Below are 144,179 nucleotides of genomic sequence, written 5' to 3'. Positions count from 1 at the left end.
ACACCCACCACCATCATCCAAGCCAGAGGTGCCTGCCTTCGTCACGCCCCACCCCCGCACCCCAAAAAATGGATTCTGCGCAGGACATCCTTCCTCAGACTGCTTACTTCCACGTTGGACTATCCTGCTGACATGCCTGGAGGAGATGAGGGCACATGTCTGGGCTCCAGCTTCAAAGGAAGATGGGAAGCAAGTTTTCTGGCTTCTTCATGAGAAGGTAAGACAAATGAGGGGAAATTTTTCAGACATGCACGGTTATACTCAAAAGTTCAAGGCAGCAAGAAACCACAAAGCTCAAAGACACTTAGAACATTTCGAAACCTCGGGAGCTTCCCAGGTGAAATCTGAAATTCCCCTCCCCCCACCCCCAAAAAAGAAAGAGACAAACGGCTCCAGATTGGCGGGTGGCAGGTTTAATAAGGAAACTTACAAACAAGGCTTGTCTTGGGCGACGCAAGTTGAGTCTCGGAACCGGCCCGCCAGAATCCTAACAGCTTATAGGGAGACCTTTTCAGTGTTCAGTCAGGTATACCGTGCAGATGGTCTCAGTAACACATTACTCTCTCAAGCTTACATCCTGGAAAACGGCTCCAGCTGTGGGAAGGGTGGGTGGAGCGTACTTTGCAAGGACACGAGTGAGAAAGAGAGAGACCGCTCAGGGGTCGTCTGGCAGTCATGTCCTCTTGATGACCTCCTCCTACACCGCCAGAAATTCTAAAACACTGAGTATTATCTTTTCTTAAAAGAAAAGATAATACTCAGTGTCCATGCTCAAGGTTATATAATGTATGGGGGAAAAAAGCCATTTGAGTTTATACAAAAACTCATGAAGATTTCTTTGTAAAGAAAGACCATTCTTAGGTTGTCTTTAACCAGCACAATGACTTACATATAAAGTTACAGCAGAGTGGATACATAGAAGAACAGCATCCAGTTGCCAAAGTGCTAAAGGTATAAAATAGTTCTTTGTCCAACTTTATAGCACCAAACTTTTCACAGTGTATAAATCTCTATGCATTGAACCTTTTACTTGTGAAAAAATATTTTAAGAATCAATAAGCAACATTCTAAGAGTTGATGAGTACACAGAAAACATATCTATCTCATAAAAATGAGGGTTACATTCTTAGTCACACAATCCAAACTGCTATTTCTACTTCTTAGATAGAAATATCGTGGTCTCAAATATTACATGCTGCTTTGAAAGAGGCTTAATTTATAATCAGGGATTATTTTCTGGTTTGGAAGACTCCGTCTCAAAAATATAAAGCATCACAGATTGGCATGAAAGATAATGTTAATTGAGATATTTCTGTATAAGCTGCTAACTAGTTGGAGAACTTGAAACCTAATAATAGATATTTATCTAAATATGTATTGTGATGTCCTTATATAAACAAATCTAGTAATCCTTCATATCATTGCAATATGGCATAAAATGAAACGGCATTAAATGAAAAACTGGATGAATTCCAAATCCATTGTGTTTCTTAAAAATATATTAATGTTTCATGCAATATATATTTTAATTTATTTACCTATTCTAACAATAGTTCCATAATCCAATGATAGATTGGTTCTAACTTTTTGAAGTTACCAGATGTGTATGTCAAGGTCAATAAATTTTTTTTTAACAAACCAACCTGTTTTTCTCTATAACATCATTCAAATTTCAGGGCTGGCAGAAATGTTAGTTTAACCAGGCTGCGTTCACAGAGCAGTCTATGACATGCCCGAAATGATAATCCTCAAAATCTCCCAAAATGAGAATTTCTGCACTAAACTGACTTGATTTGTGGGCAGTATAAAAATAAATAATTATGTCAGTAAACTATAAAAAAAGGAAAATAGTTTTGTTTGTTTTTTTAATACTATTAGCAAAGGGACCTGTATAATGATGAGCCAAATTCTATAAGTGAATAAAACAGTCTCCAGAAATAAATTAGGTGCACTGGGAAGCTACATTAACTCTTTCTGCACCCAAGAGTACCATTTGTTGCCAGGAGACATCCATACAGGATGGCTTGGATGCACAAAAGTGCTAGGGGACACATTCTTACCATTAACCACTGACTTTCCATTATGGTATTTCTCTGGAGCAGATCTCCAATTTGCCATATTGACAGTTTTTCATGTTTTCTATTTTATCTGATTCTGTAATAAAGACTTTTGGTTATCTAAGAGTTCAGAAAGTTCAGTGAATCCATAGTGATAGGAAAGGCTTGAAAATAATACATAAGGTAAAATTCTGGAAGAATTGATTAGTTTACTCAAAAGACAAGAACGTTGAAGGCAATTTTAAAACAGTCCTAAAATACCTGAGGGTTGTAATGTATAGGTGATATTCTGCACAAAAATAGTAGTTCCTTGTTCTGTATCTCCACTGCAGATAAAAAAAGGGAAAAAAATTATCTTGACAGTAACATGAGAGGTTTGATTTAAAAATAAGGAAAAAATTTTTGACAGTGGTTTTGTAAAACTGCTGTTATTTTCGTCTCATCACAAAAGATATGTATAGTTTATGCAGAAAGGTTTTTATTTTTATTTTATTTTTTGGCTGTGTTGGGTCTTCATTGCTGCATGCGGGCTTTCTCTAGTTGCAGTGAGCAGAGGCTACTCTTCATTGCGGTGTGCGGGCTTCTCATTGCAGTGGCTTCTCTTGTTGCGGAGCACGGGCTCTAGGCACATGGGCTTCAGTAGTTGTGGCACATGGGCTCAGTAGTTGTGGCACAGGAGCTCTAGAGCGCAGGTTCAGTAGTTGTGGCGCACAGGCTTAGTTGCTCCGTGGCATGTGGGATCTTCCCGGGCCAGAGCTGGAACCTGCATTGGCAGGCAGTGGCAGGTGGATTCTTAACCACTGCGCCACCAGGGAAGCCTGCAGAAAGGTTTTTAAAGTGCAAAAATAAAATCAATGAATAAAAATCACACATAATCCTATTATCCAAAGATAACCCAGACAAAAGGAAACATTGGTGTATATTTTTTCAGATATATACATGTGTATACACACACATTTGTGATATTTTGAACATGATTTTTTTCATGGGATGTATCTTCAAATCAGTAAATATTCTTCTACAACATGATTTTTAGTTTCATCATTATATCTCATAGATGTGCCATTAATAATTTAATAAGTCACATATGTCACATTTCTACTATATATCCTTTTGCTATATTTAATACTTTGATGAATAATATTATACAGGAAACTCTGTGCACATATTTGATTTTTTTTCCTTGGTGTAAATTCACAGAACATGCAAATTTGATGGGTATAAATATTTTGTTTCGTGTTGTAAAGTAACCCTTCAGAATGACTGTTTCTATTTAACTCCTAACAGCAACTGTATGAATGTTCTTGGTCTACTTTGGTTTGTATTTCTTTCATCTTTGTTTCACTTTGTATTATTTTGATTATTGTTTTCACTCTTTTTAATAAACTGACCACCCACTTTTCCAATGGGTACTCTGATCCCATTCTTAGGGTTTTGTAAGTGTTCTCCACGTATTTAGAGTTTCCTAATTTATAGTTTATTGTTTCCTTTATTTATTAGTTGTTTTAATATGTCTCTTTTCCTCTTTGTGGTTTCTTTCTCTTTTCTTATTCCTTTAAAAAATCACCTTTCAGCCATGTTCTAATTAATATTCAGCTGTATTTTCAAGTGATTTTATTCATTTTTAATATTGAATTATCATTGTGTTGAGAGGCTTGAAGTATCGTTCAAACTACATCTTTCCAAATAGTTAACCAAATACATTCACTTATTGAGTAACCCATATTTGTTCTGCTGATTTTAATTGCACCCCAAGAATATCTCCAAAATATTTCCATGGACATAGGTCTATTTCTGAGCTTTGCAGTTTGTTCTACTGATTTGTCTTTTTGTCAGTACCATATTGTTTTAATAACTGAGTTTTGGAATACATTTTAATATCTAGCTGTTCATGTTAGTTCCATTCTCCTGTTGTTCTTATTTTTCCAAAGTTACTTTGATTGTATGTGTTTTATGTGAACTTTAGTACCAAAAGTATGATTCATTTAGTATTCTTAGGGCAATTGAACTAGAAATATGCATTAACTTGGTGTTAGTTCATACTTCAACATATCTTCTTTATACCCAACATATAGTAACTCTAGATTAAAAAATTGAAAGGCAACTGAAAATGCATAACAAAAATAGCTAAAGCTAAGAATTTACTCCACTTTGCACCCAAGGTCAGCTCTTGTGAGTCAAAGACAACCACAATGCTCCACTTGAGAAGAGGGTCTGAAGCTAGGTTTGTAGCTTGAAGTCAGCAGCATAGGGAAGTTAAAAAAGACAAAAAGGGGATGCCTTCAAGGAAAATTTCCTGTGAGTATGTGTTATGGATTGAATTGTGTCCCCCCCACAAAATGCATATGTTGAGGTCCTAACCCCTAGTACCCTGAAGCAATCAAGTTAAAATGAGGTCATTAAGGTGGGGTGGGCCCTAATCTAATATGACTGGTGTCCTGATAAAAAGGGGAGATTTTGGAGACACATGCACACAGGGAGAAAACCATGTGCAGATGAAAGCAATGATGATTTGATGCTTCTAAAATTCAAGGAATGCCAAAGATTGCCAGGAAACCACAAAAAGCTAGAGAAGAGGCATGGAACAGATTCTTCCTTAGAGCCCTCATAAAGAACCAACACTGTCAACATCTTGGTCTCAGATTTATAGGACCCAGAATTGTGAGACAATAAACTTCTCTTGTTTAATTCACCTAATTTGTGGTACTTTGCTAAGGCAGCCCTAGAAAACTAATACACTATGACTATAGAAAACTGTGAACCTACAGAAGTTGGAAGACAAAGACATAGCCTATTGACCAGAACCTAGCCAAGGCAGCTGAGAGTTTGGTGACCACATCCGTGATATACCCAGAGCCATAAAACAGCTGTTATAAGGTGTGACTCTGGCCTGAGTGTCAATGGGAAGAGGGAGCAGGAGAAGCACATATAAAACTAAAAAACAACTAGATAGCTAAGAAGACAGAAAGGAGAAAAGAAAATGAACACTCAAGATTACTCCACAAATGAAAACTTCAAAACATTAAACAAGCAAAAGCTAATAAGGATAGATAACAGAATTTAAAAATCAGATCATGAAATCAGCTCAACTGAAAATAAAGATTTTAAAATAAGTATGTACATAAAGCTCAACAAGATAAAAATAAAGCTAAAATCCTTGAAAAATCAACTTTTAATAAGCAAAAATGGGTATAAAAATTTAGAAATATTAAATATGAATAATAACCTTTGAATTAAAGAGCTATATAAGAGATAAACTCAAAGCTAGACCTGACTGAAGAGAAAAGAAAAACAGTAATAATAGGTACCCAAAAATCTATTCACAGATAAGGAGGTAATAAATATGAAATGTGCAATTAGGATATATGGTTAGATGATTGAAAGACTGCAAAGTATATTCAATCAGTTTCAGAAGAAAAGCAGAGAGAATGACAGAGAAGCTATACCTGTCAAGAGCAGAACTGAGAGTTTTCCAGAATTTTTTAAAAACACAGCATCTCAGCTCAAACGTTTGCTACAGGAACTGAATGGCATATAAACATAAATTCAGACTTAGGCACAATCTTATAAAACTTCACATCAACAGAGTTTTGTTAAAAATTCTTTAAATTTACCATAGGGAAAAAGATTGCCTGCAAAGGATCACAAATTAGACTGAAGCTGACTTCTTTGGGTTTTTAAAAAATTTTATTTATTTATTTATTTATTTATTTATTTATTTATTTATTTATTTATGGCTGTGTTGGGTCTTCGTTTCTGTGCGAGGGCTTTCTCTAGTTGTGGCAAGTGGGGGCCACTCTTCATCGCGGTGCGCAGGCCTCTCACTATTGCGGCCTCTCTTGTTGCGGAGCACAGGCTCCAGACGTGCAGGCTCAGCAATTGTGGCTCATGGGCCTAGTCGCTCCACGGCATGTGGGATCTTCCCAGACCAGGGCTCGAACCCGTGTCCCCCACATTGGCAGGCAGATTCTCAACCACTGCGCCACCAGAGACACCCTTAGAACTGCTTTTGCTGCATCCCATAGGTTTTGGATCATCATGTTTTCATTGCCATTTGTCTCTAGGTATGTCTTGATTTCCTCTTTGATTTCTTCAGTGATCTCTTGGTTCTTTACTGAAGTATTGTTTAGCCTCCATGTGTTTGTGTTTTTTACCTTTTTCTCCCCTGTAATTCATTTCTAATCTCATAGCGTTGTTGTCAGAAAAGATGCTTGATATGATTTCAATTTTCTTAAATTTACCAAGGCTTGATTTGTGAGCCAAGATGTGATCTATCCTGGAGAATGTTCCATGTGCACTTGAGAAGAAAGTGTAATCTGCTGTTTTTGGATGGAATGTCCTATAAATATCAATTAAATCTATCTGGTCTATTGTGTCTTTTAAAGCTTCTGTTTCCTTATTTATTTTCATTTTGGATGATCTGTCCATTGCTGTAAGTGAGGTGTTAAAGTCCCCCACTATTTTTGTGTTACTGTCGATTTCCTCTTTTATAGCTGTTAGCAGTTGCCTTAAGTATTGAGGTGCTCCTGTGCTGGGTGCATATATATTTATAAATGTTATATCTTCTTCTTGGATTGATCCCTTGTTCATTATGTAGTGTCTTTCCTTGTCTCTTGTAACATTCTTTACTTTAAAGTCTATTTTGTCTGATATGAGAATTGCTACTCCAACTTTCTTTTGATTTCCATTTGCATGGAATATCTTTTTCCATCCCCTCACTTTCAGTCTGTATGTGTCCGTAGGTCTGAAGTGGGTCTCTTGTAGACAGCATATATATGGGTCTTGTTTTTGTATCCATTCAGCAAGCCTGTGTCTTTTGGTTGGAGCATTTAATCCATTCACATTGAAGGTAATTATCGACATGTATGTTCCTCTGACCATTTTCTTAATTATTTTGGGTTTGTTTTTGCAGTTCCTTTTCTTCTCTTGTGTTTCCCACTTAGAGAAGTTCCTTTAGCAGTTGTTGTAGATCTCGTTTGGTGGTGCTGAATTCTCTTAGCTTTTGCTTGTCTGTAAAGCTTTTGATTTCTCCATTGAGTCTGAATGAGATCCTTGCTGGGTAGAGTAATCTTGGTTGTAGTTTCTTCCCTTTCATCACTTTAAGTATATCATGCCACTCCCTTCTGGCTTGTAGAGTTTCTGCTGAGAAATCAGTTGTTAACCTTATGGGAGTTCCCTTGTGTGTTAATTGTCGTTTTTCCCTTGCTGTTTTTAATAATTTTTCTTTGTCTTTAATTTTTGCCAATTTGATTACTATGTGTCTCGGCGTGTTTCTCCTTAGGTTTATCCTGTATGGGACTCGCTGTTCTTCCTGGACTTGGGTGGCTATTTCCTTTCCCATGTTAGGAAAGTTTTTGACTATAATCTCTTCAAATATTTTCTCGGGTCCTTTCTCTCTCTCTTCTCCTTCTGGGACCCCTATAATGCGAATGTTGTTGCATTTAATGTTGTCCCAGAAGTGTCTTAGGCTGTCTTCATTTCTTTTCAGTCTTTTTTCTTTATTCTGTTCCGCAGCAGTGAATCCCACCATTCTGTCTTCCAGGTCAATTATCCGTTCTTCTGCCTCATTTATTCTGCTATTGATTCCTTCCAGTGTAGTTTTCATTTCAGTTATTGTATTGTTCATCTCTGTTTGTTTGTTGTTTAATTCTTCTAGGTCTTTGTTAGACATTTCTTGCATCTTCTCAAATATTTTTTTAATAATGTAAGCCCAGAGGGATAATATGAGACTAAAAGAACATCAATAAATGAAGACATTGATAAAATTATATTAGAAAATTTAATTAATAGTTGATAGTATAACTAATAATTGTTTTTTGATAAAAGTAAATCTCCAGGAAGCAGTTTATATATAATAATTTTAAACAGGGAATTAAAGCACCCTAAGAACCTTGTTGTGTTTAGGAGGGAGATAGAAACACTAAATGTTTATAGATTTGTAATAATAATTTTTGTTGATGTTTTAGAGCATGGTTTGGAGCATGGAGAAGAGTGTAGGCAAGACAAACATTTAGGGAGCTATTTAATAATGTAGAAGAGATGCAGTGATAGTAATATTTTCTCCTTCAGTCCACAACTGTACACATTCCATTTTTGTTCTGAACCCATATTTTTCTCTTATCCATTTCCACAATTTAAATTACCAGCTTTACTTGGGTGAGTCCTGTATATTTATTTATAACCTTATCCTTTCCGAAGACAGAGTCCTTTATTATCAATTTCCTAGTGGACATTTCCAACTAGATAACCTATGAGCATCTCAAACTCTAAAGCACAACTGATCAACTTCACCATAACTAATCAATATTATTGTCATCACTAGTTTTTCGATCTCCTAGTGTTGAACCCTGAGCATCACTTTTGAGCTTCCTCTCTATTTGTTGTTCACATCCAATCAGATAACAATCCCTAGCTGTATAATTCTACAATGTCTCATTTGCTCTCTACTCCTTTACATTTCCATGGCCACCACTTTCATTTCATTTCTGCTGTAGGCAGGATTTTGGCTCCATAATCTTCATCCCTTGGTGTCACACTCTTTACATTTTGTGGCAAAATAGACTTTGCAGGTAGAATTAAGGTGGCCAATATGCCATCCTTAAAGAGGTTATCTTGATTATCTGAATGGACCCAACATTATCACATGGGCACTTAAAAGTGGGAGAGAGAAGCAGAAGAGTCAGTCAAAGAGATCAGACAGATAAGAAGCAGAAGGAATTCAAAGCATGAGAGAGGCTTGACCCACTGTTACTGCCTTTGAAGATAAAGCCAGGAAATGCAGTTGGCTTCTAGAAGATGAGAATGATTCCCTGAGCAACAGCCAGCAAAGAAACAGGGACCTCAGTCTTACAACCCCAAGGACTACAATTCTGCCAGCCACCTGAATGAGCCCAGAAGCAGATTTTTCCCTGGAGCCTTGTGGAAAGAATGCAGCCTTGATGACACCTTGATTTTGGTCTACAGAATTGTGAGATAACAGATTCAGGTTATTTTAGGCTGCTAAATGTATCTGTTTTATTTGTTATGGCAGCAAAATAAAACTAATAAGTCTCCCAACCATTTTCCTTATCTTCATTCTCCTCTGCCTTTAAGTCAATTTTCTCCACCAGTTCAAAATTACACACACACACACACACGCACATGCACACGCAGAGAGAGAGAACATCGTAACATACCACTGCTCAGCTCAAAACTTTAAATATTTTTATTACATATCATATTTATTATTCCTCAGCCTCAATCAAGGTCGTCGACAATATGACAGCAACTCTCCTTTCTACATCTCTCTCTGCCAAGAATATAAGTTTGAACCAGCTAAGGGAAGAGGCATATAGGGCAGAATCTAGGAGGGTTCCAAGTGCAAAGCTTCAGTCACCCTCAGTGTGAGTTATCTTCTGGCATTGAGGTGTGAGAATACACACAGAGAACTAGGAAGCCAGGGAGCTCACTGGAGCCTCAGGGTCCAGAGTTTTTATTGAGGCTTCATAATGTAGGCACAATTGACCGAATCATTGCCTATGTGGTTGAACTTAATCTCTAGCCCCCTTTCCCTCTCTGGACGTCAGGCCAGTGATATGTGCCCCCAAGTCTCAACCCTCTAATCACATCATTGGTCCTTCTGGTGTGGCAAGCCCCATCCTAAGTCATTTTGTGAGCAGAAACTATCCAGGGGCCTAGCATAAGCCAACTCTTAGCATAAACTATCAACAATGGTCTATGGGAACCCCCATGATTAACAAAGACACTCCTATCCAAGGGTTTAGAGGTTACCTCCAGGAGCCATGACAAAGACCACACTTCTCCTTGAGGGCCAAATTCCCTGCTACCCACTCTCCCACCACTCTTCTTCATCCTACATTCCCACAGAACTGGAGTACTCATTGCTCTGCATTCAGAGTTTCCTTATACCCACCTTTGACTCATGTTATTCCTCGGTTTAGAATGGCCTCCCTCGAATATCTTTCCTAAAAAAAAGAATATTTGAGTCCTCAAGACCTAGGTAAAGAGCCAGATTCTTCATCAATTGTTTCTAATACCAGCACCCAGAAGTATCTCTCTCCTGTGTATCCCTACCAAATTTTGCTGGCAGTTCGTTAAGTGGCTTTCCCCTTCCCTTTCCTTTATTTTAGCGAATTCTGAACTTGTTGTATTCCATCCCCTTTTACAGCCACCTTCTTATTATACTGTGAGCTTCTCCAGTGTAGGGAACTCTACCTTACTCATTTATTTCCTATACGGTAGCTGCATAATTTATAGTTGTTGAATTACATGCACAACACAGATACTGCTTAGGAAGCATTCTCTTCTAAGGCTGTAACACCCACTAACACAATTCATCAAGTTAGAGAGCTGTCATCTCTAGAAGTGGGACTGAAAAACATGGGGGTGGGGATGGTGTCACAGAAAGGGGTGCCGAAAAGTGTGTAGAAAGACACTTCCGCTGGAAGCTGCTCTCACGATAGACTAGCCCCTGTACTGAGGCATACCAAAGTGATAGGTGATGGCAGTGGTGGTTTTAGTGAGTGTGGGGGGTGTGTGTGTGTGTGTGTGTGTGCGCGTGCGCACTGGAGAAAGAGGGTAGAAAAACTTGAAATGTGCTTATCCAATGTCCTTTAGTTTAGGATTTACCTTCAATGTTCTGATGGTACAAAATTACTTCCAAAGTATGTCAATGGACTTGCAAGTGAAAAAGTAGGAAAACAGTAAAAGTACTCCAAGTGTAACAGCTTTATGGAATGAGGTAGTATGGCAAAGCCAGCCTCCTCATTCCTCTCCTGATTCTTACTGTCTGACACACTCAGTTGCAGCTATTTTCATGCAAGTGTGTTCTAGCCACTTCTTCTGTAGACTATACTGCCCAGTTCTACATACTGCTGGGCAGATGTTAGGGACTCAAAGCAACCAACAGACAACATGGTAGGGCTTGTAAATATAATTTCAGAATAGCATTGTTTGTGGGGGGATTCCCTGGTGGTCCAGTGGTTAGGACTCCGTGCTTTCACTGCCAGGGCCTGGGTTCGATCCCTGGCCAGGGAAGTAAGGCGTGGCCAAAAAAAAAAAAAAATAGAATAGCATTGTTTGCGAAAGCAAAATAATAGACACAATTAAATGCCCACCCTAATTGGAGATTAGCTAAACAAATTATTACAAATCTATTAAGTAGAAACCAGGTATCATTAATAGGAGAAGCTAGGCTCTGTGTCTGATAGAAACATTTTCCAAAATATATTGAAAAGTTAAAAAAAGATGAAGAATATTATGTTTAATAGTACACCCATTTGTGTAAAAAATATTTGATATGCTTGCTTGCATGTCAAATATTATGAAGCATTCAAAATACGCTCTCACTAATGACTATCCCTCCAAAGTGGTACTGTGGGTTGGGGGACTATGGAAGACTTTTCCCTTTCTACATTTCTGTACTGTTTTGTATTTAAATGATGAGCATGCAGTATTTTATTTTTTAAAAGCCTTAGTCATTTTACAACTTTGCTTTATTACACTAGCCCTTCCATTTCCATTGTACTCATTTATCCATATTTGACTAATTTGCCCATCAAAAATCCCCCTATGAATTCTGTGGCAGCAAAGATGAAAACAAATTACTTAAGCATAATCTTATTTTACCTCTAAGTTGCCTATAATAATGGAAATAAAAAGTGTGAAACATGTTAATACTGTACGTTTAAGATTAAAATCTTTTAGACAGATATCTCTATAATTCCTTTAAATAGGTCCTTTCTAAGTCATATGAAAGTATTTGTTTTGACAGATAATTTTCTGTTCACGTTTAAAACCTACTCCATTTCCAACTTTTTTTTTCTCTGAAACTGTGGAAAAATGAGTCACTAAAAAAGTTCACCTAACATTTTCCTCTTGAACAGATCGAAAAATTAATACCCTTTACTTTTTTTTAAGTAAGAAACTCGATTTAATTTAGATAACCTGGGATCATATTTCTTTCTATAGTATTAACAGAACAAGTGGTCCTCTATAATTATATTTAGAATGCCCTCTGTATTTACTAATATATGTATTTATGATTAAAACTCATTTTCAGGAAAAAAAAATGTATGTTACTCTAGGATTTTATCTGAACCCAGTGGTAATTTTCTGAGGATGCCATTTGGTGGGGAAAAAAGAATTTGTCTTTTATTATGGTATTTATGCATTTTATAGCTTTACACTTACTTTTCTTTCTCTGATATTGCTAGTATAAAATCAGATTTTATTAATAATAAGATTAAGTGATTACAGCATGAACATATTAGCAATAATACTTAACAGTAGAGACTGGTAAACAGTGCAGATATATAGCACTAAGCATTAAATATCTCCTTTCTAGACGATTTTCAATGTGAGAGAGTGAAAAGAAATTAATAGGTTTTGAGTATCTACTTGTACCAAACATTCTGTGTGGCTCTTTTTAAAAATCTTCTAATGTTTCACTGAGATAGGTATTTCAGCCCACCTCACAGGTGATAGCAGGAGGCAGAGAGGGACTTAACAGTGTAAGGATGCCTAAGCTATAGAACACTGTTTCTCAAAATGTTCTGTGTAACACTATTCTTCTGTGAAGTTCAGGGAGAGCGATTTCCAAAGTCAGTGTTATATACAGTGAACACGCCAAGCTCATCCCCCCCTCGGTTCTTCCCACTCCCTCCTCCCACTTTCAGAACTTTGTAGAGCTCTTTCTTCTCAGTCAGAGAAGTTTCCAGATCACTCCATCTAAAGTAGCCTTTTCTCACCAGTTAATTTCTACCGTATCACTGTATTTTATTTCCTCCTTAAAAGTTAACATTATCTCAAAGTATCTGGTTTATGTATTTGTTGACATATTCATTTTCTGCTCCGCTCTCCACCCCCCACAAGCCTTAACACTGGATTGTCAGCTTCATGAGAGCAAGGATCTTACCTGCCTTATTTGACACTGTATCACCAGCACCTACTGACCAGTGCCTGATACGCAGGAAGTGTTCTATAAATTGTTGCCCACTTAGTGATTTTGCATAGTCCAGTGTCTCCTGGTACACAAGGCACGTGGCTGATTAAGGGCTCTGAATAGTAAAAATCTACTTAATTTTGTTTAACCTAGTATCTCCACAATGTATTTGATCATTGTTTCTCTGGTTCCATCAGTATCTCTTATAATTAATATTCAGTTAAGAAAAATCCTTTGGTAAATGTTGCCACAGTAAAACCAAAAAGGACCCATATTCCAAAATGCTGTCCACTCTATTTGCCAAAATTCTTACTTAAACGCAAATATCACCTGGAAGGTCACTCTAGAAATCCACTGTGAGCCATTAATACCACACTGAAAGTGAGTTTGTCAACTTAACTAACAGAGAGCCTTGTGTAGAGAGACTGGATCCTGGAATAAAGACTACAGGAAGGACTCCAGACACCCAGGGGGCACAGTGAGGGCAAAGACCTGGGAGGAGCCCAAGAGAAAGGTTACACTGGTGAAAGAAGCTTACACACGTTTCCTCCTCGACCAGTTGTGGCTAGTGGGTTTATTACATGGTAATTTTTTTTAAGCCTCCAATATAGTGCATATAAGTGAAAAGATACTAGGGTTCTTACTGGTTGGCTTATTGGTTTGTTTTGAATTAGGATTCTACTTTAGCTCGTTCCATGTTGGAGTCACAAAAGCCCCTCCATCCTCATTTCACCTCACTGAGGAGAGAGTAAAGAGGACATGCAGAGATCACCAGTGCTCTTAGCAATAGCACTATCCCCAGTAACCAATCCTTGAAATCACCTACTCTCTGGCTGGCTATTCATACACATGATTTCATGTGATGCTCATAACAGCGTGACCAGGATTTAACTGAGAAGATACTGAGGCACAGAGAAGTTAAGAATCTTGGCTAATTTCATGGTAGTTAGTGGAGTAATTAGGATCCAAACCTACCACGGACTGACCCCAAATCACACTGTCTTTCTGTTCTGCCAGGATCCCCTGCCATTTTTCTGTAATTTGTAAGAAAGGGAAAGAGGAAAGTTCATTGCTGTACCTCCAGACGGCATCTCCTTGGCTCTGTGGTGTCAGTTGCTACGTGGTTGGTTGGTTGCATACCATACATCTTGGAAATGGGGCGTATCCTTGAGGACAAGTCAATATAAAAGAGGACAAGGAAAGAATCCTGCTGGAGTTAAGAGCTAGTAAACCACCGTGATGTCCCTTTCTTGATGCTTCAGAAAAAAATCATAACATATATTTTTATCTAAATTGTTATTACATGTCAGAAAAATAAAGTAGCTAATATGTTTTCTTAAAGCTTCATTAAACATCAAGCAAACTTAGGAAATGTCTGGAGCTTGGACTTACCACCTATGTACAAAAGGCATTGTACAGAGTTAATGTCAGTTTCTTTGTTTCCTTGTTTTTAAATTAGAATCGACATATGTTTGCTTGATTTTGAGGCTCCTTACAAGATCTGACAGTATATTATACAGGGCAATTACACTGAGCATAGAATGAAAATTTCAGCAAGTGGTAAATATATAGATATTCATGGAAAATTAGTGTAAGTTAGTGGCTGCAGTCAGTCAAGATTGTATCAAAAGCAAAAGAACAAATGAAAATATTTTGAATTGTGCAGAATTCATGATTAATCAGAGAAAATAGACAAGTTTATCTGCAAGGGCAAACTTCTTACTTGAATGGAATTTCAAGGAGGAATGAATATTTGAAATAGGTCCCTTGTATAAAAGGTTTCTTAGCAAATTAATTAACAGAGTTTCCACTAGGAATGAAGCCTAGAGCAGAGCAGATTCCAAATTCTTTGTTCTTAATAGGTTCTAGAATGCTAGTCATGCATTGATTACCAAAGGATATTTTGGGCAACATTTGGAAAGCCAAGTAATAAATAGATCTGATCAATTCTCATCTAAAGACCCTCTGAGGATAATCTCAACCTGAGCCATTTATTGGCTTTAATAATGAGAAAAGTGAGTTGGGAAATACCAGATGTTAATGAAAACCTGTTCAAATCTCTGCCTTGAAAGGGAGGTTGATCAGTTTGTTCAAGTCGAATTTAGTCTAGTGGTGTGTTATTTAATAATTATCCACTATGCTTCCTCCGAAGTGTGCTATAGAAATATTCTGAACAGCCTGCTCATTTTCCAAAACTGTACTTGTATACGGACATCTTTGGGATAGCCTTTCCCCAGCCTCCATCATTTCTGGGGAGCATGGATTATACAGGAAATTTTACAGGTCACAAACTATTTTTGTTTTGGTCTGAAGGAAATTGAATGGTACTGGATAATAGTAATCACAATAATCCTTTAAATTTGCATAGTAGTAACTAGATACAAGGTTCTTTTTCATGTATTAATTCAATTGATATTTACAATTTAAATATACTCTAAACCATGGTTCTTTGACATTTTAAAATTTGCCTTTTTTTAATGAAAGTTGAGCCTTTGAGATTGCCCAGTGGTTTGATTACTTATTCTTATACTCATATCTTCCACAAAATTTATTGAACACTGTGCTAAGTTCTAGGAATACAAAAGCAAATAAGACAGAATTTTAGCAGAACAGATGATAAAGAGTGACTTGCAAAATTAACTATTTCATGATAATTGTGATAAGTGCCCTGAAAAAGAAGTACAGGGAATCATGTTAACAACTAACAGGAAGACTTGACCCAATCTTGTAAATTAAGGAAGACATCCCCAGAGGAGTGATATTTTACGTGAGCTCTGAAAGACAAGTAGGAATTAGGAAGTGGAAAGACTAGTCCAAGTAGATGACAAAGCAAGTACGAATGCCTTAAGGCAGGATAAAGTAGTCCAAGTTCCATGATCCAAGAAGGTATGGCTGGGCTCAAACTGTGTGTGTGTGGAAAGGGTGTGGAGGAGCAGGGGTTGTAGAATAATCAAGATGAGCTAAGTAGTGGCCAAATCTTGCCATAGGTTTTCATCATGTCCACTAACAACAAATGCCTGTTAAGCACTTACCGTGTGCCCACCCTTCAACCAGCTGCGCAGGGTGCGAAGAAGTTTAGGTCACTTGCCCAAGATTACACAACTGAGAATTGAGCAAGTTGGGATATGACCCAGGTGGTCTTGCTCCGGAGTCTTCTCTCCCAGCTCTAGACTGGGCAGCAAACAACCAGTGAAGTCTTCAGCAGGGAATGGACATATCTACCCTTGCACTGGGGTTCATGGGTTCCTGTAATGAACATTTATTGAATTCATGCGATGTACAGAGAACTGCCATAGATGCTTTGATATCTTATACATTCATTCACACACATTCTTCTATCAGTATGAACCCTTAAAGAAGCAATCCAAACAACAGGATTAAAGGGACAATGCATAAATGTAAAGTTCACATAGAAATAAACTTTGATAAAGCAATTTTAATTAAAGTGGCATTTGGGGACTTTCCCGGTGGTCCAGTGGGTAAGACTCCATGCTCCCAATGCAGGGGGCCCAGGTTTGATCCTTGGTCGGGGAACTAGATCCCACATGCATGCCGCAACTAAGAGTCCACATGCAGCAATGAAGATCCCGCGTGCAGCAGCTAAGACCCGGCACAGCCAAAATAAATAAATAAATATTTAAAAAAGAGAAAAATAAATAAAGTGGTATTTGGATAGGCATGGAATGGTGGAGAATACGAAAGAGGTAAAAATTGTGATGACACTATGAATCCAGATTTTCATGGTATCTTAATTTATGAAGTGCAATAAGTTCATTGGATCCTCACAATAACTTGGTGATGTAGGCAGGACAGAAATTATTTCTACCTTATAGGTAAGGGAACTGAAGTTAGGAAAGGATGAAATACTACTGCCAAGCACACATGACTCCCCTGGATGTCTGCTTTTTTACAACATTGTCTAAGTGGAAGGAAGAAGCTGTGGAGGAAGGAAACACAAAGCAATGTATGGAATAAGTATTGCAAAACACGTGTAAACCTTCCCCGTAAACTAAAGGAAATGAAGAGTTAAAAACAATGTTCTACACTTCACTTTCTCTTCTAGTAAAAATATGCTTAAAATGTCCTTCGCAGTATTATAGTTGTGGCCCCTAATTGCAAACCAGATCTTAAAATCATACCTCTTGGTTTTTTGTATTTCCTAACACATGCAAGTGTTAGGAGATTATCAGAGATTATTTAGAAGGAGTGATGCTTTTTTAAAATTGAAAGCTAAGTAAATTAATTGAGTTGATAAATATAAGTAGCTGCCACTGCTTGTTTTAATTTTTTTTTTTCTGTAGAGCAGTAACTAATTATTTGAGAGTATCAGAAAAAATTGAGTAGTTTTTCAAAAGTCTTTTCTTTCTACCATGACTCATATTATAAAAGGAAAGTGCCATCAATCTTGGATTGCAACTCTTGGGCCAATACGCTGGTAAAAGACAGGAAGTTGGCTGCTGCTAGACTAGGCCAATGTCACTATCAAGAAATTACTTTGTGTCTGTGTGTGTGTGTGTGTGTGTGTGTGTAATTTATTTTCTACCTATGTTTCTGATGTGCATAGTGCCCAAGGTGACACCTCTGCTGTGGACTTGACCCACCCCAATTTTGGTCACAAGTTCTGATATCTCAGGGTTATGAACCCTGTGAATAAAATCAATTAGATGATATGCAGTTGCCCCTTTTGAATTATTGTTCATTTTGGCCCACCTTCTTTTTCCTTCATTAGTTCTAGGCATAAAGCCAACGGGAGATTTATGTCTCACTCATGGCCTCCCTTTTCTCGATTGTCTTTCTGTTATTTATGGACAGTAAAACTAATGCCTGAACAAATGTTGAATTCCATTTAAACCCTTATTCACCTAGAATAATGGATGATCAGTTATCTTACAGCTTCAGCACACATTTCAAATGAGATTATGACAACTCACCTGTGTTGAAATAACTTTCTGAACCCAAGATGAAGCCACTTCTGCCTGGGGTGGCAGGTCCCCTTGACCAGAAACACAGTATATCCAGTCAGCCAATCCCCCGATGCCAAACCAACTCTGGACCTTCTCACCTCAAACAAGGTTGACTCTGTGACCCCGGCCCATCAGACATTTTCTATTTGTCTCTTTCTTTTTCTTTATTCATTATCCTATAAAAGCATCCTGCCTTCCACCCCATTTTGCAGTTTTCCACAGGAGACTGTCCACTTCATGAAGTGTTAATGTTTGTTGTATCACCTAAATTGTTTCCATTTTTTAAACAGTTTTTGGCGATGAAGAATGGGATTCGAATCTGACTGCTAACAGCGTATGACACCTGGGCAAGATCTCTTTGAGTTCACTGTTCCTCTCATCATTTTGGAAGGCTAGGGTAAGTCACTCGGATTTGAGCTCCGCTCCCTTGCGTGAAGCTCTCTGATCCAAAAAAAACTTTATTTAAAAAAAAAAAACTATTTTATTTATGTATTTACTTATTTCTCAGGAAGGTTCTGGGGCTCTGGAAAGATCCTGGGGTTTATTAAAATTCCCAGAAAAGTTCTGGGAGAGTTATACTGGGAGTTCCCAATGGGTGGCAGTCCTTAGGGGACTCACAAAGCCTCAAAGTTAAGTCCATAACATAAACTGCTGGGGAACTTGGGAAAATAAATTAAGACAAGAAATTCAGATTGTTTTGAACATCAAAATCAAATCCTAAGTAGGTACAAGTCAGTCTATTAAAAGTCATCAGGGCATCCAATACAGTAAAGAAATCTCGTGGAAGGAATATTAGATCTCTTGCTAATGGAAATCTCAGAAGCCAAATCCACAGAATTGGGCATGGGTAGAGCACTTAAACCTGTCAGAGGGCTCACCACCTAACTCTAAGACTCTTATGCTCGGATAAATTGGTCACCGAAGGGTTAGATCAACACCTTAAGAAAATTTCCACGTGATGACGTTCACTGTAAAGCATCACAAAATAATCCCCAACCCAGTGGCACATCCCTTTTTTGTATTAATTTAGCTCTGAGACCCAACACTGAGCTAACAAAATAGGATCCTCATGTTTCAAAGAGTTGAGCACACCGCCGTCTGGCACACCTGCTTCTTTTATGTCAAAGAACCGTGGGCCAAGAAGCTGTAGCTATCAACAAATATGGCAAGGTCTTATTAAGACAGTCTAGAATTACACTGGGCCTTACGGGGAACGTTCCAATTAGACAAACTTATTCATTTAAAAAGGGAACTTGAAAGTGAGTTTTCCCAAATCAAACAGAATGTTTCAATTGACATGCAGAAGCTTCCAATAGGCTTCAAGATTCCAAGGGAGTTTCACTGAAAGTTTCATTACAAAGGCTAAGGAAAAATTAAAAATGCAAGAGGTACCTGAAAGAAAAGACAGGAGACCGAACTGACTCCTACTACTCCCTCTCTCCTCCTTTACCTGATGTTCATTCTACTGGTCCTGTTTCTGAACTGCCTTCCCACTTTGAAGAGACCATAAGACTGAAAACAAGAGGCCACCCCGTTAGTGGCCTGACAACTGCAACAGCTCCAAGGCCAGAAACCTAAAACACTTGGGCTTCCCCTGCTGCACCTTCCCAGGGCTCCATCATCAAAACATTGGACCAGAAATTGGTCTTTCATCTTCAATCGACTAGGATACTGCAAGAAAGATGGTTCTCGAAGGTTTTGTCAAATTCTTCCACACCAACTTAAATGCCCCCATGTGGGCCCCTCCCAGGGTCGGTGGGACTCCAAGAGATTCCCTGGTAAACGGCTTAAATAATCAGAGGGAAACTAAAATTAATATTAATGGAAAATCGTACCAAATTCTGAGTTATGCTCTCCACTTTAAACCCCACTCTCTCCGAAGCCTACAGATGGGATCCTGGGAAAACTGGCAGAAGCTGGAAAAGGGTGAGAATTCTTACCAGAGTCAGCTTTCCCTGATCTCTGTAGTGTCCCATTAAGAGAGGAAAGTAAAATTTCACACCGTTTCCTCCTTTCTAAATCCAGACTCCTATGCATTTGGTTTTGGGGTACCCATTGGTTGCCATTCCTTTCTTCCTAGGAACAGATATTGCCTTCTTGTTTGGCTTCTTTTGTGTCCTCAGAGCTTGGCTTGGCTTTCTGCCTGCCTGGGACTTGCAAGTTGTCAGCTCTTATGTACACACACTGCTCAACTGTCATACTGGGGGGTCCAAAAATATGGTTGGACAGAAGTGTGGGTTGCACCCCATTTGTGGTTAGGGTCCTACCAACTGTTGCCAGCTCTCAGGGGAATTGTCTAAGTCTTTCTTTTGGCTATTTTGGGGAATGGCTCTGGATCTTGGGTGAGTAGTGTCTTTTGCATTCTTTTGGGGGATGCCTCTTTCGTCCATAAGCTTATTCAGTGCTTCCATGAATATTTACTATTTGTACTGGCTAAAACCTGACAAGATATTTGAAAGGATTTTTTTTTTTTTTTTTTTTTAAAGTAGCTCTATGGTCAGAAGTTGGCCAAATTGGAAGATGATATTCAGAGCCTGTTAGGAACTTGCCTTTAGGACTTTGCCTTAAGCTAAACGAAACCATGTACCCAGAGGAAAAGAAAACATTCCAAAGACAAACAGCTCTAAATCTAGAACATAGGAATCTTGATTTCAGTCTTAGTTGAAGAGCTCTCTGATATAAAAAAGCAAATTGAAGATAATGTAGTTGGATGGATGGGTCAATGTCTTAATATCATTCAGGTTACAACCCAATTATTTGAGGAATTTAAAACAACTGTCCTACAAATTGAGGACTGATACAACTGGTACAACCTGTCTTACAGAGTGAGCCTTTATAGGAACAGAAAAAGCCCACCTACTCTTTTTACCAATCCCAAAACCTCCCCTATTCATTTCAAAATGTTCGTAGGTATTGTATGCCAAGTAAGTTTGGACTGTATCCTACACATTTTAAATATTATCTTTTGAGACTGGTTTAAATCCTTTGGAGAATGTTGATATTTTTGTTTTAGCAAATCATAAACACAGTTTGGTTCCAGCCACATATTCAGATCAGCCTTTTTTGTATATTATTGTTTCAATGTCGTTTCTATTTTTGATGTCTCTGAACTGTTTTACAATCTGTCCCCTGTATGCAGCACCTGTGGCCATTCCGAGGCTTGAATGATAGTCTATCACTTACTACAGTTCTCAAAGTCTTTGGTACATTGTGTAGGATTAGATCCATGCATGTGTAGCTCTGGGCTGAGCACAGGAATTCATTAACAACTTTATTGGGTCACTTTTCTGAACTCTGTGCTCTCCCTGGTACTTTTGTTCCCCTTAGGGCTCCCCTTTTTGGACCTTTGGTCACAAAGCGGGGACTTGATTTACCTTTCTTTGCTATGTACTTACCTCAAATGAACTCATGTCTGAAGCCAAGGAGCAGGACGGAGAAAAAAAATAAAGAATTTCATTCCCATCCTCTTGGCCCACAGCTCCTCTGAATGGAGAGGCAGCTTCCTTTTTTTCATAATTGTAGATGGCTGCAAGTCCCTGCTGTTCCCACTGTCACTGCCAGAGGATCCCTTTCCTACTCCTCAAATGTAAACTAGAGGACTTCTCCTGGAATGTCTTTTGTCCACACAGAAGTCCGTCTAAGGGTTCCACATGCCTTGACTCCAGGCCAGTAGACACAATAGGGGTGAAAATGGTAAACTCGCAGCTATTTCAGTGGTACTTTGATTCTGGCGTTCTTCCCCAATCCATCTGCTACTATTTACTTTTAAGAGATCTCAACTAGCTGCTCCATGCATTCTGCCCTATTTTTGAAGCTACATTCAGTAAGAGAGACAAGATGGGCATGCTTACACTCACACCCAGAACCAGCACACCCCTCATTAGCATTTTAAAAGTTCTAAGAAGTCCTGCAAGATACTTTTTTTTAACCATATTCTCTCAAATATATTTACCCTCAGAATCCAGTTTTCACCTAATGTTTACTAACAACTTACAGAATCATTACTCCTCAGGAATACATTTTCAAAAATACTGTTCTGAAATAAAACCAATAAGTTTTTAAAATCCATAAACTACTGGTAGTTTTCTTCTGGGAAAATAAATACATAGAGATCATGTGACCTTATCAACATATTCTGTTAGGTCTGTGTTTAGCAAAATAATGCCCTCAGATAGAGGCTATATTTAAGCAGCCCAACAGTGCATGTAGATCTATAATCTACTTAATATTATCCAAATATTCTAAACTCGAAGTGGATGTAGAATCATTAATTATTTAATTTATCTCTCTATGTTAATTCTACGTACAATGAACAACCTCCACCTGACTCATGTAATTGTACTGTGTTATAAGAATCTTATTTATATAGAGACTACTATGTTCTGAATGTTTGTGTCCTCCCAAAATTAATATGTTGAAATCTTAACCCCCAATGTAATGGTATTAGGAAGTGGAAGGTGATTAGGTCATGAAGGTGGAACCCTCATAAATGGGATTTGTGCCCTTATGAAAGAGATCCCTCACTCCTGCCATGTGAAATTACAGTAAGAAGATGGTCATCACTGACACCAAGTCTGCTAGTGTAGACTTGGATTTCCCATCCTCCAGAACTGTGAGAATAAGTTTCTGTTACTTGTAAGCCACCCAATTTATGGTGCTTTTGTTACAGCATCCCAAGTGGACTAAGACAGGGTCATAGTGACAGATTTAGTGCTAAAATCTAATGAAGAAAAGCAGGGCTGCAAGATCCATGCTCGTGAGTGGATCCACCCAGGACTGTCCTACATGTGTGTGAACAGTGGATTCTCTAATTTTAGATCTCTACCATACAGAGGGGCCTATCAGTAGACCCCAATAGTTTGTTCCACTTTAGGATGCCACACATACAAAGGCAGATGAACAGACATCATTTAACTGAACAACATATTTCTATTTATGCACATGAATTATTGAGTGATTTCTCTTGACTGAGACATCTAAAATATCCCTTGCCTTCTTCTGGCAAACCCTATAAACACCTGCTCTATTGATTCTTTTCTTATCAACCCCTTCAAAAGAGTCACCATTTGACTTGGCCAATTTATGGTTATAGTTATCAATTCAGAAATGATGACATAAAGCATGGCTTTATATAATATCATTTCACCATAAATCATGAGCCTTAATTCCTCTCTTTGGCAACTAAACATCTGTTAATAACAGATGGGTTCACTCAGATGCAGTGTATGAGGCAACAGCACATAGCAAGTGCTTTCTTCAAGTGGTTTGGTAGAACTTGGTAGCTTTTTGGATGTTCTTATTTTTGGAGCACTTGTATAGTAAAAATTCTACTTTTTCTTTATACTGGAGATTTTGAATTTTTGCCTACATTTTGTTTGTGTTCCTGTCTCTTTAAGAAATACTGATATCCAGTTTCCTTGTCCCTCTTTTTGGAATTCTAACTATGCAAAACATAACTTGCATATGCACGTGTGTGTGGTGTGTATGAGAGAGAGAGTATGAAGCATTTTATTAAAAAATATTCAAATCAAAGTGGATGTAATAGTATAGCAAGAGAACTGTTTATACAGGAAGGCTTCTTCACTGGTGGACAATAAGTCATCTCTTGTTAACCCTACTTTTACTTGACTTATATCTAAACATAGAAGAAAGCAAAAGAGAACATAAAATACTTAAGACTTATCACAGCATTCTACATCAAATCCTGCAGTACAATTGGAAAATATTCTCTTTGTGATGACATAAAAATCTTCAGAGTTAGGCACACTTATATCCATATCTAGTCTGGCACTAATTTATAAGAGCTTTATTGTCTTATTATGTCTAGTGAAGGTAACAATATTTTCATTGCAAAGTTATTGAGATATTAGAGATAATATAAGTAAAGCATTTGGTAGCATTAATAATCCAATAATATAGGGGATAGCAATATACTAAGAAAAGTGCCTGATACAGAGTGGGACCTCAAGTAGTTGATATTATTTTAGTATTACTCTTTAACATGTGTCTGAGATTAGAAATTATATAAAATTTGCTTGTCAAGAGGGATGTTTTTATTACATCTTGGGTTTGATAGAAGTTCACAGATATTTTTATTAATACTTCCTTAAAAATATGTCATTTAAACTAAATCCCTTTTATATTTTTTCCTAGAGTTGTCTTTTGATGGGTATCAAATTGTTTTTGAAAAGAAAATGAAATATTGGTTGAGATATTTTGTCAAATATTTCATTTTGTCTCTTAACAAAATAATTTGTATGTCATAAATTTCCCTTTAATAAGAATTTTAAGCAATCAGCTACACTCATTCATATTTTCTTCTCTTCCTTCTTTAAGATCTTGTTATATTCACCAAAGAAAAGTAATTTAAAAATTAGAAGACTCTAGTGCCTGGAATAAAACCACACTCCATTGTCAATTATTAAAATTATGATTTTCCAGGCTTCAATTTTCCAATAAGTAAGAGAGAAGAATAAGATATTTTGTTAAATAATTCTCAGAAGAAAGTATGAAACCATGGTATCTGCCCTCAAGCCTTATAAATGAAGAAGATCTTACATTATATTCAAGTAGGAAAAATTACCCTAATTCTGTAATTAAGGAAACTATGTGGAACTCTTTTATCCAAATCGCCTCTTCATCCAATCATAACAGAAATTTTTTTAGTCTCAACTACGTGCCATATACTATATTTTGTGATCCGGAAGATGCAATAATGGATAATACCTGCCTTCAAAACGTTTATCATTTCATATAAGACATAATATACAATAGCGGGTATTTTGGGCAGGGGGAAAAGTTAAGTGGGAGAGTGGAGGTGCATGTTCTTTAATCTATTCATGACACCCTTACTAAGATTTGAATATATTCCCTGCTGTGAAGATGTTACTGACCCATTCCTGTCTCAACCAATGAGTGCCATGACGAGTCACTATTATGGAAAAGGACATCAGAATTGTTGTCTTTGTTATTGTAAAAAAAAAGGGAGAGGGGATGAATACAAGGACGAGACAGTTAACTAGAATTCAGGACAGTACATCATCTCTGTTGCATTATTTAGTTTACTGCTTTCTCATATTTATTCCCAATACAATAGAATTAACTGCCCGCATTTAGTATAGAGTATCTATGTTTAAGAGACCCAGTAATTGACCTTGGCTTTACCATTTACCCTTTCAGATCAAATGATCACCTAGTTTACCTGTTAGCACATCTCTAGTTTCTGTCTTGCTTTTATTTAAAAAGTGACTTTTTCGAGAGAGGCAGGCACTTCTAGTCAGAAGTCAGGAGAAATCAGGGAGGGCTTCACATAAAAGGGCAATTTTAAAGTTTCAATAAATAGAGACAGAAAATGAAATATACCAGGCAGAGGAAATAGTATAAAAAATTAATAAATGAATATATTTTGAAAAAATGAAAAGAGTATTTAGAGTTTGATGCACATTGTAATGTCAGTGGAAAATACACACACACAAAAAGAAGTAATGGGACATAAGTCTGGAAAGGGAAATTGTAATCATATTTTGGATTGGACGTATATAATTTAATTTATTAGGGAAATGGAAAGCCATTTTGCATTGGAGAATTAGATGATTAATTCTGTGCTTAGGGAAGATTAATATGGATGTTATATGTAAGAAATTGGAATGGATATATAAATTATATCATGAATCAATGAGGATATCAAAGGCAACCCAGGAAGCTGTGCACACGTTCAAGCTAGAGGGACTAGCAATTGGCAAAGAGAATAGACAGGCAAGACAATGTCCAGAGATAAAGATGAAAGGATTTTGAATCTAAAAAAGTGGCCACTTGTTGGTGAAATGACTGGGAAGTGTGAGCAACAGCAAAAAACACAGCTATGTCTCCAACAGTTTCTGGCCCCTAGTAACTAAAAGAATGATACTATTATATATCAAAATTTCAAAGTCTAGAGAAAGAATTGGTTTGGGGAAAATAGAGTGAGTTCACTTTTATATCGGTTTGGTTTAATGTACTAGCAAAAAATCCAGCAGAATATAGAAGTAGATCTGACAGCTAGAAATGCAAGAGAAGCACTCTGTAGAGAACACTTCTGAAAAGAGGAGACCTTGAGGGTGAACAGATTGTGAACAGCGAAAAGAGGAGATGATGACGACGATGATGATGATGATGACGACGACGATGATGATGATGACGACGACAACAACAGTAAAAGTTAAACTTAAGCAAAACATAATAAATAGAATGTAGAGAAAGTAGGAAGATCAAGCACAAGAAAGAAAAAGTTTAAAATAAGTGGGAAAAATAGGTTACTGTTCTGGAAACAAGGGAAACTTACAAAGGAAGGCGGAGGTTGTTACCAGGTGCACAAAGGAAAGAGGAGGAAAACTTGGAAGGCTGGGGAAGAATCGGTGATTAGGGAGTCATTAAAGTGGTGGGCTACGAATTAAATGATAATAGGTGGAAAGGTGGCAATGAAATGTGGGAGGCAAGTGTAAACCACTTTTTCAAGATGTGTGGCAAGGAAGACAAGAAATGAAGAATGGTACCTTGAAGGAAAGATTGTTTCAAGAGAGAGGAATACTTGTGTTTGCAGGCAGAGGGTGGCAATACTCATACAAAAAAGAAATATATGCTAGAAATGAGATCTGGGAGAGTCATTCACAAAGCACATTACTAAGAGAAAATAAAGGAATGGGAATATAGAGCACCTGTGTTGGAACTGGTCAAAATGAAAGAATACTAAAAGAATGGAAGGATTTGAATGGAAGACACATAAAGTTATAAGGATTCAGAAGAAATGTTGTCATGATCAGATTAATATAGAAGCAACATCTTCTTCTGAGAGTGAGGGAACAGGTAATTGAGGTAGAGCTAAAAAATAATGGTACATATTTTTGGAAAACAATGATGATTGGTAGGATTGACAATCAATAAGGGGCAAATAGAAAACTGCCTAGGAATGGACAGAGCTCTTATCTCAAGCCCATCAGTTATGTTCAGATACCAAGCATTGGTAGTGGATGCTCCAAGATGCTTTTATGAATTACTGCAGGAATGCTCATCAGTTTAGGACAAGGAACAATGAAATCAAGTGATAAAACTCATCCAGACCTAGGGACTCTAGGGCTGCACAAGAGAAATTCAGGAGAGTCAAGAATTCTATATTTCTGATAAAGGTATTGTGATTATGACCAGAGTAGGAAGGGAAACAAACAAACAGAAGAGAACATGAAAACCTTTATTAATGAAGAGAAATGAAGGGCTAAAATGTTATGATAAAGGTGGAAAATTCAGCAGGGGTGATCATGTGTGTGAGCTTAAACATTGATAAGTTGTGATTAGAAGTAAGATCCTCCCTCTTCTGGGCCAAGACCCAGAGTAATCTCATGATGCAATTGGGCCAAAATGGAGAGAGAAAGGGTGACTCTCCACAACTCCTTTGCTGGCTGCATCCACTTCTACTTAGCCACTAAATGTTGAAGTGACCCAAGACATAGTCCTGTGCCACTTTTTCTTCCCTGTATCAGTAATGTCCAGTGCCAAGGCTTTGCGTATCATCTGTTTGTACATGACTCTCAAAGCTATTTCTCCAGCTCTTTCATCACCTCTTAATTTCATTATTTGCATTATATTCAACTGCATATCCGACATCTCCATTTCAAAACCAAACCTTTGAGCATGCTCCTTCCTAGAATTTCCCATTACACTCACCTACACAGCCATCCCAAGCTGCTCAAGCCAAGAGCCTAGAAACCATCCTTGATACCTTTTCCCTCCACTCCCTCTATCACCCATACCTAATTCATCCACAGAGCCCACCAACTCTCATTCTAGCACCTATTCTGAGGCTGGAAATGACATCTTCACTTCCACCATCATGTTTCAACTGGACTACAGCAATGGAATCCTGGATTCTGGTTCTGTTTCCACTCTCACCCCCTAACAAACTGTTCTCCACAAAGCAGCCAAAACAACCTTTTTAAAGCCCAAATAAAAAAATTGTTTCTCTTTGGATTAAAGCCCTGCAGTGAATCCCTTTGAACTGATAATAAAATCCAAAGTCCTCACCATGCCCTGCATAATCCTCTGTGATGATTTCCCTGATGACACACCCAGCCTCATTGGTGACCATTCACCCCTTCTTCTTGTTATTAGATGTTTCTAAGATCTTCTCACCTTACAGTCTTTATACTGTCCATTCCCTCTGCCAGGAAGTCCCATTCACCACTGTTCCTCTTTACCGTTCAGATTTCTGTTTAAACATACTTCAGTGACATTACAACTCAGTCTTAAAGCTGCCTTCTGGTCACTGTTTACTTCGTTAAACTCTGTTATTTCTCTGCAGAGCCCTTCTTAGTACCTGGCATTTTATTGCTTATTTACTTACTTATTTTTCTATCTCACATACTAGCTTTTAAGCTTTGTCAGCCTCATCACTCTACCCCTAGCACCTAACACAGTGCTAAAAGGCAGGCAAATAAAAGGCAGGCAAATTCAATTTCTGAAATATATGATTAGGTGATTAAAACAATTAAAGTTGAATTTATCATTATATGTCATCTACGTTCAGTACACAGTGACAAAAGACCATTAAAAATTTATCTTATTCCGACCAATCCTTATTTTGTCCCTCAGTTGTGGTTACCAAGGGAAGACATGCTTGCTTTCTTCCAGAATAACTTCAGCTCACAATGCAGCCTGTACACAAGACTTACACTTCAATCATCAGTTATTAATCTATGACCTATTTACTTATATTGGTTTTTGGATGATACTATCTCTTGTAGTGATGGGACCATGTTTACTCTTTAGTATATGGTCCTCCACCTGGAAAGTACTTGATAACCACCCTGACAGCGATGCTTTTTCATAATGAAGAGTCATATTTATTCGTCCCCAACTTATCTCTGACTTCTCTACTACTTCCTGAAAGGTAAGGAGCCACAATTAATAAAATATATCATACAGCGTAAATGATAATATTCTATTACTCACGCTCTACTTCTTGATAAATGCTTGAGACCTGTTCACCAGGAGCAAGGTCCTCAGATACTCATCTCAGACATACAACTAGTGGTGACGCCATTCCTGACACTCTACATTTAAAGTTGGAAGAAATAGGAATAAGGGAACTAGACGAAAATTTTATCTGAAGGAATTTCATAGGTTTGGGGAAAGCTTTGTCTCTCTACATTGGCTTGTTTTGCCTTTTTCCTAAGTAACATCTGCTACCTCTTGGGGTTTCCACAGAGCAGAAGACTCATAAATAAAGTGGCTGGATTGGAACTCTAAGTACTTAAATCAGTCATAGGAACAAATGGCATGAAATTTGATTTTGTATTATAGAAATTTATTTTTAAATCAACTTTTCCTTCTGAGGGTTTCCATTTACAAAAATGTATATATTTTATATTGGAAAAATTCCTCTATGATCTTACATAATAGAGCTTTGAGAATAGCCTTGGGGATATTTACAATTAAATCTGTCTAGCAATGTGGTTAAAAGTGTCTAAATTATCTGTTACTGAAAATTATTATCACTTTAATTCTATTTGTATGCTTCATAAAAGGTAGAATTTAATTTATAAAATTCACAAGTATGTGCATCGTTTATATTGTCAGTTATCCATTGTATAGCCTTTGCTGCAATTGCAGTCAACTCACCTTTGCAAGAAGGACGATGGCACATGGACACCTGCACAGGTTACTGTCAGCAGATGGGGTGCTAAGGAGATCACAGTGTGCCATAATTTCAAATTTGCCAAACCATGAACTCCTAGGAGTAAGAAAGCTGGTAGTGGCAATGATCATGACATATCATACCACTTATTTTGCTGGATACATTTTTGTCAGTATCCATATAAGTCATCTGTAGTGTCTATGGATGCACTTTTCTGCAAAAATGAAAGTACAGAGTGCAGAATTAATGACGTGTCCATTAATAGTTCATCATCGGTATCTCTAGGGTCCTGCAAGTTTGGCTTGCCAAACGTTTCTGCTAATATCATCAGAGTGTGTTCAGTTGTATTATCTTCCTATCCTGCTCTCTTCACCAACAGGATAATACAAAAGTCCCATTTTACTTAATATTTTTACTCATTTTTCTTCAAAAATGTAACAAGGAACCCCAGAACTGTTTCCCCATATAATGAAAAGTTATTTTGCTCTCCATAAGCTTTTAATTTGATCAGAGATTCTCGTGATGGACATTCAGGAACTCTTAATGCCGATGTTTCTAAACTTGAACCATCCAAAAAGTTCTACATATTCACATTGTCATAGTAACTGATGGTATTTCTTAAGAAGACATCGATCATACACAAGGCAGGGTCAGAGAAGCCTTGAATGACACCCAAGATTTTCCTCAGGAGGATATAAAGTGGTCCCCGTGTTTTTCTAACTAAACCATGTAAGTTAGCAATGATCGAAAAGCAAAGTCCAGAAGATTCTGTCATTTAAAAAATCTCCACAGTTCAGGTCTTTAAAGTAGCATTTTAATTCAGATCTAAAAAGTAATCTAGACAGTGTTTATATCCAAATTTAGATATAACTTAACTTTAAAGCTAAAAAAGTACTGGATTGAGAATCAAGTAACATGGCTCCAGGGTGATCACCTGGCTTTCTTCTGACACGTCCTACTAACTGAATTTAGAGAAGATACTTAGTATCTTACTTAGTTGGTAAATTATGAGGATTCATTTGTTCAGCAATATCTATTGAGCAGAGACTGTGGGCTAGTCATTCAAAGAGGAGAAAGGTGTTGTCTCTAAGGTCCTCCCAGCTCTAATAGTCTACACTTGAAAGTAACCACAAGAATTGGGGTATTTTTTTCAACAATCGTTACCACGTTTGTTTTATTCCCTTTTTCCCTGGGTATTGAGCTTCCTTAAAGACAAATCAATCCACTTCTTAAATGTTTATCACTTTTATTTTTAAAGTCTTTGCTTCTTTTATTTAGAAACCTCAAACTCATAGTCAAAGCAAAGTTCTCTCCTTGGTCTGCTCTCTTCTTTACCCCGCTTCATCCCCATCCCCCCTCCACATTCTTCCCTGCACTGACCCATGTGGCGCTGGAGCAGAGAGATTTCTCCTGGGGAGAGTGTCCATGGTTACATTGCTGTCCCTTTGATTAGGTCATGTTTGTTGAGGAAGAGCAGGGGACTCGAGGGGCCCTGTTGTCCAGCCAGGACTCGATCCCAATCAGCCTCCCCAGACACCGAGGGCACTGGGAAGCCTCAGCTGCATTTTCTGGCTGATCCTCATTGGGCAGCCCCCATGCTTCATTGCTTTGAGGGGCCAGGGTCTTTGTCATCCTATGGTGTTCCCGTGCAATTTCAACACATTGGGGCCTGTGTCACGAGCAGGAGCCGTATTCCACCTGCTTCAGGGCCTGGGAACTTGAGGAGGTAGTCTTTTCTCCCCACTCTGACTCAGCAGCCCCCTATGCCATCTCTCTGCATCTGTCACTCCTCTGGCAGCATCAGGGCAAACTAGTAGCCTTGGGGCTGAGCAGATTTCCAGCAGGGATGGCAGCCTATCCCTTTAAGAATGATTCTTTTGATGCCTCAGTCCCTTAGCTTGAGGGAAGAAAGCCAGGGGATCACACCTCTCATCACCCGTCCAGGAGGGAAGGCAAGGAGACAGGCTACGCTCACAAACACTGCACCCTCTCCTTGCTCTGCGTCCTTCTCTCTGACTCCAAATGGTAAAGGATACCATTCCACTATTCCAGAAAAACCTCATCTCAGCCCCGATAGGCAATGGGAGTCTTGTACTGAGAAAGGGGTGCTCTTTCAATGCAACCAGAAAGAATTTAGTAAATGATTCTCAGAAGCCGTCTAAATCTTTACACTGTCCGCTAAAGCCTGTGGGAAAATGAAGAATCCAAACACTACCTTCTGTTACATATAGTTCCTTGAATATATTCACTAAAGTTGGCCATAGTTTAATAGCTGCACTGAAATAAGGGAGGTACCCCATTTATACTATTGGCCTTTTGCTAGCAATACTATTATTTTTTTTAATTTAATTTATTTTTTTGGCCGTGCTGCACGGCACGTGGAATCTTAGTTTCCCAACCAGGGATTGAACCCGTGCCCCCTGCAGTGGAAGCACGGAGTCTTAACCAGTGGACCACCAATTTTTAATATACTAGGCAAATTAAAAGTAATCCAAGCCAAGAAGCAAGATAAACTTAATCTTCAAATTATTATAAATATTATGAAATAGATAGTAACTTCAAATTTACACTGAAACCATGAATTTGAGTGGTCAAACGTAAAAGTATTTGATGTCATTGGAAATTTCAAAGTACAACATTTAAGAAAAATCTGAGGGACTTCCCTGGTAGCACAGTGGATAAGATTCCACCCTCCCAATGCAGTGGGCCCGGGTTTGATCCCTGCTCAGGGAACTAGATCCCACACACATGCCGAAACTAAGAGTTTGCATGCCACAACTAAGACCCGGCACAACCAAATAAATAAATAAATATTAAAAAAAAGAATAATCTGAAAGTTAGAGATTGCTGAATCTTAAACCTATCTGAGCAAAGTAGGGAATTATTGTGGTTGTCTAGATTGGCTGATAAATGCTTTTTTTTTTTTTTTTTTTTTTACTATGAAAGTCTTAACTATATTTAGATAGTCTGACTTATCTAAATAATTTCTTTGATTTCTGCATTTTTTAACGCTACTCGTTGTATTGATGGTTAATATTGGATTTCTTCCCTTACAATTTTTTTGCAGAGGATAGGTGGTTAAAATTGTGCATTATCATTTTTAAGTTATTCTTTATCAAATAAAGAGTAAGTTATTTATCAAGCTTAAGCTGTTCTGTTAACAAAGTAAAGGAAAACTAGCAGCAAATTATCAGTTTCATGATTTTTTCACACAGAAAAGAATCAATTAATGTATATTTTAAACAGCTTTCTATAGTAAGCCATAGTGAAAACAGGAGTAAAATGTTTTAGTAAAATACTAAACTCTAGTGCAGAGCTAATTAATCAGACAGTTTACATAAACTCCATACACATACATAACATATTCATACATACATGCATAATTCTGTTACCATATCACTCAAAATATGAGTGACAATGTTCTTTATAAAACTTTCTTAGAAGACAGTATCTTTATAGTTTCCTTAACTATCAACTTATTAAAACACTAATGTTATTTCTTTTATGCATTGTACATCTGGATTCCATATGTGAAGTGTGAGATAGAAAACATTACCACCAGGATAATTTTTTTACTGGAGAAAAACCAGAAAACTCAGATGTCAGAATTTTGAGGCTGTTAGGGCCACAAATGCCATTTTAACACTTCAGGAAAATAGCAGAAACTCTTGAGGTCTTAGCTCTGCATTTGTCAAACCCACTAATAAAGATAACTATGAGAGATAAAAGAAAATGCTATACAGTCACAACTTACCAACTAGACATCATGGATAAGTAATTTAAGAGTTTAACTTTTAGCTGAGACAACTTCAAAGAACAAGATTTTGTAATTCTTGTAATCTGAACGTGGTTGAAGAGTTTAGTAGCGATAACATGAATGTGTCTGAATTACAGAGAATATTATTTCATTATAGCTTTGTGAAAGTAAGTTTGTTAATAATAGGGTAATACAAAAGTCTCACTGTATTTTTTCTGGAGATAATATTGCAACTAAAAAGTATCCTTGAATGCCAGTGCTCTTGGGAGACAGAAGTATTCTGTAAACACTCTGTACCCATAAAAACTCTTTGGGGTTGTATATTCAACTGTAATATTTTTCAAAATGATCAGGGAACATACATGCCTAAATAATGCATACAAATATATGGCACACAATAAATATTTACTGAACAAATACAATAAATGAGCAAATAAATGAGGATTCTGATTTGCTGTGCATTAACTCTGCCTTCAGAAAGAAAACCAGTTTCACGACTATACGGCCATGCCACTCTTTAACTTTCTTTTTTGCCAATAATGTTTTTATTCTATTTAATCACCTGTTTTACCCAGGATTGGCTTCAAATTTCTTGTGGTCAATCAAAGGGTGAAAAAAATAAGTACACTAATAAATTCCAAGGCCTATATTTCAGGGTCTGAACACAGCTTCAAAGCAGCATTTTCAAAAATACTTTTTAACAGTGGAGATATCAGTTTTCACTTTTCATAGGGCAAACAAGTGCACACTGAGTTCTCTTTCCTCAGCACAAAACCCTAGAAATAATGGAAAGATACTTTTTAAAATAGTACTATAGTTTAATTTCTGAGGACCAGAAAGCATAAAGAATATACACAAAACTAAGAGCAGAGAGGAATAAATTAAAGAGGAAAACAGTAGCCCAGATTGTAAAAGTCCAGAAAGTACAACCAACAAAAGTAGAAGCAACTGCAGAGAGGCCCCAGGAACCATGAACAAAAAGACAATGAGGGACCAATACACAGGGATACGTTTCTGTACCTCAGTAGGAGCAGCCAAGTGGGTGGACCCTTCTGTCCTCTGACTCTCTCGACCAGTAGAAGCAGCCACTGCATGTCTGTGGGGCTCCAAGAGTGAGTGGTGCCCTATTGTTTTGTTCAAATGCTGTTTCATCTGAACAAAGGATAGTGTCTCGGAAAATGTTGAATGCTTAAAATAAAGCATGTTTACCCAGAATAGAAAGATTTGAGAAAGATTTGAGCCTTCATGTGAATGCCAGCCAAATAAATTTATTGGGCAGAATCTATCTATCTACCTATTGATCTATGGATCTATGGATCTATCATTTGTCTGTCTTTCCATCCATCTATCTGTATCTACTGCACATTAGGTCCCAGAAACCCACACAGTTGTTAAATCTTTCCACCTCAAATTATCACAGCTGCTGATTTGCCACGGGCAAGATGCTTTTGGATCCTCTTCTCTGTCGTTCCTATGGAGTAGTCGAGTCTAACCACATTGGTGATACACCTGGAGAATGCCTTTGATATTTGCCAAACTATATTTTAACCCCATGAGCTGTCGGAGAAAGCATCACAGTGTTTGGTGCATCTTCCACAGAACTAGAAGCAGTGTTAACCGCAATATAAAGAAATAATCTTTTAGCGTTAGAGACGTAGTATGTCATAGCCATTAAGAATGCAGGTCCTGGGACAAGGCTACCTAAGTTGCTCCCCATTCAACTTCAGGCAAGACACACAATTTCATTTTCCTCAGTTTTCTCACCTATAAAATGGGGGGAAATTACAATGGCTACCTCTTGGGATTTGTTCAGGTTACATGAGTTAATATGGGTAAAGCCCTTAAAATAGTCCATGTCACATAATGTTCAATGAATAGTAGTAGCTATCATTTGTTAAAATGAATTTCAGTAAAAATAGGAAAATATTCTAGATAGGATTTCTTTTTTTTAAAGATTTTTTTGATGTGGACCATTTTTTAAAGTCTTTATTAAATTTGTTAACGATATTGCTTTGGTTTTTTGGCCGAGAGGCATGTGGGATCTTGGCTTCCTGACCAGGGATCGAACCCATACCCCCTTCATTGGAAGAAGAAGTCTTAACCACTGGACTGCCAGGGAAGTCCCTAAATAGGATTTCACTCGCTCTATTTTGAATCTTAAACTCCTTTCCATTCTTTTCATTTTTCCCGTTTTCACTAATCTAGGCGGATTCCTTTAAGGCTTCAACTCATATGCCTTCCCTCCATGTAAGATGCTGTCCAATAAAGCTAGGGATCCAAGAAAGAAAGTCATCTGCTTCAGGGCTTCAGTTGTTTTATCTCTAAAATAAGACTAAAACCCAATTTTTCTGAAAATAGGTAATTTTCCAGTTGCCCATCTATTCTGCCCATCTATACATTTCCATTTTATCTTTAACTCTAATCTGTAAATTCTAACATGCTAAAAATTAGGAAGAAGAAAGAGCTTCACAGAAATACGGAGAAAGGAAATCATGCAAATAACATTTTATTTCCTGAGCTGACCTACATCTCCAGTTACTGCTTGCTTCTCCAGATTCCCAGAGACCTTTAAAACAGACTGGTGATAGCACCAGGGGACTCATTCAAAAAGAAGAACAAGTTGAGTTCCGTTAATTGAGTGTCCACACCAGTTGTCTGAGGTTGTATAAGCAGGGGTTTTTTGCTGCTTCATCATCAGTCATTTTGTAGCTCTGCCTCAAATTCTTTCACTTTAAGAGAATAATATTGGTATCATAGCTCACAGGGATTTTGAGAAAATTAATGAGAGTATAAACTGTTAAAAAAAAGTTGAACATCTCAGGAGAAAGATAGACCACATTAAATCTGACATTCCAGCAAATGGCAGGTAAGAACCCCTAGATGCTTCTGACATAGTATTTTGCCACATTCTTAACTGAAAAAGGAGGATTGTATTTTGGCGGGAGGGGGAGGGGGTTAAGAAGCCCTTCTAAATTCCTCTTACAAAAACTTTTTAGGTAGTTATTTCTCAGTCATAGAATAAAATCATTGAAAACAGTGACAGGAAGCTCTGTGCTCTTGCCATTTTTGTAAACAAAAGAATCTTACAAGAAATGACAACTGATGTGAAAAGTGTTACAGGTCATTTAGTTTATCCACTAACAGCATGCAAGTCTGATGCTATATTCTATTCTCAGGTCCTTTCCCCAAAATACTTGAATTTTTTTAGGGATAAATATTTTCCAACTCATCCTGTAGATTCCTATCCTCCAACGTATTTTTCTACTCTGTTTTAAATAATACAAAAAAATTTTCCCTCATTTAATCCTTTCAGTGCTCTTTCTGAAGAGTTTCTTTCTGAGGAGGGAACCATTCTGATATTTACTGAAGAATGTTTATTTACATATGAGTTTGATTCCCAGTGTTCAGATCACCCTAAATCTCAGTTTGGAAGTCAGTGCTGCTCTGTATCAGATGCAGTAAAATAAATAAACCTTTTTAAAGACTTCAGATTTAGACTTTTCCACCTTCTTAATATCACTATGGTAGCTACAGTGAAACAAGGTGACTTTTATTTAAGGTTCAATGAGAACTCTGTAGGATTTAACTGGAAATAATAGTGTTGACCTTGACATCTGATAGGAATGAAGCAAACTTTGGTGCACTCCCAAACAATAAATGAGCCCAGGAAGTGCTAACATTTCTGTTAGGCAAAGATACTTTCCCATAACACTAAGAGGCCTTTTCACAGACTATTTGATGGTATCCACTTCACCACTTAATAACTTGTGCTGTATACTCTTTATTTCAGAGAGGGAGATTTCCACAGCTACCAAACAATAGCTCTCGACTGTTTATGAAGCAAGTATTTATTTCTTCGCTGAACAAAAGCTAAAATAAAAATGCAGTTTTCTAGAAATTTTTTCAGTATTTACGTAGAAGCCTACTTACACTTTTGGCATTTCTTTTCTGCTCATTTTCTAAATAATGAGTTTTTAATCATAAAATGAATGTGTTTACTACCAGAATTTTTAAAATATAAAAATGCGTGCAGAAAAAAAATTAAAAATCAACCAAAACGCAAAACCCGTATAAACTGGGGTGACCAGGTTCTCTGCTGAGATGCTTACATCCTTGTAATTCAAGACTTTTTTTGGATATTTTTATTCATGCTTTTTTTTTTCTGGAGTACAGGGAGCCCTTTCAACCTAATTGAAGAAATTACTCTTCTTTCACATTTATTATCATTTTTTCTCTTTTCTCTGGTCCATTTTTCATACACATTCAATTTACTGACTCCAATGTAGATTAAAAAAAATTTTTTTTTTTAATTTATTTTTATTTATTTATTTATTTATTTTCGGCTGTGTTGGGTCTTTGTTGCTGCGCGCGGGCTTTCTCTAGTTGCAGCAAGCGGGGGCTGCTCTTCGTTGCGGTGTGCAGGCTTCTCACTGAGGTGGCTTCTTGTTTTCATATTTGGGGCATCCTTGAAATGTTCCCCTTTTTATCTAATAGAGTCCATGTCTTATCGCACTTTAAAACATCAAACATTTTCTTGATGTTTTCTCATGGTGTTCTATGAGAAATTATTTTCCAAATTATCGTCATCCTCTTACTATGGATGTAATATGTTCTTCCGTTTTCTGTAGTACTTTTCTCCATATGATTTATTTTTCCTCTTCATTCTTTTTTTTCATTCATTTGTGCTATGACCTGATCCATCCAGAATATGTTTTAACCAATAAAACAGAATGCTGATTCTTTTGCCTTCATTTTCTATCCATTTGAGTGATGATCCCCCTTCAAGCGAGTCTGCTCATTCAGCCGTGTCCCACATCCCTTGCTTTAGACGTTGGGAGAGAGCGCTCTCACCTGCTCATTCAGCCGTGTCCCACATCCCTTGCTTTAGATGTTGGGAGAGAGCGCTCTCACCTTCCCATTTCTCCTCCTGTTACTTCTCCACCATCCTGTAAAACCTGTGTTCCTTTCAAGGCCCCTCCATCTCTCTCTACCACAGTCTACTTCTCTTCCTTGATGACTAACTACTGAACTCCTAGAACTCCACCTGATTTAGTAACGACGTGACACCTGGTTCTCTGATTTTCTTTTCAACCCAAAGCACCGGTAAATACACTGGGTGCTTTCAACCTTCATGTGGATCATCTCTTCTATTCTCTGCCTTTTAACTTCTTGGAGAGCCCATCTCCACATGTCTTTAGCGTTGCTCTCTCATGGCTGCATTCTGGATCATGCCATCACACAGAACTGCGGCAACTCTGAAGTGCTAAATTCCATATTTTATCCCTAGATTCCTAATCTTTTAGATCTCTGAATTGTGCATCTATACCTATTCCTTCATCACCTCAGAATCTATTACTTTTTACCTCCTTAAATTTCTCCTCATCATTCAACTCCCTCTTCTGTTCATTTCCTTCTCTATGTAATATAAATTGAATAGACCATCATTCAACTGGCAATTTTTTTTTAACATCTTTATTGGAGTATAATTGCTTTACAATGCTGTGTTAGTTTCTGCTTTATAAAAAAGTGAATCAGCTATACATATACATATATCCCCATATCTCCTCCCTCTTGCGTCTCCCTCCCACCCTCCCTATCTCACCCCTCTAGGTGGTCACAAAGCACCGAGCTGATCTCCCTGTGCTATGCGGCTGCTTCCCACTAGCTATCTATTTTACATTTGGTAGTGTATATATAATTCCATAAACTCTCTTACTTCATCCCAGCTTACCCTTCCCCCTCCCCATGTCCTCAGGTCCATTCTCTATGTCTGCATCTTTATTCCTGTCCTGCCCCTAGGTTCTTCATAACCATTTTTTTTTTTAGATTCCATATATATGTGTTATCATACACATATTTGTTTCTCTCTTTCTGACTTATTTCACTCTGTATGACAGATTCTAGGTCCATCCACCTCACTACAAATAACCCAATTTTGTTTCTTTTTATGGCTGAGTAATATTCCATTGTATATATGTGCCACATCTTCTTTATCCATTCATCTGTCGATGGACACTGAGGTTGCTTCCATGTCCTGGCTATTGTAAATAGAGCTGCAATGAACATTGTGGTACCTGACTCTTTTTGAATTATGGTTTTCTCAGGGTATATCAACTGGCAAATTTTATATCTTAATTTTTTCCAACTGTCTCCTTGATGCCCACATCAGAAAAGGAAAGAACTGCTTGAGAACATAACAAAAGCTTGAGACTAATGAAAACTACACATTAGCAGTTGTAAATATCCACAAAACCCTTACATTTTTCACAGTAAATATTTTTCATCTCTTCAAACTTCTGACACACTGCTCTGAGCTCATTCACAATAGATGAACAACCTCTTACTTCACAAAAAAAGAGGCAGCCATCAGATAGGGCCTTCCTCACCTTCCTGATATGCAAAGTAAAAATTAACCTGTACTGATGGACCTAAGAAGCTCAGCCCTTTAGTGCAAGAAATATGAAGAAAACCAAGATGAATCATAATCAGATTGCTCAAAACCAAGAAATCTCAAAAGCATAGAAAATAAAAAGACATGTTATGTACAGAAAAGCAAGATAATGATAGCATAGGTTTCTTTTTGGAAAAAAAATGCCTGAAAGAATAGAGCACATCTTTAGAGGACTGAAAGAAAAAGTTTTCAACCTAGAATTTTAAACTCAGTGAAAGTATATTCCTAAAATAAAATTGTAATAACATATTTTCAGACATTTGAAAGCTGAAAGGAATTACCATCATCAGACTACACTGTTAAGAAATGTTTAAGGAAGTCCTTCAGGCACAAGTAAACTGATATCATATAGAAATATGGATCTAGAAAAAAGAATGAAGTGCGCTGGAAATACAATCCCATGGAAATGATGGAAGAATTTTTTTAATGTGAAGGTATGAGAAAATTGGAAAGAGTTTTATTTGAAAATTGACAAATTTCTATAAGATAGAAGCCTATAGAATCATACAGTGCTACCTAGCCTTCCACCAGTGTTGGTGGATAAAATGACTGACCCCCCAGAATTCCATTTCACTCTAGATCAGAGAGACCTGGCGTGGAGAGTGGCAGTGGACCAAGGTGGTTGGCAAAATGGTTAAAGGGTTTTGAGCTCCTGCCACCAGATCCAGCATCTGTCCTTAAGCTAAGTTACTTTTAGGGAATTCTCATTGTAGCCGCAGAGACTATACTGAAATGCAGATAGGAATTAAGTAATTCCTATTCTTCATGATACATCATCATGCAAGGTCACTGTGAACTCTGAGCATTGACACTGCTGAGCAGACCTTCCCTGTGAAACACTCTCTCCATTTAAATATTACATGACACTACACTCCCAGTTTTCTTCCCTCCTAATTTACCTAACTTCATATCACATAGTAGCAATATCCTTTTTTAGCAATTAAAGACTGATTCTTTGGATATCTTCAACAAAATGAAACTTATAAAATGTGGGTGCACAATGGACAAGATTTTTACCAAACTGAGTTGAAATCGGCAGTACATAGAGAATCAGTGACTTACTATTTTGTGAGGTGGTATTTGGTGAATGAGGTTTATGTGAGTTTGGTCAATTATTGGTAAATAGTTGTCAGTGAACACAGCTTTCCCTTTTCCGTCTACCCTGAAATGTTGGCTTTCCTTGGGATCCCATTCTAGTTTCCCTTCTTCACTGTAGAACAGAGTCCTGAACAGATGCCTTTGGGCTGAATCTATTTCCACAGTTTTGTCTAATTAGCACAGTGATTGAAGTTTTCTGTGTGCTACCTTAATGTCATCTTTTTCACTCTCCTTCTGTGTACTGACAGGTGACAACTCATCCAGCCTATATAGGCTTGTCATTATTATTTACCCCTAAACTTTCTATCCTCACATCTTATTGATGAGCATGTATTTAATCATTTCACCTCATAGATTTCTCTCCATCTGACCTCCTGTATTCACTACTAATTTCTTTAATTCAGGTCACCATAACATATCACCCAGATTCCTGCCAGTGCTTCAGAATTTGTCTCCTTCCCTCTGGTGTCTTCCCTAACCTGCATCCAGAGCATACTTTTCTAAAATGAAAATGTTCACTCCTTGACTACAAGTCATAAAAGACTCCAAACTGTTTTAAAATAAAATAGAAACATTTAATTTTTATATGAAAGATCTCTTGGGATCTCCCACCTATTGACCCATGTTTGATTCATGATATTTTCTCACAATCACAAAAGGGCTTTAAAAATGATTAGTCATGATAGGCTGCTAGTTTTTCCCCAGTCCCTTCTGCCCTTCTTCTTTTATAATAGAGTTTTAGCTGAGCACAGAGACATCCTGCTAGGACAACACATTCTAGCCTCCCTTGCAGCTAAGTACAGCCATCTGACCATGAGATTACTAATGGCAGATGAGTGTGGAAATGATGTATAAAACTTCCGCATCATTTCCTCAAAAGAAAATTGTTTGCCACAGTCTTTATCTCTCTTTCTTCCCATGGACTAGAAGGAACTGAGTCAGTGGTAAACAGGCAGATGAAGACAATATTCTGGGAACAATAAGATGGAAGAAACTAGATCACTGAAAAGCTTTCTGGAATCAGAGCTGCTTTCTTGCCCTAAATTACCACCAAATTCTGGACTAATACATATCAGATAAATACATTTTTATCTCTTTAAGCAACTGTATTTTGGGGTCTTTTTGTTATACAAGCTTAGCCTGCAATTTAATCAATAGAGTAGCTGAAGAGAAAGGCTTATACATTTCCAGTACATAAAATATATCAAGAAGAAATTACAAATGTAGTTGAAAAGGAAAAAATTGAATAGTTCTATGTCTTGAGCACTTAGGTCTTAAAGAAGTCTATACAAATTTCAGTTAGCTAAAAGACCAATGCACTTTCTCATTTCTAGGCCCATGTACATGTTACTTCCTCTACTGGAACAAACTTCTTTTCAAGTAAAAACAGTATGACTCTTTCAAGTTTTAACATAAAGTTTTTGCTAAATTCCATACCACATTCAAATTTGGGGACCAATACTATTGTTTCCCATGTGCACAGATCCCACTGTGTTGTAATGACATGTTTAGTTGCCTTTCTCACTACTAGATTGTACGCTCCATGATGATAGGGACAGTGTCTGTCATCTGTGATGTTCTAAATCCAAAGCCTGGTTCAATGTTTGGTACGTCATAGACTCTCAAAAAAAAGAGATATGTTGAATCAGTTATATAGCTCAAGTAATCATACAAAATAAATCCATTATTGTAACCTCTGCCTATGTCAAGAATTGCATAAGATTCAATTGAACAAGAATATATCAACATCCAAGAAGCTATACTCTTGGCCTCCCAATCGTAACCACCCTGCCCTGCAAAGATAACCACTCTCTTGAGTTCTAACACCATAGATTGGTGTGTTTTGTTTTGAACTTTAGTAAATGGAATATTCAGTATGAAAATATATCTTATTCAATTTGGGCTGCCACAACCAAATGCCATAAAGTGGATGGCTTGTAAACAACAGAAATTTATTTCTCATAGTTCTGGAGGCTGAAGTCCAATCAGGGTGCCAGCTTGGTCAGGTTCTGATGAGAGCCCTCTTCTGTTTGCACATTGTGGACGTCTTGCGTCTTCACATGGCAGAAAGAGAGTGAGCTAGCTCTCCGGGGTCTCTTTGATGAAGACACTAATCCCATTCATGAGGGCTCCACCCTCATGACCTAATAACCTCCCAAAGTCTCCACTCCCAAATATCATCACATTGAAGATTAGGATTTCAGTATATGAATTTTGGAGGAGCACGAAGATTAAGTCCATAGTAAATTATAAATTATATAAGGAAGGAAAGAAGGAAGTAGGGAAGGAAGAAAAGAAGAAAAAAACATCAACTGATGATAAATAAGTGTTGTAAATCTGGATAATTTTAGTTAGAAGCTCACTTATATGGGAATAATTAACTTACTTAAAAAAATAAGAATATTGTCTATTCGCATATGATTTTTACTCTCTTCAAATTACCTACATTTAGCATTATTATTCACTTTTTAAAATATTTGACTTGTGGCTGATAGTAAGAAAAAACAAAATAAATGCCTAGTCTTTGAATGGTTTTAAATTATGGGCTTCACAGATTAAGTTAACAAGTCTTAAAAATAGAGGCTTGCCAATGTTCTCTCTTATAAAACTCTTTTAAGTGAATTTTCACAAAAGATCACTTTCCACTATTTTAGGTCTAATATCTGATAGTCACAAACTTAATAAAAATAAACTATTGTAAGTTATATTCCACTTGTATGCAGTACTATACATTTTTTCTTCTTCTTTATATCAGGTTATTTATTAGCATAAGAGACTGACTTACACAAAATGATTTCCTTGACTACAATCTCCTAGGAATAGCTTTCACCCAGTCAGTTCTTTTACATTCAAGCTTAAGTCTAAATAATAAGGTCTTCACAGCCCTTTACTATTGATATATTTATATACCATTCTAGAATCCCATTAGGATTATAATTGACATTATCTGAATGCTGTCATCTTCTTTTAAACTTAGAGATATCTATTTTCCTTGGAATAAGAAGAAAACAAGCAGATATTTAAAAAAATGGAGTGTGTTTCCAAATATCTCTCTTCTTCCTTTAACTGTGTCATTAACTCAGTAGGCACTATTCAGCTTTTGTATATTTATTACCCAAAAATGGAGTTTTACCTATTCTGAACTCTGTATATCTCCATGCTCTTGGTATTTGACTTTAAAAGAGTATGAATAGATTTGAAAATACATTTTTTCTTACACTGTTGATTGGAGAGATACATTTTACATTACTCCATTTCTTTCTACCTTTAAATGTATGTATAGGTACACAGTCATGCACATATATAAATATATATACATACAAAAAATATATATATATAGCCATATAAATATAGATACAAATATAGATATAGACAGCTATTTTCTTGTTTAGGTCATTTTTCCTTAAGTCATTGGTAACAAGATTAGAAGAGCAAACCTGTATTATTAAAAATAACTATTTAAAAAAAATAAAAAATAAAAAATAAAAATAACTATTTTATGATAATTAACTTGTCCTCTGAACCTATTGATTTTGTGTAACTTGGGACAATCTTCAGTTGTCTTATATCATGAGAGGAATAATGCTGAAACCTGAAAATTGATATATTAGTACTTTTCAGTGAAAGAATTTGACCTCAATTTTGGTAACCTTAATTTTAAAGTAACATGAGCAAAAAACTAATGTCACCAAAAAGAATATATCTTGAGTGCTTTGTGACCACCTAGAGGGGTGGGATAGGGAGGGATTGTGGGAGGGAGATGCAAGAGGGAGGAGATATGGGGATATATGTATATGTATAGCTGATTCACTTTTTTATAAAGCAGAAACTAACACACCATTGTAAAGCAACTATACTCCAATAAAGATGTTAAAAAAATATATATATATATTTTGAAAAACTGAACAGACTCAATCTATTTTAAAAGGGTTAAGAAAAATTAACTCTCTATCACAGAAATGGGTGGTTATTGAGAGACCATTTAATAAATCCCACCCCACCCAACTTTTTTTTTTTTTTTAAACATCTTTATTGAAGTATAATTGCCTTACAATGGTGTGTTAGCTTCTGCTTTATAACAAAGTGAATCAGTTATACACATACAATATGTTCCCATATCTCTTCCCTCTTGCATCTCCCTCCCTCCCACCCTCCCCATCCCACCCCTCTAGGTGGTCACAAAGCACCGAGCTGATCTCCCTGTGCTATGTGGCTGCTTCCCACTAGCTATCTATTTTACATTTGGTAGTGTATATATGTCCATGACACTCTCTTACCCTGTCACATCTCACCCCACCCCCTCCCCATATCCTCAAGTCCATTCTCTAGTAGGTCTGTGTCTTTATTCCCATCTTGCCACTAGGTTCTTCATGGCATTTTTTTTTTTTTTCCCCTTAGATTCCGTATATATGTTTTAGCATACTGTATTTGTTTTTCTCTTTCTGACTTACTTCACTCTGTATGACAGACTCTAACTCCATCCACCTCATAACAAATACCTCCACTTCATTTCTTTTTATGGCTGAGTAATATTCCATTGTATATATGTGCCACATCTTCTTTATCCATTCATCTGTCGATGGACATTTAGGTTGCTTCCATGTCCTGGCTATTGTAAATAGAGCTGCAATGAACATTTTGGTACATGACTCTTTTTTCCAACTTTTAATAAATTCCAACCCAGCCTACATCTGAAAATACATTAGGCATGGAATTCATTTCTCTAAAATCTTATAGAGAAAATGTATGGACTTCCACTTACTCTATAGTGTGAGGAAATATAAATAGTCTGGTTCCCATTATCTGATTAAGAGCAATCAAATCATTCCCCAGCCTTCTTCCTTCAGACCAAATCACCCAAATTTCTTTCTTTTTTTATTAGTTGAATTTTAATCACCTTTTGGCACTCAACTGCAAAGCTATAAAATACAGCCTCTGAGAAAATTAGAATGGAAAGATAAGTTAATCCAAACTGTATGTGGATGAAATCCAAACCATAGCAAGCTTTTCATGGTCCTTATTCATTGTAAAATCCAAGACATAATAAGAAATGTCACCACATTATATTTAAATTCAATATTACTATTTTACCATACTCAATTCTCATGCTAGTTTTCTTAACTGTGATTTATCACTATAGTTTTCTGTTCTTATAACTCCTAGGTTCTTGTGTTATATCTGTGCATTGTGAGATATGCCCAGAATTGTATTTATTTAGTGTCTTTTTCCTCCTAAATTTATAGCTCTATGTGTATTTAAATTTCCCATTTGGCCACTTGACATGTTCACCATGATCAATTAAGTCTGATCATGCCTTTAACTATGTTTGTATGGACTTATTTTGTCTGTGGATAATTCTTCTATATTCTAGTTATCTATCAACTCATTCATCTTTACAGAAATGACCAACATTAACCACATAGGCCAATGAATCAGAGGGAGGAGCCATCTCCCAGACCAAGTCAGAATAAACAACCCAACAAAACATAGTAAGAGCTGGTAATGTTGGGAATCAGTGTAAGAACAACTTCCTGGTTGTCAAAGTCAGAGATCCCTTGCTACCACCCTTGCAGGAATTTACATTCTTTCATTATAGGTTTCATTTTTAATTTAATGGACATTAAATTTATAATTTCAAAAATGGCTATTTTAAAGAGCATTTGACCCAGCTGTTTCCTCCATCTTGGATAGTCTTCCCTTAGATGTCTTCTTGGTTAAAATCTCTCTCCTTAAGTCTTTGCTCAAACCTCACCTTTTCAATAAGAGAAAGGCCTACTGTAATCACCCTATTTACCACCACCTGCCCAGCAAACCACCCATGAGTACATACTTGTCCTACTGACTGCCTTTATCCTGGTCAACTTTGTCTTATAGCTAAAGCACTTATCACCTTCTAGTATATATAATCATTTACCTGTTTATTCTGTTTACTTAGTGTATGTTCTCCCTCTCCCAGTCCCTAAACATAAGAACTGCCAAGTGTTTGTCTATTACATTCATTGTTATATCCTAAATTCCTAGTAGAGTTCTGGGCCCATAGTATGTGCTCAATAAACACGTGTTGAATAAAACAAAGCTTTATTAAAACATCAAATGTTTTCATGCTTAATATGAAAGGGTAGATAACAAGAGAAAAGAAAAGCATTCCTTTTATTCTACTGCGTTATTGGGTGTAGGAAGGAAAAGAAGGTAGGAAACTGTAATGGGTTATAATAATAAAGGAAAAGACAGGAGAGGATGAGATTAAAGTGGATTTGCATTCTTTGTAAAATGACCTAATTATAGATGTCTTTCCCAACAGTGTCATCTCTCCAAACAATACATGCATGACTGTCCTAATTCCCTGCTCCATCTGTGACTTAGGACTTGACTTTTTTTTCCTAATCGTCAATATTAGAAAGTCATAATAAATTGCAGTAATATGACTGCACTGTGATAACCTTATTAACTTATTAATGTGGATGTGGATAAAGAAAATACTGCCAGCCACTGGTTTCAATATTCCCTTTCATTAATGGCATTATGTAGCAGATAATGTACAAGTCTTAAACTTCACAGAAGCACAGATTCTCAGAGTTTGAATAAATGTTAGAGACAATCTAATCCTATTCCCTGTCTGATTCTTAAATCCCTTCAATTCACAATCTCTGAAAGCAGCCTATTCTATTTTCAGATATTTTGACACTTCCTCTTGTTGAAACAATCCATCAGCCATACTGGTGGCTTCATACAGGGGCACCAGTTCTGCCCTTGAGGCATTGTAGATAAAGTCTCTTCTGTTTTTCCAAAGAACAGCTCTTCCCTTATTTGAAGACAGCTCCCATTTTGGTTTTAAATCTCCTCTTTTGCAGTGTAGTTTCTTTAGAATGTTTTCTATAATTAAAAGCTTTCTCAACTTTCTAAAAGTAATTTTCTACACACTTAAATTTGGCAAGTATTGCTGATGAGCACACAATTGACCGAGACTGCCACTCTTACTCTAAATAGTTTACTTCTTTAAATATATATAATTGCTTTAGCATCAATGGCAATTACAACATTTAGCCATCCAAGTTATTCAGTAAAACACTTTAGAAGTTACAACCATGAAAGAAATCCAAATTCCATCATATATCATGTTAAGGTCCATAAGAACCCTGTGGCCCTAAAGAGACATAATGTATAAAAAAGAAAAAATTCAGGTTTACATCAGATAATAATTGATCAGAATTAGACAGAACAGAATAAAGAACCCAGAGAACAGACTCCCATAAATATACTCAACTGATTTTTGGCAAAGAGCAAAGGCAACACAGTGAAGCAAAGTCTCTTCAGCAAATGGTTCTGGAACAACAGGTCATCCACATGCAAAAAATGAATCTAGACACAGACCTTACATCCTTCACAAAAACCAACTCAAAATATACCATATCCCTAAATGTAAAACACAGAACTAGAAACTCTTAGAAGATGGCATAGCTGAAAACCTGCATGACCTTGGGCCTCTTTAGATAAAACACCAAAGACATAATCCATGAAAGAAAGAATTGATAAACTGGACTTCATTAAAATTAGAATTTTCTGATTTGTGAGAGACAACATCAAAAGAGTTAGAAGGCAAGACACAGACTGGGAGAAAATACTTGTAAAAGACACATGTGACAAAGTGCTATTATCCAAAATGAGCAAAGAACCCTTTAAATACCGTGGTAAGGAAAAAAAAAACTGATTAAAATATGGGCCAGAGACCTTAACAGATACCTCACCAAATAAGATATAAAGATGGCAAATAAGCATACGAAAAGATGCTCCACATCATATGTCATCAGGGAAATGCAAACTAAAACAATAATGCGATACCGCTACACATCTATTAGAATGGCCAAAATCTGGAAACCTGACAACACCAAATGCTGACAAGGATGTGGAACAGTTGGTAGGAATACAAAATGGTACAGCCACTTTGGAAGACGTTTTGGCAGTTTCTTACAAAATTAAACATACTCTTACCATTCAATCCAGCCATGCACACCTTGGTATTTACCCAAAGGAGTCGAAAACTTATGTCCACACAAAAACCTGCCTGCAGATGTTTGTAGCACCTTTATACGTAATTGCCAAAAACTTGAAAGCCACCAAGATGTCCCTCAGTAGGTAAATGGATAAATAAACTGTGGTTTATCCACACAATGGAATATTATTCAGCACTAAAATAATGAGTATTCAAGCCACAAAAAGTCATGAAGAATCCTGAAATGCCTATTACTAAGGGAAAGAATATGATCTGATAAGGCTACATACTGTATGATTCCAACTATATAACATTTTGGAAAAAGGAAAACCATGGAAATGATAAAAAGATCAGTGGCTGCATGGATAGAAGGCAAAGATGAGAAGGCAGAGCACAGAGGAATTTAGGGCAGTGTAAATACTCTGTAGGATATTTTAAATACAGATATGTATCATTATACATTTGTTCAAACCCTTGGCATGCACAACCCCAAGAGTGAACTCTAAAGTAAACTATGGACTTTGAGTGATCATGATGTGCTAGTGTAGATTCATCTTTGGTTTAAAAAAAATGTACCATTTTGGTGAGTGAGGTTGATAATGGGGGAGGCTATGCATGTGCGGGGCAGGGAGTATGGGAAATCACCACACTTCCTCTCAATTTTCTTATAAACATAAAAGTGCTCTAAAAAAGTAAAGTCTTAAAAAACTGAAGTGAACTTCTGAATGACCGTTTCTGTGGACAATTGTAGCCTTGAAGATATTAAAGTAAATCACATTATGGTTGTTCAGTTCTTAGTGAGTGTCCACTGTACCAGGAAATGGGCACATTACACCATTTATGTGTGTATTCCAAACAGTTGTATACCCTCTCTAGCCAGTTTAGCTGTTCTTCACAAATATACTTAAAAAATTATTTCTTCCTCAAGTTTTAGTCATTCACAATGAATGTTTTGCACCCAAATGTAAATGGATACTTATTACATATTCTCCTTTAAGATGAATCTAATTTAACTCTCTACGACAAACACATGCATACCCAACGAAGTGCAATCAGATTTATGGGTTAGTTTTATCATATCGTTCAGTGAACAGTTATTCCCTATACTATGCACATTATTCCAGAGAACAGAATAAAAGGGACTCTTCCCTCATCCTTTTTATGGAGGCTAGGGTTGCCTATATGACATAGTTCTGGGCAAGTGGGAAATTTCAGCTGAGCACATTGCCAGTCTTGAACATAATAAAGATTCTGTAGGTTAAAAAGGCTGAATGGAAACTGAATAGAAATTATCAGTGTCTGCCCAAAAAATTTAGTGAGGGAGAAAGGGTAAGACATCAAAAGTTGTTTGAAACACGTGAACTGTGGGCTATCCAAAGAGACATATCAAGTGACAGCTGGATACTTGAGTTTAAAGTTCAAGAAGAAGATTCCTGTGAATCTTTAGCATATACATATAGGTAAAGCCTTAAGAATGGATGAAATCATCTAAGGAATAAGTGGAGATAAGAAAGCCTATGGAGAAGGTTTCTCCTGTGGAGAAATGGGACCCTGGAGCAAGCCAGCATTTAGAGGAGAGAAAGAGGAAGAGGTTCTAGCAGTGAGACTAAGAATTAGCATCGGGTGAGCGGGGAGGAAACAGAAGGAGGCAATGCCCACTCGTAACAAAGGGAAGGTCGTGCTCCAAGAAGGAGGGGTAATCCAATGTCAAGGGGAGGTCAAGTTAGTGAGGACTCATAACTGAACCTTCAGTCTGGCAACATGAAGTCCATTGGTGAACTTCAACCAATAGATGGGCAGAGAAAAGCTTAAACTGAGTGGGTTCAAGTTAAAAATAAAAAAGATATTGAGGATGTGGAGACATAATATAGACAATTTCTACAAGAGATTTTGCTAGAAAGAGGAGAAGAAAAACGAAGTGGTAGCTGGAGTAGGGGATATAATGAAAAGGAGGAGTGTTTTCCTAAGATTGAAAACATTTCATCAGGTTTGTATGTTGATGGAAATGATCCATTAATTAGGGAGGAAAAAAATGATGATACCGGAGGGAAAAAAAAGATAATTGTAGGAGCAAAGACCTTAAATAGAAAACAGGGCAAGGGATCCAGTGTTCAAGTGAAGAGTTTGGCCGTAATGATGACCCATTGTGATGGGTGAGGAAACAGAATATTTGGATTTAACGGCCATTAGTTTGGGCATCTGTGGTAGAAGGAATACGAGGGTTTCTTCTGATTGTTTCTAAAGAGAAGTGGATGGAAGCCGGAGAGAGAAGGATGTGCAAAATAGTGGATTCAACAAAATAAAAGACTGAGTTAACCAAGGCAGTACAGTTACACGTGCCAAGGCAGTACTGAGTACCTTCCTGAGATTTGTAGCCATACATTTAAAGTAAGCACAGTCCCAGTGGTTGTGTTTTCTCCAAACACATTCTGCACATGCAGAGCAGATAATTATGCATTAAACCAAGGTTGGGGTTTTTATCAGGCCAGTATGATGGAAGGAAAGAGAAGTTCAAAATTACTTTTAAATGATGCAGACCCCAATATTTTAACATTGAAACATGCCCTTGATCATTTAAAGCTACTTAGCAAACAGACTCTATAATTTTATCCACTTTATTTCTATTCATATGTGACTAGGTATAAGTATGTGTGTGTGTGTGTGTGTGTGTATACATAGACAGAGAGGGAGAGACAGAGAGATAGAGTCAGAGACAGGCAGAGAAAGTAAAAGAACATTCACCAAATTATTAATAATTACTTTTTTAATCTCTTAATTTATTTATTTATTTTAGGATGCTTCTTTGCAACTGATCCAAATAGTTTCCTACATGATGCCCAAATGTATCTGGGGAAATATCCTCTGTTCTGATTCCACAGCACCAAGCTGAGAAAGGGACTCAGATCAGGCTAAATGAGCCTGCATTACCACTTTGATTGCTCCTAATACATTATGTACTGCATTCTGCAATCACATGTTGCATTCATAAATTACAAAATTTATCAGGTACTCAAGGCCCAGGTAAAGTGTTGCCCAGTATCTTGTCATACAAGGCCTTGTGCAGAAATACTCCCAACTTCATGAATTTAAAATTTATGTGTATAAGACTGAACCTGTAAGTAGAAAGTAATGATTCCAGAAGATTTCATATGACTCTTAGTCACTCATTTGAAGTTGCTGTACATAAATCTGGGTTCCCAAATGAGATCTTTTTAGAGATGGGGAACTTGCACTTCTTTCAGTCCTGCAAAATTATGTTGATTTCTCAGCTATATATCCTGACTATAATATAGTATAATTCTGTATACTTTAGATAAGAAAACATGATCAAATTATTACATTGCCTATATATAATTTTTCAATTGACCAGTAATTATTTGATATCCATCAATACAGAGTTCATGTATAAATAGTCTGAAATGTAAAATTTCTATTTCTCCCCTACACACACACACCAAACTCATAGCCTCACCACCCATGTCCTTATGTGATCCTTACTTTTATAATCAGATAAGAAATTAAGCCATTTGAAAAATAAAAACATAAAAATATTGTTTTTAATTCATTCAGAGTGGTAGGATTTCTGAGTTTTCTGTGGTTATCCAAATTCTACCAATTATTTGAGGTCCAGATCAAGGTCAATCTCACCCATAAGCACCTTCCTGACTGATTCTATCGTCATGAATCTTTTGGGTCTTTGACCTACTACAGCATCATCACAACAGCCATCACTGTCATGTGATCAAAATCAACATGTAAAATGGCACTCTAAAGCTCTTTCCTACTCACTGGTGGTAAATAGCAATAACAATAATAAAGATTTAAAACTAATTATTTATAGGATCTACACTGACACAAGTTGCTATTTTTTCCATCTTTCTCTACTTGGTATTGATACTTAAGCTCCTATATGAGACAGACTCATTTTATATTCATTTTTAATGGATTATCATTTTTTGACAAAGTATTATTTCATTATGCCAAACTTGACATGGTTACTCTAATATAGCTCATACAATAATCAGATTTTAGAAATTGAAGACTAATTTACCCATATGTGTTATATAAACAGAGCCATGTATATGTACATAAAAGTAATTTAAAAAGCTATTTTATTCAATAGCTTTATATGCATACATACACATAATTGTATGTGTCAGGAAAACTGCATGGATTGCATAAAATAGACACTCTAGAATCATATTTGACTAAAGGTGTAATTATTTTCATCTTGTTTCTTGACACTTAGTTAAACTGGAAACTTAGCAGTAAATTCATGAAACTGGTGGTCTGTATTTAGCCTGCTGTGAATAATATAAGTCTAGGATGTAGTTCGTTCATCTTTATTTTCTGTGCAGTGCCTTATATGTTCATATGCACTTGGTTAACTTTAAATGACATTGCTCAGGCAATTAAGGCAACTGCATTACCCTAGCATTATTAAAATGAATTTCCTCATGCCAGATAAAGGGGTTACCCAACTCCTTGTTAACACTCATTACAAGTTTGCGTAATTTTTGCTGGGTTCACAAAGGTTCTGACAGGATGGATAATTGGATCCTACCAAACAGTTAAACACAATGGCAATTTCTTGAATTTCAGAATTTAGAATTGGAATGATTTAAAGAGGTCATCTGGTTTAACCTTCCACACAATGATAAATCACTTCTTCAGCATCCAAACATTTAAACATGGCTTTTTTTTTAGCTTGAACTTATTTTTTTTTATTAATAAAGTGTATTTAATTCTTCAGTCTTCTCACTGCATACATAAAGCTGAGAAAAAAATTAACCAGAGGCGTATAAAAAATAGCAACTTAAAAAAAAATAGCTTCTTTAATTCAGTGGTAATACAATAAGGATGATTTCTTCAAAGATGCATTTATCTGTTAAAGATAAAATCATGCTTAAAATGCCTGGTTTCTTTAGTATTTTCTTAATGTAGGCAAAAATAGTTAGTCTTTAAAATCAAAAGAACTGTGGTTGATTTCCTTCATTACTTCAAATGATGATGGTTTTTGATTTTGTTTTATGATAGTCCAAAGACATAGAGAAAATATTTTCTCAACTGTTCACTGTTTGACAAACTACTCAGTCTGTGCAGCAAGATGGCCAAGCCCCTATATGAAGAGTGCCTAATGATAAAGTATTGAAATGGTGATAGTAATGGCTGGGAAACAAGTATTAAATCAACTCACCTTACACATTAAAATCTATTAAGCTATTTATTGCTCTTATTATCAGAGGCTTCCTCCAATAACTTAAGAGAAAATTTTTCTTAAAGTATGTTAACGTAAGGAGAAGGATTTTCGGTGTGTGTGTGTTTGATGTGCTTTGTTTCTAAAATTCATCCTTCATCCTTGTCCCATTCACAGATTAAATTTTCTGGCAAATGTCAACTGGAAAAGACACTTATTGCTATCCCAGATCAATGTTATCTGATCATTTCTCAGACACGAACAAGTATTTTTGTAAGTATTATTTGTCCAGTTGTGTTTTCCAGAAACCAGGATCTTAATTATTTCTTTCTTGATAAATCTAGACAAATCTACAAAAAGAGTTCTCAACCTGAAACTATGAACAATATTTCAACTTCATTTTAAGCATCATAAAATTCTTTTTATAAGAATTATAAAGTTAATTTTTAAAACTAAATTATATTCACACAGCTAACATCATACTCAATGGTAAAAGACCCCATGATAAGGAACAAGACAAGGGTTTCACTTCTGCCACTAATATTCAATGTGGTATTGGAAATTCTAGCTAGAGAAATTAAGCATGAAAAAAAAAAATACAACTAGATTGGAAAGGAAGAAGTAAAATCATCCTGCTTGCAGATGACATGCTCTCCTATGTAGAAAATCCTGATTCCACAAAAATACTATTAAAGCTAATAAATTTAGCAATCTTGCAGAATATAAAATCAATACAAAAAGATGTATTTCTCATCATCAAAAAATCTACAAACAATAAATGCTGCAGAGGGTGTGGAGAAAAGGGAACCCTCTTGCACTGTTGGTGGGAATGTAAATTGATACAGCCACTGTGGAGAACAGTATGGAGGTTCCTTAAAAAACTAAAAATAGAATTACCATATGACCCAGCAACCCCACTACTGGGCATATACCCTGAGAAAACCATAATTCAGAAAGAGACATGTACCACAATGTTCACTGCAACACTATTTACAATAGCCAGGACATGGAAGCAACCTAAGTGTCCATTGACAGATGAATGGGTAAAGAAGATGTGGCCCATATAACCAATGGAATATTACTCAGCCATAAAAAGAAATGAAATTGAGTTATTTGTAGTGAGGTGGATGGACCTAGTATCTGTCATACAGAGTGAAGTAAATCAGAAAGAGAAAAACAAATATCATATGCTAACACATATATATGGAATCTAAAAAGAAAAAAAAAATAGTTCTGAAGAACCTAGGGGCAGGACAGGAATAAAGACGCAGACATAGAGAATGGACTTGAGGAAACAGGGAGGGGGAAGTGTAAGCTGGGACGAAGTGAGATAGTGGCATGGACATATATACACTACCAAATGTAAAACAGATAGCTAGTGGGAAGCAGCTGCATAGCACAGGGAGATCAGCTCTGTGCTTTGTGACCACCTAGAGGGGTGGGATAGGGAGGGTGGGAGGGAGACGCAAGAGGGAGGGGATATGGGGATATATGTATAAGTATAACTGATTCACTTTGTTGTACAGCAGAAACTAACACAACAATGTAAAGCAATTATACTCCAATAAAGGTGTTAAAAAAAAAAAAAGATACATTTCTGTTTGTTTTTCTTTTATACAGCAGGTTCTTATTAGTCATCCATTTTATACACATCAGTGTATACATGTCAATCCCAATCGCCCAATTCGTCACACCACCATCTCCAGTCCCCCGGAAAAAGAGATGCATTTCTATACATGAACAATCCAAAAAGGAAATTAAGAAAACAACTCCCTATACAATAGTATCCAAAAGAATAAAATATTTAGAATAAATTTAACCAAGGAGGCAAAAACTTGTTATACTGAAAAATATAAAACATTGCTGAAATAAATTAAAGAATACATAAATAAGTGGAAAGACAGCCTGTGTTTCTGGAAGGGAATACCTAATATTGTTAAGATGACAGTATTACTCAAATCAATCTACAGATTCCATGCAATTCCTGTCAAAATCCCGATGGCGTTTTTTGCAGAAATAGAAAACCCATCCTAATTTTCATATGGAATATCAAAGGACTCTGAATAGTCAAACAATCTTAAAAAAGAACAAAACTGGAAAACTCACATTTCCTGATTTCAAGACTTACTACAGAGCTATAAAAGATTATGAAAGTAATCAAAAACAATGTGGTACTAAGATAAGGACAAATAGACAAATGGAATAAAATAGAGGTCCAGAAATAAACCTCAGGTATATGGCCAATTGATTTTCAACAAGGATATCAAGGCCATTCAGTGGGGAAAGGGTGATACATTCAACAAATGGATTTCCTTTTTTTTAAAGGCTGAGTAATACTCTATTATATATATATTATAAATTCCATTCCATAATATTCAATTATATATATGTATATGTATAGATCACATTTTCTTTATCCATTCATCTGCTGACAGACCCTTAGGTTGTCTTGGTTACTATGAATAATGCTGCAGTGAACATGGGAGTACAGATATCTCTTTGAGATCCTGATTTTATTTCCTCTGGATATGATTGTTGGATCATATGGTAGTTCTACTTTTAATTTGTGGAGGAACCTCCATACTGTTTTCCGTAACGGCTAGACAAAGTTACATTTCTACCAACAGTGAAAAAATACTCACATACTCATTCTCTCCACATACTTACCAACATTTTACTTCTGACTTTTTGATAACTATCTTAACAGGAATAAGATAATATCTTATTGTGATTTTGATTTGCATTTCCCTGATGATTAGTAACGTTGAACATCTTTTCATACACCTATTGGCCATTTATATGTCTTCTTTACAAAAAAGCCTATTCAGCTCCTTTGCCTGTTTTTAATTTTTTTGGCTTTGTGTTTTATGAATTCTTTATATACTTTGGATTTTAACCCCTTATCAGACATATAGTTTGCAAATATTTTCTCCCAAGAAATGCTTACCTTTAGTTAAATTTACTATGATTTAAGCCTGAGATCTAACTATTTGTGAGTGTATACCTTCATATATGATTTGTCATAAATCTTGTTCAAATACTATATTTGTATATAGGGTGACTGTATAATTTACTATTCAAGCCCTAGACACTTTATGAATGAAAGAGAGGACTATTAATAATTATGCTAAGACAACTGGCAAAAACCAGACCTGTCCTGGGCAAACCAAAATGTCTAATCACCTAGTCATATGTCACATCTGGGACAGGTCTCTTTTCTTAGAAGAGCAGTGTCTCTTTGAGTTAAATTATCGAGATTTGTAGTATGACTTGTCTTCCTAGAAAAAATAGTGAGGACAAATGAAAATTTCAATGCAGAAATTTGCTTGCTTCTATCACATATAATATTACTTAAATGCAAATATTATACTGACTGGCAAAATAGATGCATATGCTCTTGCAGCACTTCACTAAGAAAATATTTATGGAGGGGTACTAAGGGCACAATTTGCAATTAAAATCACAAATACATTATTGCTTACTAAAAGGCTTGCAAATGAGTGGAAATTTACTGTATGTTATTAATGCTTTAGTGTGTAAGAGCAAATCTTGCAAACTAAGCAAGATAGAGGCTATCCAAATGAACTATGAGAGCTTTTTTGGTAGAGCACATTTTTGAGGACAGTGTTGGTTTTTTTAATAACTGTTGCAATGAAGCACCACTTTTTAATATTGTACCTTAACAGAGCCATTTGCTAGGTAATTATTCCCCCAAAAAGAATTTTTACAAATACATATTACATGTACTTAATCACCCCATAAGTACTTTGAGAGTGGAAGTTTATGGAAAGGTATAAACCAGCAGAGAGTAAAAAATAATTTACAAATACAGTGTCCAATTAATACTCTGCAGCTGTGAAATTGGAAATCTGGAGCGGGGCAGAAGCTGATATTAAAAAGAGATGTTTCTTATTCCACTCCTGGATATAAATCTGAAAAAAACCAAAAACACTAATTTGAAAAGATATGTGCACCCCAACGTTCATAGCAGCATTATTAACAATTGCCAAGATATGGAACGAACCTAACTGTCCATCAACAGATGAATGGATAAGGAAGATGTGGTATACATATACAATGGTATACCACTCAGCCGTAAAAAAGAACAAAATCTTGCCATCTGCAGCAATACGGATGGACTTGGAGGGCATTATGCTAAGTGAAATAAGTCAGACAGACAAAGACATATACTGTAGTATCACTTATATGTAGAATCTAAAAAATACAACAAACTAGTGAGTATAACAAAAAAGAAGCAGACTTCCACAGATATAGAGAACAAACTAGTGGTTACCAGTGGGGAGAGGGAAGGGGGGAGGGGAAATATTGAGGTACAGGAGTAAGAGGTACAAACTATTGGTATAAGATAGGCTATGAGGATGTATTGTACAATGTGGGGAATATAGCCAATATTTTGTAATAACTGTAAATGGAGTCTAATCTTTAAAAATTGTATAAAAATAAAATAATAAAATAAAATTTCAGTAGAAATAATGTCAATTTAAAAAAAGAGAGAGGGCTTCCCTGGTGGCGCAGTGGTTGAGAATCTGCCTGCCAATGCAGGGAACACGGGTTCGAGCCCTGGTCTGGGAAGATCCCACATGCCGCGGAGCAACTGGGCCCGTGAGCCACAATTGCTGAGCCTGCGCGTCTGGAGCCTGTGCTCCGCAACAAGAGAGGCCGCCATAGTGAGAGGCCCGCGCACCGCGATGAAGAGTGGCCCCCGCTTGCCGCAACTAGAGAAAGCCCTAGCACAGAAACGAAGACCCAACACAGCCATAAATAAAATAAATAAATAAATAAAGTACTTTAAAAAAAAAAAAAGAGAGAGATGTTTCTTCACTACCTCTGAGGATGTTCCTCCCATGTACAAAGAAAGCTATGAGTGTAGCTCCTGGCCTCTCTCCGCCTCTTCACATACTCAGTCCTGGGAACAGTACTCAGCTTAGTTTTGTCATGAGATTCTCCACAAGTGGAAAGAACATTGAAATCGTCTGGTTTATCTTTAATTTTAATTTAGGGTAGCTAATATCCAAAGACTTGTTCTTTGCTTCAGTTGTCCCATCTAAGTTAGAGGTAATCCTAGAGAAAATCTCAGGTCATACTTCTGTCACATCGTGCTTCTACATGTGTTGGTTTTCTGTCCTTGAATTTCTCTTGTCACTTAATAAGCTTCAGTTTGCATATCACAATAGAAAGGAAGTTGAAAAACACCATAAGATAATTTAGGTATGTGGGGAGGCATAGTTATCATAAATCAAGCTTTAATAACCGACAACATATCCAAGCCTAAGCTTAAGTAGGGTACTATGTCATTTAACTAAGTGCTGTCGTGTTTTCGAATTTTTTGTGTGTCCTCTAAGAAATGATACAACACCATAATTTTACCCCTAAGCCTGTCAACGCATCCAAATTCTGATTTGAAGACTTTAAAATAACAAATGAATTGAACTGTGAGTAGGTTTGAAATAGTGTTCTTTTATTTAATTGCATTACAGTGTGCCTTAGCAAAGTAAATATGTATGTATGACATACATGTATATGTATATGTATGACATTAGCAAAGTAAATTCTGCTCAGACTAATGTGTGAGATTTATTCTTTTCATGTACTTTCACATATATCATTTGCCTCACTTCACAAGATGTTAGATATCCCTTCTTATTATTGAAGTACACACAGCAAGTTTGTATTCAACCCAGTTTGTATAACCCTATCTACATAAAGTTATGTATTAACCTACCCAAAACTTTTGAAAATTCTTTTTCCGTCTATAACTGTATGCCTTATGAAATCATGATGTGGAAATAAATAAATGCCTAACATAATGTGAAATTAAATATAATTTTCATTGAGCCTGAGAAAAAAAAAACTTTCCTCTTCATATCACTCACATGATACAACTGAGCACACGACAAATATCAAATTGTCTAATTGTCGGATTATCAAATGTTTCCTGATTTCTCTTTTATTTCCCAATAAGAAGGAAAATGGTTGCCTTTCATGGGTAGCATTTCAAAGACAGTCAAATAACCTCCAACTCCTTGTGCTCTGGAACTCTAAAATACTATTTCAGTGGTGCTCTTGGCAGGTAGCACTGCCTCAGTTTTTATTTCATGTGTTTATTCATTTGACAACTACTTTTTGGATGGTTAATATGTAAAAAGAAGCATTAAAATAACTACCTTGCCCTTGATAAATTTACCATTGATCTAGCCAGAGGAAAAAAATGGTTACTCTTTTAGCGCCAAAAAGCAACAAACTAGTTCTTTCTGCTTCCTGTATGATAGCATAATTCATATCAATGGAATAAATAAAGGCTTGTATGTCTTCCTTCCACTTAGATGGACATAGATGTGATATCTGAAATATCAGTCTTAGTGCTGCTAAAGAGTAAAGTGTGAAATAATTGACTTTTTGTATTTTTTAAGTAAAGTGTGTTAAATAATTTTTGGCAATGTGAAGTTAAACCCTTAGACAAGTAGATGATAGAGGCAAAAAGTACTCTGTATTATTGTAAAATGAAAAGGCAGGAGTTTCACTTCAAGCATTGCAGATGAGATGGTTGAGACCAACCTCCTTTTTGAGAGAAACTATGCAACATATTTTGAACAAATCAGGCAGGAGAAAAGAACCCAGAGAAGTTAACCCAGCATTTGGAGCTGCTTTTCCTCCAGATGTTTCTACTGAAACTGAAACAGATACTAAGAGACTAGAAGTTGACCATAGGTTTCAAAAGACTCATGGAACTAGAAGAAGAAAAAGTATATTTTAGAGCCACCAAAAAGATGTTGATAAACCAAACAAGTTAAACATTTAAGAAAGGCTGATCTGAAAATTCAATAAGCAAAACTAAAAGCTAGTTTTGAATCTCAAGTGTTGATTGATTAAAATTATCTATGCTACAACTCTCCCTTAAGTAACAGCCAACCAGAAGCTAACACCATTGCTCTCTGGAGAAAGAAAACATCATCCAGAGCCTCAAATTATTTCTAATTTTTTTCCTATACCATGGTCAGCACTCAATAAAAAAATACCAGCATATAAGAAGATAAGACCATGTTAGTTAAAACCAAAGAAAACAACATGACAAATAATCACATCCACAAAGAAATCAGAAATCACATCTACAAAGAATCCAGAAAAAGGAGATATCACACAGAATTTTAATACAATTTTGCTTAATATGCCCAAGGAATTAAAATATATCATTAAGAATTTTCAAAAAAAAAGAAAGAATTTTCACAGAGTACTGAAAGCTACAAAGCTATGAAAAGGAACCAAGGGTAACGTCAAAACTGAAAAATGTGAAAACTGAGATTAAAACCTCATGGATAGGTTTAGTAGAAGATTAGACAACTGAAGAGAGCTTTGGTTAACTGGAAGATTTCTAAGATTAACATATTCAGAGTGAAACACAGAGAACAGAATGTATACAAAATGTAGGAAGTGTTGGAGTCATATGTGGATATGGTGAAAATGTCTTACATATGTGCAACTAGAGTCCCAGATTGAGAAGAAAGGTAAAAGATCAGAAATATTTGAAGAGAATGCCTGAGAATGTATTAAATCTGACAAGTCATTAAACTATAGTTTCAAGAGGTAACTACGTATCCCTACTAGAAAACACACATATAAACACACACACACATACTCTCTTAAGTATTGAATTATTTTCCTAGAACTTTCATAAAAAATTACCACAAACTTAGTAGCTTCAGCCAACATAAATTTATTATCTCCCTGTTACTGAGGCCAGAACTCTGAAATCAAGGTGTCAGTAGGGCTATGCTCCCCCAGAAGACCCTATAGAAAATCTCCTTTGCTATTTCCTAGCTTCTGATGTCTCCTAGCAATTCTTGACATTCCTTGGCTTATAGCTTCATCATTAAAATCTCTGTCTATTTTCACATGGCCTTCTCTCTGCCTCTGTGTGTCCTTTTCTGTCGATTATAAGGACATTCCCATTGGCTCTAGGGCCTATCCTAATCCAATATGATCTCATCTTGATCCTTATCCTAATTATATTTGCAAAGACCTATTTCCAAATAAGATGATATACTGACATTCTGGGTAGATCTGAATTTTGGGGGAGACACTATTTAATCTACTACAGATATATATAATAATAAAATTGCTGGAAAAAATGACAAAGAGAAATACTTAAAAGTTTGAATAGAAATAAACTGTTAGCTGATGCTTCAAAACAAGTAAGTCAGAAGCCAATGGAATTATATTTTAATAGTGATGAACTAAAACAATTGCCAATCTAAAATTCTATACTGAGCAAAATATCATTTTAAAAGGAAGTTGAAACAAAGACACTTTAAACAAATAAAAGCTGACGGAAAATTTAACAAATACACTTGTATTAATGAGTCTGTAGTAAGTGTTCTCAGATAGAAGAAAATTTATTCTAGATGAAAACTCAAAGATACAGGGTCAGACAAATAGCAAAAGAAAGAAGGATTTTGTGTTTAAATTTAAGTGAATAATAATTATATAAAGTAATTATAATAATTTATTATAAGATTTAAAAATACACACACATACACATAGAAAAAAAGGATGAAAACAGCGTCCACATGTGGTTGAACTCTCCAAATTTCAAAGTAGACATTAAGGCAAAAGTCACCACTAGATATAAAAAGAGATGTTTTATAATAATAAAATAATTTATTCACTTGGAAAATAAAATAATTATAAATTTCTATATACATGAATAACAATGTGATTTCAAACATGTAAAGCAAACATTGACATACTTAGAAATTAAAGAGTCAAATTAACAATCACAGTGAGCATTTTATACACCCATGTCAGCAACTGTTAGAACAAGCAGGAAAAAAATAGGAAATTTGAACAACACAATTAACGGAATGAACCTTGTTGATATATAGTGCGCTGCTCCAACAATTGCAGAATGTATATACTTTTTTCAAGTTCACATGGAACAATCACAAAAACTAATCATCATCTGGTTCATAAAGTTGGATTCAAAGGGAATTTCAAAAGGAAAACATGAAAGAGTATATTCTTTTGCCACACTGCAATTAAGCTAGAAATCAATACAAAAAGATAATATTAAATCTCCAAACATTTGGAAATTAGTCACTTATAAATAACACATCAAGGGAGAAATTTAATGAAAATGAGAAAGTAAATAAGAATGAAAACATGTCACAGCATAAATTGTTGGTTGCATACACGGATGGCTATAATCTGTTCTTTAAACATTACGTTGGTAATATGGTTGTGTCCCATAGTCAAAATTCAGAAAGCTGTATAGATGCAATTTATATACTTTTTCTATGTATATTCTATTTTAATAAAAAGTTATTTAAAAGGAAAATCATGGGTAAAAGATATTGAAACATGTAAAACTCTCAAATGAGTAATGTTCAGAGTATATAAAGAACTTCTACAAAATGATAAGAAAAAACAGGCACACTGATAGAGGAGTGGACAAGAGATAAGAACACGTGCTTCACAGAAGAGGTTATCCAAGTGACCAATAAGTACATGAAAAGATACTCAGCCTCATTAATCATCAGGGATATACAAATTAAAACCACAAAGTGATACTACTGTCGGCCCCCCAGAATAAATAAATTGAGAAAGATGAAAGATATAAAGTGTTTGGAGAAAATGCAGAGCAACTGGAAATCTCATACGTTATTGATGGGAGTAAATTTGTACAACTTCTTTGGAAAACTCTTTAGCATTAGCTAATAATTGTGAACCTATATGTACCATGGGCCTGGGAATTCCATTTCTGGGCCTATACTGAGCTGAAATGCCTGTATATGTGCACCAAAAGATATGAAAATGAATTCCATGTGTCATTTTTCATAATAGTTCCAAAATGGCAACTACCCAACTATCCATCAACTGCATGATAGCTAAATAAATTATGTTGAGCAAAGAAAATGGAAGAACTACAACTTCGTACAAAAACATGGAATAATCTCACAAAAAATATTGATCAAAGCAATCCAGACAAACAGAATACATAGTGATGACTTCATTTTGACAAAGTTAAAAGATTAAATAAACAGATAAATCTTCCACAGTGTTAAAAGTCAGGGTAGTGGTTACCTCAGTGGAGGAAGAAAGTGAGGAAATTGAATATGATGGGGGCTTTCAGGGATTGATAACATTTTGTTTTTTGACTTAAGTGGTGGTCACACAGATGTGTTCCTTTTATGATAATTCATTGAGCTATACTTTAAAGATCTGTGCACTTTTCTATACATATATTATACTTCAGTATTTTTTAATATATGACTAAAATTAGATGTTGCAAAAAATTTTACATGAGAGGAAGTGCTTGTAGGATTCAGCCTGAAGGTATGAGGACCTGACAAATGAGAAGGAGGAAAGACCAGAGAAGGAAAAATGTGTGGGGAGCAGGGATCGTGTCCCTGCAAGGACAAAAAGGTGTAAGGAAATTTATCCAAAAGTAAACTCCGTTTAGCAGAAATAGCCGAAGGAGTTTTAAGAAGAGCAGTAATGAATCTTCACTGGGTGTGAAGTGGCTGGGTGTGACTTACGAGTTAGCTATAAAATCTGCTGTATGAAACTGTTTTATGACCGTGATTTTGTGAAAATCAAATAAATACAGCCTTGCTCATCTGCTTCCATTTAGCGGAGAGAAAGCACAACACCAGGTAAAATACTTAACAGATAGAGGATTCAGCATGAATAGGATACCAGAATAAAATGGGACTAGGAAAAACATGCTGCCAATGTGATTCCTAAGAGTTACTGGAAGAAATGCTAGTTTTCCAACCATATGTGTGATGAGGGATCAGGATATCTTCATCTAAAGGGGAAAGTGAAAATGATCTAAAGAAAGCTAGAGAACCTAAGGACAGCCACGTCGGTTACAGTAGAGGAAAATTTTCTAGTAATATAAAGTCAAATATTTTGAAGTGACAAGTGAGTATAGATAAGCAAAAAAAGGTGAGAAAACTAGGATAGGCAATTTAGTATTCAGAGTTGGAGTAGTATGTCAGTTTGAATAAGTACACATAATGAATACAGGAAAACAATCAGAATGTAGAATGCGGTAAGAAAAAGGCCAAATTCAAATGGCCATAAAGAAGCCCCCAGTGTCTAAAAAACAATTGTAGATTTCCCAGTTGAAATGGAGATTCAGAAATTTGAAAACAAAGATATATTACTTATCTCCAACTCCCTATGAAATTGTTTGTAATAATTATTAAACGCTGTTTAGGAATTTTATAAATTATAGTAAATTATTTAGAAGATACATAAATAATGTGTTAGTTATTTCTGATGTACTGTTTAATATAGGCTGTGGATTTATACATCTTAATTTTTTTATTGTGATAAAATACACATATCTTAAATTTACCATCTTGATCATTTTTAAGTGTACATTTCAATAGTGTTAGGTATATTCACATTGTTGTATAACAGATATCTAGAACTTTTTCATCTTAAAAAACCTATACTTGTTTAAAACAACTCCTCATTTTCCCCTCATCCCAGCCTCAGGAAACCACCATTTTACTTTCTATTTCTGAGAATTTAACTGTACTAGATAACTCATATAAGTGAAATCATACAGTATTTGTGTGTGACTAGATTTTTTAACTTAGCATAATGTCCTCAAGGTTCGTCCATATTGTACCATGTATCAGAATTCCCTTCCTTTTTAAGGATGAATAATAGTCATTATGTGTATATACCACATTTTGTCCATCAGTGGAAACTTTGGTTGCTCTCACCCTTTGGTTGTTATAAATGATGCTGCCATGAACATAGTTTTCCAAATATCTCTTTGAGACTCAAAATTCAATTCTTCTGGCTACAACCCAGAAGTAGAATTGCTAGGTCATAAGATAATTCTATTTTTAATTTTTTGAAGAACTACCATACTGTTTTCCATAGCAGCTGCACCATTTTACATTTCCAACAACAGTGTACAAGGGTTCAATTTTCCCACATCCTTGTCAACATTTGTTATTTTCTGTTTTTTTTTTTTTATAGCAGTTATCCAAATGGAAGTGAAGAAATATCTCATTGTGGTTTTGATTTGTATTCCCCTAATGATTAGTGATGTTGAGCATCATTTGATATGCTTGTTGACCATTTGTATGTCTTCTTTGGAAAAATATCTATTAAAGTCCATTGCTAATTTTTTAATAGGGATATTTGTTTTTGTTGTTGTTGAATTGTAGAAGTTCTCTATATATTCTGGATATTAACCTCTTATCAGATATATGATTTGCAAATATTTCTTCCATCCTATAGGTTGCCTTTTCACTCTGTTGATGTGTCCTTTGACTCACAGAATTTTTTTTGTTTTGATGTATTCCAATTTATTTTCACCTTTGTTGCCTGTGCTTTTGTGTCATATTCAAAAAATTAGTGAAAATCCAATGTCATGAAGCTTTCCCCTATTTTTTTCTAAGAGTTTTATAGTTTTAGGTTTTGCATGTGGGTCTTTGACTCATTTTTAATTTTTATATATGATAAGAGATAAGAATATAACTTTATTTTTTTCACGTGGATGTCTCATTTTCCCAGAACTACATGTTGAAAAGACTGCCCTTTCCTGCTGAATGGTTTTGGCACCCTTGTCAAAAAAGCATTTGACCATATATGTGAGGGTTTACCTAGACTCTTAATTCTGTTCTATTGTTCTGTATGTCTGTCTTTATGCTAGTTCCACACTTTTTTGATTACTGTAGATCTGTAGTAAGTTTTGATTCAGGAAATGTGAGACTCAACTTTACACTTCTTTTTCAAGATTGTTTTGGCTACTCAGGGTACCTTGAGATTACATATGAAATTTGTAAAAAAGGCCATTGGGATTTTTATACAGGTTGCATTAAATCTGTGGATCACTTTTGGAACTATTGACAAGTTGACAATATTAAGCTTTCTGATCCATGAACATAGGATGTCTTTCCATTTGTGATGTCTTTCAGCAAGGTTTGTAGTTTTTAGTGTACAAGTCTTTTGCTTTTTTGCTTAAGTTTATTCTTAAGTAATTCATTATTTTTGATATTATTATAAATGGATGTCTTTTCTTAATTTCCTTTTCAGATTACTCATTGTTAGTGTACGAAAATACGATGGATTCTAGTGTGTTAACTTCGTATTCTGCTACTTTGCTAAATTCTTTTCTACATATAAGACCATGTTATCTATGAATAGAAATAATTTTACTTTTTTTCCAATTTAGAATACTTCTTTATTCTTGCCTAACTGCTCTGGCTAGGACCTCCAAATATTATGTTGAGTAAAAGTGACAAAAGCAAAGAGCCTTGTCTTGTTCCTGAAAGCTTTCAGTCTTTCACCATTAAGTATGATGTTAGCTGTGGACTTTTCATATACGGCTGTTATTATGTTGAAGTAGCTTCCTTCTATTGCTAGTTTGTTGAGCACTTTTATCACGAAATACTGTTGAATTTTGTCAAATGCTTTCTCTACATCAATTGAGATGATCATTTTTTTTGTTATTCTGTTAATGTTATAATTACATTGATTGATTTTTGTATGTTGAACTATCCTTGCATTTCTTCAATAAATCCCACTCGTTATGGTGTATAATCCTTTTGATGGGTGATTGAATTCAATTTGCTAGTATTTTTGTTGAGGATTTTTGCGTCATTGTTCATAGGGGTATTGTTCTATAGTTTTGTTGCAGACTCTTTTCTGGCTTTGGTATCAGGGTAATACTAACCTCACAGAATAAGTTTGTAAATATTCTCTCCACTTCAATTTTTTGGAATAATTTGAGGAGGATTAGTATTAATTCTTACTTAAATATGTGAAGTCATCTGTTCCTGGGCTTTTCTTTGTTAGGAGGTTTTTGATTTCTGATTCAATCTCCTTACTAGATGTAGGTCTGTTTGTAGTTTTCTTTCTTCAGGATTTAGTCTTGGTAGGTTGTGTTTTTCTAGGAATTTATACACTTCATCTAGGTAATCTAATTTGGCATATGTTATAATATTTCATAGTATTCCCTTATGATCCTTTTCATTTCTCTAAGATCAATTGTAAGCCACCATCTTTAATTTTTGATTTCAGTTATTTTACCCTTTGCTTTTTTCTTAGTTAATGTAGCTAAATGTTTGTTGATATTTTCAAAAACCTACTTCTTCCTTTTGTTGTTTTTTCTCTGTTGTTTTTATTTTCTCTGTTTTATTTATCTCTGCTCTATTATTTATTATGTTTTTCTTCCGATAACTTTGGGCTTAGTTTTTTCTTCTTCAACTAGTTAAGGTGTAAAGTAGGTTGTTGATCTGAGATCTTTATTCTTTCTTAATGTAAGCATTTGCAGTTATAAATTTCCCTCTTGGTACTGCTTTCATTGCATTTTATAAGTTTTGATATGTTATGTTTTCATATCATTTGTCTCAAGATATTTTCTAATTTCCTTTGTGATTTCTCCTTTAACCCAGTGGTTGTTTGACAGGGGATTTTCCAGTTTTATTTCTGCTGATTTCTAGTTCCAATACATTGTGGTCAGCAAAGATAGCTTGCATGCTTTTAGTGTTTTATAATTAATTAAGACTTAATTAACAGTTTTGTTAAGTCTATATTAAAGAATATTTCATGTGCACTTGAGAAGAATCTGTATTCTGATGTTGTTGGGTGGAGTGTTCTATATGCCTGTTAGGTCTGAATGTTCTCTAGTATTAGTCAAATTTATTTCCTTATCGATTATTGTATCTATTTTGAAAGTGTAGTATTAAATTCTCTTACTATTATTGTGTTGTTGTCTGTTTCTCCCTTCAGTTATGTCAATGTTTGCCTCATATATTTAGAAACTCTGATGTTTGGTGCATATACAGTTATAATTGTTATATCTTCTTGGTCAATTGCCCCCTTTTTTATATAATGTCCTGTCTCTGGTAACAGTTTTTGACTGGAAGTCCATTTTGTCTGATATTTGTATAGCCAGCCCACTCTCTTTTGGTTACTATTTGCATGGAATATCTTTTTCCATCCTTCCACTTTCAACCTATGTGTATCCTTAGGTCTAAAGCAAGTCCCTGTAGAAAGTGTATAGTTAGAGTCTGTTTTTGTAATCCATTTACTCAAAATATATCTTTTCATTGGGGAGTTTAATCCGTTTACATTTAAAGTAATCACTGATAAGAAGGACTTATGATAAATAAATAATTTTTTTTTTCTTGCAGCTTTCAGCTACTATGTAGTGTTCACTTGATTGCTGCAGCTTTTTAACTAGTATCTAGAGTTCTCACAAAGGTGTTTTGGTCCATTTATTGTTGTTTATTCATATCTCCATGGGGGAACAATGTCCTGGAGTCCACCATCTTCCTGACATCACCCCCATACATTTTTTTTTAAAGGATGAGGCTGAGTTTACATAAGCCATGTGTCAAACTATTATAAAATAAATGGCAATATTTAGAAAATAAGAAAATATTATTTTAAGATGCATTCTAATTTAAGCAGAAAGTGGTAGGCTGCAAAAAATCAATAATTCTCAAACAGCATGCTGTGGAATCCTAGGTTTTCCTGAAAGTTCTCCATGGGTGGCCTTAGGAGACAAATGGACTTATTGATTCCCAATCTTAGATCCAATCAAAGAGACAAGTTTTTTCATTCCAATTTAAATATTCAGTTTTACCTTAAATATAACTTGGAAAAAATATTTGAGGAATCAAAGACATTTCAATATTTTTAACTGGTACAGTTTTTCCATAATGATAAAAATTAAAATAACTTGGATTTCTCTTCGTGTAAAGGAGCTAATGATTTATTAATTTTTATGAGTTACTGACATTTTTATTCAGGTTGTCAGAAGGTAGTCAGAGTCCTAAATTTACTGAACCCAGAGGGAATCCTAATAAAGACCATGACGGATTTATGAAAGCATAATCACATTGAATAATAATGTTATATCCCTAACTGCACATTTCTCAATAACATGGATTTTCAATTATATAGAGAGAGATTTTTCAAAGAATAATTTGGAACAATCAGTAAGTGTGATTGTAGAGCTAGTCACAGGATGCTATGAAAATATATAGGAGGAACACTTAGTTTAAAAAAGGATCAACATCTTCCTGGAGAGGATGACATCTAAAAGGAAGTTTAAGAGTTATCTAAGTACAGAGATATGAGAAGAAAGGTTGTTGCACATAGTGAATACCAAGGGCAAGGATAAAGTAGTTTTCCTTGCCCTTGTTGAACAGGAACAACCAACATTTCTATTTTATTAAAGCATACAATGTGAGAGAGTAGTTGTAAAGAGATTGTTAGAATCCATGCATGGAAGTTTTTGTATGCCATGCTTAGAAACCTGGGCTTGATACTACAGGGGTATAAGAAAGGAAATGACATTTTCTGGTTTGTATTTTAAATAAAGTACTCTATCAATATTTTTAGTGGTTGGTTTGCAGATGAAGACTGGAGTTAGAGAGACTAGATAGGAAGCTATTGCATTACGTGAGACAAAATAAGATAAAAACCTAACTAGCAGAATAGGAGAATAGGGGTTAAAAATTTACTGAGGAGATGAAAATAGATAGAACCTAATTTTTTGTATGTGGAGGAAAGTAGGAGGAATCTAGGATGACTTCCATTACCTAGATTGGCTGGGATGATTAGCCTCTTGAACCCTCAATTTCCTGGTCTGTAAGATCACATAATATTGTAGACACATCAAAGGATTAAACAAGATTTCATATGCAAATCCCTTGGGGATACCCTGGGATATACTGGGCACAGATAAAGTACAGTTTCCCTTTGCTTCATCTTTCTGCGAAAATATAAAAAGAAACATTGAGGAAGTCTTTCTGTGACTTTATAGGAGTTTTCCTTTCTGTCTCTGTCTTACTGAGTAAGGAAAGTGAGGTACAGGGTTACTGCTGGTTAGATACAATCCACTAAGTTTATTGAATTTAATGAAAATATCTCATTAATAAGTTGATACATATAGTCATTGTTATCATTAAACTTGTATTGTGTGAAAAGGGAATTTGTTGAACACTCTTATTAAATGCTAAAATATGCAGGCTTATGCTAGTGAGAGAAAAGGGATTTGAGCCAAATTACTTTCCAATGAGCCTGCACAAGAATTCCCAAAAGTATGATACCATGTATCATGCCTTTTTGTTATATCTATGCACTTTGTTGCTACCATGGTAAATATGTTAGGATTTAATTGTCAATTAGTTCAAAGAATTTTATACAGTTTTATTCTGAAGCTATTGTGACTTTATAGAAAAATAATTTTTAAACATATAACTTAAAGTGCAAATACATCTTAAAAAATAAAATAGTAAAATTATTGAGAGCTTTGCAAGAAACTCTTAAAATGAGAACATTATGTTAGTATTATAGTACAGCAGTGACATCTCTAAATTGTCACTACTAAAGAAATATGAACATTTATAAGTTACAATTTCTTTTCAGATTATACATTACTGGTATCTTGGATGCCTGTATTCAGAATCATATTACATGTTGATAATACGGTTAGAATCGCCTATGCTAACAACCTCTTGTAGTGTATACATAAATGTTCTTTTGAATATGCCTACTGTGAATTTATTATTGTGTAATAAACATATGGTATTTTTAAATAAGTCAAAGAGTAAATCTCATACTCTAGAAATAAGTACTTTCTAAAACTTCCACTTATTACTCCACATAAAATGGTCTGAATTTTCTTTGTTTACTCAAGATCTGACATTTCTGTATTCTTAAGCTTGCTCTCTAGTGTTATTTTTTTTGTTTGTTTAATTGAAAAGGAATTTCCAAACTTTATAGAATTACATATTTTTATCCTTGTATTTTGGCCTACAAGCATACAAGGAACATATTATAAATACTTATAAGTTTAGAGCCTATATCACCTAGATGTAGTAAATAATCAGTAACTATTGAATTTAATCTAATTTGCATGGTCATGCCTCACTGAGAACCAATCATGGGTCTGTTTTTTAAAGAAAATGAAAACAGAAATGCAATAAGAAAAAAATATATAGTATCTTTTCAAAACAGTTTACTCAATTTTTTCATAAGACAGACACAGTTTTACAACATTTAACAGAATTCTTGTTGAGTTAATGAGCTGAGAATAAACCTTCTTTCTCTCCCCAGAAAGAATACCCTGTAATCTAGGGTAGTAAATCTAGAGATGCCTCTCCCCCCATTCCCTTAGAGCATACTTTCTTACATCCCAAGGTCCTGAATAATATCCACCTCCAGCAGCCCCATAAAAACTCAAAGTCTGCCAATTTTAGGCCCTCTCACCTAAACCTGGTATATCTTAAGTCCTTATCACATCACTCTGATGGGTATTAGGACATGGGAATTTGATGCAAGCTGTTGCTCTGACTGCCATTTTTGCTGTTAGTGAAAATGGTCTCTTTCTCTGAACTGGGGTGGTCAGCAGGCAGAGATGGAGATGAAGATAGAGATAGAGATTGTGTATGTGTGTATGTATATACACACACATACATATACATACCCACATGCACATACCTATATATCTATATCTTTACTATAGAACTGTGGCAGGCTAACTTGTTAGCTTGCAAGTAGGGTAAAATCTCAGTCCATTCACACAGTTTCTGATTTTACAGCTCCCAAAGAAAACTGCCTTCTAGTATAGCAATTTTGTTGAACACAGAGGAGAAGTTAGACACGCTTAAAATTTCTACTGGGATTACTCAGAAGTCTGGGATTAACCTCTTTTCTGTTGGGTCTCTGAATCATTAAGCTAATAATGTAAATTTCTGGGAGGAAAATTCTGAAACTGCTTAGGTACACATTTTGAAAATCTATGCTGAACCCATGTTCTCCACTTTACAGAAAATACCAAACCTGGGTAGACCTCACAACAGATAGACATGTGTCCCGCCAAAAGTTTCTCAAAAATAAAAGGAGACGTTAGCATTTATAGAGCACACTTTCATAAGAAATGTATAAGAGGGAATAAATTATGTGCATTCATGCAAAATTCTATAAAAAATGAAATTTGTAAGCAAAACATGATAAATATGAGATGATATGACAAAATACTGAAATGAAAAGACAATCAAAAGCCCAGCTGGAATAAAAAGAAAGGTGATGAAATAAAGACAGAATGAAAGAAATGCAGTGGGAGAATATACACCGCAGAAATTTTGAAAGAAAAGTGCATTATTATAAATGAGATTCTTTCCCCCAGAATACAGAGGGAAAAGATTAAAAAATGAGAAAGAGGAGAAGATATACGAAAACAGAAAGAAGCTATTTGACAGCATGGGTAGTAGGAATTCCTGAGGAATGTATAATAAAAATTGGAACAGAAGAAAACATGATTTAATAGATAAAAATATTTCTGAGTTGAAGAAAATTCCATTTTTACAGATCAAGAGGAATCACTGTGAGAGGGTGACTCTGTTTGGCTTTGCCTGGAAGGTGCTGGATTTTGCCTGTCAGTGGTAAACCAAGAATGGGAAGGAGACATGCCTGACATTTTCTAATAAAGCCTTACGCTAAGGCTTCTCTGGTTGATTGATTCTCTTTTACAATATTTAAAATTGAATATTTTTCTTTATTAATTTTTAATTTTTTATCTTAAAACTAAAGTGCAAATCAGCAAAACAAAGTGTTGTATCAGCATTACAACTTATTCATTGCCTAAATTGTCCCTTTTGCAGATATTTTGGCTTTAGTGAAATTTATATTATAGAAGACTGTTACTGAATGGTCAAAGTTCAAACTGTTGGGGATAAAAACAATTGTAAATAGTTGTGCCTTTTTATCCTGCAGGAACTTGGGTTTTGCACTATTTCTATAATTTGAACAACTGGTTCATACTTATTCTGAATACGCTTCTTGAAAAAGTTTTGAAATTGGTTATGTATGTCAACATGAAATGACTTTGACCAGAAACGGTGTGGATCTCAACAAAAAAGTATTTTTATAAAGCAAAAAAGGACGTGATTGAAGCAATATATGAATAGGGTCAGATTTACTTAGAAACATGTAATGTCTCCAACATCACCTATGGTAAGAAAAATTGTAAAGAAAACCAAGTTAGCACATCCGGAGAACCCATACTAGAAATGCAACAAGATTTCAATGACACAGGGCTGAAAGATGACTAGAAATCACCTTCTTTTTATAAGCATTGATATGATAAAGAGTAAACAAACTTTAGCATGATTCACTACCAAGGAGATTAAAAATAATAAAAATGGAAAAGAAGACACTGGTTAAGATTTTTCTTAACTATTTTGTATCTTTTGTACTATATAAAAAAACTAACTTTTAAAAATAAATTAATAAGTACTTGTCAAACAACTAATCTAAGATAGATGGACAAATATGGCTATACTATTGAACATAAATATGCAGAAAAGATAAATTTTAACAAAATTATCAACATATTTGCAGAAGTCCCCAAAACAGAAATTACAATATATTCCTTACTGCAACATAGATATAAATTATTCCCTTTTTAGAAAAAAATACTTTAATGCAATTAAAAATATTAACCATCACTTCATTCCTTTTTTTGTGATATTCATTTTATTTTTCAAATTTTTATTTTTTTGTTTGAAACCGGCACAATGACATAGACAAGTTCAAAACAGAAAATTTTTCATTGTTTATATTTCTTTCCAGTTGTTACTATTTCTTCTGTTTCATTATTATTACTAAAAATAATTCATCAAATATAAGAGAGGTATGCACAGTTTATTTATTGCTGCATAGCAAATGACCCCACAATTTAGCAGCTTAAAAGCAACAAGAATTTATGATCTCACAAAGTGTCTAAGAGTTAGAAATCCGGTCCCTGCTTTGCTGGGTACTTCTGGTTCACGGTCTCTCATGAGACTGCAGTGAAACTGCTGGACTGGGCCCAATTTCCGATAATTTGATTGGCTCTGGAGAATCTCATTCCAAGCTCATTTACATGGCTATTGGCAGGAGCCTCCAGTTTCTCCCCATGTGGGCCTCTTCTTAGAATGCTCACTGCATGGCTTTCCCCAGAGCAAGTGCTCTACAACAAAGAGAATGTCCAAAACAGAAGCCTTTTATTTTTTTAATAACTTAATCTTGGAAGTACATTACATCACTTCTACCATGTTCTACTGGTCACACGTACCACCCCTGGTACAATAGAGAAGGAGAGTACACAGTGTATGAATACCAGAGGAAGCAGGATCATTGGGTACCATCTTCCAGGCTGCCTACCACATGATAAATGCTGGCAAGTTGTCTGCTCTGGGTTTCAAAATCCTAGGTATGTCACTGATTCTTATTATTTGGCATAATTACTAACTTTCACTACTTTTATCCTCCACTTCCCATTCTACATTCCATTTGTCTTCAGTCAGCATCTAGCCAGTCCGTGTGCTTTCACAGAGTAACTCATTTTTATTTCTAAAAGACGTGAATTTTTGGTAGACTTGCTTGCTTGTGATTGCTCTAATTTACATTCCCTGGGCGTGGCAAAATTAGAAAGTGACCCAGAGGATGCACTGAAACTAGACAAACTTCTTTCTTCTCCCATTATGTATAAAGAAACCTACTTCTTTCTGCTAGTCAGAATTATACCATAGCCCTCTTTGTAATTTGTTCAGTTAGTACACAAGGAGTAATAAAAGGCACGGGGGTGGTCCGCATCCAATTCCCTGGACCATTGTTGTGTAGCCTGATGACAGTGTTTCTTCCTTGGAAATAAAGACATATACCCCAGAAGAGTGCAGGGTTGCAGGGAGAGAAAACACAAATTTCCAATTAGATTATTTCTTATGAAGTGAGAGATTCACATTTATATCCCTTGTAAGCTGGTGTAGTTAACATTGCTGCCCTTCCATCTATGACACTTTCAAAAGTTGGTTGAAGTGAAAACTTCAGTGTGAGCCAGAGTGATAAAGAGAGGTACTCTTGACGACAACCAGAAGCAAAAACAGAAAAATGAATCTTCTGAACTCTCCAAAGCATAGCCTCAAATGCACCCTATGGCTGAAAAGAGAAACTGCTTATTGCATAGGTTATGATTAATTCTCCAATTTAGATACATGGAAAAAAAATGACTATGAGTACTGTACTGAAAGAAAATTATTCCCATGGGTCAAAAATAAGTCAAGAATACTGGCCCCTTTTACATTATCATTTTTCTTAGGTTACTGAGGAAAAGTAAGGATGACATTGAATATCCTTTCATAAATTCTTCTGTTTCTCCAATACAGGATTTTTCCCCCTCCCCACCTCTTTTCCTTCATTATTCGAGAGTAATTCTAGAGATATGGTAAGAGAGTAAAAAGGCATTTGAAAACTAGCACACTCCCAGAGTTAACTTTGAATAGCTGCTTCCTTATCAATATCTCAGAGTCTTGGATTTATTGTGTCTTTTCCGTATCAGTTCAGTAATTATATGTTTACAAGGGTTTAATGCTCTTATTTCTTTTCTCAACTAATTTTCTCTTGTTACACAATTGCTTCCTTAGTGAACACACAGGATACACTATGAATTCATAACAATAGTTAAGACTGACCAGGGGTAAGGTCTTGTTAAATATATTGATAAAACCACATTCCTATGTGATTTCCTGTTCGTTTGTAAGGACTACATTAACTTTAAAGTTTAAACCACTGAGTAAATCCAGTTACAAAAGATGAAATCACTACTTAATTGTTCTTAGGGAATTTTGGCAGGCAGGAAAAAAAAGCTGTTACCTCTAACAGAAGACATGAATCTCCAGAAAACGAAAAAAAAAAAAGAAAAAAACCAGTTCCTGGGAGTTGTAATGACTCAAAAATACTTGTTGATTAAACGAATTATTTATTTAATTAGATTACCTAGTTCCTAATAAAGGAGAATAGCCTCCCTTTACCTGGAAATCTAAATATTTGGCAAATGTCTTGAGATATAACGCTAATCCTCCTCAGCATCTGCTTCCAGAATTCCCCACTGCCTCCAGGATAATAACCAAGATCAGGGCTCAGCACAGCCTGAGCAGGAAAACAATTTATAGTACAGAAGGAAATGTTTATAAAATGAAAGAAACATAGGACCTGGGTAATACATACCAGCAGGATCCTTGGAAATGTATGTGAGACGGCTTTCGACTAGGTAGGTGTAGAATATAGGATGGTTAAGGGAGAATTTATTGAAATAATTCAGTGTTCAACCTTATAGCAAGAATACTTGCAACATAGCCTAATACACTGCTGGTATGGCTTTTTTGAAGCTTGGACATGATAATGGACTATAGTAAATGAGGTAGAAATAAGAGAATTGCTTAGTAGAGCACTAAAAAACAGATCAAAAGTCTCAGAGAGGTGGGATTGTGAGAATGGATTTATTACATGAAAGTGGAAGATTCTCTCCTTCCCTCTTATGTTTCACGATGGCCCTTTGGTTGGGCAAAAGAAAAGGTTGTACTGGTGAGGCGGACACGAGTATCTTTGAGATGCCAATAGGACATAGTCTCATGACACTGGGCACCCTAGAATCATTGGGGAGATCAGATTCCAGAATCTGAGCCAAGAGGTAGTCCTTAAAGTCAAAATTTTATTTATCTATTTATTTACTTTTTATTTTGAAATAATTTTACACTTACAGAAAAATTGAAAAAATATCACAGAGAAATCTTTTCAACAAATGGCATTGGGACAACTGGATATCCACATGCAAAAGAATTAAATTGGACCCCCTACTTCACACCATAAAGCAGAATTAACTCAAAATGAATCATTGGTCTAAATGTAATAGCTAAAACTATAAAACATTTAGAAGAAAACATAGGAGTAAATCTACATGACCTTGGATTAAGCAATGTTTTTTTTTTTCTTAATATGACACTGAAACTCAAGTAAAAAAATATAAAATAGATAAATTAGCATCAAAATTACAAACTTTTTACTCACTGCTCTGTGGTGACCTAAATGGGAAGGGAATCTAAAGAAGAGTGTATATATGTATATGTATAACTGATTCACTTTGTTGTACAGCAGAAACTAACAAAACATTGTAAAGCAACTATACTCCAATAAAAATTTTTTTAAAAATTACGAACTTTGTGCTTCAAAAGACACCATAAAGAAAATAAAAAAACTCACAGAAGGAGGTAAAATATTTGCAAGTAATATATTAGATAAGGGACTTTTGTTTTGAATATATAAAGAATCCTTACAACTCAAAAACAGAAATATAAGTAATCCAATTTTAAAATGGGCAAATGATCTGAATAGCCATTACTCCAAAAAAGATATGTAAATGGCCAATAAGTACATGAAAATATGGTCAACATCATTAGTCATTAGGGAAATGCAAGTCAAACCCACAATGAGATATATCACTTCATACCCAGTAAGATGGCTAAAAGTAAAAAGACAGACAATTATAAGTGCTTGGAAGGATACGTAGAAATTGGAACCTCTGTGTTGCTAGTGGAAATATAAAATGGTGAAGCCATTTTGGAAGAGTTTGAACTTTCTTCAAATATTAAACATAGAGTTACCACATGAACTACAATTCTACTTCTGGGTATATACCTAAGAAAATGGAAAACATATCTCCACACAAAACATTCATGCAAATGTTCATAGTAGCATTATTCATCATGGCCAAAATGAGGAAACAGCCCAATGCCCATCAACGGATGAATGGATAAACAAATGTGGTATATCCATAGAGTGGAGTGTTATTCAACCGTGAAAAGGAATGAAGTATTCAGACATGTTACAATAGTGATGAACCTTGAAAACATTACACCAAGTGAAAGAAACCAGTCACAAAAAGACACATATTATATGAATGTCAATAACAGGCAAATCCATAGAGACACAAGTAAATTAGTGGTTGCCAGGAAATGGGGGCAGGGGAGGAGATGAGGAATGACTAATAGATATAGGATGTCTTCTTGGGGTGAGGAGAAGCTTCTGAAATCAGATAGTAAATTAGATAGTGAATCAGATACAATTCTGAATTGTACATTTTAATAGAGTGAATTTTATGGTATATAAAATATATCTCAATAAAGCTGTTATTAAAAAAAAACACAAAATCTAATAGAAAAACACTAAAGCCCTATATCTATTAAAGAAAAAATTTTTAAATAGTACAGAGAGTTCATATATACTCTTCATTCAGCTTCCTCTGATGTTACCAACCTACATAACTTTAGCACAATAATCAAAACCAAGAAATTAACACTGGTGTAGTGCTGGTAACTAAACGATGGAGCTTTTTCAAATTTCACCAGTTATGCCACTATTGTCCTTTATCTGTTCCAAGATCCAATCCAGTCAGGGTGAAATATGTCTGGAACCAGGAGACACCCTGGGATATCTCCTTAATCTTTTAAAATACTTTTTAACTCAGGAATTAAGAATTATAAGATTTTTTTTTGAGGTAGATAAAAAGGGAAGAAGGGAAGAAGGAGGGAAGACAAGAAAAGCTCTCAAGATAGACAAGCAGATGCTAAATGAAATAAGTCAGCCAGAGAAAGACAAATATTGTATGATCTCACTTACATGTGGAATCAAAAAAAAAAGTTAAGGTCATAGATAGAACAAATGGGTGGTTGCCAGAGGCAAGGGGTGGGGAATGGGTAAAATGCATGAGGGGGTCAGAAGGTACAAACTTCCAGTTACAAGATATATTAGTCCTGGGGATGTCATGTACAGCATTGTGACTATAGTTAACAACAATATTGTTTTGTATATTTGAAAGTTGCTAAAAGAGTAGATCTTAAAAGTTCTCATCACAAGAAAAGAAAATTTTGTAACTGTGTGGTTAGAGATATTAACCAAACTTACTGTGGTAGTTGTTTTATAGTATATACATGTATCAAATCATTATGTTGTACACCTAAAATTAATGCAATGTTATATGTCAATTATATCTCAATTAAAAAAAAAAATCAGTAGTTGCTGAGGACTTGGGGTTGGGGGACAGGAAAGGATAAACCAGAAGAATAAGTGGAGCACAGGGGACTTTTAGGGAAGTGAAACTATTCTGTATGATACAGTAAGGGTGGGTGCATGTCATTATACATTTGTCAAAAACCACAGAAGGCACAATACAAATAATGAACCATAATATATACTATGACTTCAGTTGATAATGATGTATCAATGATGGTTCATTAATTATAACAAATGTACTGTGCTGGAGAAAGATATTGATGGTGGGAAGGCTTTCAGGGAGGGGTGAGGGCATGGAGGAATTCTCTGTACTTTCTGCTCAATTTTGCTATGAAAGTAAAATTAAAAATTTTTAATTTTAATGCTCTAAAAATTAAAAATTAATTTTAAAAATGCACTAGGTGAGATTAACGGCAGATTAGAAATTACAGAAAAAAACAATTATGAAACTGAAAGACATAGCAATGTAAAATAAACTATCCAAAATGAAACATAGATAGGACAAAAAAAAAGACTGAAAAAATATAAACAGAGCTTTAGTGAGCTGATGATCAACACTATCAACCAAGCTGACTTACTCTTTGCCCATAAATTTGATATTTGAATTTCAGTTTCAATTTCCTGAAAGACACAATCTGCCAGAACTCAGAAGAAACAGATGATCTGAATAGGCCTCTATTTATTAAAGAGGTTAAATCAATACTTAATAACCTTCCAAAACAGAAAGCACCAGGCCCTGCTGGGTTCACTGATGAATTCTGTCAAACATTTAGGGGAGAAATATACCAATCCTCTACAGTCTCTTTCAGAGGATAGAAACGGAGAGAATACATCCTAATTCATTCTATAAGGCCAGCATTACCCTAATAACAAAACAAAACAAAGACAGTTCAAGGAAAGAGAACTACAGACAATATCTCTCATGAACATAGATGCAAAAATCAACAAAATATTAACAAATTGAATCCAAAAAAGTGTAATGAGATTTATACAAGAACAAGTGGGATTTATCCCAGGTATGCAATGCTGGTTCAACCTTCAACAATCAACTAATGTTACTTATTACGTCAACAGACTAAAAAAGAAAAATCCCATGATCATATCAGTGGATGCAAAAAGGATTTGAAAAATAAGTAAATGAATGAATAAATAAATAACAAGATAGAGGAGCAGAAGAGAAATGCCCTGAAAGTGTGGTAGAAGATGCAGACATTATGAGTTTGAATCTCAGTCCACAAACTTGGCCATGCAAGATACATAGCATTCTTTAATTTTCTTTAATCATGTTAAATCTGTTTCATAGTCCTCACCTTAACAGTCTGACAAGAAGCTCAGTATGTCATTGCTCTCATCCACCTTCCCACCCCATCTCCAGAGGTAACCCTCTTTTCTATATCTGGCCACGTGCATCAGGTCCCATTGGCTCATTCCATGTGGTCTCCCACCTCATGTGCCCTACTCTAATGTATCCGTATGTATCTTCCTTGGGCCCTAGAATTTTAGATGAGGCTGGGGACCCCTGTGTCTAGGAATCAGTTTTCCTAGGTGTCGCAGTGCAAGCCTCTGAAATCGGCACTTTTCTTGGATGCTTTCAGTGAATAAGGAACAAGTCCTCACTTCCTGCAGCATGCACAGAGGGAAATCTCCTTCATTTCCAAGGCTATCCTAAAGTCATTTATATCTTAATCTCTTCAATGAGTTTAGGTTTTACAAAACAGAAGCTTTTTTAGCCCTACAAAAATGCCCAAAGCAAAGAATATGCAAAGGATCTGACTTCTTACTGGGAGAAGGGAAATGAAACAAAAGAAGTACAAATCATAGTAATAAATATACAATTTATCCTATTCCAGAGACAAATAGGGAATTCAAACAGAAGTAAATGCTCATTGGAGAATTATCAAATGTTATAGAAGAGGCATCTTTAACCTGGACTTGGGGAGGTCAGGGGAATTTCATGGAAGAACTAATGTCTAGGTGAAACCTGAGAGATGAAAACGAGATAGCTAGTGAAAGGGGAGTGGGGTGGGAAGCTAGTGTGTGTAGTCTCTGAGGAAAGCAAAAAGGCTTGTTTGAAACATTGGAATAAATTCAGTGCATCTGCAGATCACAAAATGAGATAAAGAAACTATTGAGAGTTACACATAGGTTAGATTGATGCAGAAGCTTGTAAGCCATAGTAAGGAGTCTGTTTTTTACCCTGTGAGCAACAGGAAGTCATTCAAATGAAGGGGAAGACAAAATTAGAATTTCACTTTAAAAGATTATTTTAGTTTCAGAGTAGACAATTGGGGGTAAAGGGTAACCCTGGTGACTAGTGAACTATACCAGAAATGATGAGACTCTTGCAATCATCCTCAGGAGAAATGATAGTAGTGTGACCTTGAGAGGTGGCAGAGGAAATGGAGAAAAGGGGGCATATTTCAAAGATATGAGGTTATGCAATCTACTAGATGTGACAGTATTGTATTTCATGGAATCTACAATTCCATTGATTTAAAGTATATCATTTTATATAGCACTAGGAACAAAAAACCTGCCAGTTAATAAAATATGATACACCATTGATTGTAAGAAGCACAATTTCAGAGACGTAAGATGTGGCGGGAATTGTACACTGTGGAATCAATGAAACAGAGTAGATTGGCTGTAGGAAGAGAGGAAGGAGGCAAAGATGTGACTGGGGAACTGAAAGAAAAATGAATGAGTGGGCAAGTGAGAGAGAAATGTGAAGACTGTCAAATAATGCTAAATGGTTAAATAGAAAAGAAACTTATTTGTTTCAACTGGATATTTTTAAAAAAATTAGTAGACACTGATTGTAGAGGCTGGGGACAAGTTAGGTCCTCAATTGGAAAGCCAAGATAGATGAGTCACAAGAAAATAAGGCATTGGCAGAAGAACAAGTTTAATGGAGAGACCAATGTTGAAAGAAGATGCAAGAAGAGAAGAAGAACAGTAGAAATAAACTTTACCTAATTCACAGATCAGCCAAGTTGGGGCCTTGTGAACATAGCAGTGTACATTATCTAGGATATTGATTTTATTTCCTTCAGTAAAAATTCTGTTGCATTTACTTCTTCAGTTTCATAATTTGCTAAAGAAAATTATATAGTCATAAGGGAATAGAAAACTTATTGATGAACTCCTGTTTACATATATATTAGGGGCTGAATTATGTTCCCCCTGCCAAAATTTGTATGTTGAAGCCTTAACCCCCAATGTGACTGTATTTGGAGATAAGGCCTTTAAAGAGGTAATCAAGGTTGAATGAAGTCATAGTGGGGGGCCCTAATCCAATAGGACTGATGTCCTTTTAAGAAGAGGAAGAGACACCAGGGATGCTTGTGCACGGAGGAAAAGCCATGTGAGGACACAGCAAGAAGGCTGCCGTTTGCAAGCCAAGGAGAGAGGCCTCAGGAGAAGTCAACCCTGCCAACACTTTGATCTTGGACTTCCAGCCTCCAGAGCTGTGAGACAATAAATCTCTGTTGTTGAAACCACCAGCAGGAAAAAGGGTAGGAAGGAGAGAGTATGGGAGGGAGGGAAGGAAGGAGAAAAGTTAATACTGCTAAATTCTCATTCATAGATCATGGTAATGGTCCAACTTTACCAGTTCTTTCCCCTTACATTAGAATTTAATATTTAATTAAAACTTGAGTTTCAAATGTTCCAATGTGAGTTTCACTTAAAGAGCTTTTATTAATATTTTAAAACCTGGTGTTTAGGCCAAGGAAAGCGTAACTAGAATTATTCTAATGAGATACCCAAAAATATGCAGCTTATTACCTAGAATACTTAGATATTGCTAGACATAACTTTTGGCACAAAACTGGCATTGCTTTCCAAAATATCAAAAGATAGCTATATATATATATTTTTTTTTTTTAATTAATTTATTTATTTTTGGCTGTGTTGGGTCTTCGTTTCTGTGTGAGGGCTTTCTCTAGTTGTGGCAAGTGGGGTCCACTCTTCATCGCGGTGCGCGGGCCTCTCATTATCGTGGCCTCTCTTGTTACGGAGCACAGGCTCCAGACGCGCAGGCTCAGTAATTGTGGCTCACGGGCCTAGTTGCTCCGCGGCATGTGGGATCTTCCCAGACCAGGGCTCGAACCCGTGTCCCCTGCACTGGCAGGCAGACTCTCAACCACTGCGCCACCAGGGAAGCCCCAGCAATATATTTTTGACTTTATTGATATGAATTTTTCTTACCCTGATATTCCCCCCCAAAAAATTATACTGTCCTGGAGCTCATTGGACAACGAACTAGTCATGAATTTTAGGGGTTGTTTTTACTGACTCAGCACTTCTAGTTGGTATAAGCTGGTAACTAAACAGTTTCTGCCTTTCTTTTCCAAGCTTCAAGTCAACAGATCTTTACAAGCGTACAGAACAAAATGAGAAAGTAGATTTGGAATCATTAAGAATTTGATACTACATTTAGAGACATTCATTTTGTGTGTGACACACTTATAATAATTATGCTATAAGTGCATCAGTTTTAAATGGATACACCGCTGATCAGTTCGGTTGCACAGAATTCCCCATGAAAGGGTATTTTAGTATAGCATAAATATAAAGCATTTACACTTGGATAGCTCTCAAATTTGAAGCGTATGCCATCTTCACTCCAGATTTCCGTATTAGATCGTTACGTAATGTATTCTATTTTTGACTATTTGTTATAAACGTTGATGCTAATCCTTGTCTTGAGAATGGTAACCATTTTAGAAAGAAATCTGTGAATATAAAGTGGACAGTATTTGGGGGGGGGGCGGGCAGTATCAAGATACCTATAGGAAAACCTAAAGCCCTTTTTCCTTCTAAACCGTGCTGTTGAACACTTTAACCAAAACATTAATTTTACAGGTTCTGCAGCTTGAACTGTCATTCCTCCCTTAGAATGTGAACCAAAATACACTGAAAGAGAATGCTACCAAACTTTCAGGATAGATCCTGTATTTCTTGTTTCTAGAGTTTGGGAATAATGCAAGGTATGCCAGGGTGATAGAAGGGTTGAAATAACAAATTCACTGGATCAAACCCTAATAGGCAAAAATGTTAAAAGGATATCAGAAGCTTAGAATCTCTAGCCTCTCTGGCGAATATGGGGTATTGAATTGACGCAACGCCCACCACAAATGATTCCAAGTTGGAGGAGAGTTCAGATGAAAAGAGACCAGAGAAGGTAAATGGCTCTTGCTTCAGTCTTACCCTCTTTAGACCACTTTTACTTTGGCATGGGCATTACTTACCTTCAGAAAATTGAAGAAGTATGCAAATGGTGGAACACCTGGAAGAAATGTAGGACAAATATATTCAGAAAACAATAAGGAAACCAGTTTCGTTCTTCACAGAGTTGTAAGAATGAAGGTGGTGTCTTGGTCTGGCTTCCCTAGGAAAGCAGAACCTGAGCAAAGTGATTTCAGGGAGCAATAGTAAAGGTCAAGGTGAGTAAAACAGGAAAGAATGTGCCTTCAGGTTGGCCACAACTCTTGGGGGCTCATGCTGAATCCTGAGAATTCTTCTGAGGAGGCTTATGAAGTACATCTCATAAGGGAAATGAAAGGGAAAAGCATTTATCCATCAGTGTCCCTGCCCCTGCCCCCCACTGGTTGAGAGTGGCCTTAGGGCATTGACCCACCTGCCTTTCTTGTTTATGTGTGTGAGAGTGCCAGGTAGGTTGCTGTGGGCATCTAAGCTGTGGCAACAAAGAAACCACAAGGAGGTGTCATGTTGTACGTGCATGAAGCTGTGTAATACTGGTCTCCCCAAGAGTGGTGGATGTAAGAGAAAAGCTAAGAGGATTTGGTATGTGCTCACAAGAATGCACTACTTTCACTTCTTAGATCCACTTGTTCCCTCTGTTAAACCCAAGCCTTTGGCAGTGGCCAGCCACAATACCTGAAAGGATGTGAGGTTATTAATAACAGCCCTTTTGCCTAGCTGGTCCCAAACCCATAACTGATATTCATCACCTCCCTCCTCCATCATCCCCTCTATGCCTCCCTCACTCTAGGCCAATTCAGCTGGTCTAGGACTCTTGCCTATTGCATTGATCGAGAACTTCATCTCCTAGTGGCTTGTATCCGTGATGGTTAGTTTTATGTGTCAACTTGACTGGGCCATCAGGTGCCCAGATACTGGATCAAACATTATTCTGGGTGTTTCTGTAAGGGTGTCTTTAGATGAGTTTAACATTTAAATTGGTAGATTGAGTAAAGCAGATTGCTCTCTCTAATGTGGGTGGGCCTCATCCAATCAGTTGAAGGCTGAAACATCAGCTTTTCCTGGGTCTTGAGCCTGCCTGCCTTCAGACTGAACCACATCATTGGCTCTCCTGGTCTCTGGCTTGCCGACTGCAGATCTTAGGATTTATTCTCTGGAGAACCCTAATTAAGAGTATCCTGCATTGCCTTGCCCTCGTGAGTCATGGTTGCTGAATCGCCCATTCACAGTGACCTCCAGATACAGAAGCATGCGTTCTAGTCTCCTGCCCGGCACGTCACATACCTCTTGTCCTTCTTTATACCATCACCTGGCTACATTCTGAGTGACTGCCTTTCTCAACAGTCTTAAGAAGTTGTTTGGCTTTTGCCTAGAAAGTTGCAGAGACAAGCATCTCACTACATTGTAAGATAGCCTAACCTATCTCCCAAAAGCTCTATTAGAAATTGGTTCCTTACAGGATTCCAAAATCTGTTTTCCGGTAACTTTGACCTATTACTACTTGGATCTACCTGGGGCAACATAAAATAAGTCTAATCCTTCTTTATCATAACAACTCTAAAACTCCTGAAAAGAGAAACCATGCCTTTCCTTCAAACTAGAAATACCTCATGTTTCCTCCTATAATATCATGGTTCCTAGTTCTCTCATTTCCCCATTTGCTTTCCTTAAACACAGGTCAATGTGTCTGTGGCCCTTTTAAACAGCGTTGCCCTGAAGGGAGCACAGACCTCGGCTATGGTCTGACCAATGCAAAATGAAGAACAGCTCTTCTTGTATCTAAAGAATTCTGTAGCACTTTGATCATCTCCTCGTGGGACTCATCACCTATTTATATATTCCCTCTGACAATTCCACTTCCTGCATATAAGCATCCTGAGTCTCACCGTGTGTCCTACACAGATATTCATTTTTCTAAGGGTATTTCAGTACTCATGGTCACATCTAATAATGATAAACTCTGGCCACCCAGCTTGACCATCTCCTGCCAAACTCCTTGCAGTAGTTTGAGGAGATAGAATATCAACTGAGGTGAATTTGAAAATTGGCAACATACTTCAGCTATCTCCACCTAGGTACACAAAATTCTATCTGCAAGTAAGAAAAACTGGCTTTGGTCCCACTGGCTGAATATTTTTATTCAGAGGCTCTGGAGCCTTTTGAAATATTTACTTCCACCCAATATTGCTGAGCCAGTGAAGAGACACTAAAATGACCCTATTTCTCCCAACCCTGGTATCACAGAAGCCCTCTGGGTTGATCAATCCCCCTCTCAGAATGGGTGTGTTATCAATCCCTTTTGACCATGACTTGACTGAATGAATTGTTTAATTTTGCTGACAAGAATCAGTAAGTGTTCTGCCCATTGCATTGTAATGAAGTTTCAATTGGACTTCACTACAACCAATCAAATAATTTACAAACAATGTCAAAACTCCTCCCTGCTTTGAAAAATATGTCCAGTTATGGGCAATGCTTTCTGTGTAGTACCCCCAAAAGTGAGAAGTACTAATTTGTTCAGATATTCAGGGGAAAAAAAGAGCATAGGGCAACTTATTTAACTCTTATTTTAGAACAGTTTTAGATTTACAGAAAAATTGCAAAGATAATACAGAGTATTCATATAAACTCCACACCTAGTTTCCCCCATTAAAATACCCACATTAGTATGGTGCATTTGTCGTAATCAATAAACCAGTATTAATATATTATTATTAATTAAAGTCCATACTTTATTCAGATTTCATTAGTTTTTCCCTAATGCCCTTTCTCTGTTCCAGGATCTCATTCAGTATATCACATTCCATTAGTCATCTTCTCTTCTTAGGCTAATGTTGGCTGTGACAGTTCCTCAGACTTTTCATGTTTTTTATGACCTTGACAGTTTTGATACTTTGTAGAGTATCCCTCAATTGGGATTTATCTGATTTTTTTTCATAGTTAGACTGGGATTATGGGTTTGGGAAAGGAAGAATACAGGGATAAAGTGCCATTCTCATCACATCCTATCAAGGGTACATGCTACCCACACAACTTATTACTGTTGATGTTGACCTTGATCACCAGGCTGAGGGATCAAATTCATTTCTATTTTAAAAGAACCAAAATTAGGACTACCTCTGATTTAAACAATATTTTCAAACCTTTGTGTGCAGTACTTAAAGAATGGGGAGTTATGCTTCCCCCTCCCCTTGAGGGCGGAGTATCTGCATAAAGTATTTGTAATTCTTCTAAATGGGGTATTTGTCTATTCTCTCTCATTTATTTATTCATTCAATCATTCATTTATATGAGCATGGATCATGGATATGTATTTTATAATCAAGGTTATAATCCAATATGACTTAATTTATTTTGTTGCTCAAATTGTTTTAGTTTTGGCCGTTGGGAGCTATTTTAGTTGACTCTTATGTCCCTTTGACTTACCTCCATCACTGCGTATGTGTTTGTGTGTGTGTGTATGTGTGTGTGTGTTTGAGCATTTCCTTATGTTCTGGCACTGTAAGATACTCTAGGCTTTGGTCCTGTAACCAGCCATTTCTCCAGGGATCCCTGGTTCCTTTTATTGGATTATGGTGTTAAAACCTTGATTATAGTGTTAGGTGTGCTCACTGCTACTGGGGTGTCGTTGCTTCTAGACCCTCTCAGTTGACAGAACAAGGAAATATGTATGTATACAAGAAAATCATGTATATATACATTTCTATTACTATTCATTTACCTAACCATCTGTATAGATGCAGATAGTATATTAAGTAATATAGGTTTTAATTGATAAAATATAACTTATTAGGTCAAACTACACAAATTGCTATTTTGTGTATCAAAAAATGATCAGTTTTACATGGCTCAATCTGTTAGATACAGAAAAGAGCATAAAACAAAAATGTACAGTTTAACAAATATCCATGTAACCCAGACTCAGTTAAAAAAAGAAAAAAAAGGAGCATTGCCAACACACACTTCCCCACCTTGGACTCTTTCTCCCTAGAAGCAAATCCTCTCCTAATGTTTGAAATGATTATTTTTCTACTTACTTTATACATAAAGGAAACTTTGACATCTAAGTATGTAGTCCATAAATATACAGTATTTTCTATTTTTACTTTTATGAAAATGGAGTCATAATACATGTAACAGTATGTGTCTGTGAGATTTATCATGTGTTACATGTAGCTTTGGTTTAATCATTTTCATTGTGTGTAATAATTTATGGTATGAATGTGCAATAGTTGATTTACCCATTTTACTGTTGATTGATATCTGGTAATATTGTTCTGAATAGAGAATGAAGAAGTAGCATCATTACATTTTGACTGATCTTCAGATTTCTTGTTATCATGAAACTTCAAATTTATTGCTATTTTAGAAGAACCAAAATGTCTTAAACAATGTCTTAAAAGACATAATCACGAGGAAACCTTCTGATTATAATTTGGCCTCTCAAGTAATTCTGCCTACAGAGAGAAAATTACATGATCCATTACAAGTTTCCCAGTTTCTGTGAGAACTGAGCTTCTCATTGTGAATGAAATAAATCGGCATTAGATTTTCATACCTCTGTCCCAGGGGTTTGGTTAATGAGTCCATCTCAAAGAGGTGGATCTTCTTTTGGTATGTTGATAAAGTCAGGTAATAAATTCCAGTTCATGAGTCCTCTTCGGAGGCAAGCCTTCCACAGACAGGCATACGTTGCTCTCCTTCAGCTGTGAATGTGATCAAGCCAGAGCCTGATTTTCCACTTGAACTTGTGCAATATCTAACTCCTATGCTCCCAACTGTGGGAAAATTGAATAATACAAATCAGCAAAAATCCTGGCAAAAGTTTATTAACGTTTTATTTTAATACTACTCTATCTTTCAAGTAATTTCTACTTTCCATAATTTACTCATTCTCTTTTACCTGTCTGAATTATATACTATTGTCTGTGACAGAGGTTTTTTTAAGAGCACGAAATTCAAAATATAGCATTTTAAGAAAGCAGCATTAAAGATTTTAAAGAAAAAAAATAGATAACTGTATTTCTAAAAGCGCTGCATGTGTCCAAAATACCTTCGGGGGTTGCATTTAATTCAGAGAAAAGTAGGTCAAACCTTCTAAGATCAATTTCTAATCAAATAGCTACTCTGTATTCTTATAATATTTATTTTATAGCTCTTTCATTAATGTCATTCTTTCTCTCCCAAACAAAATTACATGAGTTTTATGTTAACCACTGTAATATTTTTCATTTCTTGTATGGATTTGTACTGTTAGAATAAAAGCAAAAACAATCTACCTTTAAAATGAATTGTACAGAAGGCTTAAATTTTAATCCTCCCTAAATGCACTTTGATTATTTTTATAATAAATTCAGGGAAATGAAAGAGTGGAAATCTAATTCCCCTTTCTCATATTAGGCACTTCAAATGCATGGATCTTACAGATGTAAACAAAGCTTTATGAACCCTATCAGATAAGTTCAGTATACTCCAAGCATTTAGTCAGTTTCTGAGATAAGTTTATAGTCTTGTTAGAAATGAAGGCTGAGAAAGGGAAGACTTGGCTCAGGTGCAGCTGTCATTCCCCATATATCGCCATCTGCTGGGAACATTGGGCACTGCAATTGTGTACAGGACCACATGCATAAAGCTTAGTGTAGATTGAAGGGGGCAAAATAATAAAGCTGAGAGGATTAAATTAATTTGAAAATACCAAGATATTAAATGAATTACACAATTGAATACTTTGTGTTACATTATTAGATGCTATCTTTTAATAATTTTATTCAGTGGTCATTTAAAAACAGAAAAAGATCATTGTACTTTCCATGAAAGCAGATGTCATTCCTGGCTGTGCCTATCTTGCAGTCATCAGAAGAGGGCGCCTAGCATAGTTTCCAGTAAACAATAAGTATTCAAAAAGTCTTTGTTGAATGATTGAATGGCAGCCTCTATATCCAAGAAGTCACTTGTTGACATATAGCCTATGGCACAAAATGATTTCTGTAAAGTGCAATTTGAACAGAAAGCATTACCTAATTGAAAGCACTCTTAATTTCTACTATCGTGCTCTGTAGACTAATTTTGGAGCAAATCCATACAAAATGAATATTACCAGAAATGTAATGGGATTTTATAAATATCTTAACACTATGAAACACTTTGAAATGACTAAAAGATTTTCATAAAATAAAAATGATGCAAATATGTGAAAATATGTGATTGACTGAAGTGTCAACTTGAATTATGCCCATGCCCAAAGACCTTTAGACAGACTCAGAATATTACTAATGACTCATTTATAAGTTTACAACTTTGACACTACTATAGACTAGGGTATAAATAGAGAATAAACTGACATATATGAGTTTAGAATTTTTAATTTCTAATGTTAGTGCTTTGAATAAGAGCAAAGTCAATAAATTCTTCCCCAAGTGCCACAGTCTTTGTAACCCTGGCTCTTAACATAGGGCTTAGCATAGAGCAGACACTCAAGTTTTACTAGTTATTTGAATTTAATTTAGGTACTATATGTAAATGTTCAATGCAAGCAATATGTAGGAAACTATCTATATGCCCTTTCCATCAATAGAATAGACAAGCTTATTGAGAACAGAAAATATGCATTCATTCGTTTTATATATCCAACAGTCTGTTTAGTGCTGGTAAATAGTAGACACTTAATAAATGCTTATAATTCACAGTTAATGAAGGGAGATTACAAAATATTTTAGGAAGTAAATACAGACTGATATTAAGATGGGGCTTGGTAGAAATAATGAGCTCACTTTGGGGTATAGACTACTGTTATTTTTCTAGAAATTTACCATTTCTCGTATTACTGTGATACAATGAAAACTGAAGAAACTTAGTTTAATCAAGGTCACACAACCAGGAAGATTTAAGACTCAGGTTCAAGTCTGTCTGCAGTCCCCCCTCCTCCCCCTCCACCCCTATTCCATCCCTACCCTGTCATTGATGTATCCCACCGAAATTCCAGTCACCTCCTACCCAGTGGTTTTAGCAGACACTAAACTCCACAAGTTCTCGTTCTCAGCCAAATGTCTCTTTGTCGTTATAGTGCCTTCCCTTAAAAACTAGGTACATGCTAGAAATAGCTAGTAAAAAACATTAGGATAGATGTTGTATAGGCAAGTCCTACAGCAATAAGGCACAATGAACTTTTCTCTTATTCTAGAAATGAATAACCCATCTCCTTTTATGCAAAATATTTATGGGCTGCTAGAGAAAGAGGTCACGCATTCCAAGGGGGTCATTTGTTTGCCTTTGCCCTTCAGCATCTTTAGCAACACACCCCAATGCAGTGTTACAACATAATGTTTAAAACTGCCTGGGAGTATTCACTGATTTACAGGTCAATTCAAACAACCACCACGGTTATGCAATGAATTGTGTTCCTCCCCCAAATTCATATGTTCAAGCCCTCACCCCTAGTACCTCAGAATGTGACTGTATTTGGAGATAGAGCCTTTAAAGGGGTGACAAGGGTTAAATGAATCACAAGGGTTGGGGCCTAATCCAATATGACTCAGGTCCTTGTATTATAAGAAGCAGAAGAAACACAAGGGATCTACTCACTAAGGAGACAGGTCATGTGAGGACACAGAGAGAAACCAAACCTGCAGACACCTAGACCTTGGGCTTCAAGCCCTTAGAACAGTGAGAAGATACATTTCTATTGTTTAAGCTTCCCAGTCTGTGGTATTTTGTGATGGCAGCCCAAGCAACTAATACAACCAGGGAGATTCTAATTTCAGCAGAATCTGTGGCCTTCTGTTACACAAATGATGTGAAGTGTGTGTGTGTGTGTGTGTGTGTGTGTAAGGGTGAGTGATGATGTTGGTTGTTTCATTTCTATTAATCTCTGGAGTGATACTGCTATGATTAGTATCCATTTTCATGATTTACATGTCTTTTATTTATTAATTATCTGAGAATAACTCATATTAATTTTATTACAGCTTACTATAAATGAAACCCTTTAAAAACTCAGGAATCAGCTATCATCAGCTGTGGGGTATGTGATAGTCTTGTAAAATGTGCTTGCTAGTGATTTGTCAGTCTGTTTCCTGGCAACTGAATGGCTTCTGGAGCGTCAAAAGATGAGGTGGAAGAAAAATAAGGTCTTGTTAAAATGCAATGAAAGCTGAACCTATATTATGGGAAATTTGCATTAATAATTTCTTAGTTACTTAGAAGATCCAGATCAAATTCTGTCAAACTACATCATGCTTTCAAATTTAACCTCTCCCTTTCCAGCACAGTTTCTGAACTTCTATGATCAAAGTTGTTGATCTTTGTTAGTAATTTTCCCTATCTCTTCTTTTATGTCAGTATACTTGTGGTGAGTCCAGGGCTCCAGGCAAAGGTAAGGGTTCTCCTCTCCCAACCCCAAGTCACCTCCCCAACCAGCTTATGCATAATATAATTCTGTGCACCCTGAAGGCACTCAATAGATATTAGAGGAATTAATATTACGCAAGTGTTTTGAAATTGAGCTTCAGTTAACGAGTCCTATGAATGTAGATAAAGTAAACTGAGAAAATTAAGCAGTTTTGAAATAACATGATAAAGTGTGGCAGGGAACAGCAGGTAAGGAAAAATCAAGTCTTCTAGGAAAAGTAGAGTCTTGGAGCTTTAATTACCTAAACTGAAGTAAGGAATTGTCCTCTTAACTCCAGTGTATATACTAAGCTCAAAACTATGAAAATTTACACTAGATTGATGGTTTTCTTTTAGTATCCTGATGGAAATTTGTTCATTCCTGTATTGCTGTTGGTGTGAAGTGCTAAATTATAACTGTCGTCACTGGTTGGGAGAGGAATATGATTCACTTGGTTCATGAGCAGTGTCACAGCATTAACCAAGGGGGGTGGAGGTTGGTTTTAGCTTGAACCCCAAGGAAAAAGTGACCTTCTTATTCAAATGGAGCTAAATAAAACCTCCTCTTTTGAGATTAAAAAAATCCAAGCTAGAATCAACAGTGAACTCTCAGAGTGTAGCTGACAAGAGATGGAAACAGGATTGACTACTCAGGTTAGATAAAGTTCTGCAGATTCAAACAGAAATCGAGCCGTCTTTCAGGACAACAGGTAGAGCATGCAGCAAGCATCTTACTGAGCGTTACTGGAGGCAAACCAGCCGATGAGAACTTGGGACCCACTTTTCACCACATCCGCCAGTGGTGGTTATACCCGGAATAAACCACACCAAAAACTAGACAGCCTTATTAACAGTGTGATAAGCTAGAATAGCTCTGGCAAAATGTTGTACAAATTCTAATTTGAGGCCCGTCTCCTATTGTGACATTATTTTCTTTCTGTGTCTTTTTAAGCTGAGTGCTCTCAGTTGAAGGGTTGCCTGCACTGGCTTCTCTGACGAGTCTTAGAGAACTCTCTCTCACACACGCCTTAACAGCTGGCTTTCCATAATTTCCCATGGAGAGTTCTATGCTACTGTTGCCTTTATACTCACCACCCTACTAGGAAATAGTTGCAAGTTGAGAACTGTCCTTGGTCAAGTTCTACATTAGCATTTCATCATAGCTGGGCTTTTCTTCTTCATCTTTTTTTTTCCCCCCCTCTGGAATGGACAGGAGTTGTCACGCTTCTGAAGCAAACCTCAGTGATGTCTTTGGTCCTTTTGAAGTAGTCCTTGCTCAGAGATCTCTCTGATATACATGTCTGAACTCTGAGTCCATTCCCCTTTTGATCTGCTAACACTGGTGAGAGCAAGTCTTTCTCTGAGCTGCCCTTTACTATATCAAAGATCTATGGTGAGCTCATTCTACCTGGCTGGTGTCAAAGCAGCTATTCATCCAAACAATATTTGAGAGCTTACTATCAGCTAAACACCACACCAAGACATGCATGAAGATTACACAAGGCTATGCTTCACATACAATGAATTCAGAACTTAAAGTTTAAAATTCAGAATTTAGAGACACATAAACAAGTGGAAGAAGTGGTTCCTTCTGCCCCGAGGGAGCCAGGTAATGCTTTATGGAGTGTTTGGCTCTTGTTCTAGGTCTTAAAGGATGAAAGAGATTTTTTTTAAAAGCCAACTTTAGCATTTAAACTAATGAGGGGCCCCTCCCTAAGAGCCTGAGGTGAGGTGCAGTGTAAACACATCAGGGTCACATGATGGGGCAGGCTGTCTCTAGGAAGGGGAACAGGTGATTTCCCCCAAATGGAATGCTGGACAGACAAATTTATATTTACTCTAGAACTAAGGAAGACCTAGGAAACATTGATTTTTTGTTTCTTTGTTATTTTCTTTAACATGAAATCCAGCCCGTGGAAAATCTAACATAAAAAACAAATAAACAAAAAAACAAAATCTATCCTTTTTTGAATAATTCCATTTTCAAATTAGCAACATGCCGCATCAGAAATGTTTCTAAAAGTTCTTAAACCAAAAAATAAGCAATATTTTAAATACTTTTTTTTTGCAATTTCAGGAAAAAAAGGTAAGCATTGAAATATATTAAGCAAAGATGTAGCTTTTTTTCCTTAGCAAAACCAAAAAATTACTCTAACAGAGTATCTTCCAATTTTTTATTAAAATTTTATTATTATAAAATGTAATTAGGTTACACAGGACTCAGCTTTCTATCAAGTTCTATATACTCTAGAGGTATTTTCATTTATATATGTCTCTTTGCCTACATGTTAGTAAGTGAAATTTAGGTAATCACATTATTAATAGATAAAATATAATTTTAGAAAGCTCAAACTGCAGTAATTAGGTTTAAAATTACTTTAAGGAAATATGTCTGAATTTTAATCATTTTTAAAAAATAATTATTCTCTGTATTTAACCATTATGTAATGTAAAGAATACTGTTATAATTTATTAAAATAGCATGTAATCTACTTTCTTATTAGGGACTATTAATATGTATAAGAGAATTGTTTACAACTAGTATCACATTAGCCTTCTCTGATCTACAAAAAACACCATTGCCTTAGAAGGCATTAAATTACTTCTACACACATGAATATTTTATCTCTAATTAATCAAGGCATTTATTTTTAAATACTTTTAGTCCTTTCCTCAAATATATAACCATTGCAATATAGTAAAAATCATAATTTAGACTGTAAGGGGTTATCCCATTAATTAAAATTCTATCTATGGCACAAAATAATTATAACTTTAAAATAGTCTAAGTAAGTTTCTGTGCCCTAAAGGCTAAATATAAATTATAATTGAATATATGCAAAATATTTATGGGAGAAAATCTAATATTATGATGATGTACCTCACTCTAAGCAACAAATACTTTCTTGGAAAGTTGTGTGTAAATTGGGCTATATTTGAAAGAATATATAAGGAAAACTTACAATTGGTTTCTCTATAAAATGATTTTTTTTTTTTGAGTTTGCAATGTCTTTGTAAAATGAATGTCTTTTTTTTTTTAAGATTTATTTTTGGCTGCATCAGGGTCTTAGTTGTGGCATGCAGGATCTTTTGTTGTGGCGCGGGCTTCTCTCTAGTTGTGGCGTGCAGGTTTTCTCTTCTCTAGTTGTGGCGCGAGGGCTACAGAGCACGTGGGCTTTGTAGTTTGCAGCAGGAGGGCTCTAGTTGAGGGGCACGAGCTCAGTAGTTGTGGCACGCGGGCTTAGTTGCCCCGTGGCATGTGGGATCTTAGTTCCCTGACCAGGGGTCATACCCATGTCCCCTGCATTAGAAAGCAGATTCTTTACCACTGGACCACCAGGGAAGTCCCCAAAATGAATGAGTCTTAATTTCTCCTTTTAAATTTCTGAATTTTCTTTAATAAGACATGTGTGAAGTAACGTCATTTCAAAATCATTGAGCACAGGACTGGTGCTGGACTCACCAACCTCAGAAAGAACACGGGTTAAGTCTGCCTGTGAGATGGGGCTGGTGTTTGTAAATACAGGCAGACGTAGAAACAAGTAGAATGTGATATTTACAGATTCTAAAAAAATTACCAAGCCACAATTTCTCTGGGTTTTTCAAGTCATTTGCCTAGCTACCCCTAACATGTTATAGCTTAGAAAATTACTGTTAGCTTACAGATTTTCTCTAAAAATCAATTTTAAAGATGAGGCATAAGATGCCAGGTAATACCCACATAATTTTTTACCATATTTAGCTTTCAACAAAATATGTCCTCATCCTCTCTGTCATAGAGATAACATTATCTTCGATGCAATGGAAAAACATGAAAATTATTGTGTTGAAAATTTTAAAACTTTTCATTCAGATTAATGAGTTTGATACAGCTGATCCTCAGATGTAGATGTAAGTTTGTTTTGTTAAAACTAATTTGTACTGCATATAACCATGCTTAATATTTTTCCCATTTAAACATAAACTGCTTTTTAGAAATTCTCTTTTTTTTTTTTCTTATTAGTTATCTATTTTATACATATTAGTGTATATAAGTAAATCCCAATCTCCCAGTTCATCCCACCACCCACCCCCCGCTTTCCCCCCTTGGTGTCCATACATTTGTTCTCTACATCTGTGTCTCTATTTCTGCCTTGCAAACCTTGCTAATGGTTCATCTGTACCATTTTTATAGATTCCACATATATGCATTAATATACGATATTTGTTTTTCTCTTTCTGACTTACTTCACTCTGTATGACAGTCCCTAGGTCCATCCACGTCTCTACAAATGACCCAGTTTCGTTCCTTTTTATGGCTCAGTAATATTCCATTGTATATATGTACCACATCTTCTTTATCCATTCGTCTATTGATGGACATTTAGGTTGCTTCCATGACCTAGCTATTGTAAATAATGCTGCAATGAACATTGGGGTACACGTGTCTTTTTGAGTTATGGTTTTCTCTGGATATATGCCCAGTAGTGGGATTGCTGGGTCATATGGTAATTCTATTTTTAGTTTTTTAAGGAACCTCCATACTGTTCTCCATAGTGGCTCTATCAATTTATATTCCCACCAACAGTGCAAGAGGGTTCCCTTTTCTCCACACCCTCTCCAGAATTTATTGTTTGTAGATTTAGAAATTCTTAGTTTGGACTGAACATGTATGGTTGGTATTTGTGAGATTTTAAAATAATGATATAAATTGTAATGGGTTTCTAATTTTTTTAATTCAGTTCAAATAACTAAGTGTGAAATATAAGATTCAGTATTAACACCCTCTTACTTCAAAGAGCCTATTACCTCCGTGAGCATTTTTTCCAGCTTTATTGAGATATAATTGACATATAACCTTGTATAAGTTTAAGATGTCCAATGTGTTGATTTGATGCACTTATATATTGCAGTCTGATTACCACTGTGGCTCTAGCTAATGCCTCCATCGCTTCTAGGTGAGCATGTTTTTAATGTGTACTGAGGAACACTAGTGCTACAAAATGTAAATAGCTGTTGCAGAAAATGAAGTTCTTATGATCAGTCAAGTTAGGAAACACAGGTTTAGACAAAGATAAAGACATTTCCTTATTCTAGAATCTTTAATATGCTAATTAATATATAATGGGAAGCTCTAAAACAGTGTTAAAGAGAATCTCCCAACTTTATCTGCGAAAAATTCTTTCTTTCTTTCTTTTTTTTTTTTTTCTTGCAAAGGATTTGTTTGTCTTCCCTGTGTTTCTCAGAACAATGGGGACAGTCAGTAAAAATACACTGTAACACCAGGAAGGACATGGCAGGAATCCTGAGAACACCATCACTGTCAACAGGCACGTGTACAATGATTGCATACAGTGCTTGACTTTGATGCAAGGACTATTCAACTATTACAGTTTGGAAGCCTTAATCCTGATCTATTTTTGGAATTTTTTACAATATTTGTACCTTTAGATATAATAGTGCCTGGTACATGGTATGTGATAAAGAGATATTTGCTTAGCAAATAACTATAGTTTGAGTCCCTACTCAATCACTTTCTATCCATGTGACACTTTGTCTAATCTCTTTAAACCTTAGGTTATTCATATGTAAATGGAAATAATAGTAGTACTTTACTGGTCTACTGGGGCTACCATAACAAAATAACACAGACTGGGTGGCTTAAATAACAAAGTTTTTTCCCACAATTTTTGAGACTAGAAGTCCAAGGTCAAGGTGTCAGCAGGGTTGGTGTAATTCTGAGGGCTCTCTTCCTGGCTTGTAGATGGCCATCTTCTCCCTTTGTCTTCACATGTTTGCCTGTCTGTGTGTTGATCACGCATAGAGACACCACTCTTACTGGATTAGAGCCCACCAAGTGACTTCATTTTACCTTGATTACCTCTTTAAAGGCCTGTCTCCAAATACAGTCACATTCTGATGTATTGTGGGTTTGGACATCAACGTATGATTTAGAGAAACACACGATTCAGCACATAACAAGTACCTACCTCATTGGGTTGCCGTATACATTAAATAACATTTATATAAAATCCAGCACAAGGTCGGGGATGTAGCAAGAACATACTAAAAGTTAGTTATTTATATTGATTTCTATTGGCCCAGACTGTTTCCACTTGAAAATATAATGGTCTAAGATTTTCAAATGAAACTCAAGTATTCTTGAAAATAAAATAACAAACTGTAGGAAAAAATATTGTAATGTAATTTTGACCATAAAGAAATAGATTTTGAGGGAAAAAATGTCATAAGATTACCAGATGTGGCAATCATCAACTCATGCTGAAACTAACATGACATTGTAAATCAACTATACTTCAATTAAAAAAAGAGTAAAAAACATATTTATATCTGCTAACCAGACTAATTATTAAAATATGTTGATAGAGCTATCATACCCATACTCAGATGAATAACAATAGAATCTATGCTTTTAATTTGAATATAAACAATTACGTATTGTATTAATTAAGCTTGTTAAGTAGACTCAATGTCCCCTGCCACATTTGCGTTGTGATATCAGGACTACTACTCAGAGGCTCTTAACAAGTCTGTACTCTGTAGTCGTTCATGTCAGAAGTCTGTTCTCCCCTGCCTAAATGCCTTCTGTTTTCTGACCACAATGCCTTGTTCCTGTTGGGTATTCTCTGATGCTACAGTATTTCCAAGCAGCCATGTCAGTCTTCCATCCTTTTTGCTATCCACAGCTGAATAATTCTCACTTTCAGGATGGCATGATCAAGTAAGACCAATGATGGGCTGGTAAACGTTTAAAAAGCCAACTCTTGGAGAGGGGTCCTGATTTGTAGAGCTGCTGATTTCTGTGGTGTAATCTGGCTCATTTCCAGCTACCAACGTGATGTCAACTGGCTTACTAAATTCCTGGTAATTTAACAATCTCCTCTGGCCAGGCTGCGCAAGCCAGCTCTGCTATTCCACCAAGAGAGGGCAAAATTAGACTTTCCCCCATTTTTCCAGCAGAAACGATTTAGGAGCTGAAGAATTCTAAACAAGCTTAGAACTAGAAGCGTCTCTGATGGTTGCCACGCCATCTCTACTATTTTACAGGTGAAGAAATTGCCATCCAGAGAGGTTAATCGTTACAGTTCCTTGCTCTGGATCTTTATGATTGTTGTCTTTATGCCAACGTGGCTTAGCAGACCAGAGTGTGCTCAAATGTTCTTTTTTCACAGTACTGGCTTAAAGATCAGCCTTTGACCTGCAGCTACTGTCACTATTTGTCGAGCTTTTGCTGTTTATCACTTGAAATAATGAAATTGTGCAATCTTTAAGTTCGCTGGGACTGCAGAGGTTCTCTCTTGGGCAGGGCAGTCCTTTCTATACCTGTCAGGCATGTGGTCATCCATCTCTTATTTAAAGTACTCTACCTTTTTTGTTATTGGTCAGCTCTAACTGTGAGAAAATTCTTTTTAAATAAAAGACAGATAGTAATAACCCAACTTTAAAAATGAGACAGCAGAGAATCCAGGAAGCCTAGGTCCAGAAGAAAGCCAGCAATATAACTGGAATTAGAACCCTGAATATAAACCTAAGCCAGTAATCTTTCTCCTATACCATGTAATACCTCCTTGTTCCTGAATGTGATTGAAGAGAGTAAGGTGGGGATTGTGCTATGTAGATGGATTCTACAACTTTGATAACTTTTCAAAAGTACAAGACAGTTTTCTATCCACACGTATTTGTTTGGTTAACTATAATATGCTGAAAACTTAGGCCACACAGCTTGCAAACAAAGATAAGAGGGGCTCTTCCGTTAAAAAAAAACTTACAATCTAGTTGGAGAAATGACAATTATGAAAAGGTTTCTGATGGTAAAAAGCTATAAATAATAAATGCTTATGAATAGTACAGGTACAAAGTGTTACTAGGGGTCAAAGGAAAAAAACAATCTTAACCTTGGCGGGTACAAAATGCCCAAAAGATTTGGAATTAGACTTTACAATGTGATCTCAACCTAATTTTCCAGAATTATTGTTTCTTACTTTCCTACACAAATAGCTCAAAGCAAACATATTATCATGTTGAAATGCCTGGCATTTTCCTTCCTCTGGGCATGTACTTATTCTGTATACTCTTCTCCACTCTCCCTACCCTAGAAATTTTCAAAGCTCAGATCTAATTGTATCTCTAATTGTATCTCTCAATATTTACCATCACCATTTCACCAGAGGAAGTCATCCCCAAATATTTGAAATGCTATGGCACTTCTTCATAACCTTTTTAGGATAATTTTCCTTTAAACAGAACATTGTATTTGTATATGCAATAGATACTTTTCTTTAAAGTAAAACCTAGGGAGTATCTACACATTTATTATAATGTGGTTACCATTGCTGAAAACATTTTTTAAAATTCCACTTTGGAATTGCCATCAGAGCTCATTTTAAAACCAAAAGAGATTATTATTATTTTACTGCCAATTGTCATTTGGTTGTTGTTTCTTTCTTAATCAGTCATTATTTACAGTACTCATTACATTACAGTACTCATCTCATTACTTTAGGACTACAGAAGACCACTGTCTTCCTGGATTTAACTTTATCATTTCAACTATTATGAGAGACACAGAGAAGTAATGAGTCACATGAGATGCACTTTTTCTAAAGTAAAAAAATTGAATAGTATATGATGTAAGATTGATATGCAGAAGCAAATTACTTAGGTAATGAGCAAACTTATAAAACTGCCCAGCATCCATATTTCAATGCAGGTTTTTGTGTTCTCTACCCATCACCCTATATATATAAACCCCTGTGAAGTGATTCTTTTAAAATAATTTTGAAAATAAAGCCAATTCTTTGTGCCAGTTTAAACAGAGTCAAGATCTTTAGATTAAAAAACAAAGTGAAATGTTGAAATTGATAGTGAGTCAAATCGATGATGTGGATAGGGTACCATATACTTTGTATGGAAACGAGAGATTTGTGAAACCGTTACAGTGAATGCTGCAGCCAGAACAGTAAGCACATAACAAGCAATAGCTAAAACTGGAAAGAAAATTGAGACTGTGAGTTCTCTTACTTTGACAGAAGTGTTATTCAACAGAAAATCCAGGTATTTGTTATTTAAATTACTTTAGATTCATATTTATATATTCATTACAGGTATGAAAGTCATTTCCTGTATTTTATGAAGGAAATTATATATCTAGTTCAGTAGTTCTCAACCCCTTTGAGATTAAGAAAACTTCAGCGAATTGATGAAACAGTACTCATCTAAGAAAAATGTTTTTATATACAAACACAATTTTTCACACAAGTTCAAGATTTTACAGATCCCTGAGGATCACCCATGGGCCCCAAGATAAGAAAACCAGTTATCACTAAAATTAAAGTTTATATAGACACAGAGTAAATATCTCAAGAATATCAAGGGGTTTGCTCTAGTTTATATTTCCCATCATGCTTAGCACATTGCTTTGTAGTAGTCTGTGTCCAGGAATATTGCAAAAATTGTCAACTGTAACATCTTTTGAGTCTAATCAAGAGTTATCTATAGGTAATTTCCAGTAAATTTCATTCCTTATATTTAGCTAATATACCAAGTCTGATCCTATTAAAATTTATCATTGCTCATATAGTTACAAGTATACAAATAATGGGTTACCCATCGTTTCTTTCTCTTTCAAAATCTGAGAACCTCCAATATGAATTCACAACTATAAGATTAAGTGAGACAGAGCCCAAACGACATGATGAGCAGCATGCTATTCTATATTAAGTGGTCGTCACCATTTTTTATCTACTTGACATGCAGTAATAACACATCAAAGTTATTAAGATTAATGGCCTAATGATTAATGCTGGAGTGCACATTTGTAATCAGTCTGAATTAAGATTTCTGTGAAGCATATGGAAAATATCTGAAACACATATTCACTAGTGTGGTATTTGTACCATTGAGTATCTTGCACCTAGTTAAAGTACAAATGAGATCATGTATGTGAAGGTGGTTTACACTGTGATATGAAGTGTAAAATAGGGATTTGTAGTATCATTGCTTTCTCACTAATTTAGGGATTTGTACAGAAATGTATCAGCAGCAAAATAAAATTCAGAAAAGGTTGAGTAAATTCTTTAAATAAGAAATGGGGAAGATTCATTCATTCATTCAACAAAATTACTCTAATACACATAAAGGAGTGTTCTCTGGTTTCAAGCCCATGATTATAGACAGTAATCTATAGGTGCTTATCAGTAAGTTGCTTTCCCATTGCAGTTTTGGGGTAAAGATGTCATCAGAGAACAAGCATGTAACACTTGCTCACTGGTAAATGTTTTTAGAAAGTCCTTTCATGGCTTATTCATAGAAATTCTTTAGATAGAAAACAAGTGAGTTTTAAAATCTACAGTAATTTGTTTTCATCCGCTAATTGAAGTATTCGCAATTATGCCCCTTGATTGTCTGAAATAGCTAAAGTTATAGCACCCTGGCACATCCAGGTCAAAAAGTTCTAATTTGGATTGAAATAAATTAGTGGAAACCACTTTGAAAACATGGAGACCATGAAACAGATTTACAATTCTTTCAAAATAGCCTGGAAAAGAATAATTGGAATTCACTAGAGAAGATTTTATCACTAGCAAACCCACAGTACCAATGCATTTGCACTGTAAATGTTTCACCAGGTTGAGAATGGAGTAAGTTTCTTTCCTTCTGAAAAAAAAAAACAACAAACATAAAGTAACTATGAAATAGCCTTTCCTATAACTGCTTGTCCTAAGTCCCATAATCAGTAATTAGATTCTGGCAGCATTCTTTATCATTTTCAATCTATATAGGATAGACGACTTAACTTGGCATAAGGATAAATATGATTTTTTTTAAGAAAAGAAATTAGAAGTGGTTAAAACTATGTTTATATTCTTATGTAAGTCCACTCTAAATGACCTGTGCTTAGATAAGTCTCTCAACCCTTTCTTTTATTTGAAACAGGAAATCATTTGAGGTTTATCCCTGTAGGTTTAAGGATAACTTTCGCCTTGAAGAACTCATCTAAACACATATGTTTTTTGTTTTTTTAAAATTTTATTTATTTATTTATTTATTTATTTATGGCTGTGTCGGGTTGAAGACAGTTATTTAGTTACTGCTGCTGGTGGAATACAAAAGAAAAAGAACTCTGAGTTACAGACTTTCTATATAAGAACAAGAAAGGATTCACCTCCAAGAATACATACACATATTCTTGATTAATATTCTACACTATTCTTATTTCAGCAATTGGAAGGAAATCAACAGGGGGCAGATTTTCCAGTGTTGTAAATAGCTGTGTCCTCTGACAAACCCACATACTAGCTGGCCACCGTACAGTAACTGGTAGTAATTCCAGCTTCTCATCCTGAAGCAGTGTCATGATTAGGGCCTGAGGTCAGTGCAACCGGTACATAAACCTTTCATCTGAGATCCGGTTCAGTAGCTTCAAGTGCCTACTGAGTCTTCATTCCCTTGAATACCCCACTAACAGCTCAAGGTCATTATTTGAACCCAAAATTAAACCCAGCTGCTCACCCGCCCTTTATCCCATTCTCCTCTTTATCAATTACTCTATTTCTTCATCAACTTCAACTTCTTTCCAATATTTGGCTTGAAATATTAATTTTCTCTTTCATCTCCCTCATTAACCATCTTTAACTAGCAGTAAAACCCTGTCGATTCTTCTTTTGAAATATTTTTAAAATTTGATTCCCCTCCTATTGTTTATTACAATGACATTCATAACCTCACTGATAATCCTAAAATCCAACTAACTAGTCGCCCTGACTCTGGTGTCTCCCTTTTACAATCCAACAAATAAAATGACTTCATCTTTCTTATTATTCAAATGGTGGAATTGCAGCCCATTGTAGCCATTAATTTTGCTCCACACAGATCATGAGCACATCTAAGTTTTAAACACATATTTGTTTTCTTCAAGCACAGACTTAAGAGGCAGTAAGTGTAAGTGGAAATGTTCTCTCCTTCCAGAACGATTGTATCACCTTGTTTTAAAAACTTAGGAGTAATCCTAAACTCTTTTCTCTCCATCCCTCACCTTAAATCAATCCCCAATCCTCTTCCTAAATATCCCCCAAGTTAACCCCTCCTTCCTAAACCCTCTCAGCTACGTTAGATCAAACTGCCCTCTTTCCTTCTTGAACAATTACAGTAGATTTCAGTCTCCCCTCCCAACTTTTGCCTCATTTGCAGCCTCTCCTAATCCATCCTTCACATTACTATCAGAATTATTGTTCTAAAATATAAATCTGATTATGTTTTCTTATAGAAGTTCCTTCAATAACTCACCATCACCTATATCAATTTCTCAAAGCATAGCCAAAGGTCACCTGCATCTGAAGAATTAGGGGTTTTTGTTTAAAACATAGATTCTCCGATCCTGCTTCAGATTACTGGACCAGAATTTCTGAAAGACTCTGAAATAATAACATTACATCCCATTGGCCTTCAGGTTAATGTCTAACTCACATGCTACAATGATATTGTTCCTGTCTACCTTCTAATTTTATATCCTCCTGCACCTTCAACCTATACTTGTACCGTAGCCCTTAAGAATTGCTTGTGTCCCCTTAAAAGTTTGTGATCTTTCATACATCTGAATTTTCAAGCGTAACATTTCTTCTGTCTTGGCTACCCTTTGCCACCATATCTGTATAATAAATATCAGTCATCCCTCAAGACTCAGTGGAAGCAACATCTTTACCTGGGAAGATTCTACTGTCCTCAACTCCCTGTTTCAATTTGGTAAGTCACTTCTTGCTTATCTGATAGTCCCTACAACACCACTTGGCCATTATTTGCTTACATACTTGTTTCATTTAGAGGACCGTGAGCTTCTTAAGAACTACTAATATATCATACCTAAGTTTATATTTTTAATACCTAACACACTGCTCAAGAAACATTTGTTAAAGGGATTAATTGAGTAAATAAATAAGTGAAGGAGGAAGGGAAGATGAGAGTATGTTGGGGACCTTACCTATCTCAGGTCTTACCTGAAATAGTGTCTTACCAAAATATCCACTGCAAATTTTATTGTATGGTATTTAAATTGAACAGTAAATATCCATGTAATTTAGGACTATCAAACTCACAATTCTTTTTTATTCTCTCCCCAATTTCTTTTTTCCCATCTGCCAGTCTGGTGTAATTACAATTTCTACCTCGGGGTAGTGAAAATTAATTGGCTTGTAAATAATGATAAATTAGTCAATGTTCATAAATTGCTCTCTGGATGAAAAGCACTCCATCACCTCTAAGCATTTTTATTTATTATAGAATAAACTGATGCATTATCAATACTTAGGCCAAACTTGTGATTTATGCTCTAAATACAATGAAGCTTTTTCTCTATCTAGTTCTAAAATCCAGTCTACCTTTCATTCTGGTATGTAGAGCCTTACATCACTGTCACTGTGGGAAGACGTACGATGAAATTAGATACCATTTTGCAAAGTCTAAAATAATATTGTGGATAGGAGAATTTATAACACTCAGTATATTCTGGCTCTAATTCTGACTGTGACGCTCAGGTTTAAATTTTACCCGCAATCTTGGAAGGCCTAGGGCTGGTTGGGTTGTTTATGGCTATTTTGGGAAGTATGTTACCTCAAACTCAGGATATCCCAGGAGATATAGAAACCCACAGGTCCTGGCAAACTCAAAAAAACCATGCAAAAGTGGCACTTAGGGTTTATAGAAGATCCTTTCTCTGAAGAGGACCAGGAGCACGTTTCAAACAAGCCCACATTCAAGGGATTCATGACTATATATATATTTATAGGGAAAAGCCACTGCTACTTTTAGGAGTAAAAGGTTAAATATCTGGAAAGCATGCCACAGCATCCACTGCAACCTAGCTCTGGAACTTCTTGTCTTTGTGTTCAATGTTCAAGCCTGCTCCTTCAGCTTGGTTTCCTTGTTTTGATCTTATATACTTTCTTGACACTGGTTTGGTTCCATCCTCTGGTTCTTCCTTCTCTTCACTATTCTAGATCACAAGATATACTTGCCCAAGGGTGAGCTAGAATAATATGACTAGGATTAAGACAAAAAAAAAGAATTGAGGCAGAGTTGTCAATCCTACCACAAAGTAATTCCTCCACATTCTACTTCTAAGAATGATTATGCATAGTTAAGTTGAGGGCATGTGATTTTCCTGTCTCTGTATACCTGCCCTTCTGCTTTTCTGCACTCTCTCTACAACAACAGCAACTCAACTTCTAGATCTTTGCTGGAGTTTTTACTTTCCTGATGATATCCTTCTCCTAAATGCAATGTCAAGCTTGAGTTATATCTCTGCCTCAATTATTTCTCCAGCATTCTTACCTTCTTCAGACTCTTTTAGCATACATCATCTGCATCACTTATTGAGTATTTAGTAATAACCTTTGCCTTTGCCATTTTAATACTAATTGCTGTTCATGTTACTAGCCATGAATTTCTTGTACTTTTGCAATATCAATGCCTAGCATAATATCTTGCCATTGCAGGTTTTTTTTCATTGGTTGGTTGGGTTTTTTTTTTTAAGGTTCTTAATGTTGTCGATTCTGTTCTCTTACTCCTGTCAGGAACCATCAAATATATTGTTTTCTGTAAAAGAAATGGATAATCATTTGCTTTAAATTTACATTTCTCCAGCTCTACTGAAAAATAGTTGATGTATAACATATGTAAGTTTAAGGTGTACAGTGTGATGATTTGATACACATATATGTTGTGAAACACCACAATAACATTGGTCAACACCTCTATCACCTCACATAATTACCATTTTTTGGTGTGTGTTTATAGCATTTAAGATCTACAGTCTTAGCAACTTTCAAGTATATTATACAGTATTATTAACTAAAGTCAGCATGCCTTATTCATCTTAGAACTTATTCATCTTATAGCTGGAGGGTCTACACCTTGACCAACAACTCTCCAATTCCTCCACCACCTCAGTCCCTGGCAACCACCATTCTACTCTCTATTTCTATGGGTTCTGCTTTCTTAGATTCCACATATAAAAGAGGACTTACACTATTTTTCTTCCTCTGTTTGACTTGTTTTGCTTAGCATAATGCCCTCAAGGTCTAATCATGTTGTCACAAATGGCAAGATTTCCTTCTCTCTTATGGCTGAATAATATTCCATTATGTGTGTGTGTGTGTATGTATGTATGTGTATATATATATATATATATATATATATATATATACACACACACACATAGTACATCTTCTTTATTCATTCATCCATTGACAGACACTTAGGTTGTTTCCATGTCTTAGCTATTTTGAATAATGCTGCAATGAACATGGTGGTGTAGATATCTCTTTAAATAGTGATTTCATTTCCTCAGTACATATACCCACAGGTGGGACTGCTGGATCATATAGTAGTTCTATTTTTAGTTTTTGGAGGAAACTCCATACTCTTTTTCATAGTGAATGTAGCAGTTTACATTCCCACCAACAGTGCACAACGGTTCCCGTTTCTCCACACCCTCACCAACACTTGTTATGTTTGGTCTTTTTGGTGATAATATTGTAACAGGTGTGCAGTGATATCTCATTTGGGGTTTGATTTGCATTTCCTTGACAATCAGTGATGTCGAACATCTTTTCATGTACCTATTGGCCATTTGTATGTCTTCCTTGGAAAAAGGTCTGTTCAAAACCTCTGCCCGTTTTCATCAGATTGTTTTTCTGCTATGGAGTTGTACAAATTCCTTATATATTTTGAATATTAACCCCTTATCAAATAGATGATTTACAAATATTTTCTCCAATTCTATAGGTTATCTTTTCATTTTGTTGACTATTTCTTTTGCTGTGCATTAACTTTGTAGTTTGTTGCAGCCTCACTTGATTTTGCTTTGTTGCTTATCAAAGAAATCATTGCCAGGACCAATGTCAAGGTGTTTTTCCCTGTGTTTTGTTATAGGAGTTTTATGGTTTTAGGTTTTACATTTAAGTCTTTCATCCATTTCCAGTTAATTTTTTGTGAATGATGAAAGATAGGAGTCCAATTTCATTCTTTTGCATGTGAATATTCAGTTTTACTAACACCAATTATCAACTTTCCCCATAGAATATTCTTGGCCCCCATGTCAAATATTAGTTGACCATATAGTTGACCATATATGCATGGTTTTATTTCTAGGCTATTGATTCTGTTCCATTGGTCTGTGTGTCTGTTTTTATATCAATACCATACTATAGCTTTGTAATAAAGATTGAAATCAGGAAGTGTGTGCCTCCTGCTTTGTTCCTCCTTCTCAGGATTGCTTTGGCTACTTGGGATCTTTTGTGGTTTCATACAAATTTTGGTAATTTTATTTTTCTATTTCTGTGAAAAATTTCACTGAAATTTGGTAGGGATTGCATTGAATCTCTAGATGCCTTTGGGCGGTATGGGCATTTTAACAATATTAATTCCTCCAATCCATGAACACAGGATACTTTTCATTTATTTGTGCCTTCTTCAATTTCTTTCATCAGTGTCTTAAAGTTTTGAATGTACAGGTCTTTCATCTCCTTGGTTAAATTTATTCCTAAGTATTTTATTATTTTTAATGCTATTGTAAATGGGACGGTTTTCTTTATTTCTTTTTCAGATAGAAAATTTATTATTAGTGTATAGAAATGCAACTGATTTTTGTATGTTGATTTCATATCCTGCAACTTTACTGAATTTGTTTATTAGTTGTGATAGGGTTTTTTGTGGAATCTTTAGAATTGTTCTCTATATAAGATCATATTTTCTGTAGACAGACAATTTTACTTTTTCCTTTCTGATGTGGATGCCACTTATTCCTCTTTCTTGCCAAATATCTCTGACTAAGACTTCCAGGACTATGTTGAATAGGAGTTAGATAGTCAGGACCCTTCTCTTGTTTATAAACTTAGAGGAAAAAAAATATATTTTTAATTGTTATATCCACCTGATGAATTGATCCTTTATCATTATGGAATGGCCTTCATTGTCTCTTTTTACAGTTTTTGACTTCAAGTCTACTTTGTCTGATATGTATGATATAATATAGCTACCCCTGCTCTCTTTCTGTTTCCATTTGTGTGGAATATTTTTTTCCTCTCCTGCACTTTGAGCCAGTGAGAGTCCTTAAAGCTGAAGTGAATCTCTTGTAAGCAGAATATAATTGGGTCTTGTCTTTTAATCTGTTCAGCCACTCTATGCCTTTTGACTGAAGAATTTAATCCATCTACATGTAAAGTAATTATTGATAGGTAAGGACTTATTAATGTCATCTTATTAATTCTTTCCTGGCTGTTTTATAGTTCCCTTGTTTCTTTCTTCTTTTCTTGCTGTCTTTCTTCATGAACTGATGATTTTCCATGGTAGTACACTTGGCTATTGCAGGTTTTAGTGGAAGCTGTCATCTCTCATTTCATTTAGTTTGCTTGTTCCTTATTTGAGTTTTTGTTCAAATATCACCTTTCACAAAGAGACACTCCCTGACCACCCATACAAAGTAACTCCAAACACAGCCAGCTATTCCACCATAATTCTCGATTCCTTTATCATGAGACCTCTTCCACATAGCCCCTTGCCTCCCCACTATAGTACCCCCAATGTCAATTAGTGTGCATAGTATATAATAAATACAATAAATATTTATTGAATGGATGAAATCACTCATTAACTAATATTTATCAACTATTCTGTGTGGTGCAGTGTTATTTGCTGGGAATATAGTGAGGGGTACAATCATCATCCCTGCCCTCATGTAGCTTATGCTCCAATAATTAAAACAAACATTGATCAAGAGTCACAAAAATAAATATATGAAGCTTATACATTATTTCTGATGTTGCAGCTGGCACCTAGATGATGCTTCCTTGAACCTATGAATCACTCAGGTTTACCAGTAAACAGAATCTAATTCCAATGATTCAAAAGATTTTAAAGAAAGGAAAACTTATAGAGGCATGGACAGTACTAAGGGAATGGACAGAGAATTTGTGGTGCTCAGAGACCAAGAGAAGAAAGCCACTGCTACCTTTAGAAGAAAAAGGTTAAGGAGAAGAAATAATATAATTGGAACAAAGTGAGTACTGAAGCCATTGAAAGGGACCACACAACAGGTGTGGTAATCAAGAAGAGATGGCAGCCACTGCCAGAAATACAACCAAACGAGGTTCAAGATCAGGAAAATGTATCCCGATGTCTCTCTCATCCTCTTCTCTGATCTGCTCATGCATACCACTGGCCAAATCCAACTGGAATCCAGGTGGCAAGAAAGTATGGGTGTTAAGTCCCTAGCTGTCAACGTTCTGGGGCACAGGGTAAAGCAGGGAAAGGTGGAGATTGGATTTTGGGTGAGTATGTTGAGGGATGGAGGGTAGAAGGGCAACAGGAACAAAGAATGTCCAGGAAGGCTTAGAGGGGCTAGAAACTAGAAACTTCTCTTCCCCAGATACTTCAAGGTGAGAAAATTTACTAATTATGATTCTGTGGAAAGGGTAATAAACTAGTCCCAAAATAATAATTATGTGGTGATCAATTTCATTAAAATTTTTTATTATGTAAGTTCTAGGTGTACAGCATTATAGTTCAATATCTATATACATTACAGTGATCACCACCACAAATCTAGTTTCCATCCATCACCATACAGTTGACCCCCTTCCTTCATTTTTCCCACCCCTCAAACCCCCATTCCCTTTGGTAGCCATTAATTGTTCGCTGTACCTACGAGTTTGTTTTTGTTTTACTTCATTTGTTCGTTGGTTTGGTTTGGTTTGGTTTGGTTTGGTTTGGTTTTACATGCCACTTATGAGTGAAATCACATGGTATTTGTCTTTCTCCATATGACTGTTTCATTTAGCATAATACCCTCAAGGTCCATCCATGTTGTCATAAATTGCAAAATTACATTTTTTTATGGCTGAGTAGTGTTCCATTGTACATATATATCACATCTTCTTTATCTATTCATCTATCAATGGATTCTTAGGTTGTTCCCATATCAGAGTGATCAATTTTAAAACTAGCTAATAAAAAGTCATTTTTTAAAAATCCTGAATTATCACTTAAATAAGGATTACTATGTTACATATATTTTGCCAAATATCTGCATTCTTGACAGTTCATCGTAACAGGAGTTTTCATTCTTCCTCTAACCTGCTGTGTCAGTTTTGAAGCTGTTGTCTCTCAGCTCTAAGCCTTCCCATCTGCACTCTGCTCTGTGATGCTACAGCTGAGACACAAAGTACATGTTTCTTTTCTCAGCTGCTAAGTTCTGCCATCGGGATGAGACTAGAAGGCAGGTGCAGGGAGAGGGAACCTGTGGATGCTCCCTGTTCTATCAGCGTTGCCCCAGCAGTAGCTGGTTGTTCCAGGAGCAGTTGGTTCCAGTTTCCAACCTTCTTCTCACACCCAGAACCAGCCTCCTTGGGACCTCTCTGGTGTACCAGCACCAGCTGAGCTGTAGACTCTGAGTCCCAGCTTCACTGAGTGCCTTCTCCAAGCTTCTAGATCCTAATGGTCTTAACTTTTTCACTTTGTTTCCAACCCTGAGGATGGTAATTGCTGCCTGTGTTTACTATCTCTATGCTATCTTAGTGTCCCCCATTTCACTTTTTCAGGTCTCTCATACCTGTTCAACCAATTCCCTGTGTTCAGGTATTTGTTAAAGTAACTGGTGTGGTTTATGTTTTCCTGACTAGACCTAGACAGATACACTCTTTCTCACTGTGCCATTATCCCCATCCTGCTTTCCTAACCCAACCCAATCCATTTGTTAAAGAGTGGAGTAGTTATCCTCATAAATATATAAATATATTGCTTCATATAGCTTGAGATAGAATCTCAATGATTCCAGAAATACATCAAATTTATTTGTGCATCTTCTATGTGTCAAGCGCTGTGCTTAGCGTGGTAGAAAGTATCTCTATGTCATCATAAACCTGCAATCTGTTAAGGAAGACAGATTTTCCAGATGTAGGGGGAAAACCTACCATAAATGTAAGGCATGTATATCCATGATATGTGAAATTTGGAGAAAGAAGGGATTAGGTGAGGATTTAATAGTTAAAAATCACATCATGCAGGAGTTGGGACTTGACCTCTCTCAAATGATGGGAAGAAGGTAATCAAAATATCGAAAGACCAGTGGATATTATTAGCAGAAGAATAATTTGGATGGATGCAATATTTGTGGGTTTTATTTTCATTCATTCATCCACTCCACTCATTTATTAAATTTTTTCCACGTGTATTTTTATAGACCTTCTTTATGCCAGGCCCTCTGAGATCAATGGGAGATCCTGAGATATGTTGGTGGAGCAGAATAGACACACCCCTGTCCCTGAGAGGCTCATATTTTAATAGGAGAAATGGAGTTAGTCAAATAATCACACTACAAATGTATAATTGTCATTGTGCTGTGTCATGTAAAAAAAGATTCATGGGCCTATGGGAAGATATAATAGAGGAAACTAGGCAAAGTGAGGAAGGAACAGCTTTCCAGGTCTAGCAATTGGCATGTGCAAAGATCTACAGGGAGAAGGAATAAGGTGGGTACAGGTGCCTGGAAGGAGGTCTAGGTGCCTGGATGGAGGAGAGGGCGGGGGAGCATGGGTTCTATGGAATGATATCCATTGTCATCTTACCAGGTGCAAAATTAGAAGCATTGCAAATCAGTAGGTACAGGAGACCAATAATAAAACAGGAAGGACACTGCCAGAGTCACCTGCAATTTATGTAAACCATCAGCACTTGGTCAGAGTTTCAGCCCCAGGAAATAACATTCCAGGCCACAAGCTGAGAGTATGGAGGACTTGAGTCCTCACCCCAGTGTGCTTTAGCAGAATCGTGCTCACTATTGATTCCACAGGGGAGAAAGAAGCGGGAGGGGTATCTGACGTGGAAACGAAGGACTAGCTCTCTCAAGCAGCGCATTTTAATTTCACATGCACAGAGGAGAGCCTGCTAGCATCCTCTGCTAACCTAACCTGTTGGTCTCCAAAATGCATGAGTTGATTACAAGTGCAGATAACTTGGTTATAGAAAACAGTTTTGGCATTTGGCATAATTAATGTAAATATTGCCTGCAATAGAAAAGTAATCTAACACCTTCTTTATTTAAAAGATGTTTAATTAATGTCAAGTGGTGTAATGAGTGGCAATCTCCCCCTGCTTGCCTCTTCCTCACCCTGTGTGTAGTTGCTCCCTGCTGCCTTGTTTACCTGCAGACTTAAGAATCTAAACACATAGAAGGGAATTTACACTTTATTTCTAAAGGTTTCTCTTTTCTTTCTTTCAGAGATAGCACCTTTCTTTCAGTAGGAGAAACTACTCCCAAAGCCTCTTGAAAATTCTTTTCTTGTAGACAAGTTCTGTGTCTTACACTCTTTGCAACGACCTACGCAGTCTCACTCCAAGTTGATAAGCCCAACCATTGGGGGCAGGTATGTAGGTCATCCTTATTGGCCACTGCCTAACAACTGGACGCCTTCCTCCTCTCACTCTGCCTTCAGATTGACTCCACGGGGATCCTAAACAAGACAAGAAACTGGTTGAGGTGTGAAAAGCAAATGTCAAGAAAACAGAGGGAATTGTATGAGGCTTACAAAATAGCCAGGAGGGATTTTTCTGGTCAACCATCTTCCTTTGGAGGGAAATGGCCTGCCCACTTAGCATCTGTGATATAATATTAGCTAAGGGGCTGAAGTCACTGAAAAATCCGTCTCTCGGTCTAGTAAGCATTTGCATCTTAATTTATAATTTCTAAAGCAAGACATGTTCATTTTCTTGGTGATCTCCTTCACAGTATTTTTAGACTTGGAGCAGTAAAGAGGTCTTAGAGGTTTTAGGGGTAGGGTCTTCAAGTAAGATTTCTTCAATCTCTTGGCTGATGGTTGAATAGTACCATAGAAGAAATGTTCCGTTGTTATTTTCTAATTTCTCGGAGTATCTAGGAAAATAGTTAAGGTGGTTACCAGGTAACACGACATCAACAGGATAAAATGATTGAATGTCCAAGAGCTTGTTACTCACCACAGCTCTTTCAAGGATTTAGAGCATCTTATCCACCTGGGGTTTACAGGTTGCAGATTCTCTATCTTCCTTGAGTAATGTTTCAAACCACAGTTTCCATGAAACAGAGACCTGGGCAAACGCTAAAATCCCTTTAAATAAGAAGCCTTCACTTCCAGAGTCCTTAACCTCGTGAGATTATTTCCAAACGATCCAAACCTGAAATGACTAGATGTGTCCCTTGTTAAGCAGTGTCAGTGCTTCAAGGGTTACCTGCTGTTTCAAAGATGTAACATTTCTTCGTACTTAAACATGAAGAAAAACACTGGCACCAAAAAGTACCTTTCTTATAGTAAAGTTTCATGTTGGCATAAAAATACTTTGATTTGCTTAAAAGTCATTTACTTACTCCAAATCAAAATATATTCATAATTTATAGGAGGTTTTTATACTTAAAAACATGAAGCTAATCCTGATTTAGTCTAAATATAATTTAAGAACATTTACGCTTTAAAATGTATATCTGTGGTTGTGAAATTTGCTTGCTATTTTTATAGAGGACTCAAGTGTCTGATTTAAAACCAAAACATTGCAAAGGAATGGATCAAAGCTGGAGATGTTTTTAATCGCTTCTGTGAAAAGCTCCCTGGGCTCTGTAAAAAAAAAAAAAAAAAAAAATTTAAGTATTCGTGGTATATTTTCTATAATATGAAACCTTTCATGGATGAAGCAGAAATCCAGACGTACATGCTTACCTGTCCGACCAAACTGGGGAAGGAAACACCCCAGGTATCCCACCAGAGATCGGCCTAAGAAACTGCCACAGTTGGTTCCTCCACGTCTTACTCTACCTTTTCACTTTTGGTACCTTCCGGCTGATTGACCTCCTTTCTTCCTAGTGATCGCTCAACTGCTTTCGGTCATTCAGAGGCTGCTGCTGGAATGAAGAGGGATTGTTTTCCCCAGACCTCTACCTCCCCTTGCCCGAAACCTCCCTTCCCCATTCCCCCTCCCTCTGTGCGCTGTGCTTTACAACTAGAGCAAAGAGTTAGTACTTATACTATGTAACATGTCTCCTGGGCCAACTCCCCAACATGTTCCATCTCCTATTTACCACTTAGAATCCAGTATCTCTCAAACATCACCGAGAAGTGACTCTAATGGAAATCATTCCAGGGCCCTTTGGTCAACGGCTGGGACAGATAGTACTTGGAGCATAAAGACAGCTGCCTTGCCAGCTCCGTGTAATGCTTTTCCTCCCTTTAATTCATCTCCCCACGCCACCACCACCAATAAAGCTCCAGAGAACTTTCTCCATGGATTTATGACAACTGCTTGCCTGACAGAAAGGTCAAGAATCAGTTAATCATCAGGTGGAGAGGAGCGCCAGTACACTCCTTACAGTGTGCTAGGCACCTTGGGAATATACAGAGAAGTGAAGGCTTCTTCTAGTGGTTGTAAAACAAGAATCCTAATCCCCTATGATAACTAGAGAACAAGATGGGCCAGCAGGTGCTCCGGGGGCCCTTGTAATAAAGGCTGAAGGAGGTAGAAAACAGAAGCATCCTGTAGAGCCTACAGTGCTTGAGGGGATGCAGAAGGACATGGGACTTGCTTAAAGCCTCACAAGGTAAAATTATTTAGAGGGGTAGTTAGCAAGCAACCCTACTGGGGTGCTCAGAGAATAAATGTGTGATTTTTTAAGCCAGAATAGTAACCAAAAATGTCACAGTAAAGTTAGGATGTGTCAATCACCCTGGGATTGCTGGGTTTGGCATTCTCTTAGAAACAGAGGTGCACAGCAATTGGCTCCAATAATCCTGGGAGAATAGCCTAAATAAGACATGAGTTTTGAGAATTTTTTTAAAGCTATGCCATACCTAGAGAGTTGGTCACAGAAGAGGAAGAGTAACTGGGGGTTCTAGTTCTGGAGAGCTTTGGGCACTGGTACCTCACCCAGAGCAGCTCTCCTGGGGCTAATCCTACCCATGACCCGATTCCAGAGACACTTGCACAAACTGGTTGGCTTAAAACAACAGAAATGTATTCTCTCACAGTTCTGGAGGCTAGACATCTGAAATCAAAGGGTCAGCAGGGTTGGTTCCTTCTGAGACCTCTGAGGGAGACTCTGTTCCATGCCCCTCTCCTAGCTTCCGGCGGTTATCAGCAATCCTTGGTATTCCTTGACTCCAACCTCTGCCTCTGTCATCTCACGGTTGTCTTCTCCCTGTGTTTCTCTATACCTTCACAAGGCATTCTCCTCTCTGTGTTTTTCTCTCCTCTTCTTATAAGGACATTAGTTATATTGAAATAAGGGTCTATCGTACCTACTCCTGTATAATCTCATCTTAACTAATTGCATCTATAATGACACTGTTTCCAAATAAGAGAGCATTCTGAAATAATGAGGATTAGATCTTCAACATATCTTTTTGGAGGATCCAATTCAACCCATAACAGTATGTAACTTGAACAATGCTAGTAACTCAGGCCTTTTAGGCATGATGGCCCCTCAACTAAGTGCGATAATGGGAAATTGCTCTTCCAAAAAGAACCATTGAGGCAGCAGCTGGAGCAGAGAAATGTCTTTGTTGCTAAACTATAGATGTGAACTTTGAAAACAGATTTGTGATATAGGTGGGTTCTTCACATTCCTATAACTTCTGTCTTTGCCCAGAAAACTCACTTGTTGCAAGGATGCTCATGTGCAATTAGTGATTCTGCAGTCATATCCATCAGATCATCATCTGTATAAATAAGATCAACTCAACCTCCCATACCTCCTGCATTCGAAGGGGCAAAGGATTGGGACATCTTTAACATAAGCATTCTGGTCACTTTGGCTTGGAACCCACCTCTGAAGCCTTAGCTACTCTATTGTGGCAGATTCATGGTATTAGTGGGCAAATTTTTTATGTCTTTCTGTGTCTATGCCCATTAGTATATACTCTGATGCTGAGCTTGGCCAAGTCACTTGCTTTGGCCAATGGAACAAATGTGATTCAAGTTAAGTTTTGAAAAATTCCTTCCACATTTCTGCTCTTTCTCTCTTCATCTGCCTCTTCTGCCTTTGCCTTGATAACATGTCAACATGCTCAGGCTAGGTTGCTGGAGGATGGGACACATTAAGCAAAGCCTAGTCATTTGTCTTAGGTGAGACCCTAGACAAGTAAGAGAGCCCAGTCAATATCAGCAAAGTCACCTAGCCAACCTACAGCTAACCAAAGATACATAGGTAAGCCTTAGAGTGCCCCGCTCAGTAGAATCAACTTACCCATAAATTTGAGAGTAATAATAAATCATTATTGCTTTAATCTACTAAGTTTGGCGGGTGTTTGTTATATAGTATTATCGTGGCAACACATAACTGATACATGCAACAATCAATGCTACTCTAATACCCATGACCTCTACTATAGCTACAGAATATGGTCAGCAACGATGCTTCAAACAAAACTTACGACATTTTAGTGCAAGTGTTCATAATAGGAAGGGTACATTTGGGGAGAGAATAAACTCTATTTCTGCATTTCTTGCAGAGATCAGGTCTTCTTCCTGTAAATCTAGTCCCTTTGTTCCAGTCCCTGGAGCAAATCAGATTCTCAATAAACATTTTTGGATTAATGATTGAATGATTTTTCCATGTGGCATCTCATAAGAAAATTGAAACTGCAACAGGAAAATCATGATGTCTTATACATCTTAGGTTTCCCAATTTTGTAATTACAGTGGTGACCGTGTAGTAAGAACTCAATAAATAGTACTTGCTTATTTGTTAATTGACTGATAAGACTCAGCCGCTATCAATTATCCTTGAGGAATGAACCAAGAAACAGAATTAAACTTCATTAAGAAAGATTTCATTTGGCCCCTAAGAAGACCTTTGTGACTTTCAAGGTTCCTAAACACTAGAGAAGGATATTTTATTGCTTCTCTAGAGAACTGATGCCTCTTATGTGACTTGCAGGGAGAGCACTTTCCCACATAGGATGTATAGTATAATCCACAGTCATGGAATTGGCCAATTATCATTCATCATCCCTTCTTTTTTTTATAATTCTACATCCATGTGTCAACTTCAAGTTCTTAAGACAAAAAGGGCATCCCAAATTATATGCTATTTTATTTAATAAAATATTTGAAGAAAAGTATTCCAGATATAAGGGAGTAGTATTTTATGAAATAACACTAAAACAAAAATACTAACAAGAGCCACCCATTCATTAAACATTGAGGAGCCTTCATGATATCCAAGCACTGTGCTTCGGGCTGGGCAAACCATGTATAAGCTCTAATTTTGACTCTTGGGTGGAGGAACAGCCAAATAACTATTTATGACCATGTGATGCTATAAGGGGCATATATATGGTGACAGAAATGAGGGAGTGACTAATTCTGCATGAAAAAGGAAAGGCTTCCGAGTGGTGTCAATATTTGAGCTGAAAGTAAGCAAGAATTCACCAGATACAAAAGGAGAGGAAGAACATCGGGGAAAGAGAACAGACCGCAGTCACACTGAGTAGCTTAGTCTGATGCTGCATGGACTACATGAGATCAGTGTCAGGAGATGAGGCTGCAGCATAGACTTGGGTCCTTCCCTGTAAGATCATGTATGTCTAGCTAAGGAGTCATGTCATCACAAGCTACTGCAGGATTTTTACTTAGTTAAGACTTAAAATGTTTATTCCAGGGAAGAATGTAAAGAATGAGTTAGAGTAAACGTGTACTAGGTGGGAAATAGCTCTCCCCATACACATGGGTAACGTGTAAGCGGCCATCATCTGAGGGCTACCCTCCACGCAGCTGGTGAGACAGACTGTGAGCTGTAGGACTGCCAGCTGTAGTACTTTCAGTGAATGTTCCTGATGAATATTGGCTTATGGTTAAGTTGTCGTACTGTTAAATAAGACTGTGGTCTTTCTCGTCCATTCTCAGTATGAAGCTATCTTGATTAAGTGGAGGAAAGGGAGGAAGGTGTGGAAACCTGCCAATATTTGTGCAATGTGGGGAAGTTCTTAGCAACATTACAGAACCAATTGTCAAAACTCTATACGCCTGGGAAACTGTGACATTTTATAACCCTTGAAAACAAAAGCTTTCAGGTATCTGTTCCATTTGATAGACAGTTACGAGAATTTCCTACTCAACAAAAAAAAAAAAAAAAAAAAAAGGAGAAAGCAATGTACTATTTCATGTTGAAGAGAAAGAAACTGAGACTGAATTACAAATAAGCACAATGAGTAAGCTAGTCTACAACAGTCCCTGAGTGCCTACTATAAAATTCATCGTTAAACATGTTTGGGGTTCCTGTGGTTAGGTCTGCTCCCTTGGTAACCTATTAGCAATACGCACATAGCTTGTCTTTCCTGTTATAGAGAGAGGTGAACTTCCTATCTGGACAAGCTGAGGAATGTCAACAAAGGGTATTTTTTGAATAGACATTTTCCGACTCAGATTATACTGTTTTCCAAACAAAACCATTTTCATCTGCCAGAGTCCTAAAAGTTTTAGGTCTTTACAAGTATTTACTTCAAGTATTATTTCTCCAACTACTGCTATGTGTGACAAGTGTATTTTACAAAGCTGTCATTAGCTCCAAAGGACTGTCAAGAAACACTACTGATAGATAGGGAAGGGGAACAGTTAGGAATCAGCAGCTTTTATGTCAGAAAATAAAAATTAATAAATTTGTCACCAAAAGGGAATGAGAAGCAATGTGAAATAGCAGGAAAGGAGTGGGTATAATGAGAGTAAAGACAGTAAGTTTTAAGAGCTCGATGCTGGGTTTTGGCCAATATTAAAGAGGTCAAATTAAAAACTAAACATGAAAAGTACATTGCTGCTAAATTTCATTCTAGCATCCTAAGACAGAATGATTATACATTTCCCTTTTTCCAAATATTTCCTCTGACCTCCTTGTGTAAAGAAGTCCTTCTGTCTTATCCCAGTGTACAAAGGCTCTGAAGGGTAACTGTGAGAAAGGAAAAAAGCTTTCTGTCTCACGATAAAAGATATGGCAAAAAAAAGATTAAAAATACTTTCAAAAATTGTCAAGCATCACAGTGATTTAATTATAAGAGAGAGAAAAGCAGCTGATGGAGACGATTGAGCCGTTTTATTATCTTAGCCACTCCATAACTTTTGATGCACTAAATGTCTAGAAAGACAGTTTGAGTTTTGTATATCTTATAACAAAAGTCAGTTATCTTCTGATTTTTACTCTTTGCTTTAATTAGGAGATAGCAGTCATAATATTTTAGGATGTTTATTCATAAATTTTGCAAATATTTGTTGAACACATATGGTACCAAATTTGGTGTGATGCACATATGGAAAAGAAACAGCAATACAAAAGTTCTTCCTCTCCAAAAGTTTCCAGTCTAGGGATATATATTCATGAACTAATGCGAAGCAATGAATGTAAAGAACTAATATAAACGTAAATGCAAAAGATGTTCGTCCCTAACATCTAGAATTTAAGCTGAAGTTTTAGAAAGAAGACTATAGTATATGTACAGTCTTCTACAACTTGCCTTTTGTATGTACTAAGCATTGCTTTCCTCATCTAAAAACTGAGGGTATGTGTTTAATATCATATATATTCAATTTTGTGCAAAGTACAATGGAGAAAAAGATCATTTAGCACAATGCATTGTAAATACATTGAGAAAATTTACGTTTTTGCGGAGCATTTATACTATCTTTTATAAATCCATATTCTTGGATCTCTCGAAGTGTTCCACATATTCAGTTAAAATCACCAGGTAAAGGTCAATATATTGCAGGGTTTTTTTTTCTTCAAAAAACAAAATGTAGCAGTAGGTAACTTGTAATCAATATATTAGTTTGTTTTTTTTTTATGTAATGTGGCAAAACATAACATTTTAACCAAGCTTATACACACTAAATGGAGTTTTGTCCTGGCCTTTGAAAATTCACCTTTGGAAAGTTATATTTTAGTGATAAATCTTTGGCTTTTAAAAAGGTCACATTAAGTAAAAGTCATGTGGGATCTGTTTCTGTATCAAACAAAACCTCCTCTGACCTCATTTTTCCCACCAGCTACCACCCCATTTGTCTGCTCCTCTTCCCTACAAAACTCCTCAAAAGATTATAACTTCTCTTTACCTCACTTCTTCCTAGTCTCTCTCCAACCATGTCCAGTCAGGCTTCTCTTGCACGCTTCCAAACAGTGCCTCTGTCAAGGTGACCAGTGACCTCATTTATCAGCAGATTTTAACAATGTTGTCCACTCCCTCTTCACTGGTACACTTTCTTCCCCTGGCCCTATAAACCCTCCTTCAGCTGACCTTACGGGTCACTAATTCTGTCTCTTCCATGGATGCTTACTCATCTCCCTAGTGTCCTAACTTTGGATTGGCCTAAGGCTCAGTCTTTTATCTTCTATTCTTCTTTAACAACACACAATCTCTTGGTGATTTCATCTAGTCTCTTTGATTTCATACCCTTTATATGCAAATGTCTCTAATTTTTTTTTTTTATCTCCTGCCAAAATTTCTGTCCTGAACTCTAGACTTGTATATCCAACTGCCTACTCAACATCTGCTAGGATGTTGCATAGCCATATCCAAATTAATATGTCTGAAACGGAACTGCTAGTTTTGGCTCCCTTTCCCAAAGTGTTCCATTTATATTCTTCCCTATCTTACTTGATAGCAACTCTATCCTTCCAGTTACTCAAACTAAAATTCTGAGAGTCATCCTTGATTCTTCATAGATTTAGTATCTGATCAGTCATAAAATCCTGATGTCCTTCAAATCCTATGTGGACTAAGTATCTCTTGTCATCATCTCCATGCATGGTTGGAGATACCATCATCATTTAGCTGGATTCCTCCCCAGTGATTTTCAGAGTGGTCTTGCTACTTCCAACATTGACTCCTCTACAGCCTGTTCTCAACAGCAGCCAGAGTGATCCTTTTAAAACGAAAGTTAGATCTTGAATTTCTACTACTCTCTATTTATTCAAAGAAGACATAAAGCACCCACTATGTTAGGGCCATTATTCTCTGAAACGATCTTTCGGATATCCTAATTGCCAATTCCTTCACCTTCTTCAAGTCTTTGCTCAAGTATCACCTGCTCAGAAAAGTATCCCCAACCAACCTATTTAAAATAACAACCTGCACTCCCAGTCCCCTTACCTCATTCTATCTTTTGGTATCACTTATTGCCATCTAATCAACTATAAAGTTAATTTATTTATTATATTTATTTGTTATTGTCTCTATTTCCCAACTGGAATGCAATCTCCATACAGAAGGGGATTTTTGTCAGTTCTGTGCACTCATGAGACAGTGAACAAAGAACATAGCAGGTACTGAACTCTATAGGTACCTATTCACTAAACAGATCTGAAAGGCAAAGAGAATGATGTCTGCACATCATCTGAAACCCTGAAATATGGGCATATTTGGCATTATGATAGGGTGACACATGCCCAGAGTTATATCATCCAAAAAATTCCAGTTTAGTTTTAACTAGTTTGATTTTATTTTTTCTTATAATGACACGTGTAATTATTATTTGTTATCTTTAAATTCTAAATTTGCTTCTCTCAATATCTATCTGTATCTGAATCTTGGCCCAATAATTTTTCAATTCCTTGTTTGCTCCCAGTGTTTGTTAAATTTTAGTCTGATTTTCTAACTGTCCTCAATAGGAGAGTAGGTCTGAAGTAGCTACTGACCATCACTAGGAGTGCAAGTCCCTCCAAGTGTCCACTCTGGACCCTTCCAGGGGAGTAGGTAGACACACTCCAAGCAAAAGGACAAGTCAGAGGTTTACTTTTACCCTCTCCTTTATGAAGTCTGCCTGAGATAAATGGGTATGTTTCTGAACTCCACAGACCTTCCTGCCCTCATGAGCCCTCATAATAGGGAAAGGACTAGAAATTGCCATTTCTGAGGTCATTTTTGATCCCTGTTGGGAGAGGGTGTTTAGGACTTCTTATTAACCCCAGATGTTTCTGGGAATATCTTCGTTTTTCTCTTTCTTACCCCATCAGAGACGACGGTCACTGGCAGCTCCAGGAAGACATCATCTCAACTTAGCAAGTCTAGCAAATGGGAAGATTTCTTCCCTCTCCCAATATTTGTTTATCAGTCTCAAAATAAGACATGAGTAACCAAATCCGGACTATGTCTAAAGGAAGGGAAGGAGGAAAAACTACAATACTCTAAGTAATAACCCAGAAAACCAATAGGAAGTGGAATAAATGTGATTTCCCAAATCAAATTTTCTGGGCAAACAAAATTGCCATCTGCCTACTCCAGCTCTCCATGTGCCCAGCACTGCGGTGTTCAGCCTTAGGGATGCAAGGCTGAATAAAAAATCGTCAGTGCACCCCTCTGTTACTAGCTTCTGGGTGTGAGGAGACATGTGCAAAACGATTATATCAGTGATGGTGCTATAACAAAGGTATTAAAAACATGCTATTTCCTTAGGGCTAGAAGTGCTCAATTCCACTTGTGGAGGTCAAAAAGTTTGCTTGGTAAAAGAGGTAAAACTGAGATCTCTTTATGAGTAATTACTCTTTGCCAAGGTAGGCAAAGGAATAGCGTGATTAAAATGAAAGATCATCTCCTGCTAGCGAGGAGATGGGGATTAAATGGAGTAGTAAAGTTTTTAATTTGCAATGAGGAATGTCAGAAGGAAACCAGTGAAAAAATTACTAAGCCATATTCAGGGCCCGGTTGAGTTTGGAAACTATAAATTTGTTATGATACCAACCTTCACAGCTGTGTGATTCTTCTTTCCTCACAAATGCTTGAGCAGCCTCTGATTGGTAAAGACAGGTGGATATGCAGCAAGGTGAAATTTCCTCCCCAAAGAAGTGCCATAATCCTATGACAAAAATTAAGGGAAGACTTCTGGACTGAGAGAAGGGGAGATTTCTTTACTTGGGGGATAGAAGATGCAGAAGACAAGAGAGATGGTTTTTCAAGTAGAGTATACATGTTGCCTGGAAAACATCCCTCAGGCACTGTGGGGAGACCTTGGGGAACAGATGTTTGTGTATAAGTTCAAAGTGGTGCTGAGTCTGAGCCATCAGTGCTTGAAATTCAAGAGCCTGCATGCTGAGGCCCTGTGGACCAAAGCCAAAGATTATATTAGTCTCTACCTTTTATTCAGACAAATCTCTCATCGCCTTGTTCTTGTGGCTGGAAAATTCTGCACTAGTTAATCTGTGCCTATAAAAGGACAGGGGTTATGCCAGGTTGCCTGATCACCAGTACCCTCCCACAAAGATCAATTTATCCTGCATCACAAATCACAGTCAAGATATGCAAATATATTCCTTTAAATATTCAGATTAAATGATCCTCTCTTACTCATTCCAGCCATCCAGAAATCACCAACATCATTGTCCCTGGGTGTTCTCCCCTGTGATACCTCTACCTCTCTCAAGGATATGTACCTCATCTAAGTGGTCAGTTCTGCTTATTATGTGCTCAGAGTCAGAAAACTGGAACATTTTTTGGTTGTTCTTTAGGAATTTGCTGCTGATATTGACAGAGTAGAGATAAAATACAGGTAGTCCAGTTATACAACTATCATCCTTACGTAGCAGTAAACTCTACTGAAATTTTTAGGTTAGAAATGGTTTCTTCTATATTTTTAAATTAATAGACCTGAGAGAAGTTTTAGATTCACAGCAAAATGGAGGAGAAAGTACAGAGAGTTCCCACATACCCCTGTCCCCTCACACACACGACCTCCCCACCATCAACATTTATAAAATCGATGAACCTACACTGACACGTCATCATCACCCAAAGCCCATAGATTACATTAGAGTTCACTCTTGATGTTGTACATTCTATGAGTTTGGACAAATGTATAGTGACATATTCCACCATTGTACTATCACAGAGAATGGCTTCACTGCCCTGAAAATCCTTTGCTTTCTGCCTATTCATTCCTCCCTCCTCCCTAAGCCCTGAAAACAGCTGATCTTTTTTCTGTCTTCATAGTTGCCTTTTCCAAAACGTCATATGACTGGAATCATACCGTATGTAGCCTTTACAGGCTGGGTTCTTTCACATAGTAATATGAATTTAATATTCCTCTATGTCTTTTCATGCCTTGATAACTCACTTCTTTTTAAGTACTGACTAATATTCCGTTGTCTGAATATGCCACCATTTATTTATCCATTCACTTACTGAAGGACATCTTGGTTGCTTCCAACTTTGACAATTATGAATAAAGCTGCTATAAATATCCTTGCACATGTTTTTATGTGGACATACATTTTCAAGTCATTTGGATAAATATCATGGAGCAATCATATGGTAAGAATATGTTTAATTTTATAAGAAGCTGTCAAACTGCCTTCCGAAGAGGCTGCACCAATTTGCATTTCCACGTGCAATGAATGCTGTTGCTCCACATTCTCTCCAGCATTTGATGTTGACAGTGTTTTTGATTTTGGCCATCCCAATAGATGCATAGTGGTATCTGACTGTTTAAATTTGCAACTCCCTAATGACATATGATATTGAACATCTTTCCATAAATTTATCTGCATCTGCATATCTTCTCTGGGGAGGTGTCTTTTCAGGTCTTTTGTCCATTTTTGAATCAGGTGGTTCTTTTTCTTATTGTTGAGTTTTAAGAGTTCTGTGTATATTTTGGATAACAGTCCTTTTTCAGATGTGTCTTTTGCAAATACTTTCTCCCAGTCTGTAGCTTATCTTCTCATTCTTTTGACAGAGTCTTTCACAAAGCAGAAATTTTTAATTTTAATGAAGTCCAGCTTTTCAATTTTTTTTCATGGATCATGACTTTGTGGTTCCAATTGTTTAATTATCTCTTGAGAAGCTTATAATCTACAGGATCGGATGTGTATTTTATTATTATCTTCTGATCCTGAGTCTCATTTTTTCCCTCTTTGTTCTAGGAGAATTTGTGTGGCTTGTCTTTACCTTTTATTAATTACTTTTCTTCTGGGTCAAATCTATTCATCTGCCTCCTTCATTATTTTTTATTCAGCATCTGGGTTTTTCATCTTTCTGCATTCTTTACTCAACTCAGATTATTCCCTTTTCACTGAAGACTTTCATGGAAACTAATTTCTTTAGTCTTTTTTTTTTTTTTTTTTTTTGGAATATAGTTGATTTACAATGTTCTGTTAGCTTCAGGTGTCCAGTAAAGTGAATCAGTTATACATATACATATGTCAACATTTTTTAGATTTTTTTCCATTATAGGTTATTACAAGTTATTGAATATAGTTCCCTGGGCTATATAGTAGGTCCTTGTTGTTTATCTCTTTTATATATAGTAGTGTGTATATGTTAATCCCAAACCCCTTATTTATCCCCCACTCCTTGCTACCCCCTTTGGTAACCATAAGTTTGTTTCCTATGCCTGTGAGTCTATTTCTGTTTTGTAAATAAGCTCATTGGTATCATTCCTTATATTCTGCATATAAGTGATATCATATGATATTTGTCTTTCTCTGTCTGACTTCCTTCACTTAATATGCTAATCTCTAGGTCCATCCATGTTGCTGCAAATGGCACTATCTCATTCCTTTTTATGGCTGAGTAATATTCCATTCTATATATGTACCACATCTTCTTTATCCATTCATCTGTCGATGGACATTTAGGTTGCTTCCATGTCTTGGCTATTGTGAATAGTGCTGCAATGAACACTGGGGTGCATGTATCTTTTCGAATTATGGTTTTCTCTAGATATATGCTCAGGAGTGGGATTGCTGGATTATATGGTAGTTCTATATTTAGTTTTTTAAGGAACCTCCGTACTGTTCTCCAAAACGGTTGTACCAATTTATGTTCCCACCAACAGTGTAAGAGGGTTCCCTTTTTTCCACACCCTTTCCAGCATTTAATTTTGCATTATATTTGAAAACAGAGTTAAAATATTTTGTGAATATTTCTTAAAGTATATATTCAGAAGAGATAAATCTCTTGAAACCCTTCTACTGATATGAAGGATCTTTTGCACATTCACTGTCATTTTTCTTTGTTTCTTCATTCTTTTCTAAGAAGCTCCCATACTGGTCCAGGGTTGTGGTATAGGCTGGCAGGAATTGAATTACTTATCACCAAGATGAGCATTATTTCAAAACTCAAATATTTCCTAAAGAAAGCATCAGATCTGAATTTAAGGGGAAAAATGTTTGACAGTACATACCCTTACTAATTTGAAAGAGTGGGAAGGAAAATGAACCTCTCATCATTGACAGAGCTATGCTCATGAGTCATCTCTATGCATAAATATAGATAGTACCATTGGAGAAAGGTCCATGGCTATGCCTGGTCTTTTTTTTTTTTTTTTTGAAGTAGTTCACTCTTAATGCACCTGATGCAATGTTTTTGTCCACAGAGGTGCTAGGTAGTGAAATGGAGATCCTTCATTAGCCCCTCAATTCCCTGTGGGCTTCCATCTCTTAGGAAAACACAGTTTTTACCTCTGAGATAAAAGGGTCTTCTGTGGGATTCTACCAGGGCATTTTTCTTCTTCTCTCCTGGGTGGAGGAGGGAGGGGGAACATTCTGCTTCTCTCAGGAAGATAATTACACAATAGTCTTCAGTTTTGCTTTTCCACATGGTCTCATCAACACTACATTTAGGAGAAATACTTCAAATTTATGATAGGCACATGAGAGGGCAGACAGCAGAAGCAAGAAGAACTACAGTGCTGCAGCCTGTGGAACAAAAAGATAGACAAGATGAAAAGGCAGGGGGCTATGTACCAGATGAAGGAACAAGATAAAACCCCGGAAAAACAACTAAATGAAGTGGAGATGGGCAACCTTCCAGAAAAAGAATTCAGAATACTGACAGTGAAGATGGTCCAGGACCTCAGAAAAAGAATGGAGGCAAAGGTCGAGAAGATGCAAGAAATATTTTAAAAAGACCTACAAGAATTAAAGAACAAACAAACAGAGATGAACAATACAATAATTGAAATGAAAACTACACTAGAAGGAATCAATAGCAGAATAACTGAGGCAGAAGAACTGATAAGTGACCTGGAAGACAGAATGGTGGAATTCACTGCTGCAGAACAGAATAAACAAAAAAGAATGAAAAGAAATGGAGACAGCTTAAGAGACCTCTGGGACAACATTAAATGCAACAACATTCGCATTATAGGGGTCCCAGAAGGAGAAGAGAGAGAGAAAGGACCTGAGAAAATATTTGAAGAGATTATAGTCGAAAACTTCCCTAACATAGGAAAGGAAATAGCCACCCAAGTCCAGGAAGCGCAGAGAGTCCCATACAGGATAAACCCAAGGAGAAACATGCCGAGACACATAGTAATCACATAGTAATCAAATTGGCAAAAATTAAAGACACATAGTAATCAAATTGGCAAAAATTAAAGACAAAGTAAAATTATTGAAAGCAGCAAGGAAAAACAAGGGAAAAACGACAAATAACATACAAGGGAACTCCCATAGGTTAACAGCTGATATCTCAGCAGAAACTCTACAAGCCAGAAGGGAGTGGCATGATATACTTAAAGTGATGAAAGGGAAGAACCAACAACCAAGATTACCCTACCCGGCAATGATCTCATTCAGATTTGATGGAGAAATCAAAAGCTTTACAGACAAGCAAAAGCTAAGAGAATTCAGCACCACCAAACCAGCTCTACAACAAATGCTGAAGGAACTTCTCTAAGTGGCAAACACAAAAGAAGAAAACGAAATACAAAAACAAACCCAAAACAATTAAGAAAATGGTCATAGGAACATACATATCGATAATTACCTTAAACGTGAATGGATTAAATGCTCCAACCAAAAGACACAGGCTTACTGAATGGATACAAAAACAAGACCCGTATATATGCTGTCTACAAGAGACCCACTTCAGACCTAGGGACACATACAGACTGAAAGTGATGGGATGGAAAATGATATTCCATGCAAATAGAAATCAAAAGAAAGCTGGAGTAGCAATACTCATATCAGATAAAATAGACTTTAAAATAAAGAATGTTACAAGAGACAAGGAAGGACACTACATAATGATCAAGGGATCAATACAAGAAAAAGATATAACAATTATAAATATATACGCACCTAACACATGAGCACCACAATACATACGGCAACTGCTAACAGCTCTGAAAGAAGAAATCAACAGTAACACAATAATAGTGGAGGACTTTAACACCTCACTTACACCAATGGACAGATCATCCAAAATGAAAATAAATAAGGAAGCAGAAGCTTTAAATAACACAATAGACCAGATAGATTTAATTGATATTTATAGCACATTCCATCCAAAAACAGCAGATTACACTTTCTTCTCAAATGCGCATGGAACATTCTCCAGGATAGATCACATCTTGGCTCACAAATCAAGCCTCAGTAGATTTAAGAAAATTGAAATCATATCAAGCATCTTTTCTGACAACAATGCTATGAGATTAGAAATGAATTACCTGGAAAAAAACATAAAAAACACAAAGCACTTGGAGGTGAAACTATACGTTACTAAATAACCAAGAGATCACTGAAGAAACCAAAGAGGAAATCAAAAAATACGTAGAGACAAATGACAAGGAAAACACGACAATCCAAAACCTATGGGATGCAGCAAAAGCAGTTCTAAGAAGGAAGTTTATAGCTATACAAGCCTACCTCAAGAAACAAGAAAAGTCTCAAGTAAACAATCTAACCTTACACCTAAAGAAACGAGAGAAAGAAGAACAAACAAAACCCAAAGTTAGCAGAAGGAAAGAAACAATAAAGATCAGAGCAGAAATAAATGAAATAGAAACAAAGAAAACAATAGCAAAGATCAATAAAACTAAAAGCTGGTTCTTTGAGAAGATAAACAAAATTGATAAACCATTAGCCAGACTCATCATCAAGAAAAAGAAGGAGGGGACTCAAATCAATAAAATTAGAGATGAAAAAGGAGAAGTTACAACAGACACCTCAGAAATACAAAGCATCCTAAGAGACCACTACAAGCAACTCTATGCCAATAAAATGGACAACCTGGAAGAAATGGACAAATTCTTAGAAAGGTATAACCTTCCAAGACTGAACCAGGAAGAAACAGAAAATATGAACAGACCAATCACAAGGAATGAAATTGAAACTGTAATTAAAAATCTTCCAACAAGCAAAAGTCCAGGACCAGATGGCTTCACGGGTGAAATCTATCACACATTTAGAGAAGACCTAACATCCATCCTTCTCAAACTGTTCCAAAAAATTGCAGAGGAAGGAACACACCCAAACTCATTCTCTGAGGCCATCATCATGCTGATACCAAAACCAGACAAAAATACTACAAAAAAAGAAAATTACAGACCAATATCACTGATGAATATAGATGCAAAAATCCTCAACAAAATACTAGCAAACAGAATCCAACAACACATTAAAAGGATCATACACCGTGATCAAGTGGGATTTATCCCAGGGATGCAAGGATTCTTCAGTATATGCAAATCAATCAATGTGATACACCATATTAACAAATTGAAGAAGAAAAACCATATGATCATCTCAATAGATGCAGAAAAAGCTTTTGACAAAATTCAACACCTATTTATGATAGAAACTCTCCAGAAAGTGGGCATAGAGGGAACCTACCTCAACATAATAAAGGCCATGTACGACGAACCCACAGCAAACATTGTTCTCAGTGGTGAAAAACTGAAAACATTTCCTCTAAGATCAGGAACAAGACAAGAATGTCAACTTTCACCATTATTATTCAACATAGTTTTGGAAGTCCTCTCCACGGCAATCAGAGAAGAAAAAGAAATAAAAGGAATACAAATTGGCAAAGAAGAAGTAAAACTGTCACTGTTTGCAGATGACATGATACTATACATAGAGAATCCTAAAGATGCCACCATAAAACTACTAGAGCTAATCAATGAATTTGGTAAAGTTGCAGGATACAAAATTAATGCACAGAAATCTCTTGCATTCCTATACACTAATGATGAAAAATCTGAAAGAGAAATTAAGGAAACACTCCCATTTACCATTGCAACAAAAAGAATAAAATACCTAGGAATAAACCCACCTAGGAAGACAAAAGACCTGTATGCAGAAAACTATAAGACACTGATGAAAGATGATACCAACAGATGGAAAGATATACCATGTTCTTGGATTGAAGAATCAATATTGTGAAAATGACTATACTACCAAAGCAATCTACAGATTCAATGTAATCCTTATCAAATTACCAATAGCATTTTTTACGGAACTAGAACAAAAAAATCTTAAAATTTGTATGGAGACACAAAAACCCCCGAATAGCCAAAGCAGTCTTTTTTTTTTTTTTTTCTTTTTAAGACCTGTGTTCTTGTCCCAGCTCTATTATTTTTTTTTAATTTTTTTTTAAATTAATTAATTAATTTATTTTGGGCTGTGTTGGGTCTTCTTCTCTGTGTGAGGGCCCTCTCCAGCTGTGGCAAGCGGGGGCCACTCTTCATCGCGGTGCGCGGGCCTCTCACCATCGCGGCCTCTCTTGCTGTGGAGCACAGGCTCCAGACGTGCAGGCTCAGCAATTGTGGCCCACGGGCCCAGTTGCTCCGTGGCATGTGGGATCCTCCCAGACCAGGGCTCGAACCCACGTCCCCTGCACTAGCAGGCAGACTCTCAACCGCTGCGCCACCAGGGAAGCCCCCAAAGCAGTCTTGAGGGGAAAAAACGGAGCTGGAGGAATCAGATTCCCTGACTTCAGACTATATAACAAAGCTACATTAATCAAGACAATATGGTACTGGCACAAAAACAGAAACATAGATCAATGGAACAAGATAGGAAGTCCAGAGATAAACCCACACACCTATGGTCAACTAATCTATGACAAAGGAGGCAAGGATATACAGTGGAGACAATACAGTCTCTTCAATAAGTGTTGCTGGGAAAAGTGGACAGCTACATGCAAAAGAAAGAAATTAGAACACTCCCTAACACCATATACAAAAATAAACTCAAAATGGATTAGAGACCTAAATGTAAGACCAGGCACTATAAAACCCTTAGAGGAAAACATAGGAAGAACACTCTTTGACATCAATCACAGCAAGATCTTTTTTGATCCACCTCCTAGAGTAATGGAAATAAAACCAAAAATAAACAAATGGGACCTAATGAAACTTCAAAGCTTTTGCACAGCAAAGGAAACCATAAACAAGACAAAAAGACAACCCTCAGAATGGGAGAAAATATTTGCAAATGAATCAACGGACAAAAGATTAATCTCCAAAATATATAAACAGCTCATGCAGCTCAATATTAAAAAAACAAACAACCTAATCCAAAAATGGGCACAACACCTAAATAGACATTTCTCCAAAGAAGACATACAGATGGCCAAGAAGCACATGAAAAGCTGCTCAACATCACTAATTATTAGAGAAATGCAAATGAAAGCTACAATGAGGTATCACCTCACACCAGTTAGAATGGGCATCATCAGAAAATCTGCAAACAACGAATGCTGGAGAGGGTGTGGAGAAAAGGGGACCCTCTTGCACTGTTGGTGGGAATGTAAATTGATATAGCCACTATGGAGAACAGTATGGAGGTTCCTTGAAAAACTAAAAATAGAATTACCATATGACCCTGCAATCCCACTACTGGGCATATACCCAGAGAAAACCATAATTCAAAAAGGCACATGCACCCCAGTGTTCATTGCAGCACTGTTTACAATAGCCAGGTCATGGATCAACCTAAATGCCCATCGACAGATGAATGGATAAAGAAGATGTGGTACATATATGCAATGGAATATTACTCAGCTGTATAAAGGAATGAAATTGGGTCATTTGTTGAGACATGGATGGATGTAGAGACTCATACAGAGTGAAGTAAGTCAGAAAGAGAAAAACAAATATCGTATATTAATGCATATATGTGGAACCTAGAAAAATGGTACAGATGAACCGGTCTTTGGGTCAGAAATTGAGACACAGATGTAGAGAACAAAGTTATGGACACCAAGGGGGGAAAGCAGCGGAGGGGTGGGGGGGTGGTGGTGTGATGAACTGGGCGATTGGGATTGACATGTATACACTGATGTGTATAAAATTGATGACTAATAAGAATATGCTGTATAAAGAAAAATTTAAAAATATATATATATATGATAGGCACATGATATTCATCATCTTTTTAATTACTAATCTATGTTATATTATCTATATTTACTATATTTACATTATATTTTACCTATTTATGAATTATTTTCTATTTTGTAGTACATTCTTATATTGACACCACCATCTTGCCAGCAAATCTAGATTCAAGTGTTTTAATTTGTATAACATGAAATTACAAGCTTTTTCCATGGCAAAGAGAGTCAGTTATATTTTTGGACTCTAAGGAATATTGTAGGAAGATATTGTGGATAATAAGTCCAAAGTAAGAAGCAGATTTATCTAAAATAAAATACAGGGTACTGAAAAACAGTAAAGTGATAAAAAAAAAAAAAGAGAGAGACAGAGAAGAAAGATAATTCAAGATGATTGATTATACATACAAGGACTTTAGAGGGTCAAAGACGTCAAGGAGGCATAAAGTCAAAGCCATGGACCACTTGCTGATTTTGATGAAGGAATTTACCATACTGGCAGCAGTTTCCATGAGAAGCCAAATAGGTGTGTTCCTAAGGTGCAAAGAAGAAAAGACTATTTTTTAAGGACTAGCTTCCATTGAAACTGGGAGGTGAAAGCAAGATAAATTAGTGCAAAGAACGGTAAGCACAAGACTTAGGGATTAGAAAGTGTCCTAACCTAAAGCAGAGTTATGCTATAGGGCTGTATTTGTAGTTTCCTGTAATTGATTCTGATTAGCATGGGTTCACTCAAATTCCTTCACATCATGCTTTCAAACCAAGTTGTTGACTGAGTCTAAGAGAGAGAAAGGTTATTTTGAGAGAAGAAAATCAATAGAGAAGTTTTCACACTCACATATTTTTGACTAGAAAACTTTTCTATTTGGTACCTTAGAATGAGATAAGAATGAATCCCAAGGAGAATATCATCCTAATGCACATTAAATATTGTTGACTACCCTTAAAAAAAGAAACCTATCAATGTTGCCTTTTAATCATTCCCCATAGATTTTATTTTACTACTTTTTCATCAAATTTATGTGTCTTTTCTGAATCCTTTCCAAATATTCCAAGCTCTTAAACCGTGTAGCCAAAATTGTACACGTATCCTTGTCTATCCTTTCCTGCATATAAAGGGAAAAGCATTTCACAAATGTCAGTGAAGTGACAATCAAAAGGAAGGCGAAGTCATGAATTTAAATATCAGAAACTAAGTCCTTTAACTAAAGGGAAGAAGTCTTTTACATAAGGAGACAAGAGCAGCCATGTTCAATGATCGATGCCTTTGCAGTGACAAAAGTGGAACAATTGAGAATTCCATCATGACAGGGAAAAGTACACTCCCCTGTAGGAAAACCAGAAAAAGAAACAGTGAATTTCAAAAGAATGACTCATTTAAAAACAAAACAACAACAAAAGGAAACAAAGAAAAGCGGGTAACACTTGCCTTCTTCCACTATTCACAAGTTCAAAAGAACATTTGAGAAATGCCCTGTTTAAGTTAGATAACTAGTTTAGTTGTTTAAGTTAGATAAATAGTATGTGAGTTGAAACAAGATTGGAAGTCTCTTAACTCAAACGTTAAGAATAAAAACTCTTTCAAGATTCTTAATAGCTTAATTGTGCATGCAATATTGAATTTTACTGAAAAAATGAGCTAAGAACCATTTTTAAAATTTTTATATAAACATTTTCCCTATGTCGGATGCACCTCTTTGACTGTAAATTTAGGCTTTTATAATTCTGAAATACTGAGTTAACTCATATAAGGTTCTAAAGTATATAAAGTCATATAATTACTTTGAATATTAAGATTCTGTACAATATAAAAAACTGTTTCAGTCCCAAAGAGATTCTCTAGAGAAAGGTAATTTTTAAGTGATTTCCTCTTGATGTAAAGAGTTCTTTAGGTGTATTGAAATTGTTCCAAAGGAATGTGTCTGCTACAATTAGGCCCTGGTAGAAAAGATGTTACCTTGAAGAGAAAAACAACTTTAAAAATGCACCTTTCAGAAAAATAGTGATTTCATTATAGTTTGTTTCAGTAAACTAATGTAACACTATTTGACTATTTATAATGTGAGGTATTGTTCCCAGGCAGTAAAAGAAGTATATACTAAAGTTTACAAATTCAAAAGTTCCCCCAGACAAAAACTTTTGAATTTGAGTTTTTATGAAGTTACTCTAATAATGTTTTTTTGAGAGATTTGTACTATAAACCAAAACATTACAAAACACAGATTTAATTCATTTTAATATCTATTGAGTGTTCCCTGGGTATTCTGTACTGAACTAGGGGCCACTAAGTGGATTGTGACAAAAAATGAACAAATGCTTGTTAACTTTGAGGGCACCTAGAACCTAAAGCAGGCCCAAGAGAACACTAACCAATTCAGCATACAAGCCATTTAAGACAAATGAACAGGTATGCACTGCAGAGAAGTAACTATTTCATAAAGGGCCTTTATGTTTGAGCTTTATTTATTTTTTTGACCGCACAGCGCTTCATGCCAGATCTTAGTTCCCCAACCAGGGATTGAACCCCAGTCCCCTGCAGTGGAAGTGCAGAGTCTTAACCACTGGACTGCCAGGGAAGTCCCTATGTTTGAGCTTTAATTTCAAAATATTATGGCTTATTTTAAGTACGTCTTGATGAAAGATGTTTGCAAGTGAAACTTCTACATGATCTTGACTTCCTGATCTGAAAAATAAGTCTTTAATAACTCCTATCAGGGACACTAAATGCAGTTTTATGCAGCAACACTTTGATCATATTTTATTGAATATAAGGTGTAATTTTTAAACATTTTAACATTTGTTAAATCAGTTTGCATTTTTTAATCTGCAGTGTCCTTCCATCATTGTTGGAATAGACTGAGACCAATTTAAATTAAAACTTCTTCATGAGGTTTTGGACCACGTTGGTGGTGTGAATTCAGAACACAAATCTGGTTGTGGTTCAAATTCTCAGAGGAGATACACTTTTTTTCCTCCTACTACCTGGTACTAGGATTGAGACATGTAAGTTTCCTTGCTCTCTCTTTCCTCATACTGGTTTCATCTATTTTTGCTCTTACACTTAATTGTGCGGCCCTTTGATATCCTACCTTGGGTGTTTCTGCTTTCATAATACTGTGCAAAAATAACAATCCATCTGACAATGGAAGATTTCTTACATTCAATGTAAAACTGAAACTTGTCTTACAAATTTTCAAGAATTCCTAGAAGATATCAATCATGACCAAGTTTTGGACAGAGAAAAGAGCCATTGTATGCCTCTTGAAGGTATCACTGAGGGATAAGAAACTGCCTACAAATAAAACGGGTTATAAACCCATTTGCTTTACAGAAAATAAAAGTTTAGAACTCTATGATACACTTGCTTTGGTTAAATGTGAAGGTTCCATATCTTCAACTGAAAAAGTAAAACTTACTGGTAAAAGGAGGTAGATTAAAATTATTTGTTGAAATAAATAGTATATTAATAAATATGCAATCATATATTTAAATATTGGCTAACTTTATCTTAACACATATATTTGTTTCATGCTTCAAATAGATCACTTGAGAGAAAGCATCAGGAAAACAAAGATGTTTCTCTCTCTGTTTAGTGCTGTTATGCCTAGATTTAGAATATTGTTTGAGACATAATAAGCACTCAAGAAATATTTGCTGAGTTAGTCATCACATCCTGTGGTGCATAGCTATTTGTATACATATTATGGTCCCTCCTGAATTATCAAGTGCTTGAAGCTTGAGTCTATGTTTATTTCATTCTTGGGCCTATTTAATGAGACTCAACTCTGTAAGCGGAACCATCAACCTGGCTGACATTAGTCACTCCATATCTGCTCTGTTGAGATACACAGTAGTTAAATAAACTCCAGTTCTTATCTGGAAGAATCAATAATCTTGGTAACCAGTAAACCATATTGACCAATTTGCCATGCACCAGTTGACTGTATACACTTACGGCTTGATTAACACTGAGGATTTTAGAGTACAGTTTGATAGATTCTTACTACATAGCATCTTATAGCAACTTCAGGAATCCTTTTCGCAAGTCCAACAGTTCCTTCATTCGTAAAACTGTACACTACTAAAGAAATGCCCAAGTGCACTAATGATCAAAAAGGCAAGTAGAACTTAATGGGAAGGAAATAATAGAACTTTATATGTATAGTTTTGAAAAGATGTGATGTCATAGCAAACTCTGGGGTACTTGATAACGAGTATAAACCGCAGCAGCATAATCATCATGGTTTTAGAGAAACTATAAACTGATAACCATCTCTGACACCAGAAAATAAGCCAAGCTATATGAGTTTTGCCTTGATATCCTCTTTAATGCAGGTGAATGAAAAAGATAACTTAATGGTGCTTTGCAGCACTAATTATTTGGTAATAATCAAAAGGTTTCATGATCTGAAAAAGTTGTTTCAGTACAGCCCATTAAACAATATGAAGAGCTATTATCCCATCCTACTACCTTCCTGCCACTCAGGTGTTCATTCACCAGCTGCTTCCTAATTAAGAGCATATAAAAGGGGAATAACATGAAGTGTACAATCGGATAAGTTTATCCAGCCCAATTTTGGTGCCAACAATAAATGCTTTTAATTATAATTCTGACCAAGACAATTACTAATATTCATATTGCCTATTCTAAGCCAGTGAAAAAATCTCCTCTGAGCCTAGTTTATTATCTGAATCATGGAGTTGAAGCCCTCTCTAATTGTAACTAAAATAACAGCATGTATTTTTCTTCTCACCAATATGTATAAGGTAATTTAAAATTCAGGCTAAATAATTTGTAGTCAACTGGTCTCCTGATAAAAGATTTTATTCCATATATTTTATACAGTTTTTACTGAGTTGCAGTACTTATGTGTTGATGGATCAAAACAGTAGTCTCCTAAATGTCTGTAAACCAGAGAGAGGGAGAGAGGAAATGAAAGGAAAAGGAAGAGAAAATAAAAGAAAAAAAAAATGAAAAGAATTGAAGTTACTACCAAAGACATTCTTTTTATTGTCTCCCTTTACTACCCATTTACAGTTGAGAAATTGGTTTTGGACTTTTTTCACACTTGCTAGAAAAGAAGTAAATTCTCTTTCCCTTGGCTTCTCTGTTCCAAGGAGTTGGTGACTCAGAATTATCCATAAGAGAACAGCATCCCTTCTGCTCATTGTTGGATTGTATTTCTGAAACCAGAGCATTAACAGCTTTGTACAGGTGCAAAGGTAAATTGTCAAGCAGGGAAAGAGATATCAGTACCACCACAGGCCAGTAAAATAGACAGAATTTTAAGGAGGAAATGCCTCTAACCCAACTTTTTGCCATGTCTGTTAAAAAAAAAAAAATCCTGGTTTAAACACAGTGTTGGCTTCTATTCAAAATAATGCAGTTTGTTAAGGCAGCGATACTTAGATTCTTCTGGAGAAATGCCATTCTGAATTCTGAAAATGAATTTAATAACATAAAGGAGATAACTTCAAAAGGTAGTCATCATGTAAAGGTTATGATCCAGTTTGCATAGGTTCAAATCCTGACTTTGTCACCATGGGCAATCTCTTTAGCCCCGCTGCATCTCGCTTTCCTCATCTAAAAAGTGAAAACAGCAGCTGGTCATTTGCATATCTTCTTCACAAAAATGCCTACTCAGATCCTTTGCCCAGTTTCTAGAGTTGTCTTTTTATTATTGAGTTGTAATAGTTATTTATACATTTTAGATACAAGTCACTTATCAGATATATAATTTGCAAAAATGTTCTGCCTCATAGAATTGACGTGAGGATGAAATGATTTAAAACATGCAGAGTGCTCAGAATTAGGCCTGACATTGGGCATGCACTACATATTTATTATTGTGCAGCTTGGACCAAGTTCTCTTAGTAACCTAAAACCATGACCCTTAAACATTTTTCATCTGTTAAAGAAACATTAATATTTCATAGACTCTAAGGGTCTTATAAAACAGTTTTCTCAAAAGAAAGTGAAGAAAGAAAGCACTTACGGCCAAAGGTTTGATGCCAGTACCATCACCTGAAGGAATGTTAGCCACACTTCAGCCATCCATTCACTTTTTACCTTCATGATTTCACTATAACTTCCAAGTACCTGGGGTATATTTTCATAACCCTTTTCTTTATATTGAAGTAAGTAAATTTATTTTTAAAATAAAACCTTATATAATTTTAATCTTTTAATTTGAGCATATATAGACACCTGTTATTGTTTTGCATCCTTTAATTTGACATACAAACAAATGTCTGTTAATTGGTTACTAAAAAAAGAGTTTTGTCCGTTCCCAACAGAGCAAGAATACTGACAGTCATTAAAAGCAACAAAATAAATATGTGAAACAATTTCTGTTATCACTTTAGAACTGAAGAATTTTCAGAACTAGAAAGTCAACACCATTATTGAATGCAAACTAATACTAATTCAACTAGGAGTTTGTTGACAGCTTAAAGCTAAGCATGATAAGTATCATACTGATGAAATTTTGTCATGTCAGAGATATTTCCAGGGCCTTTTTCAAATTTACAAGACATAAAACTGAGTGATAAGGCTATGAATGTAGATACTAAAGGAAATATCAGATGTAGAACATTTGGGGAAGTCATAAAAGAAGGTTAGTTACCCCAGTATGTATTTAATAAAAATGAATCTGGTTTATTTGGTGAAAAAATTCAAGTTGAATTTATATCAGGAAAAGCAAGACTAGGTCTGGTTTTAACACTTTCCAAGACTCACTCTTGAGCTTAAACCCATTTAGTGTCCTTGGGTTTATGGAACTAGTAGACTCAGAACAAGCTTTCCGAAGTACAGGAACTTACGTATTAACGCTTTGTCATCTGCAAAGGTAAGACATTTAAAAAATATTACCTAGAAGGAATTGGCTTTTGTCCTAGCAAATACAAACTGATGATTCTTTTCTACAGATGGTTAGTTTTCAGTCCCAAGTTACTTATCACTCTGAACTCTATAGAAAATTAGTTCTTATTTAAAAAATTGGGAGGAAGGATATGCATTCTAACTCTTTTTAATTGGACCTCCGGTGTAAGAGTTGGGTTATAGATTCATCTTAATTATTGATACATGGCACACTCATCATTGGCCCCTACACGGCCTGATTTTATTTAAATGGCTATTTGTAATGACAAAATAAGCACCTGCAAGCACATCATCCCAAACAAAAGTGAGGACCTTGACCTTTAGCCTACACTTTGCCGCATGATTTCGACCCCAACCCATCCCTCTACTTCCCCCACTACAGGTAACCCCCATCCTGAATTCCATACTCCCCATTTCATTGCGTTCCATTTTACATGGTGTTAATGCATCTAGATGTATTCCTTAGAAGTGTGCTGTTAAACATCAGCATTTTTATAAACTTTATAGAAAGTGTATCAGGCTGTATGTTATTATCTGGAACATGTTTTTTTACTTAACATTATATAGTTAAGATTCATCCACAACTTGAATGTTGTAAATTATTCTGGTTTGTGAATATAATGCGATTTGTTTTTCACTTTTCTATAATGGACTTTTGAATTGGTTCCAGGGTTTTGCTATTGTGAACAACACTGCTGTGAAATTTCTGTACATCTCTATTGATGCATGGGTGCAAAAATGTCTCTTGGTTGCAGAAATTACTGGGTCGTAGGGTGTGTACATGTAAATACATATTCTCCCCCAAACTTGGTTTTGTGCAGCTTTTAAATTTTGACCGTAAAAGAGGTCATGGGCTTGTTTTGCATTTTACTGATTACGTATTATTACTGGCCAAATGGTTTTTTCTTCAGGGAAATCTACGTTTATATTTCTTTGTGCTTTTCTTAATAGTTTATGGAGTTCTTTACATATCCTTGATATGAATCCTTTGCTGGTTTTCTGAATCATGAATATCTTCTGTCAACTCATAATTGTCTTATCATTTTCACAAAAGTGATAAATGTAAATAAATGTTTTATTTTCATAGAATTAATTATGTCTATATTTTCTTATTTGAGACAATGTCTTTTGAATCTTATTTAAGAAATATTTTTCTGCCACTAGATCTTAAAGATACACAACACATTTTCTTTTAAGAATTTTAAAGACGTTGAGTTTCTCTCCTTCTCTTCTTCCTCTTCCTTTTTCTTCTTCTCCTTTGTTTTGGTTTACTTCTCCTAAACCCACCTCTGAGACAGGAATGCTATTTTGTCTTTATCTATATGGACAACTCTTTTTTTCCAGTTTTATTTCTTGAAGAATTCCTCTTTTCCCTACCTCTGTCTATATCAACCTTTCATAGACAAATGGCTCTATTTCTAGGCTCGCTATTCTGTTCCATAGACAACTGTGTTTTCTACCCAAACAACACACTTTCTTTTTGGGTGTGCCTGTTCTTTTATTTATTGAAATATAGTTAATTTACAACGTTGTGTTAGTTTCAAGTGTACAGCAAAGTGATTCAGTTATATATATATATATATATATATATATATATATATATATATATATATATATATATATATATATATATAAAGAATATATATATATATTCTTCTTCAGATTCTTTTCCATTATAGGTTATTACAAGATAGTGAATATAGTTCCCGGTGCTATACAGCAGGTCCTTGTTGTTTACCTATTTTATATATAGTAGTGAGTATATGTTAATCCCAAACTCCTAAGTTATCTGCACCCCCCCACCCCACTATCCCCTTTGGTAACCATAAGTTTGCTTTCTATGTCTATGAGTCTATTTCTGTTTTGTAAATAAGTTCATTTGTATCATTTCTTATATTCTGCATATAAGTGATATTATATGATATTTATCTTCGTATGACTTACTTCACTCACCATGACAATCTCTAGGTCCATTCATGTCGCTGCAAATGGCACTTTTTCATTCTTCTTTATGGCTGAGTATATTCCATTGTACATATATATCACATCTTCTTTATCCATTCAACTGTCGATGGACATTTAGGTTGCTTCCATGTATTGGCTATTGTAAATAATGCTGCAGTGAATATTGGGGTGCATGTATATTTTCAAATTAGAGTTTTCTCCGTGTATATGCCCAGAAGTGGGATTGCAGGATCATACGGTAGCTCTATTTTTAGTTTTTTAAGGGACCTCCACAGTGGCTGTATCCATTTACATTCCCACCAACAGTGTTAGGAGAGTTCCTTTTTCTCCACACCCTCTCCAGCATTTATTATTTGTAGACTTTTTAATGATGGCCATTCTGACTGGTGTGAGGTGATACCTTATTGTAGTTTGATTTGCATTTCTCTAACAAGTAGTGATATTGAGCATCTTTTCAAGTGCCTGTTGACCATCTGTATATCTTCTTTGGAGAAATGTCTATTTAGGTCTTCTGCCCATTTTTTTGATTGGGTTGTTTGTTGTTTTGATATTAAGTTGTATGTGCTGTTTGTATATTTTGGAAATTAATCCCTTGTCAGTA

Source organism: Eschrichtius robustus, chromosome 21 (genome assembly GCF_028021215.1).
Source record: "Eschrichtius robustus isolate mEscRob2 chromosome 21, mEscRob2.pri, whole genome shotgun sequence".
Taxonomy (NCBI): Eukaryota; Metazoa; Chordata; class Mammalia; order Artiodactyla; family Eschrichtiidae; genus Eschrichtius; species Eschrichtius robustus.
Note: the sequence above shows the minus strand (reverse complement) of the source record.